At 36.4% G+C, this 122653-nt stretch overlaps 1 protein-coding gene across 2 annotated transcripts; it reads right to left on the bottom strand.

Moving 5' to 3' along the window:
• Nucleotides 1–13614: 13614 nt before the first annotated feature.
• LOC145686484 (pyridoxal kinase-like) lies at nucleotides 13615–116192 on the bottom strand. 2 transcript variants are annotated; one of them, XM_081759837.1, is made up of 7 exons: nucleotides 116045–116192; nucleotides 57672–57771; nucleotides 51687–51830; nucleotides 39755–39875; nucleotides 32928–33076; nucleotides 19931–20125; nucleotides 13615–17525 (listed from the first exon to the last, which is right to left on the bottom strand). In XM_081759837.1, exons 1-7 carry the CDS (start codon nucleotides 116099–116101, stop codon nucleotides 17413–17415), a joined length of 879 nt encoding a protein of 292 aa, XP_081615963.1. In that variant the 5' UTR covers nucleotides 116102–116192; the 3' UTR covers nucleotides 13615–17412. The 2 variants fall into 2 exon arrangements, with proteins under 2 accessions (XP_081615963.1, XP_081615962.1); XM_081759836.1 differs by lacking the exon at nucleotides 116045–116192 and adding an exon at nucleotides 63587–63803.
• Between the last annotated feature and the right edge of the window lie 6461 nt (nucleotides 116193–122653).

Genomic DNA, 122653 nt, shown 5'->3' with positions numbered 1-122653 from the left:
TGAAAAAAGAAATATCCCCTTATGTTGTATTATAGAGAATTATACAGAAAATATTCAAAAACAACTTTTTATATTAACAATTTCCTGTGAGAAAACTCCCGAACCCTTCACTCGATTCAGTATCACGCCAAACCCCTGGAAGATCCGTCTTCACAGCAGACAAATTCGTCCATGCTCAAAACACAACGTTTATATGCATTACAAGAAGGTACACATACATAAGAAAGAAACAATTCAATATGGCACATCAAAATATAAACTAGATTAACTTCTTTGAAGGCACTTCATTTTAGGAGCAAAAAGTAGGAAAAAGATAACAAAAAAATGTCGGTTTTGTCAACTTAGGAATCATTTCTACATAAGAAATAAAATCTTTTTACGTCCAAATCTATTCGTCAATTACTGTATATATATATATATATATATATATATATATATATATATATATATATATATATATATATATATATATATATATATATATATATATATATAACATTTATTAAAGGTATTTAGTATTTACTCTCCAGTGACGGTATGTCTTGATAACAGAAAAACTAGAGGCGGTATGGCAATATTACCGCATACCATCTCACTTCGACCATTGCTAATTCCTATCCCGAGGTTCCAATGTATACAGTGTGGTACCAAAGTATGCAATCAGAATTCTGGAAGTGGTTTTCGCATAAGTCAAATTTGATTGTTAACATACTATTGGATGCATATTAAATATTCAGATGTTTGAGGTACATACTTACAGCCACCAAATTTATAGGTACACGGATATATCTTCACCAGATCTAATCTCCTAGGAAGCCCTTCTCTCGAATTTCGGCGCGGGAGGTGGGTCAAAATGTATGCGGGACATTTCATGTCAAATCAAGAAGTCATCAGACTTGACCATCTCAGATTAAAAAAAAGGTGCGCAGCTTTATTACAGTGGGAGATAAAAAAAATCCCAAATATTACCTCTCTCCTCCTGAAAGTGTCCGCATACAGGGTGTTCAAAAATGTCAAAAAACAGCATTTTTTCAGTTACAGTGATTATTAAAAATTGTCATAAAATGGGTATTATGTGCACTAGAGACGTGGAACAAACACCATTGGACAGCTTAAACATTGCTCTACAAGTTGTACTATATTGAAAAAACCTGTAAAATAAAAAATAACACTCCAAAAATTCAAATTCAAATTTGAATTTCGCATAGAAATGTTCCTGTGAATTTGTTCAATATTGTCCAGATTGTGGTCTCATATGTGTACCTATTTACCTGCAGCATCAAAGGAATTTATATTCAACTTCATTTGTTTCTTGATGTATTCATTTGAATTTACACAATTATCTACCTTTCGAGTTATTAAGAGAGCGCAATCTATAAGCTTTCCAATGGTTTGTTTCATGTCTCTAGTAAACATATTAACCATTTCATGATAATTTTTAATAATCATTGTAACTGAAAAATGCCGTTTTTTGACATATTTGAACACCCTCTATGGGAACACTTTCAGGAGGAGAGAGGAAATATTAGGGATATTTTCATCTCCCACTGTAATAAAGCTGTGCACCAATTTTTACAAAAATCTAAGATCGTCAGGTCAGATTTTGTCATTTCATTGGTTGATTTCACATGGAATGTCCCATGCGTAAAGGGAGATAATGATGATAAATACACGGGATACCGGACATTAAATAGTTTCGCAGTGATGAGTCGTAACACTTCTGACGCCGTTGTAATCCAACTGTAAACCCCATTGTCATGGAAGTTGAAGGTGGGGCGTGAAAAATAACATTCAAAATTATCAACCTCGTATTACTTTCGAATCCATAGTTTTCGGGATCGCTAAGTTGATTGGTGACAGTTCCTATGATATTTGAGCCCAAATTTAGGTGAGAAAGGACATGGCTCGTTTGGGGACTGACAGGGGCTTGGTATACATATATATTTCATATTGAGAGGGAAAACGCCGAAGGCGTTACTATTTGTTAATTATTTGTCTCTCACAGTTTTGGAGTGACTTCATGACTGGAATATATTACTCGTTATATACTAAAGACTAGTTTTTTAATTGGTGCATTAGCTACATGCTCAGAAAATGTTAGCATGTATCTAACAGGTCGTCATGAAGATTTTGTTTGCGCGAAAGACATTGACAGATGTCAGAAACGTTGAGGAGGCAGTGTCCCTCCTACAGTCTCATAGAAACCTAGATTAGTTTCAAGATTATACATTCGTTCAGGATGAGTCCCGCAGTAGTCGTTCTCGAATCTGAACCAATTAGGGAATATGTAATGCTGTTCATGAACTGATCCTTAAGGACAGGCGAATATCAGCAAAAACATGTAGCTCAGATACTGAATATCTCATGGGAGAAGTTGGCTTCAGTATCAGCAGTAAACTTGATATTCGCAAGCTTTGCTGATACCTAAAATGTCTGAACGAATCGAAACATATGGCAGCTTGGGCCGGTTTTGAGGTTAATGCTCCGATTTTATTTTGGCCCGATTAGTGACTGAAGATGAAACATGGATCAGTATTTATGATCATGAGGCCAAGGGGCAGTCAATGGAGTTGCACCACTCCAGCTCTTCGCAGTCAAAGACGTTCTACACTCAAAAAATCACTAAACAAGCCTATGGCTGCAATATTCTGATATAAAGACAGTATTCTGTTGGTGGACTATCTACCTCGGGACTAGAGCCGGCTCTAAGCTATTTTCCTCCCCCTTTCTCCAGAAAGAACAAATCCAAAAGTCACGATTTTAAGTATGCTACCCGATCATGAACAACGAAGGGGAGGGAAAGTGTACTCGCACTCAGAGAGGACTAAACATTCCAAATACAATCTCGTTGTGTCTTTTTTCTTTCTTTAAACAATAATCTATTATATTAATCACAGATAAAGCAAACATATCTGCAGAAGAAAGATAGTATCCTTTTTTATAGAATTCAATATCGAGCTTCAATCTCAATATATTAGTTAGCAATTCCAGTGCAACTAGTTCTTTTATCTTTATCTCTTGGTTTTCCTTATACACCCGTTAAAAATTAAAGAAAAAAATGCTTCCACCTTCAATTATAAGGAACTTGTTAGTGGCAAACACAAGAATAGGTTTCATATAAAAACTGTGATAACTGACTAAATAGAAATAGTGTTCACTACTGTTCGAGAATTGAGTTCTTGTATGTGACAACAATCAAGCAATTCATGCTGGAATTAGACCATTTGCTTTAACACTGTACATGTGACCTTAAACTAATGCGACCTAAACATGATTTATGAATATAGTATTCAAATAGAAGTAAGCTTAGCAAATTTAACTACCATCATCCTGAAGTCTGTTTCCAACAATATTTATTTTAACTAACATACTTATGCCAAATTTTGCCACCCCGTGCAAATGCACGTGGTAGAGCCTGTCCTGTTCGGAACTCTAGTACCACGCTAATCTATTGAAGCACCTGCACGAGGCAATTAAGAAGAAATGCTGCGGAAAGTTGTCCACAGGGATTCTCATTTTGCACGACAATTGCCCAGCTATGTCCTATTGCACGTCCTATGTTGTGGCTGCCAAATTAAACACGTTGGAATTCCAATTGATCTTGACCTGATTTTAGGCCCAATCAAAGAAATTTTATTTGCAAGGGTTAGAAAAGCTGCAACATCACTGTACCAAGTGCGCCAGTCTCAGGAAGGAATATGATGACTAACTGTAATTTCATCTCTTTAGCTCTACTCTTTCAGGGCAAAGCCAGGAAATTTTCAGCATCATCTCGTATACTGAACACTCACGAGTTCTTGTTATTTTTTCCGCCAAACGAATATAGATGATTTTGGGGAGGATACCACTGGAGATACACAATAATTTGGTGAAACTAATTTTAATTATTAGTAGATGGTGCAACTAACACATTCTCTGGAATAAACAAGGAAATAAATTCCATAGACTGACTAAACGAAACACAAAGATATTACAAGAAATGAACATAAACCAGAAGAATTTAAAAATAGATTAATTAAATATTTACTGAAAATGTCAGCGACAAAGCTGTTTGTTCCAGATACTAAATCTGGTAATAGAGAAAAGAGCGTCCGTGGAGTTCTGAGTGCATGAAAAGTTTCGAGAGATTACGTGACTATTTGTTCATTGGATACATCATCATCAGGTAGTATTATATATACCGCGAATAGACCGCTCAGTAACCTTGTTCTCTCTCTCTCTCTCTCTTTATTATTATTATTAATTATTGTCAGCGAGCGCCGTGAAATGTAGGTTGCACACTTTATGATTATACCAATTCTGACGGGACACTTTAATAAGTGAACTCCGGGTAAAGTATAGTAGCCTTCTGTCTGGTTCAATCTTTGGTCATTGTGAGCTTGTATAGGATAGCGTCATGTCCATGGATTTTCAGTTTTTGATCTTGATATTATTTTAACAGTGCCTTCATAATCCCCTTGTATTTATTATTTTCCTCTTTAGCGTATAGTGGGACATGAGATCAAGATTTTATTTAATCTCTGTGATCTCCGAACTTCGAGGCTAATGCCCTTTTATAACTGCATGGTACTAATTCATATTCAGACAAAAACTGAATTTGACTCTAAGACGATGAGCTGTAATTTCTTGAGTCTTCCATTGTTTGCTTAATGCAAACGGGTCCACTAATATTTAGTATCAAGGTAAGCAGCGTAAGAATCCCATCGGTAGACACACATGGCACTTTTTATGATGGTAAATATATGTATATATATCGGTAATAAACAGGATTCTCGTGGTTCCGTTTGCGTAGCTCTGCTAATGGCACAATACGATTCTCGCTGACATTGAGCATATGTTGACCAATGCAAGCTGACTAGATCAATCATTTCCGATTGGCCGGGGTGTAACGTACCAGCGATAAACAAGTAAAACTGATGACAGAAGGGAGCAAGCGATGATGGATGCATCAGTGGTATATCGATGTACTTGTTTGATAAACACAACGCCAGATTTCTAGTCAGCCCCATTTGCCTGTTCGTCTAGTTTACTAAGAATGGAAAAAGTAAACTACAACATTACGAAATTGAATTGGAAATGACTAGTAGAGGACAACTTGTCAAAATCTTTCCTACAGTCCCATTGTAGAGCTTCTAATTTGGTTATAGTTATTCTAAACTTCTCCTTCAAGAAATTATAAGCAAGCATACCATATCTTATGCTGCATATAGCATTAGTATGACAGACTACCACATGTTCACAGCAGGGTTAGTAATAATGCTGTGGTTAATTGTTTACTACAAAATGTCCCATAGGAAAACTACTCAGTTTTCAGACAAGTGTTCATATTTACATAACACTTTTTTCTACTGAAGGGAGCCACTCCATTCCAGTGACACGACAAAGAACATCTGGAATGATAAGAGCACGACATGACACAACATCTTTTCTAAGGTGAGCCACGCTGTGGATTTTCTCGCAGTAGGCCTATATCGTGATTTTCCAGTGGCCTTTTAGTTAAAAATTAAGTATGTTAAGTCTTGATTCCTGGGAGCTACATAATATGTTCTATAAGTCCAGCTATGTACGTCTATCTTCACTATAATATGGCATTGTATAGCCCCTGTTGACCCAGACTGGAAAATTCTCTCCCGACTTCAATAAATGCAAATCATCTTCCTGAAGTATTGTCAAGTATGTCCGTTCAATCATATCCTGCTCGAAGGGACAGATAATTAAACTATTCCATTCATATTTGATTTAACGAGTTTACACGAAAAAGTGTTTTATAATCAAGTGCTGTAAAAATGCTAGGTGCAGTGAACAACAATAATTGTTTACATATAAGATAGCTTAAATGGTATTGTAGATTGTTTCCAGTGTCTTAATATACACAATAATCGTATATTCTCAACTCAGCCTCTTTTTTTTTATGAATTTTATAGCAACAGAAAATCTAGGGATCTGCAATGTAAAAAGCCAAGTAGTATGATGTAATTAAATAAAAGAACTAATTTCGCCTCAGGATAGGATACGAATCTATCTCGAAATCTTACAGCCAGAAGAAAAGAGAGCTTTTGGAAATTTAGAAACAAAGGTTAGTTTCAAATTATATACTAAAATTTCATTTGCGTTAATGCCAAACCCAACGGATATTTCCACTGATTTACAATTCTCCTAACTCTTGATGATAGCATTCTCACAAACATACAGAAAGCTATTATATTCAAAATTAACTTATAGGAGTATGATGGTGCTAATAACATTTCACAATAATTGATCCAGCAGGGACCGGGTATGTTAAAACTGAAACCATACACATACATTACTATATCCTTACGTTTCTGAGACAAATGGGTTGTATTGGAAACCGCGAACAAAAGATAGAGATTAGTATTAACACAAAGTACCAAATATAGAACGTTCGTCACAGTCTTAAGATGTAAATATCTCAAGCTCTTATTAGGATAAATATTTATATGTGAAACATTTAATTAATCGGTAAGAAAACCACGGTAATATAATTCAAAATCAGAAACAAATTAATTAAGTAGACAACGGAAGCTACTATCTGACAAAGACGATGACACTCGCTAATGTGGCGGTTATCTGTCAGAGGGCCTTATTCCGTACCAGCTTTCGTAAAAATTGCTGAACGTAACGCAAAGCAAACCCTGCAAAAATCAATTATAACTGCTATATCGCGAACTAAAACTTTGATTTCGTGTTGCGTTTCTACTTTCTTTCATTCTAGCTACATGACCTGCCCACCTACACCTCCTAGACTTGATGACCCTAACAATGTTGGGTAAACCGTATAAATTATGTAGTTCGTCGTTATGAAGTTACCGCCATTCCCCATTCCCGTTCCTCTTGGGTCCGAATATTCGTCTCAGGATCTTATTCTCAAATGCTTTCAGTCTATGTTTTTCGCAACTATACAGAACAGGCATGATTATCGTTTTATATATTTTAAGCTTCAAATTCCTTGACAGAATTCACGACGACAAGAGATTTTGAACCGAACAGTAGCACGAATTTTCTGCTTTTAGTCGACATTTAATTTCTTCGTAAATATGATTTTCGTCTGTTAATATTGATTCTAGATATTTGAAAGTATCCCCTTTATCAAAAGTATTATTTAATATTTTAACGCATCCATAATTTGCCGTATTACGGTCCCGACTTACTTCCATGCATTTAGTTTTCGCTGCATTTACCTCTAAACCCATGTCCCTGCAAACGTTTAATAAGATCTCTGCATTTCTTTGTATTGTTCTCCTATCATCCCCTATTAAATTTACATCATCAGCATATGCCATAACCTGGTGAATACCGTTCAACTCTAGGCCCTGGTTGCTACCTTTGATTTTCCTTATAGCGTATTCCAGGACAAAGTTGAATAATAATGGCGACAACGCATCTCCTTGTTTCAGGCCATTTTCGACATGAAAGCTCGTGGACAAAAATTTTCCTACGTGGACTTTACTTTGGGATTCACTTAAACATATCTTAATCTAATTAGCTTTCTCGGTATTCCAAGTTCTGTAAGAACGTTGTATAATGTTTCTCTTCTAACCGAGTCGTAGGCCTTTCTAAAATCAAATAGTTGATGTACCGGGGTATTGTATTCCCACTTCTTTTCGAGTATTTGTCGAATGGTAATTATTTGGTCGATAGTTGATCGATTTCGACTAAATCCGCACTGATAATCTCCAATAATTTCATCTGCGTATGGGGTCAATCTTGCTAATAGAATATTTGAAAGAATTTTATAGGATGTTGGCAGAAGAGAAATGCCTCGATAATTATTACAGTCAGTTTTGTCGCCTTTCTTGTGAATTGGAACAATGACTGATTCTTGCCACTCTTGTGGCAATTCTTCCTTGTTCCAGATAAGGAGAATGAGTTTGTGTATCTTGTTCCACAATTTTTCGCCTCCAGCTAAAACTAACTCAGCCGGAATTTCATCTACACCCGGAGATTTGAGTTTCTTTAATTTCTTTATAGCGGTTTCTACTTCTATTCGGTTGGGTTCTGGAATATGCGGTTCTGCGCTGTGTATCTCCTTTTCTCCACGCACATTAGTTTTTGGCTGCGTGTTCAACAAATCGTCAAAGAAATCTTTCCATCTATTTAAGATGCTATCCGTATCAGTGAGGACCGTCCCTTCAGCTTTCTTTAATATATAAGCACGAGGTTGATAGCCTTTCTTAAATTCGTTGATCCTCGTATACATGTCCCGAATGTTTTTATTTTTACTATTATATTAAATGGTATTCTTACATTATTTTAAAATCAAGAATAAATAGTAGAAATACCCCGTATAAAAAGAATGTTTCTAATTAAATCAAAATCATATAAATAATAGAAAAGCTATATTTTATTTCTACTATAGTATGAATCCACTCAAGGATGTAGCTGGAGGAGGAGGAAAAAATAGATATTATTATTAGTTCTTTTTATGGAAATAATATTAAAGAGATGACATATTTAGTATAATTTGAATATTAAAAGCAATAAATTAAAAAGCAGTTAAATGTGTTTATGTAAAAGATGTTAGGCGAATTTGAATATCCACTGTAACAGATGCAGCCTACTGTTCTGTGGGGAATACCGCAAGCTTACATTCACTTTCTCCTATATTATTTCTGTCACATGCAGAAATTTATTGCTTACAGATAAGCCTTTCGATATCGAATATTTATTTGGTCTAGGAATTAATTCGTGCGGGTGGACAAGAGATGGCGCAACGAACGGAGCGTCCCACAGTTCCGTGTATCCACACATGTGTTGCAAACCCCTGTCATCGCGTATCGTTCGTAGTATAGGGCAGTGGATTAAAGCGTCAACAACACCAGTTTGTAGTTAAGTGAACATGGCGCAATTTGTGCCTGATAAAGTGTTTTTGCGGGGTGTCCTGCTGCATTACTTTAACATGCAGAAAAGTGCGACTGAAAGTCATCGTATTTTGGTGGAAGTGTATGGTGACCATGCTCTAGCTGAGCGAACGTGTCAGAAGTGGTTTGCACGGTTTAGAAGTGGTGATTTCGGCTTGGCAGACCAAGAGCGAGCTGGACAGCCAAAAAAAATTCAAGACGAAGAATTGACAGCATTGCTCGAGCAGGATTCGTGTCAAACGCAGGAACAACTTGCAGCAGCATTAGGCGTTGATCAAACAACAGTCTCCAAACGCTTGAAAGCCATGGGAATGATTCAAAAGATGTCACATTGGGTTCCACATGAATTGAAAGACAGAGACGTTGAAAGACGAAAAACCATTTGCGAATTGCTGCTTCAACGACAGAGCAGAAAGGGGTTTCTGCATCGAATTATTACGGGTGATGAGAAGTGGATCCATTACGAGAACCCTAAACGAAAAAAGGCCTGGGTGAAACCAGGTGAACCAGGTCCATCACAACCAAAACGAGATATTCACTGTGCAAAGGTTATGCTGTGCATATGGTGGGATATGAAAGGTGTGGTGTACTATGAGCTGCTGCAACCGGGTGAAACTATGAATGGAGAACGTTATCGACGACAATTAATGCGTTTGAAGCAAGCTCTGGCCAGAACACGACCAGAATGGGAGAACAGACATGATAAACTTATTGTTCAACATGATAACGCTCGCCCACATGTCGCAAAACCGGTCAAAACCTATTTAGAAAATGTCGGATGGGAAGTTTTACCCCACCCGCCGTATTCACCAGACGTTGCTCCTTCGGACTACTACTTGTTCGATTGCATGAACAATGATTTGATTGGACAGCGGTTTACTTCTTCAGAAGATATCGAAACATGGGTCTCTGACTGGATCGCTTCCAAGGATGAGGACTTCTTTCGCCACGGAATCCGTACATTGCCTGACAGATGGGCGAAAGTGGTGGCTAGCGATGGACAATATTTTTCTTAAGGTATTTATGTATTTTGTGTTTGTACTACAGCTTCAATGTGTGCGTACCAACCGCACGAATTAATTCCTAGACCAAATAATATTCTCAATTCTGCTGTTCTTAACCTACTTAATCATTTAAATGAAAATAATTCACAAGCTTAATTCCTGAGTTTAGGTGCCTATTATTCTGTTAAGTGGATTTTTTGTTAATGCGTCATCGCCATATTTCTTCGTATGTTTTGGTATCTTTCCGTATTTCCACATTATATTCTCGGGTAATGAGAACCGCTATTTTCGCTACACTTTCACTCTAACACAGGCGTGATAGCGTAACTGCAGCATTAAACTAATTCCATTAGTTATCTACAAATAACATTTTCTGAGCATCAATAAAAAGTGTAGCTAATGCATCAATAAAAAAAACTAGTCTTTAGTATATAACGAGTAATGTAGTATGACGTGCGTAGGAGTGATTTTCAAACTGCACTCATGTGCATTATACGTTAAGAGACAAAGTATCTCCCTGAGTATCTCCATAAGAAACTAAGATACGAATGAAAATGGGGGACGGATGTCGATCTTTGGAATCGGGTGTGTGGGAGATACTCAGGGACCACACTCAAGGTCAAATAACATAAACACAGCAAGTGGCGACTGTAAGGTAGGTACTTCTTGTGGGTTCACCCTGTCAATTCTTAATTGCACATTCAACAATTAATGTCCCGTTTGACATCATCAGAAACATTTAGTGTAGGGTGTGATAAATCCGAACAGGTATACAGGTTACACAGCGTGTTTCCATACTGTGTGTGAGGCCATCTAGCATTTCGTGTAGTAAAAGCTCGAGGTGGTGGATTTCGGATTGCAGTCTGACATACAAGAGCGTTCCAGACATATTCAATCGAAATAAGATCCGGCGATCGTGGTGACCACTCCACACATATGATATCATCGTGTTTCAATTCCTCAATCCCTGCATCTTGTGTGAACAGACAGTATAAAGAGTTCCTTCGTGACTATGTGGACAGCGTAGGCACCTTTGACGCGGGAGACCTAGCTTCGATTTCCGGCGGTGTTCGGATTCCATGTTAAGCTGTATGTCCACGTCTCACATAGCCTCGCCGCTGAAAGAGATGATAAATCAATTTAAAACGAAACCTAGCGAATTACGCACCACGGAAAAGTCGCACCCGTCACAATACAATGCGAGAACACGAAATTCCGTGCCATTAACATTAAGCCACTCACCCACGCTGCCATTACGATCTCGTTCTACAAAATTGGCATGGTCATAGCATGTTCATAGTCCTCACCAGAGGTACAGACGTCGAGAATAACTCTCCATAATGAATCGGGATTCATCAGTGAAGAGTACTTGACTCTATTCTTCTTGAGCTCACATACGGTGTACTAGGCACTACGTTATGTGGTACTGATGGTGTTAGTGGAACGGCTCTAGCTTGTTGTCTTGCATAGTGACATCTCACATATATTTTATGAGAGGTCTCGACACAGTTTGTCGGGAGACATCGTTCCCAGAGGCTGCTACAAAAGTCTTGACCTAATGTAGATACAGGTACAATGAACGTCTTCGGGCATTTAATGCTAGATAGCGATATTCGCACTGGGTTGTGATACACGTTGGCGACCTGCTCACATTGTCTTCGATTGCTGTCGTCCTTCTGGAGTCTTGTCCAGTCGCGAAATTACGTTACAAGCCACATCAACTCCACGTTGTACGTAAAACTTCACTACCAATTTGTCTTGTATATACCACCCACCTATGACCATGCGAATAAAGCGCATCTGTGTCGCTACCGTGGTTACAATTTATATCATTAGTGTGAGATACGACATGGTATTTCGTGGCATCCATAATCACATTTTGTGCTATAGTGTCTCGGAATTTCGAAAACAAAAAACAAATGAATTCCTGAACTTTTGGGCATGAGTATATGTAGAACTAATATGAAATGGTTTAAAACTTCTGGATGGGCAATTTGCTTGCCGAAGATAAATTGCCGCTGTTTTGGTTGTAGCTTTTACTGTGCCTCTTCATTTTTTCCATATTCTTTCTCTAGAAACGAAACTGATTTTCTCTGTGGCCTATCATGTCCTTGCTCATGCACTGTCTATTAATGAAATATCCAGATGTAGAGAGATGTTTCAACTACTTTCTACTAGCGCAAAATATGTATGAATGAAGATAGTAACATATGAAAGTAAATCTCTCAATTCTGAAATATGTAAACACCTCTTGAAATTGTCGTGAATTGGTATTGAAGAACTGATAAACGTAAATCCTTGAGCAAGCAGCATACAAGAAGAAACATTGTTTTTCATGAATATACCTGAAACATTTGAATAATGCTGAGTGTTAATACCACAGTTATTACAACAATTCATAAATGTAAACTTCTGAAGTATCCAGCAGGACAAAATATTTGCGACTGGCAACTCATCCATTACTCGTCCGACATACTTCCGTTTAGGTACAGGGTGACAATGAACTATATGAGATAAAACGCAAATTAGTGACAAACTACGTAATACACAAACTGCATTGCAAATGTAAACGGCACTACAGACATTCGAATTTAGGTTATGACATGTTCGATACGTCTGCCATCTATGGCGATCATGTGGCGCAGACGAACAGCAAAATTCTGCATGACCCGCTGAAGTGTCGAAACATCGATGCTGTCGATGACCTCCTGAATGGCAGTTTGCGGCTCGGCAATGGTTTTGGGGTTATTGTAGCACACCTTGTCCTTAACATAGCCCCACAAAGGAGTCACATGAGTTCAGATCCGGGGAATATGGCGGCCAAGCGAGTCCCCTTCCAGTGACTTCTGGGTATCCCAGAGCCAGAATGCGGTCCCCAAAATACTCCTCCAGGACGTCAAACACTTTCACGATCCGATGGGGTCGAGCTCCGTCTTGCATGAACCACATGTTGTCGAAATCAGGGTCATTTTGGATAATGGGTATGAAATAATTTTCCAAAACCGTCACGTATCGTGCAGTAGTTACCGTGTCGTCAAGGAATATCGCACCGATTTTCCATGGCTGGACATTGCACACCACACCATCACTCGTTCAGGGGAGAAAGACTTCTCCATTGCAAAATGCGGATTCTCAGTCCCCCAAATGCGTAAACTTCGCTTACTAACGAACCCATCCAAAAGTGGGCTTCGTTGCTAAACCAAACAATATTCACATCAAATTCCCGGTCGTCAATTCTCTGGACAATAGTGTTGGCGAAAAATAACCGCTGTTCCATGGCCATGGGGCTTAATGGCTGATGGGTTTGAATTTTGTATGGTAAGAGATGCAGGTCTTCAACAACAATTTGTCGCAGGGTCTCGCGATTGATTCCTACCTGTTGTGCAGCTCGTCTGATCGATGTCCGTGGGCTGGTTTGAAACACCGTGTGTCTTCACGATGTTTTCAGGCGTTTTCACACTTGTTTTCACAAGTGCCATACGCTCCTGCACGCTGTACCGTGACATTTTCACTTGCAAATGGCCGACATCAACACGCTGCGTGCGCATGACATACAAATTCCCATCATGCCCTGTGGTCAGCCACGCAGTTTGGGCATCATCACGCGAACCGTTCAGAAATAATGACGGTTTTATTTCATATAACTCATTGTCACCCTGTATCAACCCAAATAGAATTTTTGTATACATTAAAGAATATTGTGCATATAATCTACAGAAATTAAACAGAACTCTTGTAAAATTTAAATTTTATTTTCGGTAAATGTTATATACTATTGACTTGAAGGCAATAACAAATTAAAACAGTTTCTAATCAACAAAAACAAATCACACTTCGAACAGTAGTGATAATCAAGCTATAGCAAAATGAATAACCTTTTATAAAATATACATCTATATAAAATATTTACGAAAATAACATTTTTTTTTTTTTTTTACTATTTGCTTTATACCCTTTGGTATATAATCTACCATGATATATCGCAACTACGAACGCTACATATTTTTCACTTTACTTTTTAAATGGAAGACATCATTAATCACACATTAAACCCTGATGCACGCACATACGCAGGGTTTTATTGCGGGAGGGGTTCAAATTCAATGAGAATAAATCATATTAAAATTTGTAAAATCACCCCTAACATTAGACTAAATTTACAGAGAAGCTGGGATTTCAGGAAAGCCCGGAACTTCAGGCCCCTCCCCCTGCGTACGTCCCTGCCTGATGTATCAAGATACGAGTATACTATACCAAGTTCATGCGCAACACATGTACTGTACATTACATTTAAATACAACACTGAAGAAAATTTATAACAAACTCCAAATACATAGAACAGTGTACACTACTGACGACAGAACCTTGTTTAATGCAATTTTTGCGACTTCCTAGTTTCAATACATTCAGCATTGCAATCTATACTTTATATATCTTATTATTTTTAATGATAATAATTGTTAAAACCGTGATTGAGTTTAAAATGTACTGTATTCGAAAGTCGCTAATATCCTACTAGTAAAACTAAACCAAGATTACTGGGTTGGCAAACAAGAACTTTTTGAGAATATACTTCGTTTTATCGAATGATTACAATACGCGCATTCAGCGAACTTGTACCTGAGTTCTATGATGTGCTGTTGCAAAGCTGCTTCAATTAATCAACGGCAAGTGAATTCAATGTGAGACTATTTATCACTTAATTGGAAGGTCTTAATTTTCTAAGACTTATAGCTTAAGGTTTAGTTTGATATTTTTTTTTGACCAGAATTCATATTATTACTACAATTTTACTTTGATCTTTATAAAAAATTAAAACAAAAATTAACAGTAAGACCTGGTATTTTTCTATCATTACTACGCATAAAATCACAAGAAAAATCACACTTAAACATATATATATTACGTTAATGTAAAACTAAATAATTATATATAAAAAAAACAACCTCTTGAAAAAGAAGACTAGAAGTGACAAATTGTTGCACAAGGAATGTTTTTAAAAAGGAGAAATTTTACAAGAAATTATCTACAAGGTTTGAATAAATTAATCAAGAATAATACGCGCACAGCAACCGGAAGTTATTCTCCCCTTGTTTCAAGTTATTGTTTTGTCTTAAATTCTTATATTAAAATTCCCATTATTTGTGACAGCTTTATCCGTTTTGCTGCTTTGTTCGACTTTAGTGGAATAACTGTTTGTTCTCCTTACTTGATAAATTAGCAGCAGAAGGGTCAGGAAAAGTATTATATTGCATAAAATTCTTGCCTCAGCATATTCAAGTCACTTTATCACATGAACTCTTCATTTGTAAAGTCAGTTGGTGGCACATTACGAAACAGAAGTTGATTATGGTCGTTTCGTGATCAATAGGATACATTTAGGTGTACTTATATGGTCCAGATTTTCTTAAGAAAATACATTTTTCAAGACTAGAGGACTAAATAGTACATAAAGAGAGATATTTTGAAGCTAAGTCCCTATAAAATAAAGTATACATGCTTCATAATTTCATCACCATTCATGATTTCTTTTTTTTATTATTTACTATAATATACATTGCGTCTATAATTGGATTTATTTCGACGTTCCCAGCACGTCAGATAGTGTAACAATTTTCTTTGGTCTCAATCTAGCAAATGTTAAAACAAACGTTTTCAATACGTAAGGATCTCCATTAATATTCTGCAGAAGTCTCATCTCTTGAACGAACTTCACGTAATTCTTTCTTAAGAGTGCATCAATATTATTTTCGGTAATATACAGTTTTTACAATTAATCGGATACCTTTTTCCAGCTCAACTAACATTTGAATCAAAAATATTCCTTCGTGTAAATTGAATTTAATTCCTCAATTTCTTTATTGGTTTTGTTTAAATTAAGTGCACCGTAAATCCACGTTTAAACTCGAAACTTAATTTACAAACAGGAGAGCTCATCTCATATAACATATTTTTTAATCCAGTATTCTGGATCAGAACCCTTTTCACATATATAGCATTAATTAAATTTTAAGGGAAAACTTAACAAAAATAAAACTAACAACATATAAGAGCAAATTAATTTCATTTTAACATTTCCAAGCAATCTATTCGTGCTATAAGAAAATAATCTATTAACTACAATGTAATATTATTAAAAAAAAAAGCTCTTTCTTTAGCAGCACGAGTAATCAATTTGTATAACATTGCTAACAACTGTTTAACGCTATATTTACACGAAAGTTCTATCTGTACACCACTCACTAGTTTTAACACATAAGTGACTGCATTCTTTTTCCTATGTGCCATTTAACAATTAGGATTCCATCAACCCTATTAATGCATTACTTAATCATCTCATGTGCTCTATTGATATTACTAAATCTGTACATTTTTAAGTAACAGAAGTTATTTCTAAAAACAAGAACGTTACGATGTAAATAGACGTGTAATTCTTCGTTATAGAATACATCATACTGTTTTAAAAGAACAGAACATTAATGAGTTTTATAACTGGTTATCCATAATAAACCAAATACCATCAGAAATGTAAAACAGAGGGGAAAAAGGGTAGACGTGAAAAATCGTGTCTTCAGAAGCTAAGAATTAATGAGTTTATGCGAAAAAACAACTATGAAGAAAGAAAGACACAAAAATATAGACTGTAATTAAAATCCTGACACAGAGCTATAGCCGCATGAGCATGTACTCCCACCAAGAATCACAAGAAAATCCGGTCGGGGAAAGTAGGCACACACACACGAAGTTTGCATGCTTCATCAACGGTTGATACAAAACTGTGTGTAACTTACTTTAATTACATAATCAGACATTACAATTAAATTTCGGTAATCATTCGTTCTGTACCAATCGGAATTTTCGAACCCGATATCAATTACTTGAATACTCATTTCCCCACTCCTGCTCTCTGAAATTTACCATTCTCTCTATTCTCATCCGATGGGGGCTAACTTCAGACTAAAAAAGAAAAAGAAAATCACTTTTCGCTCTAGTTATTGATAAAAGGAATTCTACAGAGTGCAGACAGAATAGCGGAGGTAGAGATGCACACTCCATAGAAAAGTTCTCATTTTGGAATCGTTTTGCAGTGTGTTAAAAACGCGGAATGTATTGGGAGAGGGGGAGGGGGAGTGAAAGAATGAAGACAAGAAGTTGGATAGTGTTGAAGTCACTCTTGCGTGAATGAAAATAAGGAGCTAGTGGAGCACCTAGACTATGAGGAAAACTACCTCTGTCTGCATTTAATGACTCCCGTTTGATTGCACTACTTTACTACTTCATTAATATTGTACGTGGTAAGAAAACAGACTCACTCTATTTTCATCATAATGATCTTTCCTGTTTAATATGGGATAACTACAAAAATATAGAAATGCAGTTTTGTTTCGTGACTTTAAAAGATATGTGTACATGTAAGACTATAATAGACACTAAAACACCCTTTACTACATAACAATCAAGCACTGGTTCTTCACTACTTATACACCCAATTTCGAAAGTGATTTATTACACTTTAAATGTAAGCAACATCATAAACTCTCCGCTACCACCAATGTTTGTGGATTTTCGATGTCAGCTTTACTTTGAATCAACTTCAGTTCCATACTTGCAATTGCTGAAGTTTGTTTGGCGTCAGATTTTGCTGTGGAAAAAAAACATCTGCAATTTATCGACAAATTTCACTGTATATATATTTTGCTTCTGACCTATGAAATTGTATTTGCAATTTCTTATTTGTCAAAAATCAGTATAAAAGAGAGATCACCATTTCTGTATTCTGCTTTGTATTCTGGACCCACTTAAACTTCTAACCTCAATCCAGCAATTGAGTAATTAGAAGTATTACCTAAAAGTTACTGTAATTTTAAAATAAAGCGATGCACACTATGTATCAGACGTAACAAAGAGTGCTAGATTTAAGATGAATCTTTTGCTTTACCAGTGTTGTCGCAACGCAGTGCGTTGTGAAAAGGAACATCCCAGCATTTATGATGATTGTCCAATAGTTATTTCAGATTTATTAATAGTATTAGTCTTTCAAATGAAACCACTTTCAGCAGAACCATATATCAGGGTTCTTCACAACTAAAGGAAACACGTCTGCAGTATCATCCGCTACAAACACTAATAAGAGTTAAAAACATTAACACTTTTCTAACGCATCATTAAGTTCGTATACGAATACTTAATATTATACTTTAGCGTATCCTCAGTTAACTATCTTACGCTGCGAGACACCAGATGTAGATATATATAAATATAATTCTTCGCCCCGCACAGAACAAGAACACAAAAACACCACAGTGGGCTTTGTGGTAAACAAATACTATGATCACCTATCAATTACAGAAGGCTGAGTCGCGTACACCTATACAAATATTAAGCCCCACCCAAGCGCACAGTATCGATTGGATCGGGTCTGTTCGAAGATGAACACATAACTACGAGCTTGCAGTATTGTTTCGCTATCATAAGTGTATGGTGTGTGCATCATGGCTCCCAAGGTAAACAGGTTTTCGGAAGGATATATGGTGGCACTATGCCACACTCAATTTTCTGTATCTAAAATTCAAAAACAGTCCACAGAAAATGGATGCATCCCTAGGTCGACTACTATCAAGAACATAATCAAATGATATAAAAGAGTATCCAACTATTAGTTCACCTACCAAAGGGTGTCGAATGCCATCGTGCAATGTACTAACTCCACAGAAACCCCCATACACATGTGAAGCCTATACGTATAGTGCCCAAGAGAACTGTGAACCACATCCTGCGAAACATTCGATATCCGGAAGTTAAATGCCGGGAACATTACCTAAATGAGGCTGATCATTGGGAAAGACCACCTGCAGACGTCTCTATAAGCGCCATCTATCGGTGACTAGCAGACGTCTGTCGTTACACTGGACGAAACCTAGAATCATCTATCTGACTGTGGTAAAATACGCGCACAACTTACATTTCGGCCGACGAAAAATTCCGTTCAAAATTCATCTATCGTTACATGGTTGGCGCGGGATACTGGTATTATGGAAATTTCAGTACCCGTCATGTGCTTAACAAATGTAGAAATAAATTTTTCATACCATCAGCAATTTATACGGAAGATCTATTTCGCTTGAATCAAGACAAGCTTAATCACATGTATATCTCATTCTACGCACAGATTTTTGCAATGAATGGAGACAACCATCGACATCAAGGCTACTCCATTTGAGGACATACCGGTGAAGTCACCAGATGGATTTTTGCGGGTTTGATCTCGTGCCGTGACACTGTTGTCCCGGGACCTGTGGAAAGTCTATAAGGAGAAATAGTAGATTCCTCTTCCTGTTCTTTGTACAAGCATTCTATAATGAAAGCTGCGTTGTAGGGCTTTATTAAGACACACGAGAGTCACATTGATACCAGCAGATGGATTGCTCTGTGACTTCTGCTAAGAATTTCGAGTTTAAATTTGGGTACATATATGCAACTCAACCCTCTATATTTAATCTCCTCACTTCCATTTATCACAGTGTCATTTAACTCAGCTAGTTATTTCGTACGAAGTTGAACTTACGATTTCATTTATTTTATCTTTTGGATGCTAATAGTATGATTTACCTTTATTTTATGTAATTAAGCTTCAAACCCCGATGTTCCCTGTCAGTAATTTTACTTTATTTTCTCACCATATTAAAATCGAATAGCGAGCTCCTACGTGGTTCGGACTACATGTTAAGTCATAAATTCACGTCTCATATCGTCTAAATTATGGAAGAGACGTTAAACTTCAATTAATTAATAATGAAACATATGATTGATTCCCATATTTTGTCTCATAATGTATCGAAGTCAAACAATGAAAAAGCAAATGGATCAACTTGCCAAATATGTCAGCTTATTTAAGATCTCGATTTACTTTTTTCCACTCTTATGTTTACTACCAGATGCATAACTCTTTTATCGACTAGACCTTTCGTAATGACTCCAAAATACCAAACCTATTTTTATAAATAAACTGTATATACAGAGAAAAAAAAATTAAAAAATAAAATTTACCAATACTTTCCGCGTATTTCAGAGTCTTCTTCAGAACAGACTGAAGTGTACCTATTGTTTTTTCCATAGCAAGTTTAAGGTTATTGTTTGTACTATGCATCCAGGCAAGAAATACAGCAGCAAAAAGGTCTCCAGTTCCTGTGAAATTTGCTTGAAAGCGAGGGATTTTTATTCTTACAGCACTTTTTACCCCACCTGTAAATGAAAACGTAACAATTCAACAACGTCAGTTACGAACATACCAAGTTTCATCTCCCACACTAGTTAGCACAGTGCATATCTTTTAACATTCTTTCATTCAGTATACAAAGGTTACTTTCTATAGCCATACTTAGAAAAAGAAATTTCTGAAGTATGGAAATCATACCATAACCGTACCTAAAGTCTTTTTCTTAACACTGACAATCTGATGTAGACATGGAATGAAATCATACACAGTTTCAAACCAAATTTCCTGTAAATACACAACGAAAATAATAAAAATAGTAAATTAACTTAAAGAAAAAAAAAACTTTATATGTGCCCTAATCGGGCTCACTCCCATAAGTTCAACCAGGGATCGGACAGGATAGTAGGTTAGAATGGGGTTGATTTGATAATTTCAATTGAGAGAACTAGTTATGAACTTTCAAACGAACCCAAAATAAAAATTTCAATCGACCGGGAACAAACAGTTTAATGCTGATAAAGTTTAAACATTTTTTTTTCCCGCTCAAAACTCAATGACAGTTCAATTTTCGGATAGACTCAACATTGAAAACTATCCAACATATTGAATGCGCTACACTTGCATACAAAATCATGTATTTGTTCCCAGCGGTTCCAGAAAGAAACTGAGTCAAATTTTGTCACCGGCTTATTATTTATCGAGAGTCCACCGGGATATTTGGGCCTGCTGTTTGGTAAAACATGTTGAAAACACCGAATATAATTTCTGATGCCTCAAAATCGGGTAAGATGAACAAACAAGTCTAGTCAATTTTATTCAAGATACTTCTGCTGAAGTAGCGGACCGAAGAATGAAAATCTCCTGCTACTTGATCAGGAAGTCCGTTCACAAATAAAACTGGTATAAACGAGGCGCTTTGAGCTGATGAAACACTCATTGTTGATAAACCAAACTAGTGTAACCATGCGATGTTTTTGGACTTGAACTATGGAAGAATGGCTTTTCAGCACCATTTGCAACTGACAATGAGAGATTTCCGCTTATTCCAAAGATACAACGAAATTCGGCTTCAGTCAATCACACACAACCAATTTAAGTCTTCCCGATACATTGGCTTGTTTTAGCACTCTTACTGCAAAGTTGGATATCAAACACGTGACCCATGTATCCCGTTACAAAAATATGAAGTCTGGTTTCCAAAATAGTGTCAAGAATTGTGTTTCATGTGTGTTGCTTGCTCGTATACGTTGTTCCTGATTCAGAAATGCCTACCTGTATTATTTGAAGCACTTCGTCGAAAATGATTTACTAACTCTGGTATGCATCTTTGCACTAATTTTGTTAATTAATAGTTTCGTGACATCAGTTCAATAAATTATAGTTTATCATCATTCAACTGTAAAACCGCAATTTTCTTTAATTGTTTGCCGAAACTGAAGTATCTGATCCAACGTTCCAGCTTTTTCGCTTTATATTACGTGTAGATAAATCTCTCTTTAGAGCTACATATATAGAGCTGTTGTATGCTTTCTGAATGTGTTATTTCTACGTTCTTCGTAAAATTTTTGGTAAACTTTGTCAGTTTGAAACGAGCTGTGCCCGGTCGATTGGATTTTTTATATTGGATGTATTCGAAAGCTCATGATCAGTTCTTTCGAATGCAATTATCAAATCAACACCATTCTGACATTTACTCTGTCCAATTCCGAGTAAGTCTAACTCATGGTTGAGTTCCTTTCTAGTATTTCAAAGTATTTCAAAATTTCAAAGTCAGACGCACTTGCCAATCCAAAATGATGGTCGCCCTTATCTCTTACGTACAAATTATGAGAGCCCCCCCCTACGGCCTTTGGTTTGACAAATAAAAAGATTACATGAGGGCATAACATTTCAAACCACATAATTAGATTTAGAATAATTAATTTTGAATTGGACAATTTATATACATGTTAAAAATATCTTACGTTAAGACTTCACGTTTGTATAACACTCGCTCTCTACACTGAAGTACCAGTTGTCGATTGCAGTTTTAGGATGGAAGTTGTCAGCAAATCATCCAGTGTGTCACTCTTTAGTAAATTCCTAGGCATGGGCTGATCCCTCAGCTATTCTAGCTTCAAACAGCGGGAGAAACCATCTCTCACGTTGACGCCCCAGGAGGCAAATAATTTCGATTGAAGATGGGAAAGGAGGGGCGAATAACAACGTTGTGAAGACTTCACATTCGATGTTTTCTTTCCCTCAGTGACAATTATTTTCGTGCGAAACAGAAACTGCGCAGCTCTGTGAGTTTAGGCAGAAACCATTCCTACTGAACATTGGTCGCCAGCTTTAAATTTAGTCGCTACTGGCGACCGGAATTCTGCGCCCTGATCTAGGAATTATACTTGAATTAGGTGAAGATAATGCATATTACAGGAAAATTCGGGATAAATTACAAGAAAGAGCTTTCGACTTAAATTATGACCAATAGCATTTTCACAAATCTCAAGAATAAGTAGATTTCCTTTCTATAGTGGCCTAAACTGTCAAGCCTGAACAAAATTGAAAAAAGAAAAAAATATTTGCGTTTTACATTAGCTACAGATCACTCATAAATACAGAGAAGTATTTTTCGCATTATAAAAACATGGTATTTTGTGAAAAACACGGTACATTCTGGAGTCTATCATGCTATTTGTCAATGCGATATTTCTTGCATTGAAGTGACTAAGAGGAATATAGGAACAAGAAAGAAAGAATATATACGAGAAGCAAAACATTAAGTTTACAATTTGTGGCTTATCAAAATACAATTAAAAGAAGTCAAAATTATTAAGAAAACGTCATCACTAGTAGACAGAAATATGTTCGAGTTATATCACATAAGGATAGAACACCAAACGTTAAATTTGGATGGACGCAATCTTGACAAGAATTGAGATTTGTTTAACAACTTTATTAAAAAATGCAAATTTCATGATTTTAAAATGTATACATACCGCAATTTCTAAGATTTTGTAAATATATTACAAGGTCAAGCAATCTGTGTATCACAGTAGCAACAAAACTTAGTGGAAAGAATTTCCTGACTTTTTCCAGTTTTCCAGAACCTTTTTCGAAATTTTCACTGATAAGTAATTACCCACGTCTACTTTCACCATGTTCATGGAAAAACAAGACCAAAACACATGATTATGATTATACATAAGTAAGATACTTTTTCTTAATCAACTAAAAACTTAAGAATAAAATACAAATACAACGTCTTTTATTATGAAAGTACAAAACTAATAAAAATTTCTGCGCATAGCAAGAAATTAAACATCTTCCCTGACTTTAATCTGCAACTTTAGTCACATGATCAAAGTTTTGCCTCATATGAAAGGAAAAATGGTACAGTGAAACACTTACCGAAAAGGGATAGTTGTGTGACACAATATTGGCTATGGTATTGTAAGTGGGTGTGTGACAGGTTTATTGGCAACTATATAGATAATGATTTTCGCCCTAATTGTACTCAAACAGGTTTATTGACAAATCTCTCTGATAATTTGCTCATTTTTACTTATTACCTTAAATGATATATCAATCTTTATTTTACCCAACTATCTTGTATGATACATTGATAAGCTTGTATGCATCATTTCATAAAGAAATTGCACCACCTGCAATTACTTTAGAGCACTACTATATTATACATACATACATACATACATACATAGAGGTGTTGGACAAAAAAATCTAGAACGTTTGCAAAAGTGTGAAAATCACACCTAGTATTGTGTGGAGCATCCTTTTGCGTCCAAAACAGCTTGGATCCTACGTGGAATGGACGTATACAGCTCCTGGATCGTAATGTGTGGAATTTTGTACCCTTGTTCCTCCAAAACATGCTCCAGTTCCTTAAGGGATGCTGGTGGAGGGCAATGAGACCAAACACGCCTTTCTAACTCAGACCTCAATGGCTCAATTATGTTCAGATCTGGTGATTGTGGGACCCAGGGGAGGTGTGATAGCTCCTGGTCATACTCCTCAAACCATGATTTCACCGTTTTTGCAGCGTGACAGGGTGCCAAATCATCTTGGTAGATGCCATCACAATCAAGGAACAATATTTGGGCCATGGGTAGAACCTGGTTCCCCCAAATGGCCTCATACGCCTTAGCATTCATCATTCCATGCAGGGCTATGATGGGACCTGCAGAAAACCACGATATCACTGCCCATACTGTAACAGAACCACCCCCATGCTTTACAGTTGGGAGCAGACAGTCTGTATCATAGGCCTGCGACGGTGTTCTCCATACGTAAACATGACCGGTTGTTGGAAACAAGGTGAAGGTCGATTCATCGGATCGCATTACGTGTTTCCACTGCTCATGAGTCCACGCCTTCTGGTCCTTGCACCACTGGATACGCCTTTTCGCATTTACTGCTGTGACCAGGGGTTTGGCGATAGCGACCCTGCCATGAATTTTCATTTTATGAAGTTCCCGTAGCACTGTTTTCGATTAAACCGGGTTCTGTAGGCCGGAATTGAGTTCAGACGTAATTTTCATTGCAGTGGTCTTCTTTTTAGCTGCTACAATCCGTTTTAATGTCCTCCGGTCCCTATCTGACAGGATTGTCTTTCGACCACTGTTGTGCTTTGCAGACGTCATTTGCCCATAAATTGTGTATGCCCTCGTGACATTGGACACAGTGCTTTTCGATACCCCCACAATGTTCGCCACTGTTGCCACTGAAGCTCCAACTAGACGGGCACCTACGATCATGCCTCTTTGGAAGTTTGTCAGGTCGCCCATTTTACCGCACCAATTTCACACCACGACACTCACAGGTCACCTGGTTACTGCTGACGGAAGAGGAAGGTCCACATGACACATTAAAAACAAAATAAGATCGGCAACCGCAACACGTGTACAGTGGAGGGTAAAACTTACGTGTCCTGTATGAAGTGTTTTTAGATTTTTTGTCTACCCCTATATATATATATATATATATATACAGGGTGGGCCATTTTAATTAATCCACGGAAATATCTGAAAGATGATAAAACATAGAAGAAATTTTTGAAGTACACGTTATATATTGCTAAGGGGGAAAACCAATTCCGCCAAAAGTACCCCTCCCCGCCCCCCGTAAATGGGGGTAACGGGGGGTAACTTTGAAATGTCAAATGGGAACATGGGTCGAGTGATACCTCGTTCGAAAGGTCTTGGAAAACTAAGTAACGCTGTACCAAAAGATGTTTCATATTGTGCACCAGTTTCAAAATGGCCGCCATGATATCTTTCGGAAACGCCAGTACCCGTAGTATGAAAACCATGGAAGGTAAATGAGTGGAACAAAATTGAAATACGTAAATATCATAGGGCATATCGAATGGTGTGATCCCTGTGATCCCAGTGGCCTCCCTAAAGGGGTCTTGAGGGCTAACTTCAAAATTTCAAATAGTAACATGAGTCGAGTGGTACCTCGTTCGATAAATCTTGCAAAATCTAACATATTGCAGGAGAAAACGATTGATGTCAAATGGCAGTGTTCTCAAAAGGCCGCCGAAACATAGTATCCGTGTCAGAGAAAAGGTTTAGTACCCGTAGTATGAAAGCGATTGGATAAATCAACAGAAGAAAAACTGGAGTAGCTAACTGACGTAAGGCACATCGAGAGGTGTTGTCGGGGTGACTCCAAGGGCCAACTGAAAGGTATCCGGGGCCAGCTTGAAAATTTCAAATAGCAGCTTGAAGCGAGTAACATCACGTTACATAGACAAATTAATATCAAACAGCTTCTGTAAGAAAATTTTCGACATGAGACACCGTTTTCAAAATGATCGCAAAGACATGGTGACTGTCTCAGAAAACGTCTAGTGCCCATAGTATGAATACGGTTAGATATAAATGAAAATAACGAAAATTAAATAGGAAAACTACGGAGGCGTTCCAAGGCTCGAGAATAATACAACAGAGATAAAAAATATTAGAGTAAAATTGCCATAATGTATAGAGAGAAATCCAAGTCCTGCAAAATAATCTCTCCCTGCGCTCTGTATGTGAGTGGGGTGGAAAGTAACTATGAAAGTTCTAATGAGAACTCTACTTTAATTCGTAAATTAAGGCTAACCTTACAAATAGGTATGGTGTAGTTGAAACATTTGTTTGTAAGGATGACGCTGTAGTGACTAAAAAACAGAAACTTTTATGCAATGCGTGCTGGCTATTCAGAAAGCATTTCGAGGATATACGTACACACCGTTTCGTCCCTCAAGCTCACAATGACATGAATGCTAATAGTTAATGAAAATGTAACTGTGGCCATCCGCGTTAACTTAGTGCACCAATTCTCTATGCATGAAATCTGCCTTCCAAACAGCATTGGGTAGGTCAAGCGTACGCCCGAACCGTTGTCCGGTCGGACATTGAAATTTTGAAGTTAGCCCACAAAACCCCTTCAGGGAGGCCACTGGGATCACAGGGATTACATCATTCGATATGCCCTATGATATTTACGTATTTCAATTTTGTTCCATTCATTTACCTTCCATGGTTTTCATACTACGGGTACTGGCGTTTCCGAACCATATCATGGCGGCCATTTTGAAACTGGTGCACAATATGAAACATCTTTTGGTACAGCGTTACTTAGTTTTCCAAGACCTTTCGAACGAGGTATCACTCGACCCATGTTCCCATTTGACATTTCAAAGTTACCCCCCGTTACCCCCATTTACGGGGGGCGGGGAGGGGTACTTTTGGCGGAATTGGTTTTCCCCCTTAGCAATATATAACGTGTACTTCAAAAATTTCTTCTATGTTTTATCATCTTTCAGATATTTCCGTGGATTAATTAAAATGGCCCACCCTGTATATATATATATATATATATATATATTATTGCAATTATTGCGGCATGAAAATTTTCATTCAAACAATAGAACAGTAAATTTCCATTAAATTTACCGTCTTCGGTCCCATATATAATATATATTACACAAAAAAACCGAACATCGAAAAACATAACACAGATAACTTAAGTTCGGTTCTGTCCCAATAATTAAAACACTTTCCATTCACTTGAAATTAGCATGCTTTGTTTTTATATTAACAGCTAAAGTAACAACGTATCTTCAGAAAAAAATCAATAGTATTATGTAATTCATTTCTTTTCTCTAAACGCTTTATTTCCTCATCAATATTGTGCATATCTTCCGTTATTTTAATCGTCTTAGCTTCAAGCTTGTTTATTTTCCTGTCTTTAGCAGGTTTTTGTTTCTTTTCCTGTTCCTCTTGTCACTGGTTTGTTGTTTCTGCAAAAACGAAGAAAAGCATTTCGTGCATAATGAATCCTGAATTTCCTTATGGATAGTTTTTCAAAGCAACCCGAATAAGCTAATGAATCATACAAATTTCTGTAGACACATTCTGCAATATCGGCGAAAATCCAATATGTCCAAATCAGTTGTTGGTTGTCATGTAAGGACATTATGTGTAGCAAAACCAATGTCAAACTTCTTCACAGGAAGGCCACATCAATTCGTATACATAAACTCGAAGCATTAAAAACTAGGTTTTACAATTCATTTTGCATAGGTCCGACAAAGTGTTGTACATCAGAAAATTGACTGAGAGGAGAGTCAATCTGAAACTCTGTAATGAAAGGTTCTGCTTCTGAAGCAAAAAGTTTTAGAAATATAACTCTAAGAATAAGAATTTTTTCTTCTTCCGCTATACCTCACACGATCTGATAGCTCGGAAAACTCGCAACTTTCTTATCCTTCCTGACACGTTGAATATACAACAGAATATAGGTATGTTAATGGCTTACTGGGAAACGCTAATTTGAAGCCAACACAGAACATAATTTCACTAGAAATTTTTCTGAGCTTCTAGTGAATTTACAAGCAAATACCCGTTCTTCGCACGGGGAGAATGTTTCAATTTGGACATAAAGGAGTGAATTTGGATTTAAACTGCATCGAAAGTGTCACTGTTCGTCTCAGCGACCCCGAAAAGTATGGATTCAACATTAATCTCGGTCATTTTCGATCATTTGTATGTATCTCACCCTCCCCCAAGATGCAGAGCTAAATTTGGATTTAACCGTTATTGGAGGTGTCACTGTTCATCTCAGCGACCCAGAAAACTGGATTCGAAACTAATATCGGTAAATTTTGATCATTTTTAAATATCTCCCCTTCCCCTAAGTTGCACTGTCAAAGTGAAATGATAAAAACCATCCTAGGCCGGAATCTTATCTATGTTGAAAATTTAATAGAGATCGATCGAGTAGTTCAAGAGTTATGAAGTCAAAAACTTAGCCACTTTAATTTTTAGTTTTATATATATCCTCCCCCTTCCTTAAGTTGCACATCAAAGTGAAATGATAAAAACCATCGCAGGCCCGAACTTTATATAACTTATGCAGAGCTCTTACAAAATTCAACAATTCTCCAGTTTGCGACTTCAATTGTAGCCTTAAATGCTCCACGCACAGTAAATAATCTACAGCTTCCTATCAAGTATTACATTATCATTTGACGACGTCTTGATATTTGAGTTGAAGATTTGAAGAAGTTTAAAGCTTATATTAGGGCCATCCACTGAAAACTGAATCATCTTTTTTAAATTCAAGGGGCTCTCTCTGAAAGAGATTAAAAGGTCAGGAGCAGAAGATTAAAAGGTCAAAGTCAAATAACGCATGCACATTTGCCTTTTTGCGGTTTTCCGGAATCGCACATCTATGTCTCCTTCAACAACCGAATTAGTTCACTTCTAAAGTACGGTGATAACCCATAAACTAAAGTAAGCTATTTTCTTACACTGAAGCTACATTTTTCCGCTTATTTTACTGTCTGTAAATAATATCTACTTTCAAATCTTTAACAGCATGCGCATTGATGCATGTCATTACACTTTGAATACACTGTTAACAGTTTTGCTTTCATAATGCTATCTTTTCCTATGAATCCCTGTAAATTACTTTGTTTCGTCCCTGAACCTGTACCCTCTTGCATCGAAGAATCCACACCAGAGCATGCAACATCACCAGAATCCTTTAAGTTCTATACAGATGACGTATTAATAGGATGACACTCCACGAAGATACTGACTTATTTTCTTGATTCACAAAGGCATATTGATTCTAATATTAAAATGAACGTGGCTACCTGTATATGCTTTTCACCTTTCTTGTGACTTGCTACCGCTTCCAGTTAGATATTACTCAGCGAAAAGACACTCCGGTAAATGCTGTAGCGAGCAAAAGATTTATCACTTGGTACTTCCCCGAATCCACGATAAAGAATTATTTAACAACCACGAAGGATTGAACGTAGTTTTGGAAAACTTGGAAACTAACTTAAACAACCACACTAAATCACCAGAAACCTATTACTTTGCACACCCACCCTCCACTTCTCGACCGCCTTTCTATACAATATGCTGTCGTAAATAAAAACTTGTTTTTTATGATTGCATTAAATATTTTTCTTGAGCCACGTACTCCGTCTATATCTATTGCATAAATTAACTTTCATTTGGTACTTCCGTTCCTTTTCGGGACATCCAGTTTTTGTTTGGTTTAGACGTTTAAGCATTATCAAGTTTCTAAGAAATGAATATGTTAAACTAAACCACGAATACAAGAAACACTATCGCACGCTTAATACATGATAAGAAAGAGTATACACTCATTCTCAGGTTGCTATTTATTCATTTGGAATTTCTTGTAATAATGTTTTTATTACTTAGTATTAACCTGCCGAATCCATAATAAAGAATTATCTAAGAACCAGAAAGGATTGAATGAGGTCTTGGAATACTTGAAAACTATGTTGAACAACAAAATATTTGGATATTTACAAAATTCTACTTTTCAGCAACGAATACTATCGCTCAAGTAAACTAAATTCCCATGCCAGAAAGCAAGTAATATAAGCTTATTCCTGAGAAAAATAAAAAAAAGTGTCCTGGAACATTATTTAAAAAAGCGAAAGAAGTCAATGATTGCAGAACTGCAATGATTTCCAAAGACGGCTAATGGTTATTGACAGGCAAAACCTCATTGCTTAACATTTATACTTCACATTAAAGTATTAGTTTAATGTCCCTCCAACGAGATAGTAATTACTGAGTTGATGTTGTAAGAATGAAAGGAATGTGAACATGAGGAGAAACGGAAGAACCCAAAAATACCTTCCCACTCGATGGCCCCAGAAGAGAACGATCTACCGACTACGCCACCGAATTTTGTGTTTAAGTTAACATGCGAAAATATTTCAAACTTGCATAACATCTGAAACATGATAGATATCTTGGATTAGTTTCCTTCATTCAATATAACACATGATAATAACACGTCAGCAAGAAAGAACCTATTTGCTTCCCTAATTACAAGACCTAGTTACAAGGATTTTGGCGAAAAGTAAGATATAGAGCAGCAACATATGAATATAATGGAGATCCCATTTAAGATTTCTTTTCCCCACAGTAAAGATATGAACATGTCAACATTAAAACAGAAACTGCACAACCTAAAATTTCGTTACTTCCACAGTATACTGGAAGTATCGCAAATTCTGACCGTCTCTTCTTCTTGTTTTTCATTTCACTGCGAATCGTTAAATAAAGAAATCCAGTCTTTGTCACTCTTTGCAGGGGGTGCTAGCAGGAGCGTGACCCCGTACTCGTCTGACCCGCAGAACAGTTTATGTGTTCCCCCTCTCAAAAGCTGCACATCTTGTCTAAAAAGATCTTGTTTTATAAAACTCTGAACATTTCGTATTGGCATTGGAAAAGGATGCAAAAATTTTGTACAAAGAATTACTAGATGGGGGGGAGGGAGAGAAAGAGAAAGAGAGAGAGGGGGGAGACGTTATTTGAACTTACATACCATAAATATTGCTCGTATCATTTTTAATGTCAGAATAATTTTAAAATAAGAATAAGCAATATTTTTAAAGAAAAACTTATGGTACGAATAATCATAATTAAATCACTACAACCGTATAATTATTTATGAAAAATGATTGAGTACGTACCTATTAATGCATAATAATATATATATTACATCATAAGCACAAAGCAGCAAGTATACTTTGGTGTCCGCAGACATATTCTATATTTAAAGATACAGAGTTCGATTAAATTAGTCTGACTACCTACTGATTATCGACTCAATGCATACGCTGATATGTAACTTTATCAGCAATATAAGCACTTCCGAAATAAAACCTCTTTGCGAATTAAAATAGATTACAATGAAAATACAGAAGCTCAAATACAACCAAGAATTCGAAAATTCTTTCATTTGTGTGATAAGGTACCCGCACTTAATGTAGAACACGAAACCCGATAAAATCGAAACTAATGGAAACGAAAAACGGTTGGAATTGTGCAGCGTCGAAAATGAATTTCCCATAGGATCATTGATCCAACTGCATTTCGTGAATGATTCACCAATATAATATTCCGCTGCACACGCGAAAGCAAAAGATAATGCGTACAACTACAGAACATAAGTTTGTTACTCATCGTTAGTCAAAGTTTCTAAGTTTGAACCAACTACATCTGAAATCATCTTAAAATTTTCATTTCAAATGTTTTTAAAATCTCACTCTTCACAAACCGAAATTTCCTAACTTTGATCTAACTATTCCTGGCCTTCTCTTCTTTGAGAAAGGACTAAGTTAAATAACATGTAACAATCTTTATGACGTGGAAGCTCTTCATTTAGCGTCCGGCAGTCAAATCATCACAGTATGGTTGCCGAAATCATACATGAAATTAATCACCTGATTAGGATTTTTAGGACAGATATAAACGTTAGTGGTTGTTATTCACAACTTAAAAAAAAAATCTTTATTAGCAAAATCAGATATTTCTTACATTTACACTATTTTATCTCTCTCTCTCTCTCTTTATATATATATATATATATATATATATATATATAGTCAGTCTTGCAATATTATATTCAAATCATAAATCAGTTGAAAATATATGCACAATGGGAAAATTTAAATGTTTTATTTCAATTTTGGGTTGAGTTTATAGTTGTACAGTAAGTTAACAATCCAGAAATTTTCTAACATCTCTATAATTTGAACTATACTAAATTCATAGTATCTTGTTTGTTATAGCTTCGGAATTATTTCACAGTATTAAAAAAAATAAAACTGACCAAAGCGCCAAATATATATTAATAATACTTGTGTAACAGTTTCGGCAGATGGTACATTGCAAAAACTGTTACATAAGTATTATTAATATACATTTGATGTTTTGATCAATTTTGCACTATTAATACTAAATTCCTAGTATGCAGCTCGTTAAAAGCAATAGCTAATTTGTGGAAATTTTACTGAAAAATCAAACCACGAGGATACTTGAAAAGCTAAATAGAGTTTATTGAAATGAACTCCTTTTCGCACTCTAATACTATATATACCTTCTTGTGATAAGTTTCTTTAGGTCTTGTACTTCCGTACAGCATTGCTTTTTTCATCATGATTGCTAACAAAACTAAACATATTACATTACATCACACCAAAATGAATTTAGCGACTTGCATTGGATTTCATGCATATGAATATTCCTGTAGCTTAATAGTTACTCTATCTTACAATGGGTAACGACAAAATTTTCTGATTTGAAGTTTAATTCTAGTACGCTATGTTTATTAACCACATGACCGAATATAACAATTAGAAGAGGAAGACCGTTAAAAATAAACCATACCAAGAAAACAAATTGTTTTTCGGCAAATATAAATTGTATGCCGTAAGTTAAAAACCAGTATATTATTTGTTACCTATAGATGCTAACGTTTAATAATTAAACTCACCTATAACGCTGCTAGCTAATCCAAGTAGGTATTCATTGGAACCAAGATCTGTGGAAGACAAAACAACAGTTCGTACTCCTTTCTCATGTAGCATACCCATCACTTTCCATGCATCATCTTCAGTTTGGATTTTTATTCCGGTAAGCAGCCTTAATAGAACAAGAGCGTTTATTACAAATAACATACAAAATATCAAAGTTGATTACTAAACTTGGTAAAACTAACAATTACGACAAACAAACAAACAGAAAAATAGCAAAAAGTATCTTATCTTGCATAATCGATAACAAGAACTCACGAAGGCAATGTTTTTTAAAAATATTATCACTACTTCTGGGTAACCCCGATGGCAGAACTTTCTTTGTCTTTCTGCGATGAGCTTTTGTAAGTCAAAAGTTTTCTGCGAGAATTCTTCAAAAATTTTCTGCAGAAGAAACACTTGTGATTCTTAAAAATACGCTTTACGCGACGTAAAAAACAGTTCAAACTATATTTATGCGAGTAGTCCGTCCATTTAAGACATCTACCCATAGCCGGCACGTTTTTATACTTTTCTGTTTATTTTATTTTATTTTATTTATTTATTTTTTTTCTCTCTCTCTGGCAATTTTTCTGCACAGGCGCGGCAAATCTTCTGAGATCACATCGCAGATCGCAGCATGTTCTGCTATGGGGTGGGTGACACACTACCATGGTACGCCAAAACGTTTTATGTAATTCTCCTAAGTGTATTTTAAATAAATAAATAAGCACTGACCTTGTGTCTCGAAAAAATATTTCTTCTTTTATGTCGTTTCGTTTCTCTCTGTGGTCTTCCTAAGTAACTCTTCTTTATTGCTATTCCCTTTCTAAAGTCTCCACTCACGACGAGGACATACTTTAAACTCCAAAATTAAGGATCTAACGAAACGCTAGTCATTTCTTTGTGCAGTTTGTAGAATGTTATACATCTTTACTTTTGGGCTTCTATTATTGGAAAAATGAACTGTAATCATCTAAATATTTTAAATAATTATTTACAAAAGTGTACCACTAATAACGGTACGGAACGGTGTAAAAAAAAGTCATCGACAACACACATGTTCTTCCAACGCTACTGCGCGAATTCAGTCCTGTTTATGTAACAAATCTTATCTGCTTATTGAAATAACTAAAGAGAATTTCTCTTCTATGGAAATTCTTGTTACTATCTTTTGCATATTTTTAGAGATTAAAAACTTTAACAGTCTTGTAGTATTACTTAATGCCAATCGTTCTGCTTTTTTTCAGTGGTCTGTGCTCCAGGGAGAAAACTGTTTGTGGTCAAGAAAAATGTTTTGAGCAGATTCAAATTTAATTTATGCACATTGGTAAACTATTTGAATTGTCACTTTCAATGTCGTGTGTTACAGAATTCGCATCTATAGAGGATTTGGTGTGTTAAATAAATAAAGAAAAAAGTTGTTTCCTCCTTTCAAACCTAAACCCTAAACCTTATGTTCTGTTTCCCTTAAGTGGCTGGATAAGCCTGAAGTGGAAAGCTTCTCACTTCTCGAATCCTTCACGTGCTTTTTTTCATTCTAGTTGAAATATTCCTTTTCGTCTACCCATTAGGAGGCAACAAAAGAGTTCTTCAAGTTGTTATCTCTCCATATAGTAACCTTTGAATTTGGACAATATGTTTTCTAAACTGATCCCAGATTTCATGGAAAAACTGATGTCGAAATATCACAGAAAATACCAGGGGATAGATAAGTCCATTTTTTGTGTTGTCAAAGTGTTATTTTTTATGGCATGTGAAATTCCCATATAGTCTTCTTCCAGTCTTCTTGTGGAAACATCAAATCCACTTTTGTTTTCTAAATTAAACAATAACTGTAAATGCTAACCAAATTCAGATTCTTCGGAGATGATGTGGACAGTTCTTTGGGAAAAGTTTTTTTCATACATTTGCTTTTATCAGATTTGAATGTGCTGAATCTTTGTGGAAAAAAATAATCACACATTTTTCCTTCCTATATATTGGGGTAAAGGCTTTGTTGTGCCGGTAAATTTTTAGGTCCAGAAAACTTAGGAGTTTTGTTCCTCTAAGCTTAGACCTTTTCCAACGTAAATTCTATATTTTTATCCTTATAAATAATTAAGCAATCGTCGACAAATCTAAAATAGTTTTAAACTTGTGTTTACTCAACATTTTGGTTTCGAAATAGTTTCTTGGAATGTTGGCCAATAACGGATACAGAAGTCTATCGATAGCGAGACCATTTTTCTGATGATAAATTTTCTCTTCGAAGGTAAAATAGCTGTTATATATAATTTCAATTTATGAATATGTATCCCATACCATCCATTAGTAAAAAGTACTTTCTACTTGAATGAGAAAAAGCGGAAAGGCTATTACTCACCGCAAAAAAATATGTAGCAGAATTTTCTTCTACATGAATTTTCTCCAATAAATATTATTTGGAGTAATCTTTTCACTACATACTTTCATCATTTGGAAAGCAAAAACAGAAAACAGTGAACAGCAGTGTACAATGTCAGTGAGTTACCATTCCCGTGAGTTTTAATGTTTGACAGATTTGTTTTTTACATATCCTAACCTTTTAACCACCCTTCATGTTTTTTAGCCTTTTTGAAGTCTACCACAGGCTGATGAAGGAAGTAGCATCTTCCAAAAGCGCTACCTGTAGCATGTAGAAGAAAATTCTGCTACATATTTTTTGCGGTGAGTAATAGCCTTTCCGCTTTTTCTCATTGAATATAATCACCGCACGCAATAGTGTGATACTTTCTACTTGTTTCACAAACACGGATAGAATCGTGTTTGAGTACTTTTTCATCTGGACAAAAAATCCGCTACTCTATCGTGATAAACGAAATTGGGACTATAAATGGGATGACATATGTAAATGCGGTATATTAATCAAAAGTCTAAAATATTAATATTTTTTATTTTTTATTCATAACAACTCAAAACAATTCAAAATGTTTTCCAAAGCACATAAATTAAAATATGTTATGGTTTATCTTTCTGCTCAAAACAAAGTTTCTATTGGAGCACAAACCTAGAGACGAGGCACAGACTACTGAAAAAGAACGATTGGCACTAAGTGATACAACAAAGCATTAATTTCCAAAAATTTACAAAAAAAAATACTGTAAAAAAATGTTCTCTTTAGTTATTTCAATAAGATGATGTGGATAAGTGCATTTTTCTTATTTATATAAATAGAACTCAATTTGCACAAAAACTTTGGAAGAATATATATGCTCGCATCTTTGCACATAGTTCCTTACCATTATTAGCGTACACTTTGTATCTAATTATTTATAATATTCAGATTACTAAAATTCACTTAAAAAAAAAAAAAAAAAAAAAATTGAAGCCAAAAAGTTAAGTGTGTCTGATTTTTCAAACTGCACAAAGTGATTAGTGTTTTGTCAGATTCTTAATTTTGGAGTTTCCAGTATGTCCTCGTCGTGAATGAAGATTCAAGAGAAGAAATGCCAGCAAAAGAAGAGTTACTTAGAAAGATTCTAGAGGAAGTCGCAATGATATAAAAGAAGAAATAATCTTTCTGGAATATACATACAAATATTAATATGTATCCTATACCATCCATTAGCAAAGAAAAAAAATGCGGATACGTCATTTATTGTCATCAATTCTGTTACAAATTTGAATCGTTTCGCCATAAATATAATATTATATATATAAGAAATGTTATCATTTATCAGTCAGTCATATTTTCTCAGTGATAAAGCTTCTTTTTTTTAAAAAAAATAAATACTCGTTTTCCTATTAAAATACAATGCGTATCGTAATTTCCTCCAGGGTTTCAGTACTTAAAAAAAGTCTTATTAAGTGGAAAAACTAATCAAGCTTTTGTAGAACATCACATATTTCAATATGTCCTTCTTTAAGACGCAGTGTAAACTAATTCTATAATTTAGTCCGAAACATCTGTTACGCCAACGGCTGTCACTACGATCCTTGGTAGAACCTTTAGAATATTCTGTAGCATAGAATTTCGATGTAATTCCTAAGGGAAAATTTACATATTAGGTCAGGTGATATCAGTTGCTAGGATATGTAAGAAGTACCATTTTTATACGATAATTCAATCAAATCACCTGAAAAATGTTACATGAACTTGAACAACACTACATATGGACATCAATGTATATATATATATTTAAAAAAAAAAGAAAAGAAAAAAAAAAGAGATAGGACCTTGCCGACCTGTTCATCAACACAAATGCAACCAATCCTCTGCACCACTAACTAACTGTCTTTTTTTATAGGTGCTTCCTTGTAGAACTCAGCATAAAAAATTCATTGCGAGAACCTCTACACCAGTAACTAACTGTCTTTTTTTGTAGGTAGTTCCTTGTAGAACTCAGCATAAAAAAATCATTGTACCATCATTATAGACTTGCTTTTGGAATCCAAATAAGCAAATGATTTTTTTCAGTTTTACGTCCCACTATTATGACGGGTAGACTAAAGGAGACGGTGATAATGAGAACGAATGAAAAGGTGGCATTAAGGAAGAGAGAAATCCGGAGAATCCCAAGAAAACCCCCACATGCGGTGTTTGTCCACTACAAAGCCCACTTGGTGCGAACTGGGATCGAACTAAGAATTCTAAGCACCAAAAATGAACACTCAACCACTAAGGCACTGCAACCTTCAAATTCAAACACGGAGTACGCTTTCTGTTCACTTGTACACTTGTAACTCCGAAACTACTACTCCTAGCGGAAAAAGATACAACTACATCACGATTCCATGCGCACATTTGTTATACAAAATCCTAATGTTTTCCGCATCCAATAAACTTCTTTCCGCTGTGCCTAAATTTTCTTTTAAGACCGGAAACCCGGAGAGAATTGTGATACACACTGTTGTATTATCTTGAATAAGAAATTATCATAAATATTATGGAATATATGGAATAAATATTATCATAAAATTCAAAATAGAAAAAAGAAAAAAAGGAAAGAGAGCATAATATTTTAAACTTTCTTTCCGCGAGAAGTGAAAAATTCTACTTACAAGTTTGACTTCAGCCAGAAACCTGCAAATAATTCAATTTCATATGTTTCTGTGGTTTATATAAAAAAAAGATACAAAAGGTATACAACGATTTAGAAAAATTTTATTCTGGAATAGCATTCTATATATACTGGTGTACAAAACCTAAGGATTACTCACATGATTTTGATTTTGATTTCTAACCTTTGAACGGGTGGTTTTGATGTATGAAAAACATATTAAACGAATCTCGTACTGGTCGTATACGTTCAACACTACTAGATTAAATCAGTGGTTCTCAACCTTTTTGGATTGACAACACACTTGACTGAACGTTCACGACATCGCAACATACTTGCTTATTTTTTTTTATTAATAATATGATAACAGTAAGACTAGGTATAAGTTTCTATAAAGTAGTGGCTCTATGTTTTACTATTCATTGTTATTACCGCTTGAAGCGTTGACTGGTACAGTCTGTCTCAAAGTTTATTTTAACTAATTATTAAATGCTTCGTATTTTTTTTTTTTTTTCTAAAATCTTCTGACATACATTATGGGATTATGCGACACCTGGTTGAGAATCACTGAGTTAAATCAATAGCAAATTTACTGCCATATTCATTAAACGAAATCGAATTGTTTATTTGAATACTATTGTCAATATTAGATAGAGACTAATTTGGAATCCACAGTATAGTAGATCCTGACCTCTAACTTTGGTGTTGCATAAGTCACAAAAACTGAAACTCCTGGAACAATAACCGCTGATTACTTTCATATCTAATATTCTACTGTACTACGATTCTATCAACGTTTCCAATTTTTAACACAGGTTACTCCATCATAAAGTTGTTTTGTATTCTTATATTAATTTATTTTAACATTAATTCGTACTGTTGACTTCCAATCACGATTTAAATATGGAAATAAGCAAAAACTTTATGAAAAGAACAAATCGAAATCACGAGTTCATGAAATAGTGCAATTTCGGCATTTTTTTAAAAAAAAAAAAAAAATCTTTAATTTAAGGTTTTACAATTATGCTTTTGGTGTGAATGGTAAACACAAACGAATGATAATATTCCGTGGACCTCAGATTTTAGTACGAAATTTATAGACACGATGTTCGTCACTACAAAATTCCACGGCATGGATCAAACTACAGACCATTCGCAACAGGAGATGAGCGTTTTATCACTCAACAACTGAGTTTCGAATGAACAAACTGCTTGAGAAAGGTTCATCAATTCAAAAAGAGATATGGCTGAGTATGTAGGTGAGTTTAGTATTTACTTCGTTTAGTATAAATCTAATCGAATATCGTGTAAACGACTGATTGGAGCACATGCTGTTCTCACAGTATACTACACCCAAACGACTGAACAACGGCGGTAAGTAGACTTTAATACAGAACTGATACATTTCAGCTGATTATTTATGTAATATGTACGCCAATTCTTACATTACAATTACACGAAAACTATTGTCGTTGCTTGAAGAGAAAGATTTAGAAATGAAAATGAGAATGAAATGAAATCTGTCAGTTTTACGTCCCAGAAGTATGTTCTGTAGGTTAAAGGAAAAGGATAATTAATGTGAGTGAATGAATGTGAAAGCATCAGTGCAAGGAGAATATGGGAGGAACGTCAGAATTCAGAAAAAAACTCAGACATGATGTCACCCACAAAGCCACAAGGCCTCGAATCGAACCAGGACCCACTCCAGCACAGAAAAGCGTTCTACCACTGAGCCACCATGTCCCCCTAGAAATTTTTTTTAAAAAAAGTGATAAAAGTAAACTTACTCGGCTTCATATTGGTTCGGAGTAACAATATCAGCCAGTGGAACTATTACATCACGATATATTGGTAGAAGCTCCTTTGGTACATACATCTGGCCATTATCACCCATTACAGGATCACAAACTGAAAACAAATAAATAAACCACGTTACACGAATTAAATTATTCAGAACAATCATACAAGACTACATAAATACATATCTTTTCAAATGACAAGCTATTTGTCATTGCGCGCTCTTTCTATTTGATCCAAACGCATTCGCGCGGTATTGTCAACCTGAGACAGGCGATAGTAGGGTTATGGCAGTATATATCGAATACTTAAGAACATTCCTATGAATATTTAATCATTATTTTCTATCAGTGAGGAACAGGGTACTGTTTTAGCGATAAAACTGTAAAGGTGTTATTTATTGGTTGAAACCAACCCTTTATGACAATTATAATTAACAATTTTGAAATTTGAAGAACATTTAAATAGCAAAATTGTATTATTTCATGTATCGAACGGGTTGTGTTATATATCGATCAATGAGGTTTTAATTATCGAACAGGCTGTTTTATATATTGGAGAGCGGGGTTTAAATATAGAAGCAGAATATTTTATTTTTAAACAAGTTCACTTTAAGGATAATATGGATGTAGTTTCATTGTAAACACATTGCAATAATTCTAAAATATAAACTAAGATAGCAAACGTTAAGAGGCATACATATTAAAGTGTTCTAAGCTACAAAATGTTTGTTTCATATCGTCACTATTCAGCACAGAGAGGAGCATCTTACGTTAATCTTTTTGGTTACCTTTCTTCTTATTCGGTTCTTTCCGGCATTCCTCGGAAGATATTGCATACACTTTCTTAAGCCTAAATTGTTGGAGTTTCTCCGTGGCTTCAGTAAGTTTGAGAAACTCTTTAAAAAATCGTCACTATTACTTGAGGGAAGGCGAGCATAATAATTTCGAAGCAATCTCATCTTGATGCAATATTTTGACTTGTGAATTTTACTCCAGTTTTCGAAATGATGACACCTACAAGATCCTTCTTGGGTGAAAGTGCGTACACATTTAAGCGTTCATTATGCCATGTGAATTCACGATTAACACTTTCTTACTCTCGTTTTCTTCTTCTGAGCTTCAATCATTTGTTGTTTAGTTTTTATCAGCCAATTTAGTTTCATGTGTCACACTGTACCGGATTTTAACACTTTTTCAATAAGCATTCAAATCTGAATCATCATCATTCTGTTCCTCTTCGTCACGTCTTAGTTTGTCACGGAACATATTAAGAACACGAGGAGGCATGAATTCTTCCAGATCATCAAGCACGAACTTCAGTTTTTGATGAGGAGTAGGGAACTTTTGTTGAGAAGATTAATGCTGTGGTTTTCCCACTGGGATATTCCGAATATCGTCAACATACTTGGTATAGTCCACAGCAGCAGGACTCAATGGATAAAGACCACACTTACGAAATGCGCTTTTCACACTTTCTGGTTTGACGGCATCATTACAAACTTTCTTCTATTGGGGTGCAAAATTTACCTTCGTTATCGAGAGTTTTGATTTTCTAGTCCTAAAGAGCATTCTTCAATGCTCGTTTCAAGGGTGAAAATACGCCTATATCTAATGTTTACAGAAGATGAGTGACATTGGGGAAAAGACAATACACCAGTATTCGATGATCGTAACAATATCCACTGACTTGAAGTGATAGACGATTCCTGTGCCCATCAAGAAAGAGAATAACAGGAAGTGTGATTTTCTCAGTGTCTAGCTACAGACTAAACCGTTGGAGGTAAGTCAAAAATGTTGTAGTCTTCATTCAGCCACTTTGTTTTCTCATAGATCCATAGCTCAGGTACATTCTTCTTCAAAATTTGCTTAAGTCGTATGTTGCTGTAGATAATCATGGTTTGGATGCAACACCCGTCAGCACAGAAATTGCCAAGTACTGTTATGCCCTCTTTTTCTTTAGATGTTGCTGTAATTTGACGCCGTACTTCTCTTACACCAAGGGACTTTCCTAAAACCATGTGGAACAGAAAGTTTGTTTTGTCAGCGTTAAGGTTCCTTCTTGGGTCTTCCATTATTGCACTTAATCCCTCAGATTCAAGATAGCTCGAAAGCGCAGCAAACCAGCCGCGCATTCTCTCTTCCAAAACCACAGCCCTGCCCTTGCTAGTAGTTTCAACCTTCTTCTGAGACAGACAAGGATGTCTTCCCATAAAACACCTGAACCAAATTTCCCCTGGTCTTCCATGCTTGAACGATGTGCTTCTTCCTAACGACTGTACAATTTCCTGAACAGTGCCCAGTAAATTAATTTTCTTAAACGGAAATCCTTTCTTTGCCATGTTCATTACCCATTCAGAAATTCCCTCTTTTTCTTGTGGGCTTAGGAACGGCTTCCGGCCAAGAGCAATCTGTCTTCTGACGCCCAGATAATTTATTGTTTAAAGTTGTGATAGGAACCTGGAAGGTTCTCGATACCTGCCTTTGGGACATCATACCGGACCTCACCTGCTGAACAGCTTGTCAAGGCAGACAACGAATAATGGAATGGTTTCATTTTCTGACAGATTTGATTCTGATTTTGGAGACACCTTCCTTGTTGGGTTTCTTAGTTTTGCCCGTTGTCAAATTCTGAGCAGTAGTTAAGGATACTCAACAAAAATGTAACAATTATTTATGATTAACTTCAACTGGGATACTAGTCTATACATTGAGGAGAAAAGCCCGGGTCAGAAGTGTGAAATAATGCGATCAGCACGACGTAAGACCTCGATTAGATAGTCTCTCTTTGACGAAACATTACAAAAATGGTAAATCTAAATATTTTTATAACGGTTTGAACCCATTAACTATCAGATACAAGGTAGATGGCTTACAATTCAGTGTAAAACTCGGTATTCAGTGCAAGAGAAATCAACAACTTTAATTAAATTAATATTTAAATCAGCAATAGCTCTTCGAATTACAATAATGTTCGATACAAAAGAACACTTTTCCTTAAAGGAACCTCTTTTATCGAACGGCATTTCGATATTACGAAATGGATCTCGAATATCGAATATTATTTTCTTTTCCCTTCAAATAAGATGATAGCTGAAAAGTAACGTTATAACAAATAAATACGCATATATTGATATTAACATATACAGGGTGTCCACTCTCAAAGCGTTTTGAAATTCCCGGTTTTCCCGGCTCTACTAGATAAATTCCCGGTTATAACGGGCACTAAAAGACGAATATTTTGCGAAAGAGGTGGAAGGATTATTATTTAGTTCCCACTCAAACAACATAAAATTATACTATCGAAAGAAATTATATTTTCTTACCTGTTTTCATTACTTCCCGATAAGTGCATTGATTTTTTCTTCCAGAAGAGCAGCTTCATTTTTTTGCCTCAGCAATTACCTTTGCCTTTTTAGCTTCCAATTCCAGTCTTTCTCGCGTCACACGTTTTCTCTCTTTTTCCACCTTTTACTTTTCACTCAAATCCTTCGCCTTTTTCTTCAAATGTTCAGTATACCGAGCATGTGCATTTCTGGCCGCATGTATCATATCTTTGTTGATTTTAATTGACTCCAATCCACCTAATGCACTCACACCATCATACACTTGTCTCATGGCAATCAGGCTCTCCTGTTTGATTCTCAAAAATGCATTCAGAATTTACAGAAAATCTTATCTCTACTGATGCATTTCCGTGTGACAGTATCAAAATACATTGTATAAAATCATTGAGTTCTTGTACACTGTCCTCACTGAATACGCTAAGAAGTTCAACATAAAATGGATCCAGACGCTTCTCCTTTCTTTTAAACGTTTTGCACTGATGAATAGATTCAGGTGACGAAAATACCTTCCAATATTGTCCCATAATTTTATCTGCTTTGCTCCCGTAAACCATTGTTTAGCTACCATCTCCAAAGATAATGTCAAACGCTTCTCCGCTAGTGTCAGGTTGTGACCAATAAGCACAGGGTCGAGACACGAAATAGCTCGAGTAAGTTTGTATTTCAATGGTGACCTATCCTTTATTTTACTAATCATCGCTGCGATAGCTTCTCTGCACGTTCGTTGCAGTGTTAGCTTGTCTAGATCCGTTATTTCCTTGATTCCACGCATGGCATCCCTAGTTGCAAAGCCTATGTCCACATCTTTAGCAGGAAGAAGATTGTTTGGATCTGATATATCTATTTTTTTGAACAGGTGCACCTGCTTTATTAAGAACATCACCCTTCACTATTTTTTCCATTAATCTTTGTACGAAAGAAGTGTGCTCTTCATGCAAAAAGGGTCCCATGGGTTGGTCTGTTTGAAATTCGGTCAAAAATGGTTCCACCATTGAAGCAATAGTTGAGAAAAATGCTAATTTTGGTGCTAGCATTTTGTCGTGCAAATTTCTTCTCTACAAATGAGAACGTTGTCGAGTTAGGTGTTTTCTTGTCCTTCTTGACACACGCAAAATATTATATATATATATATTTAAATGAGCCAACATTAATAAGACTCGAGATGTAACGTCACTGTTTTCAACCCATCTAACAGCACAAAACTTCTTTGGGAAAATATCAGATTCAGTGTAATAAGTGTAGTCCGACCTTCGTGCTGGCGAATCTTTGAATAAATAAGACAAAGCACGTAAAAAACCCCCACTAAGTCCCAATCTGTCTTCTGCATGTCGGTTTTGAAGGCCCCATTAACTACATGAAGACCGCAACTACCAATGCTTAACAACACTGGACTTTCTGGCATATGTTGCTGTTCAAGTTGCAAATCTGACAATAGTTTAAAATTGACACTTGGCCCATCCTGAATGAGGTTCTTTAAAACGTCCGAAGATACCTTTTAACACATCTGACGCTGTTGAGTATCCGAGAAAAACAGATGTAAACATCTTGTTGTAACAAGAGATTTATTTGAATCCCAAAATCGTACATGTAAATCCATTTGTTGCCTCTGAGAAACTTTATTCAATGATTCGTCAAAGCAGATCACAACGTAGGTGCAGTCTTTTAATAACCTCTGAAGCTCTCGCTCGAAATAGGGTGCTAATCCAAACACTACTGTGCACCCCACTTTAGTGTGATGCTATTGCATTTTTTCTGCAATATCACTGTCAGAAAACATCAATTTAAATGTTGATGCACAACGCTCAGCTTTTCGGAGAGACATATGGTTCATCACAATTTGTAAACACCAAAGCACCTCAGCTTTAGTAACTGAATCTGCTAATAGATAACGTTTAATACTAGGTTAAGAAGTAGAATGAATACTGACTGACTGACAAGAAAAAAGATGTGTCATTTTCAGTCGGAGATGCAGAAGTTGACGCATGACAATGATCGGTGCATGAACTTTGCTTACTATTAGTGTCGGACGAGTTTTTATGACAATGATAGGTGGATGTACTTTGATGACTATTAATTTTGGACGACTTCTTAAACACAACATGAGTTAATCCATTCACAACGCAAATGAAACTCCTCCAGCTGATTTTTCCACTGTATTAGGCAATAAAAAATAATAAGAAAGCATAATAATATCTCGGCATATGTCGGCCTGATAGGGGCCAGAATTTCTTACCCAAAAAAGTTGCTTTTTTAAAAAAAAAATGCCTAATTTTGGTTAGATAAGGTCAGTTTTGGTTAGGTTGGGTTAGGTCAGGCCTGGTTAGGTTAGATTTGTTTCGTTATTTATGTTTGTACTTACTATCACAGTTTGTATAGATTGGCCCGCAAGAATTTGCGCAAGAAACTTCAATATTTCGCTTACATTAAAGTGGATTATTGCCGGGACCGGAGTGACGATTGCTCATCAGACGCAATCCCACACTCGCTGTTTCATACATGTTCATGAACAATTTATTTATTTTCTGTGGTGTGGAATCACTGTAACAAAAGCCTTTCTACTGTTATTCCATAATGTTGAGAATAATGACGATCAAGACGTAATATGCTCCTTTGTACTTATTGTGCTGATGTTACCACACGTAAAGGACTAATGACTTTCTTACTGACTATTTTGTCTTTTTTAGTCACTTCGTGATGCAGAAGTAACTCTTGCCTAATCCAGAAAATTAATGCCCTCCTTTATTTTGGCATTCCGCGCCTGAAAACTGCTTTCGTTTTACATATTTGCTCACATCCGTACATTTGAAGTATTTTTAAAACCAGCTTTAAAGATACTCAATAAACTTGTACGCCATCAATAAATGTTTTATGAGGACCAGTCCTACAACCTCCTGATGCCGCTTAAATGTCAGATAACAACGGGATGATAAGTGATCACAATATTAATATATTATGTAAAATGAGAACTACTGCCGCAACATCTTGATGAAAGTTTTAAATTACTCAATAAAGTTGTATACCAATAAATATTCCCTTAGGGCAAGCTCTACAATTTCCTGAAGTCTCTTAATCGTCAGATAAGATAATGGAATGATACCACTTACCACAATACTAATGTGTTATTTTACGTAAAATAATAACTACTGCAGTAACATCTTGGTAACTTATCTGGTGGTTAAAGATATCAGGAGATTGTAGAACCAAACCTATTACTAAACAAGCAATCATAACTGCCAACTAGACAATCTTATTCCCGCCATTTACTATTCGCATTCATCTTTACATTGTTATTCATTTTAAACAAAAATAATAATAAAGAATATATCAAAGAAACAATTCGTACTACTTAAAGTTGAATTATAGTTAAATAATTATTCATATTTTTTTTCTTAAAAGACCAAGGCCAAAACAAAAGACCGCACACATGATTGCTGACTACAACACAACGCTCTTTCAGGTTTCAAACAACCCCCTATACAAAACATGTTCGATAAGCGAACCACAACGTAGGATTCAAGCGAGCGCCTGTTTCACCGTTGCTACGTTCACTTGCGATTCACCAAGGATGCTGAATTCGGACAACCCAAACGGTGCATACCGACAGGATGACGCTGGAACCGACCCAACGAATCATGAATTCAGAAGCGCCCAGTGACTTATCGATAGAAAACAATTGAGCTACGCCTTGCGTTTTTAACTTTCGGCCTTCTTCGGCTATTATCGTCGTGTTTCCCGGTTCTTTGGAGAAATTCACGGCTTATTCCCGGTTTTTTCCCGGTTCATGAAATTCCCGGCTATTTCCCGGTGGGTGGACACCCTGCATATAGTATTATTAAAACGATACCTTATAATGACACCATCACACATAGGAAAAAGGATTATTACTGCGGTGTTGCACCTTACAAAAAATATAGCGATTTCTCCAATCTCCCACCAAAACCACAGACTAGGAAACTTTCCCGCGTTCGCTAATATCGAAACGTATCGACCTATTGATTTTTATAAGGCCAGGTTTGGAAGGATGTGTTCACAAATTTCAGATAGTACGCAACGTTTTTGGTTTTCTTATTTCTTAACGAAATGACCAAGGTGTTCGATATTTACTGCCATTACCTTATATATTGCTTTTTAGACTGTTGTGAATGTTGTAAATACCAGACGCTCTCCCTAGAAATATTGTATCAGCTAATTAACTGGTTACTTTATCAAGTAGAAAAAAGAAGTATGACACATAATTTAAATAGCATATATCGTTAGTTGTCACAATACAAATTTTTAAATATTTCCATACAAAACAATAATGAAAAACTTTAGAATACCTTGGTTATCTTATATAACTGAGATATTTTGATTCAAGCTTTTGTTTAATATTTATCTGTTATAGAAAATCGAGTCCATACCTATTACAGGATAAACAAAATAACTTACTGACTGACTGTAGTTATTCTATTTTTTCAGCTAAATACATATTTAACTGCATGTCTTACAAACAGTTTAATATATGTAATACAAATAGTTTAAGAAGAGAAACAAATAAAGTACAGTTTCGTAAAATATTTTTAGAACAAACGCTTCTTTATCCAGATAGGCAATGCGATTTTTTTAAAAAAATATTTTTTGTATTACCTTTCATGTTTGGTGGGAACATACTCTTAGCTTTAGCACTAAGCGACTGAGTTTTTAGCTTTCTTTCTTAGTAAATGCAGCTCACTGTGTATTTTCGTGAGCTACAGAAAATGTCCTACATTTTTTTCTTTAGTCTTTATCTTAAAAAAAAAAGGAAGAAAGAAACCAGATCAGAATAACATGGGCAAAAACTTGTTTCCGGAAATGTCAAACCAAAGACTTTGGAATTCAATTCATTGGTGTCGTGTATGTGTGTTGAAGTAAGAAAGTCCCGCTCCGGAGGAAGATTCCATGAAATACTGAGTAGCAAAATTTGGAATTTACGATTCGGCCTTAACTACATAATACAAACTGTCATACACGATGCTGACAGCATGATGAAAGAAACGACCGGCCTTTAGCAGTTATAGTAGAAAAAATTCAAAGGTACTTAATTTGATTGATATTTATATTTCTAGCATTCATAGTGAAAATTCTAAATTTTAGTGGAATAACATTTTTGACAACATAGATGATGTTCTCAATTCACTTATTATAATGCCTGATGGAGAAACAGTACGAAAGGACAGAAGAGTCTGTAATCCAGCAACATTGCAATAGACGGAGAGTACCACTGGCTATCTCGTATAGTTTCTCGCTTGAAAAGAACTGTAAAAGTTGTAATTTAATTTCTATCTTTAAATCTGAAGAATTCGTGTAGTCTAATGTACATTTCATTCTGCAGACTCCTACAGAACTAAATGTCAAAATAACTTCAGTTGAAAATATTACCTTAGTATCTGCTTAATGATACTAATGAACTCAGCTACGATGACAGTTTTGAGCTGGTCTCTGAATTCAATCAGATGGAGAGTAATAAAGAATTAGAAATTTTATAAATAATCCTAATATAATATAACATAAGGTATTACGTTAATGAAAATTAGGAAGTCCTCTTTCAATACTTGTAAGTTATATTTCACATGCCATACAGTTTGGAACTGAGACTTAAGTAGTAATTTTCTGTTATCATAAATACAGGAACGATCACATCATACATGTATAGAAGTAATATTTCGAATGCTGACAAGGGAGGGTCACGAAGTGGCTCCGCTGAGATCCGAACGAGACAATTGTGTTTGCATTTGATATATTATAACTAGACGAATCCCAAAGTTATATATGCCACCGGGCGGAATATCGTGAGTTACAACATATTTCGTAATGTAAAAGCTATAAAGCTGGCAGAATAGTTTGAACCGGGTCATTTGTTGGGTAAATGGAAAGCTCGGCGAACACGTATCCCATCATTTTCAAGGACACACTTTTTGGGATAAAAAAAAGTTTGCCCCACGGTCCCCCGGAGGGTATCAGACGGCGTCCAACTCAAAATTTTCAAATGGCAAGGGGGTTAAGTAGCATATCGTTTGAAAACTGTTGTAAAATGAAAGAAAATGGAGCAAGTCTCGATTCTCTACAACTCTGTGCAAAATGGCGCCGGGTCAAAATGGAAACAAAAACTTAATTGGAAAGTCCATGGTCAACCACTATAATTCGGAAACGGCGAGAAAAATGTGAAAATAGGAAAGAAAGTGTGGCATTATTTTCAAAGTACAACGATTTAAGTTGAAACATCTTGTCCCAGGACCCCCACAGAGCCAGGTGGAGTCCAACTAAAAAGTTTCAAATAGCATGAGGGATTAAGTAGCACATCGTTTGAAAGCTGTTGTTAAATGAAAGAAGATGAAGCAAGTGGCGAATTTCTACGACAACCCTGTGCAAAATGGCGGCGGATCAAAATGTAAACAAAAGCTTAATTGAAATTCTATGGCCACCTTGAATCCAAGATGGCCGCTTAAAACCTATGTCATTCATACCAGTACAAATCTAAATCTCTATTTTTCTTTATTATGTATTTAGAAACAATAGGAAGACTAAAGAACAACTGAATTTCGATTCACTTCAACTATTATTTTATTCCGTAACAACACATATATATGTTTTGTTCCTAATGCACGTTCGTCACGGTTCTCTCTTCATTTACGTGAATATAACGAATATGCGATGAACACACAACTCTGACTTCCTATTCATACTGCTAAACGAAAGTTGAATACCTTCGGGTATTATTCTAATTTTATCATACGTAGTTCATACATAAAGGACTTGCTCCACCAGTCAGGTTGGGAGCTCTATTGTAATGTATTCGTGATGGTTACATTTGTATGAAATTCGTTGGTTTGATTGCAATATTTTAAGCAATACCAAATACACAAAAACATTCATTCACAAGATTAGCGAGCAGTACCAAACTATGTGTAAATGATTTCAGTGCATCAAGCTGCACAAACTTTGTTGGTTTGCCATAATATTCTAAGAAACAGCATATTTATATACCAACTCATTTTTCACGCTGGCAGCCATATTGAATTACAGATCCTCTTGGATATTTTGTGGATATCTGAAATTAACAATAAACGTAAATACCACATTTCGCTTCTGCAACATCAGTGGTTTGAGCTGGACATGCGTTCGATACACAGTGCAGCATTTTGAACTAAAGATGTCGCGTTTTTTTTTTTGAATATTTCGCATCTTTTCGTTACCTAATGATCAACATTCATGCCAAATTTGGTTTTACTAGCTTCAGCAGTTTAGTATGCATATCCTTTCGATATAGGTTTTAAGCGTCCATCTTCGGTTCAAGGTGGCCATAGATTTTCAATTAAGCTTTTGTTTACATTTTGACCCGCCGCCATTTTGCACAGGGTTGTCGTAGAAAGTCGAGACTTGCTCCATCTTTTTTCATTTAACAACAGCTCTCAAATAATGTGCTACTTAACTCCTCTTGCCATTTGAAACTTTTTAGTTGGACCCCACCTGGGACCCTGTTGGGGGCCTAGGAAAGACGTTTTAACTTAAATCGTTGTACGTTAGAAACAATGCCACACTTCCTTCCCTGTTTTCACATTTGTCTCACCGTTTCCGAATTATAGGGGTGACCATGGACTTTCCAATTAAGTTTTTGTTTACATTTTGATCCGCCCCCATTTTGCATAGGGTTGTCGTCGAGAGTGGAGACTTGCTCCATTTTCTTTCATTTTACAACAGTTTTCAAACGATGTGCTACTTAACCCTCCGTGCCATTTGAAAATTTTGAGTTTCACCCATTCTGGGTCCCTGTGGGGGACCTGGGGCAAAGTTTTTGATCTCGAAAAGTGTGTCCTTGAAAATTATGGGATACGTGTTCGTCGACTTTTCCATTTACCCAACCGTTTCCGAACAGACGACTCGATTCAAACGATTCTGCCAGGTAATTTTTGTAGCTTTTACATTACAAAATATGTTGCAACTCACAATATCCCGCCCGGTGGCACATAACTTTGAGATTCGTCTAGTTATAACATATCAAATGCAAACACAATTGTCTCGTTCGGATCTCAGCGGAGCAACTTCGTGACCCTCCCTTGTGAGTAATTTGAGTATGACGGCAGAAACTCTGCACATCTTTTACATTACCTGTTAAATTTCACTCCTGAAATCTCTATACACAAAAGAAATACTGACTGATTAACGGCCAGGTCAAACCGCTTAAGCTAGAAACTTGAAATTTTGATAGCGCATAGGATTTGTTACGTAAGGTACCACTAAGGAAGGATTTTTAGAAATTCGACGAGGAAGGGAGGGAATAGGTCTCTGTAGGGTTAAACTCTGTAGGCTCATGTCTCACATTGTCTCGGTGTTGGTAGAGGCGCTTAACTCCAATCAACCTGGCTATACTAGTACGTGACCCTAAGAGCCATCATAATATATATGTATGTATATACCGGTATATTCACCAAAAAATATAAGAACTGACTTGTTCTTTTATACCTTCTTAGAATCTCTGTGTTTCTCTTTTATATAATTTTCTTGAATATGAAATGACCAACAACAGACAAAGAAGACAAACACAGAAATTGGTTACTCACCATATACTAAATTAGGGTTTACATTCCGCAATTGCTTAACAACTTCTGCTATTTTGGAGAGAAACGATGGAGAACCTACATAACCTGTCAATAGATGAGAATAGAAATCCAACTGATTCCGATGAAGACCTTCTGCTAAGTCACCTGTTAAGAAATAATACGGAACTTTAGTCTGCATATGAAATTTTGGTAGTACGGGGCACGATCAATAATGAACAAAAACAACAGAAAATACATTTTAAGCATGGTGCTCCCATGCGTTGTTCTCACTTCTTAGCTCTCGATAACTAACTATCTAATTGCACTTTATGAACATCTATCATTTGCTAAAGAACGAAAAAGAGCATTGCTTGTTTTACAGGTGAAATTAAACAACAATAATGACTTCATTTCATGGGAATTACTGGTATCTTCAGCCGGTATTCTTTTTGTCATACTGATATATGTGATTTGGCATTGGCAACTAACTTCATAAATTCCTGACTGAACTGCGTCCATGTAGTAATTTTTATATTCAGGTAAGTGCTTTTCTAAAATGATAGGCGACTTTAAAGCTACTCTCTAACTGTACTTTCCTTGCTAGCTTCTGTAGTCAGTACAATAATTTAGATCTCAACGGTATAGATATTCTCAACTGCTGTGTGTTTTATTGTCTTTACTTATCAAACTATTCTTCCGATCTTTCTTCTGGGTCCCAGTATTATGGACTATCACACGGCATTGCAGTTTCCATTGCAGCAAGCTCCGGCACAGGACAAGCATGAGAATTCTATCCCACTCCTCCCTGCCAGCTTTCTGTAAATCATCCAGGGTTGCGGTCGGCGATGTTGAAGTCGTCCTTTCAATAATCCAAATGCGCAAAAATCTATTGGTCTGACATCTGGGCTTTTCACAGGAATGTCTTCAAATGGAATGACACAAATTCGTAATTCCTCTGCATTTCCTGATAAGAACGTAGTCAGAATGGATTCTTGGAAGTATCTTGCATTCACCATCACGTTTTTGTCCACCTTGCGTATCGTCAACTTACCCTCATATCCGAATCCCGTAACAACCATAAAGCCACGAGGGAAACTTTTCCTGCACTGACGAATAAAGGTGCTGAGCCGTCAACATCACGGTATGTGATCACTAGAATGATTCATTCATTATGACAACTTTCTTCCATTTGGAACCCACCAGGTACTTTTCATACAGTTTCCTGCAGTTCGTCTCACGTTCAGCAATGTGACGTGGTAGCAGACTATGTACACGGGGGACCCGGCAGAAATCCTAAAAGCCAGAAGTCCTAAAAATCATTTCGCGGCACAAGTCCTAAACTGCAGAAGTCCTAAAAATCATTTCGCGGCACAAGTCCTAAACGGCAGAACTCCTAAAAATCTCTTGTGGCGCTACCATCGCGTCCGTAAGAAGAATACTGTCAATCTGTTAGTCAAAGTTTTAGATATACTGTTTCAAATTACAGAACCTTAGTTCTTACAAGTTATTTGTATAAATACATATTCTATCGTTCTGAAATAATAAATAAATAAATAAATAAATGAAGCCTATTGTCCTTTCTTGCTCTTTCCATGATATATTTCTATGTTGACAAAATTTTAACTTCCTACCAAATGTAATTCCCAGATCTTTCATAATGTCTGTTTTTCTCTATTTCCACACCATTGACCTCATATTAGTAACATAATATTGTGTTTTAGTTATGTACGTCATAAAATTTGCTTTCCTTGTGTTGTTTGAAGTAAATTATTTCTACAAATATATTTCTTGTACAGAAGTCTTTCTGTAGCAAATAATTGTCATGCTCGTAATTAACTACTTACTCGTTATCATTATTAATAATAATTTTAGTGTTACTAACATAGTTGTTACCGTTGGAATTAAATACGTTCATATTGGTATTATGGCAACTACTTACTACTGAAATGTCTAGTGAGCTTTTGTTCTAATTAAGTAAATTTTGGTGGATTTTTGTTCTACTCTTAATAAAATACGCTCCGCATAGTATATATTGCAATTCTGAATGTTTGTTTGGTTTCGGAAGTCTGGTAAAATATGCTTTTTAAACATTTTTTTATTTTTTATTTATTTATTTATTTATGTTTTAGGAATTTGTCTTGGGATTCTCGTATCTCCATTCGAAAGAAACTAATTTCTTAACTAATTATGTAATTAATTCTTAGAATGAAATAGGTTGTATTATGTAACTCGTGTATAAGTGCAGAACAGATAGTGATAATAATAATCTTAGTAGTACAAATATAGCTGTTACTGTTGGAATTAGCTACGTTCGTAACATTATTGCCAACTAGTTGCTGCATCGTCCCAATTTCGTGTGGTGGTGGCGAATTTCAGAACTAAAGCAAGTGAATGAAAAAGGCAGAAGTCCTAAAAATCATATCGCGACACAAGTCCTAAATGGCAGAAGTCTTAAAATTTAGGTCTAGTGCCTATATTTTTAGGACTTCTGCCATTTAGGACTTCCGCCGTTTAGGACTTCTGGATGTCACCCTGTACACGTGCCTTCCATACACACTTCAACTTGAGGCTTGCGAATTGTTTTGTTCACAGTTGACGGTGTGAGGTGGATTTCGTGGTACGCCAATTGACGGATCCCCCATAGCAGTGTCACTTTGCATGCAGCTTTTCTCCTGGTGGTTTTCGTGGGTGACTGTTTCGCAAGGAGAACCTGTTGTGTGTAACGAGTCACAATAGCTTTCGAAGTAGTCACCCCGAGTGTTAACCCATTTTCCCGACATTGTTTCACGATGCGTACGTACGAAAACTTCACATGCAAAAGGCCATTGCGTAATCCTCCCAATACAGGTCAATTTCCGGCGCCATTTAATAACACTCACGCACCTACAAAGTCAGACCCAACACTGCTTCCGCCAGCAAACCCATGGTTCCAGCATGATACGCCAGGCGGCAATACCGAATCGAAAATGGTCGGATTTCCAGCGAACAACTTTCTGTATTAATCCTATTCCTGAATTGGAAACAAAATACGCTCCACAAAACCAAACAAGATGTTAAGGAGCAAACAGTGAAACCTGACAAGATCTAGTTGTTACTAAAAATTTCAATAAATCAAAAAGAGATTTGGTAACAAAACATGATTATTCTCAATTTACCATACAGCAACTGCATTTTCTTGCTAGTTCTAAATATATATCTGTCCTCAGAAGTGTGTTTTACTGTAGTGTTAGCAGTAGCAAGAAAAAGATATTCAAAAGAAGATTTTTTTTTTCGAGAACGAGGGACTTACATTAGCAAGGTCTTATCTTCATCATTTTTCAACTGGGCACGAAATAAAACTGGATGATGACATTCTCAAAAGTGCCAAGAGTTTCATGTGTCACTCAGAGCTACCAAGGAAGGTGACAATAACTCCTCTTGAAACAGTTTAGTACATTTACAAAAAGTAAAAATTAGTTAATTAATTAAAACATATATAGGATGCAACGGGGTAATTACGAGACAAAAAATTAAATTTTGATGTATTTCAGAAACTATTGGACGGAATCTCACGAAACTTGGACAGCTTCATTCTCCCAGTAATTAATGAAGATACTTATACTGAATTTTATGTATATCATAAGTTTCTAGAGAAAATTAGAAAAATCAATGCCTCAAAAAATCCCCGGTTCGGAGTAATTTTGAGACACCCCGGGGTAGTTATGAGTAACACGATTTTCTCAGTTTGTAAAGCACTTATGAGAATGAAACAAGGTGTAATTATGAGACAAGGGTTTCTACTTTCTGCTACATATGGTGGACTATTAAGACACTTCATACAAAGTCTGTGAATATTATTTTATTACAAGAATTTTTATTAGCAGTTGTTTTTACGGAGAATAGGGTGAACATAAAATAGGATAAACATTTTTATTGACTGTTTACTATGAACGAAGAAATTGTAGTAAATATTAAACATCAGTACTTAGATTTGCATTTTCTGATAAGGCTCGGAGAAGGACTAGTTAGATAACATTAGTTTTACCGCAAAAGAAGTGAAATAAAACAAATTTTACTTTGTTTCCTATGTTATAGGCTGCATATTACAACCATTTACATGACTAATCTTATAGATAAAAAAAAAGAAAAAAAAGAAAAGAAAAGAAAAAAGAAAAAAAAATAACTTTAAAGAGTGAACACAAATATTCATGGACAAGGTCCACATAACCCAAGTTCACCATAAAAAATGAAATTGTAGCCATAGCTACATTTTGGCTACAATAACAAAATCACTTTAAAAGCGTGAAAATGAATATTCCTAAACAAATGCTATGCCCAGCGTTTCCCAACCGGTGTGCCGTGAATAGGTCGCTGGTGTGCCGCGAGGAATCGAAACAATATTATTAATTTTATATCAATGAAATTGCAAAACGTAGGAAAATGTATATTTGTATTTCACATTACTATGAATCTACAATTATAGCGGGTTAGTGTTCCATACCGGATTAGTGTTCTGTACATTTCTAATGTTGAAAAAAGTATTTGTTACCATTGCTATGACAATTATTGCTTCTTTATTGTTGCAGACTATTTAGTAGCTTGAAAATTTAAAATATCGTTCAATCCTTTCGACAAATTAGCTACATTTGTGTTTTAAAAGTAAAAGAGATTTGTTTCTTCGTTCGTTATTTAGTGATCTTCCTTCTTAGTAAAAGGTTGGATACAGTTTTTAAAAAGAAAGCGTATTTTTAAAAATCTGAGTCCAATATTTCATAGCAATTGTTTTCTATTTTTAAATTAGAATGAAAAATAATCGGGGAAAACCAGCGATCAAGCTTTCTTCTCTGTGAGAAGATCAATAATCACTGCAAAAAAATCACTGTGTTTTATATTAGAAATAATAATATCTATGTGTGCCGCGAGAATCCAAGTAACACCCGTAGTGTGCCGCAAGTTGAAAAAGGTTGGGAAACGCTGGCTATGCCTATATCCCAAGAATACACTTTTTTTTTGTTAACATTTCTTATACAGCGACAAAACTGACAATATAGAACACCAGAAACATTAACATTGCAAGTAAACACGTGAAAAAAAAAAAAAAAAAAAAAAACACACAAAAAGTATAGTAAATTTACATACTTTGTTTTAGGCTGCAACTATTGTAACTCTCCTCCTCTGATGAATTCTCCCCGAAGTAGTCCCCCACCCGGAGATCCGAACAGGGGACTATTTTACCTCCGGAATGTTTTACCACAGGAAGAACCATTATATCTATTTATTCTCCTTCTTCGTCCCTTCTGTGAAAAAGATAACGTGGTAGTATTCCCATTTCCTTTCCACATCTCCATGCCGTTGATCACCTAGTGGTTCATCCGCCTTTTAGGACAGTCTCCCCTCCTAAGAACAAGAAGGTGCCCTGACCTCCACCCGCTAATGTGCCCTTCGAGAAGGCCGTTGGCACTTGGTAGAAGCTGACTCCTTATCCCGCCTATGTTAGCCGCCTAAAACGTTGCCCGCTTTCTTCTGCGAGGAGGTGTAGGTTTGGATTTTCCCTTCGTTTAGGATGAGAGCAGAAGGCTTTTTTCAAACCGCCCCAAGCACTAGGCTACAATATTGGTAAGAAACGCAAAGTACGACCAAACTTTTGTAAGAAATTGTAATCTAAATAGCCTACTGCTAACATAAGAAACCAACTAATATGGTTGTCTGTTCAAAATTTGAAAAACTGAAGATATTTGTCTCATAACTACCCTGGAAATTCAAAAATCCACCTCAAATTTCTGAGGTCGCTGACACATTTTGTATTGGCAAAAAATAAAAATAAATAAATAAAATAAGATAAATAAAAAATTACCGTATAACTTAATACCTGTTGTTTCTTAATATCTCTAATTTGCCAATATTCCCATTCTTCAAAGAAGGGTTGTTCTCAATAGCTACAGCCAAAAATACCACTTCTGGTGAAAATTGGCCAAACTGGGAAGATGTCTCAGAATTACCCCGAGGCACCCTACATAAATTAGTTACCTAATTCATCGTCATTGAGTACTTGTCCTTTCCAGTAACCATATCCAGTGTGATTGGAAAATTGTACGGAATTAATGGCATCTACTTCAAAACCCAATACCTGAAACAAAATATTCATTCTTTTTTAGTTTCTAATGTTTACAAATAAGTTATTTTCAAATCATAACGTTTTCGTCCCGCAATATATGCAGCAGCTCAACTCTTATAAATAAAATCGAATTAAGGGATACATTCTGTTCTGGTATTAGAAGAAAACAAAATTATAAGATGGTTCTGATTGTTTCCACGAATTGGGGGTTATTCTGTTTTTAAAATACAAAAATGTAAATAGGAAATGAAAAGGAAGAAATTACTAACAAGAACCAGATCGTTTTACATAGCCAATAATCTTAAGATCTCGTTACTATGGATTCGGCACTAATATTGGTCGCTTTTTATTATTATTATGTATGCCCCTCTACTTGCCTTTGGAGGGCTAAAGAGATCTTGCCACCACTGGGAGCTGAGCTCGGACTTAAACGGCATTCGAACTGGCACTAATTAACTTAATCAGGCTGAAAACCAATGATTCGACACTAACATCGGTCGATTTAGATAGTTTTTTGTGTCACCATTTCACCTCCCAGATGCAAATGGGGCCTTAAGTTTGACTTAAGCGTCATCGAGAGTGTCACTATTTGTCTAAGCGACCCTGAAATATGTGGATTCGATACTAATATCGATCGCTTTTGATCATTTTGATGTCTTCCCTTCCCTCCCCTAGGAATACTAGGATGGTTCTTACTCTAACTGGGAGCAAACTTTGGACTTGAGGGCACAAAAAATGTCACCAATCAACTTACGAACGCCGAAAACTATGGATTCGACACTAATATCAGGCAGATCGATTATTTTTATATATCATTCTACTCCTGCTAGGTGTGCTAGGGGTCTTATCCTCGCTGGAAGCTGAACTGGGGCTTGAAGTGCATGGGAACTGTCACTGATCATTTGTAGTATTTAATGACAAATCAATTTAATGAAATCTTATTAATTAGATGTTCAAAGTTTTGAGCAAATGAGGCTAACGCATATAACAATTCACTATTTTACTTGAGAATCGTACATGTATTTAATTTAATCTTTATAGCAAGAGTTGATTCTCTAGACAGGAAAATAGGTGAATGAATATAATACTACACCGAGAGAAACTCAACATCCCTGAACATTTTCCACGTACGATAAAACTAACCAAACAATAATAAAAAAAAAATCACTGGATATCTCAATATTTGTTTCATCGGCGATGTTAAAAATTTTCTCCAAGTAATCTTTATAATTCTCTCGTCTTCCGACATATTTAAGAACATACATCGCCTAAAAGTGAGGAATAAGGTTTTATTCTTGTATCGGGAGAATTTACTGGAGGGACTGGACTGCAATTCAGAGTGATACTTTCTTCAAATACTTATGATGTATGACGCCAAACGGTTTTACCACATCATTATCGTCACACAATACATATTACTCCAAATACATTAACAACACAAAGGAAAATTAAGTTCAATTTCAAACATTCAGTGGCACTTCACTTACAGTTGTTCTGAATTGACTTAAGTATCGAACTAATAAAATTTGTTTAGAAGAAAGGCGTTTATATGATACTTAGACACTATACTGCCTATCACCGGCCTTCTGGATACCAATGCCTATTACTATAGCAGGGCCAACAAAAGATGGTCTCTGACGTTTCTTACGACATGCGGAGGGATAATGCAGTTTGTTACTACTGTTACTAACTATGGTCACTCTCTCTTATACCATTAATTAAATTGCCATTATCGTTGCACCGAAAAATGCCTTGACATGTGAGTAGCGGCAAAGCCACTGCAAGCTGTCAGAGACCTTCTCTTGCTGGATTCCCTATAATAATATTACCTAGATACATGTGAAGTTGAGGTGAAACTACAGCTTCTCTCTCCGAAGAGTATCAGCTCCTTCTGTGTACTGACAAACAGCTCCAAGTTTCCACACAGAGACAGTCTACGGTTTCGTTTGTCAGCTATACCTCACCGAAAATGACATCGGTGAGCTTTACGTGCAAGGTGAATGAATATTTTCTTAACGGTATTCACTTAAATTTTGTTAAGGCTCCCTCATTATTTCCCATCATCTAGGTTACTCCAAATTTTACTCTTTTCCTAGGTTATATCCCAAAGGTATGTAATTTAAGCGAAAATTTTTAAAATTTCCAGAGGCCTTAGATCATTCGCCAGATCTGCGCATTATTATCCTTTGCTACAGCAAAGGGTAAATTTTATTGCGATGAATGGGAAATATATAAGAATTATCAATTTTAATTATCATATAGTAATTAGACTCGTCTTGTATTTCTTTTTCTTTCCGGATTAGTTGCGCCTGGCAACACTTCCGCGATGCATGACTTTAATGATAAAAGAGGAACGGAGAACGTCAAATGTATTCCCGCAACATAAGAAACAATTAAGAATGAAAATTTTAATTCTTACGAATTAATACTTTCTATCATTCTGCTATTAAGGATCTACAAGTCTCCAGTTATATGCAGACCTTCAATACACAGTTTTATCGTAAAGTATTGCAGACGACAATATTTACAAACTATCTTTGTTGCATTAAGACAAAGTGTACTTCTAGACTTTATTTTTTAAAAGAAAAGTTTTAAAATTTAAATGGGATTTTTTACAGAGTGGATTATATAAATACAACATAAAATGAAGCCTATAAGCCCGCACACGTTAGGTACAGGGATGCTCCCTATATAGCGGTAGATAAATTATTTTCCCAATGGAAGAATTATTGAAAAATATAAATGTAAACTGTAAATATACGAACATACAAATGAGTTATTGCGCAAACCCAAATAACCGCATTATTATGCAGATTAACAACAAGGAAGCTTAACCCTTCATAAATATATTGCATTACATTACCAGGGCAATGTACCATATATAGCAACAATGTAAACAATGTTGCGTAATCGAAGAAAACGGTCCGTAACATTTTCCCCGGCGGCCTGGAAAAATATTTTAGTTTTGAAGATGAAAAAAGGTTTTTATTTGAAAATTTCTAGCAAATTTTCTCACTTGTCGGTCAAACAATAAAAAAAAGTTTTATATTAAACAGATTTTGACTAGTCATCTCCCCCCCTTGAGATCCTTCAAGAAAAATTAATTCCTATGTATTCCAGCTACTATATACGGACCCGTGTTAACAGATATATACTTACGAGAAATTTTCATATAAGCATCCGACAGAAAATGTTTCCGCACCATTACTAGATCGTTCTCTTGAATTAATCGATTTAGCCTGTAGCTTTTGCTTTCGTTTGGATACGATGTGAGGCTCCATTTGAATACGGCGATTTGAAGACTTCATGTCCTGCAATTTCGACGGCCAAGGAAAATGTTCCCTGAATCTATCGCCACTGAGTAAGATATGAATAACTCACCAGGAGAACAACTTGAAGGGATTTTCTTATTATCGTCTTTAATTATATTCCTATAAATGATTAGTTGTTATTAATATTGAATTAACATGTTAATTATCGTACTCTCTGGTGATGCGTTTCTCCATTTGCTGATAAGAACCACCTTCGGAGGCGAAGTCAGTTAAAAAAAAAAGGCAATGTTTAGCTGAAGGTTTTTTTTTTTTTTTTTTTTTTTTTTTTTTTTTGTGGAAAAACTGTTACAATTTCGCTAACTTCTGTAAATATTAGGTTAGAGCTAACTACCTGCATCATTGTATTCATATTCCCTTATGTGCACTTCCGGTGAGTACGTACAGGATTTCACATTTCTCATTTCTACAAAATATACTCCTATTCCATTCTTAAATGACACAAATTAATTACACTCCCTTTACTTTAACTCATTTCTCCTGTAAATCCTTTACTTTTTACCTACTTTTAGCCCCCTTCATCTAAACATAGATTAAAAAACTTGACTTTCTTTACTTTTGCGCTGGTGACCGGTCATTTTTTCATCTATTCTGCTCAGTGCAGTTTATTGTCCTGGGTAGATATCGCGTAATTATTTCTAAACAACCTTCGACGTGGTGATCATCGCACTACACGATTTCTGATTTACGTTTCGTGGGATCCACAGTGTGCCCGGAAACGGGAGACAGGTTATTGCTTCTAGCAGATACTAATTTTAATTTTTTCAGGAACATCTTACATTACGTTATCACCTTTCTCTTTGTAGGGCCAAAATCTGATAGAGCTGCTTTAATTTTTAATTCTCAATGTATATCTGGTACGATAGAACCCTGGTTCGATTCGAGGCCATGCCACATTGCGCTTAAGGGATTTCTCAGGGTTCTCCCATTTCATTCCACATTCTCATTCCAACAAGTCTTTCATGACATTAACTGTGATTAATCATCCCTCCTTCAGCTCGAAAGTCGCAACTATAGGATTTCCATTTCCACCTTGTTTCCAGAAATTTGATTCTTTACCTTATCAGTGTGAGATAGAAGTTTGCATTAATGGTGCAGATTAACTTTATTAGGTCTAAGTATCACGAACCAATTTATGCTAGGTGACCATTTTAAAAAGCACAAATGATATCTAAGCGAGTCAGGGTAGAAATGCACAAGAGGGTGGTCTGGGCAGTAGAGCGTCAACAATGTTGGGTATATGCATCACCGAGGATAGTGGAAAAACATTTCATATGACGTAAAAACACATGCCTTGCGTGTGGCACGTCTATTATCTCTTTGTAGACTGTTTCCACGTAACATTTAATCATTTCGTCCTTATGAAGTAGTACATAGTAAGGAGCATACTTTGCATTTCGTATTTCTAACTTATTATACATACTATATATATATAAGAGATAAGATCCCGAAACATATTGATTACTTATCCAATTGTGAAATCAATTAACATACCCGTATTTCTTCCATAAACTTTACAAATGTATGCCCCCTAAAGTAGGATAGCACCGAGCCCTAAAGGGGCAATAGGTTGTGAGATACACTAGTGTGTTACTAGAATCAATCATACCTTCATCTCCCCTATTGCATTATACACTTTCTAGGTTAGTTACTAAGTCAGTGAGTTTGAACACTGATACGTTATGCTCTATTGTTAGTTTACATGATACGTCCACACTACGGGGATTCATAGTCCAAGTTTAGACTTCATTTTTCTCCGTAATTAATCACTATACAGTGATGAACTTCATTACTTTTTTCATTTGTCTGATGATTAAATTTTGTATTATTCTCTCAATTTCCCCGTAAATCTTGTAAATTTGGAGAATCACCGGCAGAACTTAACCCCTAAACAGATTTGCAGTAAGAAAATACCGGTACTCTGATATCCATATATGGCTGATATTTAGTATCTCCCCCCAATCTTGCACATGTAAGATTTACAGTGTGTTACTTACTTTACAAAATATAGCTGAGCTAGGGACAGCTAGCGAAGGGAGTAACAAGCCCCCAGGGTCCTTGTACTTCTACCTTTATCACAATTTAGACAAAAACAAGGTAATCGTTTCTGGAACCATGAAACGAGTTGGGGAAGATACTAAATGCCATCCGAATATATTAACAGTACCTGAAGAGGAAATGTAACACTTTTACATCCAACGTAACCCGACACAACGTGACTTTCTATACACAGAATCCTTTTCATTTTCTTTTTTTAATATTACGTGAGTTATTCTTAGAAATTTTCACCACAAACCAACGTATTACGTATAAAATTTCACCGGAAGAAATTACGGAACTCTTTAACAGTTATGGAAACGGTAAGTAATGCCAATGTAGGGTCACGTTAAACAATGGTTGGTACAACTACAGCAATAAAGCATTATTTGCTTAATTTAATTTTTATCATAGATTACCATACAAGATCCACACGTTATCTTTAACCGATAAGAACATACCTGTAGAGGAAATGTAGCACTTTTATTTCCCACATAACCAGAAACAACATGACTTTGTATAGACAAAACTCGAAGATTATTTCCTTCCATTGCCGTTGCTCTTACTTTCTCACCTATCTGATAAAATACATGATAAGACACGAAGTCCTTGTACAAAGATATAAATAATCTTGCACTAGAAGATTCGTAGCTAAATTCGCGTTTAGTAATGATTTTGTTTTAACAATAGATCATCAAATAATCCAATAGTACCAAGTTCAGAATAAACTTAATTCAACATATAATATTGACACCACTGATTCTAGGATTAATACTGGGCCTCATTTGGTATCGATTTGTGTCAACGCAACGCAAAATTAACATTTTATTTTATAATGTTCCCTCCAATTCATCAATTTAATGCTCCAGACAAGAAACACCGTTGGGTAGTTATAAAGTGTATACAGCGTATAATAAATTAATAAAAGCGAATTACATAGTAAAGTCATAGCGAATAGAATTTCTTCTATTCGCTATGGTAAAGTATTAAAAGTATGAAGTGGAAAGAAAAGGTTGAAATGCCGTGACATGAATGTTTATGATGTTAGAGATGCAGATTTAACCGTTTGGAATCTAACGGTGGCTCTTGCGTGAAGTGAGTGAGTGAGGTCAAGTAATCATCTGCCTCTGTTACTGCTCATCAGCAAAAGTTCTTGTAGCATATTTTGCGTTGCGGTCCGATTGTACGGTTCATTTAATCATAATTATAGTTTATTACCTCCGTTAGTCATCATCATACGAAATTAGACATATCAGTTGATATATACTAGGTATAGAGATAGATATAGATATATTGTTACGAGCTACGGGGGGGTTACAGGGTGGCGCGGCCCACCGGTTGTAAGCCGGCAGCCGATCATTAAGACAGCCGGCGGCACTTTGGGGGCTCCACCGTAACTAAGACGTGTGATAGAAACCACACAGTGTGTGTTCGTGCACAGCGTGAGCACACACTATTTTGCTTAAAACAATTTTCATCAAGAACCTTGCCTTGTACGGAGTTAGGAATTGTTTCCCTCTCTCTCTCTCTCTCTCTTCTCCAGCCAGACGGGGCTGCGATTAGTTAACATCCCGTATTTAATCTAAGATATTCCTATTCTTATAGATTCTCTGGTATGAAGTAAAGCTGAAAGAGAAAACGTATTGAAATCGTAGCTAAGATATTTATTGTTTATACCTGAATTTACCCAGTATTCGTTCTATGTAGGAGAAGTTCAATGAAGAGAGAAAATTCAGAATAGTAGAGTTTATTAAAAAAACAGAATAGTTATACAGAACGAGTACAAGAGAGGAAACATAATAGGATAAACACTAGATTCTTACAAGTGTCGTGATTACTTAGTCTAACAACGTTAAAGTATATTATTTACTCTTTGACTATTCCAAACGACTAAGTTGGAATACGTTCACGCTTCAATTGTTTCTGTAACTCGTTGTTCAAAATCGCGAAAAAGAGTGAAAATCATAAAAGAGAGAAGAAAAAGAAAACAAGTAAACAGAGGCGATTCAAACTAGACCAAAGAGACATAGTAGTTTGTCTGACCCAGGCTATGTGAAGGGCGAGGTCACCTGCCGATTCTAAATCCGATTTACATGTTACAGAAAAAAACTCAGCGCAGCGGCTAAGTTTAATCATACCTGACTAGTGTCGGAGACTACTTCGAGCACGTCTATTCGTCTTGAAAATCGATGAAAAAGTGATGACCGAAACTAATTAAGGCCGTTTTCGACTCCTTATATAGTACCTTTTTCAAGGTCGTCCTTGTATACACGACTCCAAAAGTGCATTACCACCTGCAATTCTCCCTTTCCTGCAATAGCAGGCAACCCAAAAAGCTCAGCGCTTGGGTTGGTTGCACATTCGAAAGGCGTTGGACCAAACCTCAATTTTGTTACAAATATATCAGTGTTGCAAACTGCAAATAAGAGAATAAAATAAATTGTTAAGACTTACCATTTTATTATCGTGATGGCAATGGATGACATAAAAGTTACAAAATCATCTTACCTAAGCAGTTCAAACAAGGTGAATGGTAAGAAACACACATAAGAGGAAAGCACTTTCTTTCCTTTTCCAAAAGAAAATCTCGTAAAAAAAGAAAAAGATTATATAATGTAAAGGTTTAGTATAAAAGCCTAACACCCCAAAACAAACATCCACACGACACAGAAAGAGAGAGAAACACAATAAGGAACACCAATGGCTTAGCTGACTAGCGGGCCTCTCATACAAGATAAAGAGATGGAACCCTAGTTGTAAACCTAATTGTTATAATAATAATAATAATAATAATAATAATAATAATAATAATAATAATAATAATAATAATAATAATAATTATTATTATTATTATTATTATTATTATTATTATTATTATTATTATTATTATTAAAAATCGTCTACTTTCCCAATCTCTGACCTACCTAAGAGCATGTCTGTATATAGCGGTCATGTGAGTACCTTTTGTCAATGAGTGGCCCTAAAGGTAAAAGGGATGCAAATCTCTGAGAGAGAGGAACAAAAAACTTTCTTATGATAAATTCTAGGGGAAAGTTCGAGGAATTGCTTTTGACGGGTGCTTTCTTGTTTTTCGGGGACAGAAAATTGTATCGGCTAAGAAATTACAGTATATAATATTGCAAATTTGCAAGTGCATTTATTTACAATGCAATTTGAGGTAATAAAGAAATTGAGGACTTCGGGACAAACGACTTGTCAAGTCCAAAAAGTGAAACTATAAAGGAGATAGCTTCACAAGGATTTCTATTCATCTGATTTTCTTCAAACTTGGCACATATATACTAGACCGAAAATAAATGCAAACATGTTTTTTTTTTTGTTTCTTTCGGAGAACAGGTTAAAGGAGGCAAAGGGTCCCTTTTAAAAAAAAGGGTACCTTTGATTTAAAAGGACCAAATTAAAGGAACGATACTCTGCCGATGCAAAGATGACTTCAAAGTACAAAATACGGGTTTTGAAGTTTTTCACAGAGAAGTTTTGCAGAGGCAATGCTCCTTCGAAATGAGAAAGGACTCCGAACAATCTTTATGGAAATTGGATTTCGGTGGAATTGCTTGGAACCGTGTTATGTTGTAGATATTATGTTCCTGAGAAAAAGTCTCAATGGACACAACCAAAAATCGTTGGCCGTTTGGCCACCATGAGGCCACTTTCTTAAAAAAAGCCGAAGAAAACGACATTCGAGATTTTGGACAAAAATACTAAAACCGTGATGTTGTAGATATTGTGATTCGGAAAAGGTCCTAATGGCCATAACCACCAAACACTGATATTTGGCCACTACAGGGCTACTTTTTTGAAAACAGCCAAACATAGTGATATTCTGGATTTCAATGAAAATCAGTAAAACTGTGATGGGTTGTAGATGTTGTGATCCTGAGAAAAAGTCTCAATAAGCACAACCACCAATCACTGACCGTTTGGTAACTACAGAGCCACATTTTTGCCAACAGCAGAACTTAACGTTATTTTGGATTTCATAGCAAGTGCTTGAAATTGTGATATTTTGTAGATATTGTGATTCTGAGAAAAGGTCTTAATGAGCACAACCACTAATCACTGATCGTTTGGCCACCACGAGGCCACTATTTTGAAAGTAACCGAAGATGGCGATGTTCTTGATTTCGGTAAAAATGACTAAAACTGTGATATGTTGTAGATATTGTGATTCTGAGAAAATGTCCTAATGGGCACAACCAATAATTACTGACCGTTAGGCCACTTTTTGAAAGTAACGGAACATGGTGATGTTCTGGATTTCGGTAAAAATGACTGAAACTGTGATATGTTGTAGATGTGGTGATTCTAAGAAAAAGTCTTAATAGGCACAACCATTAATCATTGACCTTTGGCCCCTACAGGGCGACTTATTTGAATGTAACGGAACATGGTGATGTTCTGAATATCGGTAAAAATGACTGAAACTGTGAAATGTTGTAGATGTGGTGATTCTAAGAAAAGGTCTTAATAGGCACAACCATTAGTCACTGACCTTTGGCCACAACCAGGCCCCTTTCTTGAAAGTAACCGAAAATATTGATGGCCTGTATTTCGGTAAAATTGACTGAAATTGTGACATGTTGTAACCATTCTGATTGTGAGAAAAAGTCTTAATGGGCACAGCCAATAATCACTGGCCGTTTGGACACTACGAGGGCACTTTTTTGAAAGTAACGGAACATGGTGATGTTCTGGATTTCGGTAAAAATGACTGAAACTGTGATATGTTGTAGATGTGGTGATTCTGAGAAAATGTCCTAATGGGCACAACCAATAATTACCGACCGTTTGGCCACTACAGGGCCACGGTGATGTTCTGGATTTCGGTAAAAATGACTGAAACTGTGATATGTTGTAGATCTTCTGATTCCGAGAAAAGGTCTCAATGGGCACACCCACTAATCACTGACCGTTTGGCAACAACCAGGCCACTTTCTTGAAAGTAACCGAAGATGGTGATGTTCTGGATTTCGGTAAAAATTACTGAAACTGTAATATGTTGTAGATCTTGTGATTCTGAGAAAATGTCCTAATGAGCACAACCAATAAATACTGAGCGTTTGGCCATTACCGGGCCACTTTCTTGAAAGTAACGGAACATGGTGTTGTTCTAGATTTCGATAGAAATGACTGAAACTGTGATATATTGTAGATATTGTGATTCTGAGAAAATGTCCTAATAGGCACAACCAATAAATACTGAGCGTTTGGCCATTACAGGGCCACTTTTTTTAAAGTAACGGAACATGGTGATGTTCTGGATTTAGGTAAAAATGACTGAAACTTTAAAATGTTATAGATCTTGTGATTCCACGAAAAGGTCTCCATGGGCACACAAACTAATCACTGACCTTTGGCCACAACCAGGCCACTTTCTTGAAAGTAACCGAAGATGGTGATGTTCTGGATTTCGGTAAAAATGACTGAAACTGTGATATGTTGTCGATCTTGTGATTCTGAGAAAAGGACACAACCACTAATCACTGACCGTTTGGCCGCTACAGGGCCACTTTTTGGAAAGTAATCCAAAATATTGATTTTCTGGATTTCATTAAAAATGACTGAAACTGTGATGTGTTGTAGATATTGTGATTCTGAGAAAATGTCCTAATGGGCACAACCAATAATTACTGACCATTTGGCCACTACCGGGCCACTTTCTTGAAATAACGGAACATAGTGATGTTCTGGATTTCGATAGAAATGACTGAAACTGTGATATGTTGTAGTGATGTTCTGGATTTCGATAGAAATGACTGAAACTGTGATATGTTGTAGATCTTTTGATTCCGAGAAAAGGTCTCAATAGTCACACATACTACTCAGTTTCCGTTTGGCCATTACAGGCCACTATCTTGAAAGTAACCGAAAATGTTGATGTCCTGGATTTCGGTAAAAATGACTGAAACTGTGATATGTTGTAGATTGCTGATTCTGAGGGAAGGTCCTAATAGGCACAACCACTAATCGCTGGCCGTTTGGACACTACGAGACCACATTTTTGAAAGTAATCTAAAATGGTGATGTTCTGGAATTAGGTAAAATGACTAAAACTGTGAGATGTTGTAGATATTGTGATTATGAGAAAATGTCCTAATGGGAACAACCAAAAAATTACTGACCGTTTAGCCACAACCAGGCCAATTGAAAGTAACCAAAGATGGTGACATTCTAGATTTCGGTAAAAATGACTGAAACTGTGATATGTTGTAGATATTGTGATTCTGAGAAAAGGATATAATAGGCACAACCACTACTCACTGACCGTTTCGCCACTACAGGGCCAATTTTGGAAAGTAATCGAAAATGTTGATTTTCTGGATTTCGGTAAAAATGACTGAAACTGTGATATGTTGTAGATATTGTGATCCTGAGAAAAGGATTTAATAGGCACAACCACTAATCACTGATCGTTTCCATACTACAGGGCTACTTTTTTGAAAGTAACGGAACATGGTGATGTTCTGGATTTCTTAAAAAAATAACTGAAACTGTGATATGTTGTAGATCTTGAGATTCCGAGAAAAGGACTCAATGGGCACACCCACTAATCACTGACCGTTTGGCCACAACCAGGCCACTTTCTTGAAAGTAAGCGAGGATGGTGATGTTCTGGATTTCGGTAAAAATGACTGAAACTGTGATATGTTGTAGATATTGTAATTCTGAGAAAATGGTACAACACCTAATCAGTAACCGTTTGGCCACTACAGGGCCACTTTTTGGATAGTAATCGAAAATGTTGATGTTCTAGATTTCTGTAAAAATGTCTGGAACTGTGATATATTGTAGATCTTGTGATTCCGAGAAAAGGTCTGAATGGGCATACCCACTAATCACTGACAGTTTGGCCATTACAGGGCCACTTTTTTAAAGTAACGGAACATGGTGATGTTCTGGATTTAGGTACAAATGACTGAAAAGTGATATGTTTTAGATCTTGTAAGGTCTCCATGGGCACACAAACTCATCACTGACCTTTGGCCACAACCAGGCCACTTTCTTGAAAGTAATCGAAGATGATGTTCTGGATTTCGAAAAAATAAAACTCTGATATGTTGTAGATCTTGTGATTCTGAGAAAAGGGCACAACCACTAATCACTCAACGTTTGGCCACTACAGGGCCACTTTTTGGAAAGTAATCGAATATGTTGATTTTCTGGATTTCGCTAAAAATGACTGAAACTGTGATATGTTGTAGATATTGTGATTCTGAGAAAATGTCCTAATGGGCACAACTAATAATTACTGACCGTTTGGCCACTACCGGGCCACTTTCTTGAAAGTAACGGAACATGGTGTTGTCCTGGATTTCGACAGAAGTGACTGAAACTGTGATATGTTGTAAATCTTGTGATTCTGAGAAAAGGTCTTAATGGGCACACACACTAATCAATTTCCGTTTGGCCATTACAGGCCACTTTCTTGAAAGTAACTGAAAATGTTGATGTCCTGGATTTCAGTAAAAATGACTGAAACTGTGATATGTTGTAGATAATGTGATTCTGAGAGAAAGTCTTAATGGGCACAGCCAATAATCACTGGCCGTTTGGACACTACGAGATGACTTTTTGGATAGTAATCGAAAATGTTGATGTTCTGGATTTCGGTAAAAATGACTGAAACTGTGCTATGTTGTAGATATTGTGATTCTGAGAAAATGTCCTAATGGGCACAACTAATAATTACTGACCGTTTGGCCACTACCGGGCCACTTTCTTGAAAGTAACGGAACATGGTGATGTTCTGGATTTCGACAGAAGTGACTGTAACTGTGATATGTTGTAAATCTTGTGATTCTGAGAAAAGATCTTAATGGGCACACACTAATCAATTTCCGTTTGGCCATTACAGGCCACTTTCTTGAAAGTAACTGAAAATGTTGATGTCCTGGATTTCAGTAAAAATGACTGAAACTGTGATATGTTGTAGATAATGTGATTCTGAGAGAAAGTCTTAATGGGCACAGCCAATAATCACTGGCCGTTTGGACACTACGAGATGACTATTTTGAAAGTAAGCTAAAATGGTGATGTTCTGCATTTAGGTAAAAATGACTGAAACTGTGATATGTTGTAGATATTGTGATTCTGAGAAAATGTTCTAATGGGTACAACCAATAATTACTGACCGTTTGGCCACAACCAGGCCACTTGAAAGTAACCAAAGATGGTGATATTCTGGATTTCGGTAAAAATGACTGAAACTGTGATATGTTGTAGATATTGTGATTCTGAGAAAAGGATTTAATAGGCACAACCAATACTCACTGACCGTTTCGCCACTAAAGGGCCAATTTTGGAAAGTAATCGAAAATGTTGATGTTCTGGATTTCGGTAAAAATGACTGAAATAATGGAGTGTCAGTGGGTCAATTGGATTAAGATTTTTAAGTGGGTTGTGGGTCAACAGGATATGACTCACTGCGACACACAACCCACCGTGACCCACTTTGACCAAACAATCCGTTCTGACCCACGCTGACCCACCGAACTACTGTGACTCACCAACCCATTCTGCTCAGTGCATTGTAGACAGCTTCTTCTGAGCACTGGTGAATTTGTCTACGTTTACTTTCAAGGCCTTCTTTTTTCTTCTTTTTCACTTGTTTCTATTGAAGAAAGAACTTCAGGCACTCTTGCAGAACTTTAGGAAATTGATCATATTTGCAATTGTAATAATAGCAATAGGACTTACTTCTTGACTTTTCAGACACAGCCTAATAGTTTTTAGAGGAGCTAACTACTTGTTTTATTTTGAATCATCTATAATGTATGAATTATTATATAAAAATTTAATATAACTATGTATGTGTGATCATCAACATCATTGTCAACTGAAATTACATTTGACATATACATAGTTAAGCCCTAATCTCAATATCATTTTTTAAAACTCCCTTTTGTTGGGGGGGGGGGCATTTTCTATATATAGGATTGATTTCTAAAAATAATCGAAAACGATCGATATTAGTTGACTGCCTAATATTGATATTATACAGTCCTTGATATGAACCACCGTGACTGCCATGATATAAATTTAACTTCAACTGCTTCTTCAATGTTCTTCTTCTTTTTAGTTTTTACTTTCTATGGCTAGAGTCGAGGGTGAAAAAAGATATGCTATTCAGAAAATGCTGTTTACAATGCAGTGAGCAGAGTGGGTCATAGTGGGTGATGGGTCGCAGTGGGTCACGGTGGGTGGTGGGTCACATGCTGTTGACCCACGTCCCACTCAGAAAACTCGACCCACTGACCCACTAACCCACTCACCCACTTCAACTCTGGTTAACGTTTCGGCGTCTGAAGTAAACAAGTTCTGCCAGGGGAACTTTCTTCTTTCAAAATGTATTTTTATATGTTCATATTTATTATTATTATTAATTATTTTCTTGTATTTTTTCCTACATTATCTTAGATTAGTGACCGCGGTTTAGGATAGATTATGTAAAGTCAAATACGGTTATGTATGTTTACATTTTCGTCTTTCTTTCAAAATGCACTCCTATCTGTTCACGTAGTCCAAACGTAGGCATACACCTCTGTATTGATCAACTATAACATTCTAGTGCATGAGTTGATTTGCTTCGGCTCTTCTGAGCTTAAGATGTAAGTAAAAACATATTAAGAACAAATAATAAAGAAACTAAGTCTACCTGATGGATAAAAATAAGAAATTATATAAAATGCAATGAGCTGATCAGTACGGTACTGTATACGTACTTTTGGGCCACCTTGTATATTATTAATAATTTATTTCTTGCATTTAATAATAACTAGCTGAAAATAACCACTTTCTGCGTGGGTCAGATAAAATATCTATGTAAACAAACTGAACAACGAAACGAAAATATATCGGTAATTTTCTACTACTTTTACATATCGCGGGAAACGCCCCTTGAGACCCCCTGGTTCAAAATTTAAAAAGAACGCCTCTGGCTCCCAAGCGATGGGAGCTGTATTTAGAATTCAACGCCTCTGGAAGAATCACCATTCATCTCAGCGACCGTGAAAACAGGATTTGATACTAATATAGGTCATTTTGAGTATTTTTACGTGTTTCTGTACATCTCCCCCTCCCGGTGACCCCGGCCCGCACGCAATGGTAGCTGATTTTGAAAGTCATCGCTAATTGAAGTGTCACCATTGATCTCAGTGACCGTGAAAACTATGAATTCGACACAAATATCGGCAATTTTCTAATATTATTACATGTCTTGGTAAACGTCCCCCTCCCCTGAGACCCCTGGTTCGATTTTTTTTTTTAAATAAAAACCACTTGGTCCTGGTCTGGGGCCTGGACAAAAGTATCCGTTATTAAAATTTAGTAACTTTTTGTCAACTCGTCTGATCCCCAGGCCGCACACAGACAGACACACAAGCAAACTCGAACAAATAGAACAAACAGCGTTCTTTCGCATATAATGTTGTTGCTTCCACCCAGCCTAAGTGCCGGAGGGCTTCTTTTATAAGTAAACACGTCTATTGAATCTGCCTCTTCTATCGAAGTAATGGGTCGCGTGTAGTGCTAGTATTAGCTACTTTGTTGTTATTGACCTTGAAGAACTAACAAATGGTTTCACATCAAGTCACAAGTCGTTTTGGTCCGTGAAGTTGATATACAGTAGAAATGACCTATGCATTACTCACCCGGTGTGAAATAGAAATATTATGTTGGTTTTATCTGAACACCCACAAATCTGTTATAGCAAGAGGTCTTTCCACAACTACTTCCAATCTAGATTAAATTTCACGGCTAACTTTTTGAATCATACACAAGAGTATCATTGATATGTTAGTGTTAATAATATTTATTTATACTACCAAACTGTGCTGTGCATAAAGTCGGAAATCTTATAGAGTGGTTTCATCCGTGTCTCTGTTGACAGATACCAAAGCAAAGACAGAAAGTGATATAGAGACAGGGGCGGATCCTAGGGAGGGGGGCGATCGGGGCAATCGCCCCCCCCCCCCAGAAGAGGAAACTTTCTTATTTTTTATATATAAATAAAATTCATCCCAGAGTTTGAAACCCTTAAAAGTAGCATTATGACAACCCACCGCCCCCCCCAGAAGTCGGTCCTGGATCCGCCCCTGTATAGAGAAATGGTTTTCTGCTATTGATTCTTCATCCAATGAATAGAATAGGTTCCATCTCATCCGTTAACTTTATATTGAACCCAGAAGTGGTTCAAATTAGCAATTTCCGGTTCTAACATTTAACCCATAGATGAAAACGGTAACATACATGAAAACTTTTTTTTTTTTTTTTTTTTGTAAACGATTGCGCGTGTATAGGCAACATATCATGGTCATTTACAATCTCTACTAAAATTGAAAATGGTTTAAATTTATTATTACTTCCGGTTTCAAAAACAGTTTCAACTTTCATCGTCATAGCATAAAACGGTAACATAGCGAGAACTGATTTTTGAAAACGAGTTATCATCTAGAGTCAACATCATGGGTACACAAAATATTCTACCGAAATTATAAATGGTTGAAATTTACTATTACTTCCGGTTTCAATTTCCAATTTCCGCCTAATAGAAATAGTAAATGCTTCAAGATGTGGTCTTTTGCAATTAATTCAGTATCCAAAGAATACATTTTATTTCCTCCGTTAACCTTCTACTCAAACCGGAATTGCTTCAAATTAGCCATTTGCAATTTCAACGTTTCTCGATATATAAAGAAAATGATAACGGATAGTGAGAAGTGGTTTCTGCAAACGATGTGGAGTCTAAAGACAAATATCTACAATACTAAATTCGGCTGTAGTTAGAATTTATTATAACTTCTGGTTTCAATAACGGTTTCAACGTTTATCGCTATAGAATGAAAACGGCAGCAGATAGCTAGAAACAGTTTAAAGCAAACGATTCAGCCTCTCAACAAACATATCGTTACTATCCATATAACTCTACTAAAACTGGAGATTATTCAAATTTACTAGTACTTCCTGTTCCAATACTGATTTCCGTAGAGCAAAAATGGTAAAAGATATTAAAAAATGGCTTTTTGCAATCGATTCATCGTCTCAAGAATAGCCTCCTCCATCTCCGTGGCAGCTTTGATCAAAGCAGAATTTGTTAAAATTAGCCATATTATGTTTGAACGTTCCTCGCCATAGAGCAAAAACAGTAACAGATAGAACATTTTTGTCCAAACGATTTACCGTCTCTAGGCAACATACCATAATTATTGTCAACACCCTACCGGAACAGGAAGTGGTTCAAATTAACTATTACTTCCTATCTCAATTCTTTTTTCCATAGATCAAAACAATAGGAGATATCAGGATACGTCTTTTTTTTTTTTTTTTACGATCAACAGGAAGTGGTTCCAATTAACTATCATTTCCTATTTCAATTCTTGTTTGCAGGAATCAAAACAATAGGAGATATCAAGATACGGCTTTTTTAAATATATCAGAGTCGTAAGGAAATGTTCCTCCAAGAATTCAGCATCCCAAGAATACTTTCCACCGATTCCTATTCAAAAAAGAAGTAGCTGAAGTTAGCCAAGCTCGGTTTCAACGTGTATTGCTACATTTTTAATCTATGACTAAGAGTTTCAACTTGTTGCATATATTAGAGGAGTTACCAGTACCAATACCAAACTAAAAGAAGTGAGTATCGTTTCACAGTATGAAACGAAGATTTCCAAACAATATGAATTCAATAGTGAAACTTGAAGTAGTGTTATCATGTCACAAAGGAAAATTTACGTTTTTCGCGGGATAGTGTGTTTCTATCACCTCTCGATTTAATTAAATGTTTTAAAGAACCAATCCCTAACCATAAATCGATAAACGTATTACCTCTCGTTTTGCAGCTCAGACAAGATACGATAGAAATATCGTAAACCTTAATAGAAAGACAAAACAGCTACGTTCTTTTACAAGCTTGAAACTTACGAATATTAGCAGTATATATTTACAGAATAGGGAGTTTCTGCTACGTTATTCCGTAGTTCATTGGATCCGTACAGAACTACCACTCAGATGCTATGTGAGCTTTGTGGTGGATAAATACCGTGTGCGTGGGAGTTTCCGGGGTGGTCCCGCTTCCTCCCACTGTTTTCGTTCCACCAATTCATCCCATCATCATCCATACAGCCTGAGCCGTAGTTACCTAAAGAACGTATGACAAAGTGAAGTACTTGACCTACTAAGTAGAATTTGGTACGCTACCTTTAGACCACGGAGGCCAAAACCGTGAACTGGCGTGCTCATAAGATCAGTGCAATTTGTAGTTATGTTCAATTAGCAAGCCAAATACCAAATGATGTTACATGTTCCTGTATTCTTTATATCATAGTATGATACTACAAATATAACAAAATATTATGATAAAATAAATCACCAAGACGCCAGGGCGGATTAGGTGTTCCTGGAACGATGGCTCAGTGATTGAGCGTTCACCACTGGTGGATGGGGTCCCTGGTTTGATTCCAGGTCTCGCCAAATGAAATTTGTGGTGGACAAACACCGTGTGGGGGGGTGCTCGACGTTCTCCCGTTTCCTCCCACTTTATCAATTCCACCATTTCATTTCATTTATTCCACCATCATCACCGTCTCCTTTAGCCTAGCCGGCATAACTGTGGGACGTAAAACTCAAAGATTTCATTTGCATTGTTTTGTTTTCGTATTACTAGTAATAGCAGTAGTGGTATTCGCTGTCGTATTAGTATAGTAATAAGTAGTAGCAGTAGTTGTAATAGTAACAGTAGTAGCAGTGGCGGCAATAGTGGAATTAGCACTAGCATTCGTAATCGCAATAGTAATAATAGTATTAGCAGTAGTAGTTGTAGTATTAGTATCACATACGGTGTAGAAGTTTTACATATCTTCTCTGTTACTTGTAATGCATTAATGAGTGTAGTATAAGACTTTTACGTCCATGAGCTGTATTATTGTATAATAAACATGGCTGGACAGAGCAAGCACAAATAACAAATAGACAGACAGTATAGGGATATAGAAAACAAACCTTGGGTAACTTTTCACACGATTTTCCTATTTGAGAAGGACAAATAGACAGTGCAATATTATGACGACATATTTCTCATTTTCCATTACATATTGAAGGATTGACTTGATTTATCAACTTGGTTGTTCTCAGGCCGGTTACGCCCGGCCCGTTTAGAGCCCGGCTCCTTTGTGCCCGGCCAGTTTAGAGTCCGGCCCATTCTCTGCCCGGCTCGAGTTCGGGCCGGATCGGGTCGAGACGGACACAGAATACAGATCCATCCGGGCCGTCTTCGGACCTGGCTTTGCAGGGCTCTGGTCTACAGACACACGGATAAAACCGTTTTATAAGACTTCCAGCATTTATGCACAGCATAGGTTTGAAGGTCATTTCTATATTAACTTCATGAATTAAAGGGAACTTGTATTCCTCGAAAGGCATTTGTTGGTCCTTCAAGGTCAATCGAACAATGAAAAAACTGATACTAGAAGTATTTTAACACGCCACTCACTACAACGATATAACAGAATGCTGCCTCCGGCTGTTAATAAAAGGCTTAACTAGCTGGAACTCGCTAGTACAGGAGCAACGTTATATGCCAAACAACGTTGTACTGTGTAAGAAATGCTAGGGGTTGTTCTGTCTATGTGCGCCGCCTCCTCGGTGTTCCCTGGTTAAAGCACTCACACAAATAATCTTGTCAGGGCGCTGCAGGCAAGATTTTTAGTTTCGAAACATAATAAACATAATAAAATAATTATTTCTCGCTTGACACTATTAAAAAATAAACAATTAAAACATAGAGATGGGAGTTAAAATTTCTAACCTCTAAAACATAATTGATTGTTTCAAGTGTGTTTTTGCAAAAGCAACCAAGGAACACACTAAGTTAGTCACTTTATTATTTATGTCCACAACAAAATCCTTGCAGGGGGCGCGGTGGCTCAGTGGTAGAATATTCAACTCTGGTGCTTGGGGTCCCGGGTTCGATCACAGTCCCCGCCAAGTGAACCTTGTGGTGGGCAAACACCGTGCTCGTGGGTTTTCTCGGGGTACTACCGTTTCCTACCACTTTCTTCATTCCACCATTTCATTCATCTCTCATCATCACCGTCTCCTTTAGCCTAACCGGCATAACCGTGGGACGCAAGACTCAAAGATTTCATTTTCAAAATCCTTGCAAGTTCTTTTTGCAATACCATTAAAATTATTTTTTTTATGATGATATTTTCATTTTAATTTGTATGAATGTAGTATTTTCTTTTAGTAACGTTTGATAATATCACCTCTTGTACTCATTGTGCATCATGTAAGTTGTTGAAAATATACACTAAATACCACGATTATATATGTTGGGAATATGCATTACAGGAATTAAACTTGAACCCGGGTTTCAACCTGTTTCTTTACGTTTAAGTCAGCCGTGTTACCGACTGAGCTAGGACAGTCCCAACTTATCCTTATATTACCGGTATATTTTACTTTATCACAGCACAGCCCTTTATGACAGTATTCATAAAAGATTTTAACTAAAAAGAAATCAATGAAAAAAAATCGAGACTCCCCTGAAAACATATAACTCGTCCCGCCATTTATATGCACCCACATACATTTTGGAAAGTCGGCGCCGTTGGTTCTATCTGTTGTGTTTGAAATCAGTGTTTCTTTCAGAAACTATGTTCCGGGGGCGGGGCACACTTCGTATTCCGGGGGCACTATCGATAACTTTCTAGTTTTTATTATATTATAGATGTATTATTTTGGTCTCTTCCGGGGGGCACTCTCAGAGCTCCTGGCGGGCAGTACCCCTAAAAACACTTCTGGAAGAAGCACTGTTTGAAATACACCTAATCTAATATAAATAAAATAAAAAGTTTGTTTGTGTGTCTGTCTGTCTGTATGTATGTATCTGTGTGCTGCCTGGAGACCAGACAAGAGGACCGAGAGTTACCAAATTTTGATCTTTTGTACCTTGGCCCAGGTTCCGGATCAAGACGAAGCGTTTTTTTTAAATCGAACCAGGAAGTCTCAGGAGACGTTTACAGGGACATGTAAAAGTAGTAGAAGATAACCGATATTAGTGTCGAATTCAAAGTTTTGGCGGTCGCCGAGATCAATGGTGAAACTCCGATTGCATTAACTTCCAAATTAACCCCACTTAGTTGAGGGTCGGGGTACCGGAGATGATAACTGACATGTAAAAATAATCCAAAATGACCGATATTAATGTCAAATCCAAAGTTTTCGCACTCGCTGAAATCAACGGTGATACTATAGAGGCGTTGACTTCCAAATACTGCCACCATGCGAATAATGGGTTTTTCTGATAGTTATTAATAAATGCAAGAAATAAATTATTAATAATAAATGGGAACAGATAGGAATGCATTTTGAAAGAAAGAAACGAAATTGTAAACATACATAACCATGTCTGACTTTACATAATCTATCCTAAACCACGATCACTAATCTAACAAGAAGAAAGTAGACTTTGGTAAATTAACTTCGGGGTCATTTTTCGCGAGGTAGTATTGCACATTTAAAATATGAATATTTAGGGATGCGCACGAGTCGAGACATGTTTCGAATCTGGACTGAAATTCGAGTTGACACACTTTGTAAAATTCGAGACGAGTCAAGACAAATTTATTTCTCGACTCTAATTTTCGAGCCGAGACACGAGTCGAGTCGAGACTTTTCGTAAAAATCTCGACTCGACTCGAATGTGTCGAAAATCTTTCTATAATTTTAAATATTATTTTGAAGAAAGTATTCAGTCAGAAACAGCCTTGAAACCAATTCCAGTATTTATTACTTTAGAAAGGTACCGAACGCATAAACTTAATGGTTAATCTTTCGAAATCAAGATTTAATTTTCAGCTCAATTCCGTTAATTAAAACTAATAATTAATGTCGTGATATTTGATTGTACTTCAAATATAATAATAATAATAATAATAATAATAATAATAATAATAATAATAATAATAATAATAATAATAATAATAATAATAATAATAATAATAATAATGCTCTGGGGGACATACACGTGAGCATGTATCTAGTATAGCTCGAGCAAGGCACAATGACGGCCGACGCGTATCGCACACTGCTTGCAGACTACGTACACCCCTTGATGACGACCATGTTTCCCAACGGTAGTGGCATTTTTCGACAAAATAATGCACCATGTCACAAGGCTAGGAGTGTGATGAAGTGGTTCAAGAAATGTTCAACAATGTTCTATATCTGTTGACGATGTGCGAATTACAAGGGGGATGAGGGAAATCCCCATTGGTAATACTATATGCTCCTATAGCCAAAGGAGATTTCCCTCCATGTCAAAGAACTATGTGCTGTGTAATTAAAATGTATGAGTTGTTTTATCTGTTGTGTGTATGAAATAAATTATTAAAAAATGCAACAAATAAATTATTAACAATACATGTGATCTGTATTTTGAAAAAAAGAAAAGAAACGGTAAACATACGTAACCGTATTTAACTATACATAATGTGACTAAACTAACCGATGGTAACTAATCTAGAATAATGTAGGAAAGATGCAAGAAAGCAATCCGTCACGTTCGAGGGATGACATCTCTAGGCGAACACACTTTCCGGGGAAAGGGAAGGAAGAAAGGATTGGGGAAGAAAGGAAGTGATCTGAAACCTAAGGTATCACCCTGGCATCTTCCTGGTGTGAATGTGGAAAACCAAGGAAAATCTCATTCAAGGTGACTGGCCTGAAAAACTTTTAAATTTTTCGACCGAGTGCCCCCACCAGGAATCGAACACGGGACCGCCTTCATGTAACCATATAAACGTATGTTTGTCTATTCCATTACATTGCGAATAGGCGAAATTGGAACAATGTTGCATCGGAGTCAGTCAATTAGTTCGAATAAAATCTGTTATTCATAGCACAATCCCTTCGAGGACATTTCCAAGATCGAGGCAGTAACCCACATGGTCCACGAGATGAGACGAGAGAAAACTTCAAGCTGTCTAGTCTCGTGAGACGAGACACGAGAAATGTGTCGTCTCGTGGCAACACTAGAGCGGATGAGGCCCACAAAAAGGAGCTGTTATACAAAGTGGTTAAAATTACAGCTTTTAACCACTTTTGTTTGGTTATCAGCACAACACACAACACGACTACAATCTTCCAATCAGTGTTTCTTTCAGAAAAAATGTTCCTGGGACGGTATATTTAGGATTCCGGGGGTATTGCTGGTATTAATTATTCTATTATAGATGTATTATTTTGGTCTCCCCGTGGGGGGTACTCTTAGAGTTCCAGGGGGCAGCACCCCAAAAACATGTCTGGAAGAAACACTGCTTAAAACAACGACTACCTAGTTTCGACTACGGGCGCCCGAAGGGAGGGGGAAGGGGCCCGGCCGTCCTTGCTCACGAAAATATATGTGTAATATAGCAAACTACGTATATTAAATATCAGGCGTAATATAGCAATCAAGGAGATGACCCCCTTAAACATTCTTCGGGCGCCAATGGTTTCCAGTAATGAATTATTACGATAGGAATATTTGTCAATATCGTCGGTGTCAATATCGTCAAGCCTTCCCCACTTATTCTGAAATCCTTTTTTCAAAACCTCTGGCGCCACTTCAAAATATAAGAAGGCCCATGTGACTTTCTGATTTCAAAAATGACTTTGGTTCGAATAACATCATAAAACAATAAAACGAAACTAAATTTTATTGTCAAACCAGCATCCTTTCAAACTCAGTACAGGAAAAGGCCTACACGTTTCTGTCATTGTTCGGAACGAGAAAACTCATGAACAATGGTTAGTTGCTGATGAAACTGGCATTAAGAGAACTTGTATTTCTATAAAGGATTTTTATACATAGATATATCCACCAGCCCTCGGAATGAAATATTCTGAAACACTGATCTCAAAGAATGGTTTAACATTTTACTTGAATCTGGAACAGTATCACTAAATATTTAAACTTGAATCGGTTGGAAAATAGAAATGAAAGCTGTTTGTAAGAATCATTTAAAAAATAACTTTAGGTCTTCCTTGTTCTTTTAGGATAGTCCTCATTTGAAATAATAAACGCCGGTATACTTTCGAAGGCAATAATTTATTCCGAGTTAATAAATTTTTAAACAATTTCAAAAACTGTCTTTTCATTTTTGAGATATGAGACGATACGAGGCATTTCAAGAGACGTCTCGTCTCGTCTCGGAAACGAGACAGGACAAGTAGTCTGCCTCGTCTCGTGTCTCGTATCAAAGGTTTCTGTCTGGTCTCGTGGCAACACTAGTTGAAAGAAAGAAACTAATGAAATCTTTGGGTTTTACGTCCCACGATTATGCCGGTTAGGCTAAAGGAGACGGTGATGATGAGTAATGAATGAAATGGTGGAATGAACAAAGCGGGAGAACTCCGAGAAAACCCACGCACACGGTGTTTGTCCACCACAAAGTTCACTTGTCGGGGACTGGGATCGAACCCGGACCCCAAGCACCAAAGTTGAACGCTCTACCACTGAGCCGCCGCGGCCCCAAGAAAGAAACAAATATGTAAAGATACATATATGAGTACACACACACGGATAAAGTAGTCATACATGTATTTTAATCTTCTGACTACTTAACCCTGACTAATTTAAGATTGCAAGAAAGTAATTATTAAGAAGAAATATAAACATATAGAAACGTATTTTGAAAGGGAAAAAAAGCAAACCGTACCAGCCATCATATGAATCTGGGTTGCCCACTCAACAAGCAGACACCTTACCGAATTATCTGCGGCAGAACTTGCAATTTGTGGTTTTGAAGCTTTATTTATACTGTGTGTGTTACGTAACGACGCTACGGGATGTCATTACTAGTGCGACCACCTCATTCAAGACCCTTTTTGTAAATTGTTTGAGGAAAAAAGAGTGATTTCGTAAATCAACAAAACGGATCTTGTATATAGAGGGTGTAACTAAAAGGTACGACAAAACTTCATGGGTGGATTCCTTATTGGTAGACAAGCAAAAACGTTCCGATGACTATATGTCGGGAAATGCATCGTTCCAGAATTACGGCCTTTGAGCCGACTACTGGTGTGAAATAGTCACATTCTGGTCGCTGCTTAATGTGTCTTAATTTAAACCTCAATATATCAAACTCTGATTAAGATAGGAAGGTAATTTTAGTAGCAACGTGTTCTGCAAAAATTAAGCTTTCCGCTGATATGCATTTTATGAGTGTATCCCCAAGGAATGCCATCTCCAAAATGCTGATGCAAAAATCAAACAAAAAACAAGTAATTACCCTCCCATGTCCACCTGGTACTCCCACACATACATAAAATATACAGGGTGAGTCAAAAGTCCTTGGACACCTGCATAAGTGAAAATCGACGGGAAAAGTAAAAAGTAATGATGGGAACAGAGGTTTGATGAGGGGCTGCAACTTTTGAAGTGTATGTCATCTTGAAATCCGCCATTTTGGATTCACGTCATTTTTTTAAATGGGAAGGGGGTGTATGACCCATCAAATAACACTAGCTTGAGCTCAGGAATTTAGTGGTGTAATTTGTTTTTCTTATCTAGTACAGTTTAGAAGTTATTAATGTTCAAAGGTGCGAAATTACCTTGATACTGAATGCTACAACACATGTTCTACGTGTTGTCCATTTCGTGCAATGCACAACTGTAGTCCCTGCAACCACTCTGACTGGAGTCTCACACGGAGGAGATGTCTCCTGAAGTTTGGTCACAGGCATGTTGGATGCGTTCCTCCAGGTGTCTCAAATCACGGATTGTCTCAGCATACACTATCTGCTTAAGATGTCCCCATAGATAAAAATCAAGGGGCGTTAAGTCAGGGGATCTGGGCAGCCACTCCACGGGACCACGGCGACCAATTCACTTCTGTGGCAGTTGTTCATCCAACCATTGACGGACACCAAGTCTATAGTGTGGAGGGGTCCATCGTGCTGAAAATAAGATGGGAAAATGCCGTCAGCATTCAGTGTGGTAGGAAACACAAAGTCCTGCAACAGCATTAGATACTGTGGTGCAGTTAGGGTGTTGTAACTGAAAAATGGCCCAATGATGCGGGTGTCCCATATGCCACACCAAACCATCACCTTCGCTGGACTAAGTTCTCGACTCGGGTCAACCCAGATCGGATTTGCGTCACACCAGTGTCGACAATTATGTCGATTAACCTCCCCGTTCAAAGTGACATACGCCTCGTCACTGAACAGTATGCCCTTGACAAACGCAGGATCCAGTTCGTGTTGTTCAGTAGCCCACATGCAGAACTCCAACCGGCGATCAGGGTCATCCTCGTTCAGTTTATGTTGCATGTGCAGCTTGTAAGGATGCCACTGATTGGTGTGCAATATCCGGATAACGGAGGATTGGCTTATTGGACATGCTAGGGACACACGACGGGTACTTCGTGTAGGACTTTTCACAAACGACGCAACAACCGCCGTTGCAGTTTCGTCATTGGTGGCAGTCTTTGGTCGCCCACTACGTGCCCTATCTTGAACAGAGCTCGTCTCTCGGAATTTGGAGATCACGTGAGCCACCGTGCTGTGCGATACCGGTTCTCTGTCTGAGTGCCGTCGGTTGTAGTCAGCTGCTATTGTTCGGTAGCTGCGTTCCACTGATATAAGGATGATTTCGATCTTCTGTTCACGTGTCAGACCTATTTTAGATAACCTGGAACAGAGAGAACTGGGTCAGTATCAAGGTAATTTCCCACTTTTGAACATTAATAACTTCTAAACTGTACAAGATAGAAAACAAATTACACCACTAAATTTCTGAGCTCAAGCTAGTGTTATTTGATGTGACATACACTTTCCCATTTAAAAAAAGACTTGAATCCAAAATGGCGGATTTCGAGATGGCGGCTATGAATGACATACACTCCAAAAGTTGCAGCCCCTCATCAAACCTCTTTTCCCATCATCATTTTTTACTTTTCCCGTCGATTTTAAAACTTATGCAGGTGTCCAAGACTTTTGACTCACCCTATATATATAGGCGGAAAGCATCGTCCTTTAGAAATACATAGATATCAAAAATATCTTCCTAGGTTAATTAGGGTCTGAGTTATTGAGGTTTAAATTGAGTCACATTAACGAGCGACCAGAATATGACTATTTCCACCATTAGGCGGCTCAATGACCGTAACTCTGTAATGATACATTTCCCGACATATGGTCATATGAACGATTTTGCTTGTCTACCCATAAGGAATCCACCTCTGAAATTTTGCCGTACCTTTTTGTTACACCCTGTATATATGTGTGTTGGTGCAACAATAAGTTCCCAAGAATATAGATTAATTCATTTTTGATTTTAATCTACACAACAAATGCTTTTTATGAAAGCAAGGAGCCTGCGAGTTAAAGATGGTTAAAGACCGCAAATAAAATTGAAGATCTGAATTGCAGAACATCCGAAGTCCACCGTAGTACTTTTTTGTTTTTAGAAGAAAGACAAGAAGATTATACTTGGAATGCTATTCTGTTTAGCTGAAATTATTTTGATTTTTTTTTAAAAAAAGTTTTGACTTGGACTTACGTATTATGCAAGTGAATAGCCCTGAAACATAGATGCTAACATAAAAAACAGAAAACGAAAAATACGAAGAAAAAGAGTGGACTTGGGATGTTTTGTAATTCAGGTTTTCAATTCAAACTTCAAATGGAACTGGGGTAACTCGCAGACAATGGCTGACTTAACACTTTGATAATAGCTGGTGTAATGGCTGGTTTGAGAACACAATTGATATGGCCTCTGTAGCTAAGTAGACTCCCACCCTTCCCCCTCAACATTGGATACGGAAATGAAAACTTATTTAGAATTTGATTGTTGATTCCAGTATATTTCAAGCATCACTTCTCGGAATCTGGGCCTGTGATATGTCGATATATCGCTATCATCGATATCTATATTATCATATATCAACATTAGATATCGCAAATATATGGACATGAATATAATCATTCTAAATTTTCGATATCGATATTCGGGGAGTGGGGATGCGAGGTATAAAGGTCCCCTAAGACTTGCGATGGATGAAGAAATTAAACTTACTTTTGCAAGATTGTTTTCTGATCATAATATCTTTATTACCAAACATTGCAATGTAAATACATCCACTTGCAAATTTGCAATATTATATGATGTAATTTCTTAGGCGCTAGAACTTTTTTGTTCCCTGAAGAAAGAAACAAAAAATCACGTGGAAAAGCAAGTACTTCGAACTTTGAACTAGAATTTACCGTAAGAAAGTTTTTTGTTTCTCTTCCTTGGAGATTTCCATCCCTTTTGGCCTTTGGGACCGCTAATTGACAAAAGGTGCACACATGATCGCTATATGCATTTATGGTCTGAGGCAGAGTCAGAGACTTAGAAAAGGAAACGACTTTTTAATAATAATAATAATAATAATAATAATAATTATTATTATTATTATTATTATTATTATTATTATTATCATTATTATTATTATTATTATAACAATGGGGTTTACAACTAGGGTCTTGTCTCTTTATCTTGCATGGGAAGGCCGCAAGTCTGCTATGCCATTGGTGTCCCCTATTCTGTGTTTGTCTCTTTTTCGTTTCGTGTAGATATTTGTTTTTGTGCTGTTAGGCTTTTATATGAAACTTTTATATTATGTAACTTTTTCTTTTTATGAGTTTCTTTTTTTGGGTGGGGCGGGGGGAAAGAGAGAAATGCTTTCTTCTGATATCTGTTACTTATCATTCATCTTGTTTGAACTGCTTAAGTAAGTCATTTTGTAACTTTTGATGTCATCCAACTCCATCACAATAATAAAATTGTCATTCTTAACAATTTGTTTTATTCCCTTATTTGCAGTTTGCCACACTGATATATTTGTGACAAAATTGAGGTTTTGTCCAACGCCTTTCGAATTCACAACCAACCCAACCGCCGAGCTTTTTGGGTTGCCTGCTATTGCAGGAAAAGGAGAATTGCAGGTGGTAATGCACTTTTGGAGTCGTGTATACCAGAATAGAACAGAGGAGTCGGATTTGGAGTGGGGGGAAACAGCAAAGAATGGTGGTGGGAGGTGGAATGGGAAGAGCTTCTAAGCAAGCTACATTAGCGCCGCGTTTCCACCTGGTGGGTAGATGGTTAATTCAGCCGGCTTTATTTACTATAGAAATGCTTCGACAAGGATATTTTTGATATTACAGAATGTATATATTTCTTTCTTTTTTCTTTTATTTTTACTTCCTTGTTTGTAACCATTTTGTTACACAAAGCACGGTTTATTTTAATTATTTATGCATAATTTCCTCAACCCTGAAGCTTTCTCTGTGCTTCGGCCGGCTGAAGGTCTATTTTAATCAGGTTAACATGAGTAAATAATTCGTTTCCCAACCTCCTCCGTTCCATTAATGCCTCCACGTTCCCCACAAGGAAAGCTGAGTTAACAATTCAGGAATCGAAAGCCGACCATTAGGTTTACGCGCTTTATGTGACAAATGTTCCTCGACTCATTTGAAAAAAAAGAAAATAAAAAGTCAAAAGGTATTTCCTTTTAGAAAAGAGGTGTAATACTTATGTATAACCCTTGCACATAAACATGCACGGCCAAGCAGACTGTTAAAAGAAATACTGGATAAAGCAAGAGAAAACACTAAAGAGCGGAGCGGTCGCTACATTGCATTTTGAAACGGTCTTTCCTGCAAGGTTAAGTTTACTTTTGGCTTTCCATAGGTACTCGGAAAGAAAAAGTAAATGGGAATAAAAGGAACGGCAATGAATTGCTGGCTGTTTTGGATGTTAATATTGATACGCATTATTAACAGTTTAAGACAGAAGATCGGTTTAAAGTGTCGACGGAGTTAAAAGAAAATAGAGATCAATCCTGAGAGGATTGACATGATTGTTTGGAATAGCCTTTTAGATGAAAGGTTTTACAAACACTTTGTCTTTATACTTGAGTTTATGCATTTACAGTAGCTATAAGATAAACCCAATATTAAGGCAGCAAAAATATACATGGTTTATAAGCCAATACCTTTTTGGAGCACAGGGCTATAGTGTGCAATAACTGATCATTAAGAAATTTACTGTGTAGTAGGCTTACGTTGCCCTTGTTAATACATACTATATAGACCATTACAGCAAGAACAAAAAGGATTGCATTACAAATGTTTTACTTACAAACGGTAACGGATTACCATAAATTGATATAAAATGTACTTATTTTACCAGAATTGAAAGAAATGTCTGTGGAGAAGTACAACATGTGATAGTTAAAATTATTATTGTAAGGTGACCTTTCATCATAATACCTTCTTGGCATACCAGTTAGGGACAAGATTATATAATATTAACAGACCAAATTACATAACAGTAAGTTATTAGAATTTAGTACAGGCTGTTTCTGTGTCTTATAGCCGATTTAATAGTGACGGGAATGCTCCCGTTTACAATTTTATTTTACACCAATTATTTTGTAACAAAGACGTTATTACCCGTTATGGATATTATTATTAGTGCATTAACAACATCATTACCAAGATTGTTACATCAGCGAAAGAAAACAACAAATGTGTTTACCTAACTTTAGACAAGCATTGCTAGTGCAACGCTTAAATAATAACAATGGGTTACCTATTTACGGCAAAAGTACATAATTTGGTTATATATTATTGTGCTGCCAAAATGTCTTGAGCCGTGGCAAAAATGCGAACTAAAGCTCACACTCTCAGACACCCTCGCGTTGAGCCAATAAGGGCTCAGCTGTTGCTAAGCGAGAGAAAGTGAGTGGAATTCCTTTAGACGATAGCAGCACTTGCAACGAAAGACTAGGGATCAAGTCAATGTGGTATAATAATAGTAGCTATTACTAAACTGTTAACTGGTTACAAACACCAAGCAAATGTTTATACAAATTAAGGTTTGGTATGTAACCAGTTTTACAATAGTTATGAAGCAACCTAGAGAATCCTTACACGAGGATTTAACAATTAAGGGAAGATTTTTTTTATTTTTTACAACAGTACAACACTAGCACTATTTTACTGAGCTTACATTAGTTTTATAGTTAATATATTCTTAATGTTTAATCCTTTTGGAAAGGGATTAATAGTTATTGAGGTTATACAGAGAAAACAAGTAAGAACACTGAAAATAATTTAAACAATACTTGCACACTAGTAATTGGACAATATTTAAGGAGTACAATTACTTAGGCCCTAGGATTTGAGCTCCCTACAATACTTAAGGAGGGAACGCTGGGACATGAAAAACATTATGTGAGTGGTTCGCAACTTTAACTTCACATGCGAGAAGTATAATCAAGTCGCGGTTTTTCTGTGGTTCGGGTTTGAACCTTTTAATGTCCAATTGTTTATTGGGTATTTTAGCGAGTTGAATTTTAAATACTGTTGAGATGTTAGTGAAATTATAATATGAACTGATATATTTACTTCTTTTACCGCTATACTGAGATCAGGCACGTAGCCAGGATTTCGTGAAGGGGTGGAAGTCCGTGACATGAAATACTGTGATCATCACACCAGGGGCTCGATCATTCTAAACTATTTTACTGGAACATATATTGGTTCGTTTAGCCAGGATTTCGTAACGGGGCGTGATATGAAATTTTGAAGGCTCAGGAGCTTGATCAACTTTACTATCAACATATATTGCTTTGTTAGGACAATAAAATGAGGATATGTTGGTAAAGTAGTAGAAAATGGATCGATCTGGCTCAGACCTGGGCCATAATAGAACAACTCACAAGCCCCTGGGAAATTGACCACCGTGCACCGTGAGCCCACGGTCTTTTACGACCTCCATTTTAGGGGTGAATTCGTTCCCTTTTATGACCACTTTTAAGGGGGTGTATTCGTTCTCTTTTACGACCTCCATTTTAAGGGGTGAACTCATTCCCTTTTATGAACATATTTTCCACCTCCTACGAACACATAGAAGAAGAGAGAACACATAAGACTACGTAACACACAGCAGAGCAGATAACACATAAGAGTACGTAACATAACAAGGGTGTATTCATTCTCTTTTATGAGCATATTTTTCAACCCCTATTTTAACATAGGAGATAACACATAAGATTACGAACACATAGAAGAACAGATAACACATAACACTACGTAACACACAGCAGAGCAGATAACACATAAGACTCGTTCCCTTTTACGACCTCCATTTTAAGGGGTGTACTCGTTCCCTTTTATGAGCACTTTTTCAACCCTTATTTTAACATAGGAGATAACACATAAGATTACGAACACATAGAAGAGAAGATAACACATAACACTACGTAACACACAGCAGAACAGATAACAGATAAGAATATGAAACATAGAAGGGGTGTATTCGTTCTCTTTTATGAGCATATTTTCCAACCCCTATTTTAAGATAACAGAAATTACATACGATTACGAACACATAGAAGAGCAAATAACACATAAGAGTACGTAACATAACAAGGGTGTATTCATTCCCTTTTATGAGCATATTTTCCAACCCTTATTTTAACATAGCAGAAATTACACTGAGACTATGAACACACAGCACAACAGATAATACATAGCACAGCTAATAAAAGAGCATGGCGTATTTTCCAACCCCTATTTTAACATAGCAGAAATTACGAACACATAGAAGAGCAGATAACACATAACATAGCAAGGGTGTATTCGTTCTCTTTTATGAGCATATTTTTCAACCCCTATTTTAACATATCAGATATCACATAAGATTACGAACACATAACATAGCAAGGGTGAACTCGTTCCCTTTTCCAACCCCTATTTTAACATAGCAGAAATGACATAAGAATACATAACTCATTCCAACCCTTATTTTAACATAACGAGCAAAGATTACAATTGAACACCCACGGTCTACAGATAATCATTTTAGAGGGTGTATTCATTCATTCTCTTTGATGACCATTTTTTTCCATCCCTAATGAAATTACATAGGAGAGCAGATAATACATAAGATTCGTTCCCTTTTATGAACACTTTTAGAGGGGTTAACTCGTTTTTCAACCCCTATTTGAACATTTTAACATAGCAGAAATGACATAAGCATGTCCTCAAACTACTGACCATCGTGAACAAAGGTCAAACTAAGAAACGAAACAACATATCGAGGTGCTGTTTCCACATTTAGCAATTGGTCATCAAAAAAGTACTGACCATCAAGGTCAAAAATTAAAACTCGAAAACAGAGCCACATTTAGCAATAGGTCATCAGGTACTACATGTCCCAAAATTACTGGTCATCGAGGTCAAAGGCCAAAATACTTAAAACCTAATAACTCTTAAATGGATCCACATATTGAGATGCTGTTTCCAAATCTAGTAACTGGTCATCAACTACTACAAGTTCCAAAATAGTGGCCATCGAGGTCAAAGGTCACAGTACTTAAAACCTAATTACTCGAAAATGGATCCACGTATCGAGGTGCTGTTTCCACATTTAGCAATTGGTCATCAGGTACTACAAGTTCCAAAATAATAACCATCAAGGTCAAAGGTCAAAATACTTAAAACCTAATATCTCGAAAACGAAGCAACATATTGAGGTGCTGTTTCCAAATCTAGTAATAGGTCATCAACTAGTACATGTTAAAAAGTACTGATCATCGAGGTCAAAGGTCAACATACTTAAAACCTAATAACACGAAAACAGCCACATATTGAGGTGCTGTTTCCACATTTAGTAATCGGCCACCAACTACTACTAGTTCCAAAATAATGATCATCGAGGTCAAAGGTCAACATACTTAAAACCCAATCACTCGTAAACGAAGCAACATATTGAGATGGTGTTTCCACATCTAGTAACTGGTCATCAACTACTACAAGTTCCAAAATAATGATCGTCGAGGTCAAAGGTCAACATACTTAAAACCTAATAACTCGAAAATGGATCCACATATTGAGGTGCTGTTTCCACATTTAGTAATTGTTCATCAACCACTGCAAGTTTCAAAAATAATGACCATCGAGGTCAAAGGTCAACATACTTAAAACCTAATAACTCGAAAACGGATCCACATATTGAGATGGTGTTTCCAAATCTAGTAATTGGTCATCAGGTACTACATGTTCCAGAATAATGACCATCGAGGTCAAAGGTCAGCATACTTAAAGCCTAATAGCTCGAAAACGAAGCAACATATTGAGGTGGTGTTTCCACATTTAGTAATAGTTCATCAATCACTGCAAGTTCCAAAATAATGATCATCGAGAGCTTGTAAACGGAGCAACGGATAAATTTTGTACAAAGCAGAAAAAGTAAAGGAGGAATAAATTTGAGTGGCCTATTGAATTTTGGACCAACGAGAAATGTCATTTTAACTAGCTGAGAATTATATGTCTTCTTGTACTAATTAAATAAACGAAGGAATATTGGACCAATGAGAAATGTCATTTTTCTAGACCATGTTCTAATATTTAAACAAACGAAGGGGTGAATTTGAGTGACCTATTCAATTTTGCACCAACGAGAAATAATTGCGTATTTTAAACAAACAATCGGATAAATTTAACCGGCTCAGAAGTTCAATACTATTTTGTACTCTTAAGTGAGCTTTCCAATTTTGTAGCAAGAAGGACAATTTTTTTTAAAACTAACTCAGAATTTCATTTCATTTTTGTAATACTTAAATTTGGATGAAGTGTTTAGTTTTGTACGAACCAGAAAAATTTGATTGGATTATTTCCTTAGGTACCAACTGGAAAAAGTGAAGGGCCATTATTCAAATAAACGAAGGAATAGAGTATTTAGTTTTTGTACCAACTAGAAAAAAAGAAGTGAAGTATGAATAAAATTTAGGTGGACTATTTTCTTTTGTACCAACTGTAAAAGAGAAGAAGAGCCATTTTAACAAGTTCATAATTTCGATGTTCTACTTTTTATACCAACGAGAAAAAAAATGAACTAGCTGAATATTTAAATATACGAAAGAACAAATTTAAGTGACCTATTCAATTTTGTACCAATGAGAAATGGCTCAGCAAAAGGCGAAGAAGGACTATTTTATATAATTTTACTACTCAAATAAACAATGGAGTATTTAGTTTTGTACCATTTTGGAGTATTCAAATAAACAAAGGACTTATAATTTGTGTCAACTCTAAAATCAATTAAACGAAGTAATGCATTTGAAAAACCGAAGTTGAGTATTTTATACCATTTTGTATTATTTCAACAAACAAAGGAATAAGCAAAAAAGGATCATTTTATATCATTTTAAACTAGTCTAATAAACGAAGGCATAAATATGAGTGAGCTATTTAATTTTGTAGCAACCAAAGGATTTTCACGAAAGAACAAAATTGTACTAATCAGAAAAAGCGAAGAAGACCCATTTTAACTAACTGAGAATTTCTGTACCTTTTTGTACTATTGAAACAAACGATGGAATAAATTTGAGTGACCTGTTTTTTGTACTAACCAGAAAAATCGAAGAAGGTCCAATTTTGCTAACTCAGAATTTATATACCTTTATACTAGCTCAATGAACGAAAGAACAAATTTGGGTGTTCTACTTTTTTATACCAAACAAGGAAGAACCATTTTGTACTACTCAAATAAATGAAAGAAAAAGCGAAAAAAGACCTTTTTAACTAGCGCAGAATTTCTGTAACAAGAAAGAAAGCAAAGATATGCCATATTAACTATTTAAATAAACGAAGGGATAAATTTAAGTGATCTATTCCATTTTGTACCAAGGAGAAATGCCATTTTTATCTAACTTAGAATTTCTAGTGCATGTTGTATTATTTAAACAAAACGAAGGGCTAAATTTGAGAAGCGAACATGAACCATTTTACTCAAATTCGGATGGAGTATTTAGCTTTGTATGAACCAGAAAAACAAAGTGAAGAAGAACCATTTTAACTAACTCAGATCTTTATACCATTTTGTACTATTTTTTGTGCCAATCAGAAGAAAATCAAAGAAGGGTCATTTTAACTAGCCAAGCAGAAAAAAGGAAAGAATTAACACTTTGTACTAACCAGAAAAGGAGAAGAAGGATCAGCATTCTATACTTTTTGTGCAATTTATTGGGGTGTCCTATTTCTTTTTTACCAACGAGAACCATTTTTAACTGACTTAGAATTTTATACCTTTTTGAAAAATTTTTATCAAATCGAAAAAAGCAAGGAAATACCATTTTAAATAGCTCAGCATGTTATAGCTTTTTGTGTTTTTGGTCTACCCAATTTCTTGACCATGTTGTACTATTTAAACAAACAAAGGAATAAATTTGTGTGACTTATTCACTTTTGTAACAATCAGAAAAAGGAAAGAATAAATTTGAGTGGCTTAAGCAAAGAAGGTCAATGGTAACTACCCTATTGAAGAATGAATAAATTTTGTTTGCAATTAAAAAAGCGGAGAAGGTCTACTTTCTGTACAAACCAGAGAAAAAACAAATTTGTGTGACCTATTCACTTTTATAGCAAGCAGAAAAAGCACGGAAAAAAGGGAAGAAGGTTCATTATAACAAGCAATCTATTAAATTCTTAATATTACAATACTACAAATTGATCCATTTATCAGTTCAAGTTCTTCTATTCATTCACAATCAAATGCATATGCTACAGTGGGCTGTGTTCATTTACAGAATTAAATAATTGTTTATCTTTCTCTAAAAACATTTCTACTATTTTGTTGATATAATAATCACACTCTGTAATGTATTCATATACCAGATTAAATTTTTTCTCCAAAGTATAAGTGTTCTTAATATTACAACTTTTAAAATGCTTCTTTATATAAAGTTTATAGATTTTTTCTCTCATTTCACGTTTAATTTAGATCGTCCACACCTTTTGCAATAATTCGTAATCATGCTGCAGCAAACAGTTGTGATCTTTTTTATTCTCATTATGTTTAGAACATGCTTCACATAATAATACTGAATTTGGTGTATACTCATTAAATAATTGTATAACACATGTATGACTAATAGTTTCACTAGTACACTCGCACACATTAGCTTCCAGTTCAAAACAGGTAATATTTGAAACACTGTCATCATCACTTTCCGGGAGTATGTCATCATTATATCTATTATAGCGTCTAAAATAATACACTTCTTCTATTTCTTGTGTTGGATATATGATTCTCACTTTATCACGTAATTCATCTGGCAAATCGGGGTCAGACGGCTGGATTAACAGTATAGGTTTCTCGTTTTCACGCTGAATTTCTTTTTCTCTAGGTGAAACATAAACAATCTCCATGCTCTTCATCAAAAACAAATCTTATAAATAATTTTATATATCTACAATACAAGCATTCTATGCATTCTCCGTCTTAAATAATATGTTTCAAGCAATACAAAACATCATGATGTATGTTCTATTATTTCCAAATATACTCCATAAACTTATATTCCATTATAATAAAATACATAAATGCAAAAATATATATTTGTCTTTTTGGACTTAGACGAGGAAAGAAAATTGAATCTTTGAGCAATAGGCAATACCCCTGTTAGGTAACGCATTCATAACGTTGTTTAAATATCTGCAGCAACATGGAACTTTGAAAACTTTTCTTACTTTGATATGATCTCTTCTTCTGCTGTGATCAAAATGACCATGCATGATGTTACGCAAATTACTATGGAGTCTGTTCTACACAATTATGACGCAATTCAGGTTTGTTAAATCTTAAGTTGAAATATTTTATAAGCCTTACTTAGTGACGGGAGAGGCAATTTAAATTGTTCTCTGGATGACAAAAAAAATACAAAATGTAGCATCACAAAGGTATAACATTCTGAGCTTTTCTTCTGATTGTTACAAAAATGAAATAGACCACCCGTAATACAAAATGGTATAAAAATACCTAGCTTGTTATAATGAACCTTCTTCCCTTTTTTCGTGCTTTTTCTGCTTGCTATAAAAGTGAATAGGTCACACAAATTTGTTTTTTCTCTGGTTTGTACAGAAAGTAGACCTTCTCCGCTTTTTTAATTGCAAACAAAATTTATTCATTCTTCAATAGGGTAGTTACCATTGACCTTCTTTGCTTAAGCCACTCAAATTTATTCTTTCCTTTTTCTGATTGTTACAAAAGTGAATAAGTCACACAAATTTATTCCTTTGTTTGTTTAAATAGTACAACATGGTCGAGAAATTGGGTAGACCAAAAACACAAAAAGCTATAACATGCTGAGCTATTTAAAATGGTATTTCCTTGCTTTTTTCGATTTGATAAAAATTTTTCAAAAAGGTATAAAATTCTAAGTCAGTTAAAAATGGTTCTCGTTGGTAAAAAAAGAAATAGGACACCCCAATAAATTGCACAAAAAGTATAGAATGCTGATCCTTCTTCTCCTTTTCTGGTTAGTACAAAGTGTTAATTCTTTCCTTTTTTCTGCTTGGCTAGTTAAAATGACCCTTCTTTGATTTTCTTCTGATTGGTACAAAAAGTAGTACAAAATGGTATAAAGATCTGAGTTAGTTAAAATGGTTCTTCTTCACTTTGTTTTTCTGGTTCATACAAAGCTAAATACTCCATCCGAATTTGAGTAAAATGGTTCATGTTCGCTTCTCAAATTTAGCCCTTCGTTTTGTTTAAATAATACAACATGCACTAGAAATTCTAAGTTAGATAAAAATGGCATTTCTCCTTGGTACAAAATGGAATAGATCACTTAAATTTATCCCTTCGTTTATTTAAATAGTTAATATGGCATATCTTTGCTTTCTTTCTTGTTACAGAAATTCTGCGCTAGTTAAAAAGGTCTTTTTTCGCTTTTTCTTTCATTTATTTGAGTAGTACAAAATGGTTCTTCCTTGTTTGGTATAAAAAAGTAGAACACCCAAATTTGTTCTTTCGTTCATTGAGCTAGTATAAAGGTATATAAATTCTGAGTTAGCAAAATTGGACCTTCTTCGATTTTTCTGGTTAGTACAAAAAACAGGTCACTCAAATTTATTCCATCGTTTGTTTCAATAGTACAAAAAGGTACAGAAATTCTCAGTTAGTTAAAATGGGTCTTCTTCGCTTTTTCTGATTAGTACAATTTTGTTCTTTCGTGAAAATCCTTTGGTTGCTACAAAATTAAATAGCTCACTCATATTTATGCCTTCATTTATTAGACTAGTTTAAAATGATATAAAATGATCCTTTTTTTGCTTATTCCTTTGTTTGTTGAAATAATACAAAATGGTATAAAATACTCAACTTCGGTTTTTCAAATGCATTACTTCGTTTAATTGATTTTAGAGTTGACACAAATTATAAGTCCTTTGTTTATTTGAATACTCCAAAATGGTACAAAACTAAATACTCCATTGTTTATTTGAGTAGTAAAATTATATAAAATAGTCCTTCTTCGCCTTTTGCTGAGCCATTTCTCATTGGTACAAAATTGAATAGGTCACTTAAATTTGTTCTTTCGTATATTTAAATATTCAGCTAGTTCATTTTTTTCTCGTTGGTATAAAAAGTAGAACATCGAAATTATGAACTTGTTAAAATGGCTCTTCTTCTCTTTTCCAGTTGGTACAAAAGAAAATAGTCCACCTAAATTTTATTCATACTTCACTTCTTTTTTTCTAGTTGGTACAAAAACTAAATACTCTATTCCTTCGTTTATTTGAATAATGGCCCTTCACTTTTTCCAGTTGGTACCTAAGGAAATAATCCAATCAAATTTTTCTGGTTCGTACAAAACTAAACACTTCATCCAAATTTAAGTATTACAAAAATGAAATGAAATTCTGAGTTAGTTTTAAAAAAAATTGTCCTTCTTGCTACAAAATTGGAAAGCTCACTTAAGAGTACAAAATAGTATTGAACTTCTGAGCCGGTTAAATTTATCCGATTGTTTGTTTAAAATACGCAATTATTTCTCGTTGGTGCAAAATTGAATAGGTCACTCAAATTCACCCCTTCGTTTGTTTAAATATTAGAACATGGTCTAGAAAAATGACATTTCTCATTGGTCCAATATTCCTTCGTTTATTTAATTAGTACAAGAAGACATATAATTCTCAGCTAGTTAAAATGACATTTCTCGTTGGTCCAAAATTCAATAGGCCACTCAAATTTATTCCTCCTTTACTTTTTCTGCTTTGTACAAAATTTATCCGTTGCTCCGTTTACAAGCTCTCGATGATCATTATTTTGGAACTTGCAGTGATTGATGAACTATTACTAAATGTGGAAACACCACCTCAATATGTTGCTTCGTTTTCGAGCTATTAGGCTTTAAGTATGCTGACCTTTGACCTCGATGGTCATTATTCTGAAACATGTAGTACCTGATGACCAATTACTAGATTTGGAAACACCATCTCAATATGTGGATCCGTTTTCGAGTTATTAGGTTTTAAGTATGTTGACCTTTGACCTCGATGGTCATTATTTTTGAAACTTGCAGTGGTTGATGAACAATTACTAAATGTGGAAACAGCACCTCAATATGTGGATCCATTTTCGAGTTATTAGGTTTTAAGTATGTTGACCTTTGACCTCGACGATCATTATTTTGGAACTTGTAGTAGTTGATGACCAGTAACTAGATGTGGAAACACCATCTCAATATGTTGCTTCGTTTACGAGTGATTGGGTTTTAAGTATGTTGACCTTTGACCTCGATGATCATTATTTTGGAACTAGTAGTAGTTGGTGGCCGATTACTAAATGTGGAAACAGCACCTCAATATGTGGCTGTTTTCGTGTTATTAGGTTTTAAGTATGTTGACCTTTGACCTCGATGATCAGTACTTTTTAACATGTACTAGTTGATGACCTATTACTAGATTTGGAAACAGCACCTCAATATGTTGCTTCGTTTTCGAGATATTAGGTTTTAAGTATTTTGACCTTTGACCTTGATGGTTATTATTTTGGAACTTGTAGTACCTGATGACCAATTGCTAAATGTGGAAACAGCACCTCGATACGTGGATCCATTTTCGAGTAATTAGGTTTTAAGTACTGTGACCTTTGACCTCGATGGCCACTATTTTGGAACTTGTAGTAGTTGATGACCAGTTACTAGATTTGGAAACAGCATCTCAATATGTGGATCCATTTAAGAGTTATTAGGTTTTAAGTATTTTGGCCTTTGACCTCGATGACCACTAATTTTGGGACATGTAGTACCTGATGACCTATTGCTAAATGTGGCTCTGTTTTCGAGTTTTAATTTTTGACCTTGATGGTCAGTACTTTTTTGATGACCAATTGCTAAATGTGGAAACAGCACCTCGATATGTTGTTTCGTTTCTTAGTTTGACCTTTGTTCACGATGGTCAGTAGTTTGAGGACATGCTTATGTCATTTCTGCTATGTTAAAATGTTCAAATAGGGGTTGAAAAACGAGTTAACCCCTCTAAAAGTGTTCATAAAAGGGAACGAATCTTATGTATTATCTGCTCTCCTATGTAATTTCATTAGGGATGGAAAAAAATGGTCATCAAAGAGAATGAATGAATACACCCTCTAAAATGATTATCTGTAGACCGTGGGTGTTCAATTGTAATCTTTGCTCGTTATGTTAAAATAAGGGTTGGAATGAGTTATGTATTCTTATGTCATTTCTGCTATGTTAAAATAGGGGTTGGAAAAGGGAACGAGTTCACCCTTGCTATGTTATGTGTTCGTAATCTTATGTGTTATCTGATATGTTAAAATAGGGGTTGAAAAATATGCTCATAAAAGAGAACGAATACACCCTTGCTATGTTATGTGTTATCTGCTCTTCTATGTGTTCGTAATTTCTGCTATGTTAAAATAGGGGTTGGAAAATACGCCATGCTCTTTTATTAGCTGTGCTATGTATTATCTGTTGTGCTGTGTGTTCATAGTCTCAGTGTAATTTCTGCTATGTTAAAATAAGGGTTGGAAAATATGCTCATAAAAGGGAATGAATACACCCTTGTTATGTTACGTACTCTTATGTGTTATTTGCTCTTCTATGTGTTCGTAATCGTATGTAATTTCTGTTATCTTAAAATAGGGGTTGGAAAATATGCTCATAAAAGAGAACGAATACACCCCTTCTATGTTTCATATTCTTATCTGTTATCTGTTCTGCTGTGTGTTACGTAGTGTTATGTGTTATCTTCTCTTCTATGTGTTCGTAATCTTATGTGTTATCTCCTATGTTAAAATAAGGGTTGAAAAAGTGCTCATAAAAGGGAACGAGCACACCCCTTAAAATGGAGGTCGTAAAAGGGAACGAGTCTTATGTGTTATCTGCTCTGCTGTGTGTTACGTAGTGTTATGTGTTATCTGTTCTTCTATGTGTTCGTAATCTTATGTGTTATCTCCTATGTTAAAATAGGGGTTGAAAAATATGCTCATAAAAGAGAATGAATACACCCTTGTTATGTTACGTACTCTTATGTGTTATCTGCTCTGCTGTGTGTTACGTAGTCTTATGTGTTCTCTCTTCTTCTATGTGTTCGTAGGAGGTGGAAAATATGTTCATAAAAGGGAATGAGTTCACCCCTTAAAATGGAGGTCGTAAAAGAGAACGAATACACCCCCTTAAAAGTGGTCATAAAAGGGAACGAATTCACCCCTAAAATGGAGGTCGTAAAAGACCGTGGGCTCACGGTGCACGGTGGTCAATTTCCCAGGGGCTTGTGAGTTGTTCTATTATGGCCCAGGTCTGAGCCAGATCGATCCATTTTCTACTACTTGGTAAGTTTTTTAATAACAAGCTATGAAGAAATCTCGAGTAATAAAAGAATAAAAAAGTTTTGAAAAAGATTTTACAATATTTGCGTTCCTTTCTTTGTTCATTCAAATATAACAATTTTCCTTTCATTATGGTCTCATCTATTATGAAAAGTACATATTCACTATTATGAAAAGTACATATTCAATATTGTCTTGTAAAATATTTTACAATATCTGCGTTCCTTTTTCTGTTGAATCAAATGCTGATAGAACTCCTTTTCCACATAAATTTTAGTTTTCATTATTCCGTCAACTACTGTCGGTTCCAAATGACAGGATAAAGGAGCAGTAGAAAATTGTTTTTGAAATAACATGTTTGATTCTGCAAAGATGCGATGATAAAAAATTATGATAAAAAATGTATACGTTGTTACTCATTGGTACTGTGTTTTCGGAAGCTTGAAATCTCCCTGACTAGTGGCAGAAATTCTGAGAATTCTGTAGTGTTTCAGAGACAGAGGTGACACCACAAAAGTGATATGTAGACTAACCGAGACTTAAATGTTTTTTTGTTTCTTATTTTTGTTCTTACACTTAATTTTTTATATATTAAGTTTAACGAAAATGGTTATACGAGGGCCATCCGGAAAGTTGTACCCGTTTGTGTAATAAAGACACAGTAGTATATATTAACAAATATACACATTTTTATTGAAAAGAGTATACTTTACACTACTTCTCCACATAATCACCAAGCAAATTGAGGCATTTGTCATACCGTGTGACGAGTTTTTATATTCCAGCGTCATAGTTCTCCGGCGCCAGCGTATTAAGATACGTAGTCACGCCTCGTTTAAGTTCTTCATCGCTGTCAAATCTTTTTCCCGGCAGAAAGTCTTTAAACTTCGTAAAGAGATGAAAATGTTCACAGAGTTCATCAATTGTGACGCGCCGTTCGTTCCTCACGCATTCGTCTACTGACCTCAGCAGTTCGTCTGTAATGACAGATTATCTCCCTGAACGCTCCTCGTCGTGTGTACTCCCTCTCCCCAGGTTGAAGTTGCGACACCAGCGCCGAACAGACGACTCGACCATCACATTGTCTCCATACACCTCCTTTAATTGGCGATGAATTTCACAAGGTCGAACGTTTCGTGCATTAAGAAATTTAATGACGGCCCTCACTTCACAACTGGCGGGGTTCTTAATTCGTTTAATCATTATAAACGAGCATAGACACAAGCCCTGCTAGCGCACGCATAGACACTTTAGACACAGGCACTGCTAGCGTCACGCAACCTCGCACAGAGCAGGCAGACAAGCCACTGACGCGGTCTGATCTTGACCAGCGGCTCCTCGAGTCGTCAGCGCTTTATGTGGCGCAAACGGGTACCACTTTCCGGATGGCCCTCGTATAAATTTTTGTTCGGCAACTACGAGCAGAACTTTGATGCAGCGAGTATTAGCTGAGAGGTTTTTTTCTTTTTAAACCTCTTTTATCGTGTTATGAATTCACTAAGAAGATAACTGAAAGAATGGTATGAATTTACCATGGATGATTAATCAAGGTTAATAGACTACACAGATTAATTCTTTTAGTTATATTGAACCAAAACATCTCAAATTATACACGCAGTTTGAATCCGTTAAAAGGTATTTATAACAATTATCAGATGACACAAAACAACAACTAACTTTACTGTTTAACGTTTGTTCAGCATCAAGGCTAAGCGCAACAAAACCTTATAGTATGATATGACGTTTAATGTCTTCTAGTGTACCATTACTTTTACTTTAAACATAGTAGTTAATTGAGATTATTACAAGGAGTTACAATTTCGTTGCTAGTAAATATTTTACAATCTAATATTTTGCTTAGCGCCGTGGTTAAATTAGGCACAAAACTACAAAGTAATTTATCGGTTTATTTACTCGAGTACGCTACCACTGGTTGTAAGGTTTTTTCCTAGTATGTTGTGGTTTGGAACATGTAGGAAATATGATTTTCCAACGATGACGGGTTCACACTGTCCTTTGAAGAAGATCCCTGGGTTTGAAGACCACAATGAGACAGTTCCTTTAATGAACTGGAATGCCATTTAACAGGAAATGTTCGCCGAATCACACTTTAGAATTGTTTGGGTCACATTGGGTTTGGATTACACTAGGGTTTGGGTACAAAACCTCGCGGCCAGAACCTCGCGGCGACAACCTCGCGGACCAAAACCTCGCCTGGCCAAAACCTCGCCTCCCAAAACGTCGCGGCCCAAAATCTCGCCAGGCCGAAACCTCGCCTGGCCAAAACCTCGCCTCCCAAAACCTCGCGGCCCAAAATCTCGCCAGGCCGAAACCTCGCCTGGCCAAAACCTCGCCGCCCAAAACCTCGCGGGACAAAATCTCGCCAGGCCAAAACCCCGCCTGGCCAAAACCTCGCCGCCCAAAACCTCGCGGGCCAAAATCTCGCCGGGCCAAAACCTCGCACCCCAAAATATCGCCATACCCAAAATCTCGCCTGAACAAAATGTAAATGTTCCAACAGATGATAAGGATGGCGGTATAAAAGACGCTGTTTCAGAAGAAGTATCACGGGTATTTGACCAAGTCCCGCGATACCATATGAAAATTCTATTTCTGTATTAGAGGATTTCAATGTGAAGGTAGGGCGACTGGATGTTTTTAAACTGGTTATAGGGAAAGAAAGTCTGGATAAGGAAAGTAATGACAACTAACGAGGTTAGTTTCGTGAAATTTGGAACATCCAAAAACTTAAAATTTTAACAAAAATCTAATAATATTTATGAAAGTATGAAATAATATATGTTTTTACGATATCCCTTGATTATGTCCTATAGGTTAAAGGAGACGTAGATGACCAGGATGAAGGAAATGATCGAATAAAGAAAGTGGGAGGAAACGGGAATAACCTGAGAAAGCCCACGCACACGATGTTTTGTATATTATTATTATTATTATTATTATTATTATTATTATTATTATTATTATTATTATTATTATTATTATTTGTAATGTGGAATTGCATATTAGGAAACACATTGGGTAAATTTTAAAGAAAAGTTTCATTCGCGGCGAGGTTTTGTCCCGGCGAGATTTTGGGCGGCGAGGTTTTGGCCCGGCGAGATTTTGTCCCGCGAGGTTTTGGGCGGCGAGGTTTTGGCCACGCGAGGTTTTGGGCGGCGTGGTTTTGGCCACGCGAGGTTTTGGCCCGGCGAGATTTTGTCCCGCGAGGTTTTGGGCGGCGAGGTTTTGGCCACGCGAGGTTTTGGCCCGGCGAGATTTTGTCCCGCGAGGTTTTGGCCGGCGAGATTTTGGGCGGCGATGTTTCGGCCGCGAGATTTTGTCCGTATACCTTACACTAGTTCACTTGCGGGGCTATATGCACTGCGGGATAGCACATACTCTGCAGGTGTGTACTACGACAGGGTTCACGGCAGAGAGTTTCGACTGGGAGAAGGTATGCAGTCCATGAGGATAGATAATATGCCAGTCTGGTTGAGATATGACACTGCTATTTAGTTTTTAGTTTTCTTAAGATGGGCTTAGGTTTTATAGGGTCTAAGTCTCTTTTTAACGGTGGTAATATGATTTTCTTTATTAGGGTTAAGGCTTTAACTCTTCCGTAGATGGACGGGGGCTATGTCCACTGGGCGTGAAGTTTTTAGAAGTGGGGTTAAAATGGTTAGGGTTACTGCGACGTGGTTGAGAAATGGTGATATGCTTTTTTTAAAGGTACTTGATTATAGAGGAAGGTGATTATATAGCTATAGTGTTCATATTCATGCTTATCGCCACAGATACATGTTGTGGTTTTGGTTTGAAGGAGTCCTTTGATTGGGGGTATAAAATTCTTCTTTTTGACTGGATGCTTGGTACTGTGGTGGCACTTTTTTCGTCACTGTCAGTGTAATTGGTATTTTCCTTCATTTAAGCAGGCTGACCTGTCATTGATCGCTTGATTGTAATTGCAGTTAAGACTGGTTTAAGGCTGGTGTAAGTGGGCCACAGAAATTCTTGATGTACAAAGTCCGCGAGATAGGCAACCCAACTAACGCCTGCTTCAAGATTAATTACGACTGGTAGAGTAGCTAGAACAGCAGCATGAAGTTGCCCCCAACTGTTAAAAGAACAAATCGTAAAGTGTGTTTTTGTGCAGGAGTGAGAAGAAACGCTGGCTGACGAAACAACAAAAGGGAGTCTTTGGATACTTATACTCACAGTAAACAGCACAATACCAGATTAAAAAAAAAAAAAAAAAACGGACACCAGAGGCGCCGATGAGTAGATAACAGTCAGGGAATTTAAATAATCTTATTGTAGAGATATTGGATTTCCCTAATATTTTTAATATTCAGTATATAAACAAATCAAGATTTAAAAACGATATTATTTTTTATTTTTTTTTCTTTCTTTATTTTCTGTGGATGATGAGAGACAGACACAACTTGGAATAATAAGACAGTCAGCAAACATTTCAAAATTCTCTTTAGTAGACGATTCCTCATTCTTCATTCTTGGTAAATTTATGTAACTTATGTAATCTGATGTAACCAAAGCGTTCTGTAACTGTTGACAAATTATTAAATAAGTCGAGAATTCCATTTACCTTGCACTTTCCTGAATCCTACACGTGCGTACTTTGGATGTTTTTCCGTAATTTCGTCGGCCATCTTCCTACTTTGTTTCATATAAAAACGTCCCAGGACCCGGAAGAGGGGAGTAGCACTCGAGAAGCGGTGAAGTACACGAGGAGCGGTAAAGTTCACGAGGAGCGAGTGTGAGCAACGACAGGAGAGACCTATACCAAGTTCCTCGCCAATTCGACACAGAAGCCGAGACATGGAGACCACCAGTCGACGACCAGGAACGGAGGTACGGAATACACATCCAAGGTCCTAAACGCCCAAACAACCTTCCTTTTCTTTCTTCCTAAACAAACTCTCGACTCTCTTTTTTTTTTAAATATTTGTTTTTATTTATTTCTACCCACATGCCCTATAAACTAAAACGCTCGTCGTCTTCTCAGTTACCTCTCAATTCTACCAGTGAGCTATATTTCCCAAGTTAACGATAATAGTTTCCTTTCTTTCTTCAAAACGACGACGAAAGCATTCCTACCGAATGCACAAGCGTAAGATGATGGAGATGCTGATCTTTTTTCTCGCATCAGCGTAAGAAGGTGATCAATGCTAGTTGTCTTTCAAACTTCTAAACTGTTTTCTCTTCATTTTTTAGGCTTTTTAGAATCACCTCCAACTTCCCCGCCACCAACCCTCTATGAAACTAGTTTTGTTCTCTTTTGTTTTTTATTTTTTGAGCAATCTTTCTTATGCTATTCTATAATTACCTTTCTTTTTCTCTCCTTTTCGGAGAGTGGTGGAGCCCCAATACCTCTTGTGTATGTTTTATGTGTTGTATTTAGTTTTTAGTGTAGGTATAGCATATTTAAGGTCTTGACTTGTGCCCAATAGTTTTATTACTTGTGTTATATGTTGCGAAGACTAGCGGACGAATTTTTGATACCTTTAGAGGATATTTTTAACTTAAGTGATACTGTCTATTTCGATCCCGCGGCCTGTTCGTCTCCTAAATCGACTAAATTTACACGTAATTATTTAGAGCAACTTAAAAAGAAGCTAGAATTTTCGGAATCATTTTCGGATATTTCTCCTGATTCTTTAGACGTAACTGTTCGTGGTTCTAGTTCTAGCAGTATGGCAACAGGAGGAAACGATCCACCTCCGTCCATGCACGGCACGATTGTGAAACCAGAGCCTTTTTATGCCCGGTTGGGTGACGATGTAAACACGTACATCAGACGCTATGAGACCATCGCTAGCATTAATTCATGGGATGGTATGAGACGAAAATTGGTGCTGGGGAGCCTACTCCGTGGCCCCGCTGAAAACTGGTTTGCTGGCATAGAAAGAAAGCCAGAATTTGCCCAAATGACTTACGACCAGTTCAAGCAAGCTTTTATAAACGCTTTTAAGGACAATTTGGTGCCACAATTATCTGAAGCTCAGATGCGAGCCCGTGATCAGAATGAATCAGAATCCGTTCTAGAGTACGTTTATGCGAAGCAGGATTTGATTTTACGCGCAGACCCGACTGCCAATGAAAAGAAACAATTACAATTTATTGTGGAAGGACTTTTACCCGATTACTTTAAAGTTGTAGTACGAAAGGAGTACAACACGGTCAGTGACCTTCTGAACGACCTAATTATCGAGGAAAGGACTAAATTGTTATTGAAGCGTAAGGAATTAGAGAAATTCTTGAAAAAGAATTCTGCTGTTTTGCAGTCGTCTTTATTTTCTCCGACTAGCATAGATGCTAATACTCAGAATAATGCTGAAGTAAGGGTTCAAAGTTCGATTACTGCTCAACCGTATAATACACAGTCAGCATACTTGCAAAACCAGCAGACTCAACAGAACCAACCGGTAATCGACCCGTTGACTGACATACAGCAACAACTCTCAAAGTTGACGCTGCAGATTTCAGCCTTAGCTCCTTCAACAAATTGTGAAAGAAGCGATGATTTTCAATATAGGAAAAAGCAGTTTAATCAGCCGAAAAATGTAGGTCAGGATTACCAAGGAAAACGGAACGGTAATCAAAACAACAGAAGTCAGAATAATAATGCTGATACTAATAAAAAGTCCAGCAGTGATTTTGCGTCCTCAAGTAATAGTAATTCTTCGCCAGGTCAGGGTTCGACTCCGGATAGAGGCCAAATTATTTGTTACAAATGCAAATTACCGAATCATATTGCGAGATATTGTCGTATGCCTTCTTTAAACACGCAGACAGAGTAGATGGTCGGGACGAATCTACTCAAGGTTCCGTTATAGTCCCTATAGTGTCCTTTAACGAATTGCCTCATGTGTCAGCTTTAATGAACGGGAAAGTCGTAGAACTGATGATTGACAGCGGCAGCCAGATCAGTTGTCTGGGGGAAAATTTGGTCCCGGAAAATGCTAAACGTTTCCGTATTAATACTAGACTTCGGGGAGTAACAGGGAAGTTTATACAAGTTTCTGAGATAGCTTTATTAAAATTTAGGATTGGTAAAAACTGGTTTACTCATGTATTCAGAGTTATTCCAAATTTTGATTATGGGCCTTTGATTGGCGCCGATTTTTTGGAAAAGCACAGGGCTGTTTTAGATTACAATAAGCAAAATTTAACTCTTTTTCGATTCGGACGCCCTCCTTCAAAAACGTTACCTCCGAGGAATTTAGAAGTCAATTTGTCAAAAGTCTTAACATCCAGGCTTGCGCAGGGATCTCGGGCTATTTTTAGAGTATTGGAAAACACGATTTTACCACCTCGCTCGCATACTCTGGTGAAGCTACGCAGTTGTTGGGATATTTTGGGGAAGAAGTTATTATTGTCGCCCTCTCGCCGGATAGAAGAAATACTGGACATTTTTATTCCATGTGCGATAGTGAATGGAGGATGCCCCGTGGTGTATGTTACGAATCCCACCATTAAGGAGATCAAACTGCGACAAGGTACACATATTGGGGATGCTGAAGATTTTGAGGAGGTCCCAGAGGAGCCTGAGGAGAGGAGTTTTTCGTCGGTAGAAGAGGACCTACCGTCCCCGGAGAAGATGGAGCTGTCCAGGCGACTTTGTGACCCTAGTCGTGTCGACGTCAACCCCGAGCTACCTCCAGAAGACAAAGAAAGATTCTACAGTCTCATACGAGAATTTCCTGATGTTTGGAGTTGGTCTGAGGAGGACATAGGACTCGCACGAGGTTACCGTCATGAAATTCGTCTATCCGATCCCACACCCGTGAATAAGACGCCCTACTCAGTGCCCTATCATCTCCGTGGAATACTCAAGCAGCAGTTAGACACGATGCTTCGTCAAGGGATTCTGAGGGAAAAAATCTCGCCCTGGAACCACCCCATCTTGCTGATTAGGAAGCGTAATAATCAGTTCCGATTCGTAAGTGATCTGAGGGGTCTAAATCAGCAGTCCCATCCTTCGAACTTTGCGACACCGTCGGTGGATGACATAATCAATCGTATGGCAGGACATCTCCTTTATACTTCGAGTGATTTGACCAAAGGATTCTTCCAAATTCCGATTACAGAGGAGTCGAAAGAGTGTACAGGCTTCTCGATACCAGGCATGTCAAGTTATCAATATTGTGTCCTACCTATGGGACACATTTCTTCCGCAGCAGCGCTTAATAGACTGGTCAAATTGACGTTAGCAGGCGTTCCAAGTACAAATATTATGCATTATGTGGACGACTTCTACATTATCGCGTCATCTGTAGACGAGATGGTGCATTGGTGCAAGGTCCTTTTTGAAAAACTTAGAGAACGGGGACTAAAATTGTCTCCCGAGAAGACAAAGATCGCACATTATTCTTTGATAGTGTTGGGACATCGTTTATCAAAATTTGGAGTACAAGTGTCAGATCGAATGTTAGCCACGATTCAGAATTTCCAACGTCCACGCACGAAGAAGAATTTAAAAAGTTTTTTAGGGGTGTGCTCCTTTTTGCGAAGGTATGTTAAGGATTTCTCGGAAATCGCTTATCCTCTTCAAACTCTGCTTCGAAAAGACCAAGATTTTAAGTGGGGAACCCAGCAACAAGAATCTTTTGAAGCTCTGAAAAAAGCAATTTTGGAAGCCCCAACATTGATGGCATACAAACCAGAGAGGGATCTACATATCTACACCGATGCGTGTAAGAAGGGCCTCGCAGCTGTAGCAAAACAACCTATTTCAGACGATCCTGAAGCTGAACTAGTACCGATCGCATATGCCAGTCGAGCAGTTGGACCTTCAGAAAAAAATTTGTCAGTGTACCATTTGGAACTCTTGGCTCTGCTGTATGCACTGCGATCTTTCAGATATTTCGTGGTGGGTCGACATTTCTATCTTCATACGGACTCCAAAGCTATTACGTTTCTTCGCCACAGTAAGAACCTGACAGGTAAATTAGCACGCTGGATGTCTGAGATTGATTGTTACGATTTTACGATCGCCCACGTGAAAGGTACCGACAACATAGAAGCCGACAGTTTGAGTCGCTTTGTTAAGCATAGTCGCGACAAGGAAGATGAAGAAGAGAGTGCCTCTGACCCGAGAATTTTCCTAATCGAAGACATGGACCTCATTGATATCGCAAAAGAACAGCGAGAAGATGCAGTACTGAAGAAAATTATTGATCACTTGGAGGATCAAGCAGAAAAGGATCCAGCCTATGAAAGGCAGGCATCGTATTTTGTTTTGAAGAATAATGTAGCATACAAAGTGAATAAGACACCATTCGGTAAAGTCTATTTGTTAGCAGTACCATCGAAATTGCGAGACATTGTATTTGAGAAACTGCATTGTGGGAAACTGGGTGCGTGCCATGGTGGATTTTCGAAAACATACAACCTTTTATTAAAGTCTGTCTATTTCCCCAATATGAAAAAATTTGTGTATGATAAGTGCCAATCTTGTGTAACTTGTCAATTGCTAAAAAAGAGGAGTGGAAAACAGTTCGGTAGTCTTCAGACACATCCTAGCGTTCATCCTTTCTTTAGAATCTATGTGGATCTTGGTGGGACCTACCCTAGTATTAATATCTTACGCCACAAATTTCTAATTATAGTCATAGATGAAGGAACTCGTTTTTGTATTACTGGTTCTCTACCAGATGCTTCTGCAGCTTCTGTTAGTGCTTTCATATATGACAACGTCATATTGAAGTATGGGATACCAACTCAAATCTGTTGTGATAGAGGTGTTGCATTTACCAGTCAATTATTTAAGGAGTTATGTAAAATACTGGGGACTCAAATACATTTCGCTGACGTTCAAGGGCATTTTTCTATTGGGAGTGTAGAAATCGCAGTAAGAAATATAGAACAGCAATTGAAGATCGCCTTAGACAAAACTGACCAATCACGTTGGATTGAACTTCTACCAGAAGTAACCTTTGCCTATAACGTCACGTGCAATTTGAGCATGAAGTATTCTCCTTTCGAACTCCTCCACGGCTTTTCTCCTCGGTTGTTGCATTCCGCCATGTTGGGTACGGAATGTCAATTTTCAGAAAACGAAGACAGATTGGAACGAATGAAGTATATACGCGAAAAAGCCCAAGAAAATTTGTACAACCGACATCTGACGTCCAAGAAGTCTTACGACAAGAAGCGAATACAACAAGAATTCAAGCAGGGTGAAGCGGTTTGGATTTTTGATCTGTCTAGAAAACGAGGACAATGTGCTGCTTTCTCGGGAAAGTATTTTGGACCTGGTCAAATTGTGTCCAAAAAACATGACAACAGCTATTATATTAAGTTTCGAACACCTAGAGGACAGATTAAGATAGACTCATTTTCTATAGACCGGCTTAAGAAGTATTATCCACCTGAGAAGGGAATATCTAAGGACTTGCAAAAGTTAGAGAATCAGGACGCACAAATATTGGGTGAAGGAGTCCAGGAAAAGGATTTTCAGCAGCAGGAGGAGTCCACTTCTTTTTTGATGGAGTATCAGGAAGAGGAAAGCACGGGGGAAGCGGATTCATTGTTCATTCGAGATGTGAAATTGATGACCGAAATTCCGTCGTGGGACGAGACCGGACCCGACACCAAATCGATGGCTGATGTTGAAAAACCGAAGTTTGCCGTCAACGAGGAAATTAACCGGAAAGTGGCTTTGTATTATGGGTCTATTACGTCACTGGCAGGACAAGCGATCGTAAATTCATCCAACACCCAGTTGCAACCAAGAGGAGGTGTAGACTTGATGGTACAGTCTTTGGCGGGAAGTGAAATGAGGCAGGAGTGCAAGAAAATTGGTCACTTGAACCCAGGTAATGCCGTATTAACCTCAGGATATAATCTACCTGTAGATTATGTTATACATGTATCTGCACCCGATGATAAAAATGCTAAGCGCCTAAAGATGTGTTATGAGAAATCCCTACAGTTGGCTATGGACAATGACATAACGACCATTGCCTTTCCAAATATAGCTACAGGAGTATTTAACTACCCGAAATTGGAGGCTGCAAGAATTGCTTTGAACGTAGTAAGGGAATATCTCGAGGAGTACCTCGATTATTTTGAAAAAATAATTTTTGTTCAATTCGATAAACAAAATCAAATTATTTACGAAAAAGTGATGCACGAATATTTCCCGAAATGAGTTTTTTTGTCCTTTACAAGAGCATAAAATTTATATAATGTACTTAACCTAGAGATTAGTTTATTACTGGCCTAACAGGGAGTTATTTCTATGTTAATTTGCAGTATGTTAGTACAACCTTTTACCACCAAAAAAAAAATCCTGTGTCCATTATTCTGTTAAAGTGCAGGTCCAGAGGAAGTATTAAACCATCTCTCAAAAACAGTTTTTGCTATGACTTGTCTACCTCCATTGTTGAAAATAAAATTAGGTGAAGTACTGAGATGAACTAGTAGGCATTCCACTTACCTAGAAAAGAAGGAAACATTGAAATTAGTAACGCAATTTAACAGGAACATATATACTTAGGCTAACAGAGATAATAATCAATAGAACATGTGAAAATTCTAAATTTCTCATTATATTTAATTTGTGTTTCAGATAACCTATTTTGTTTTAAGCTGCATTATCCTATCTTTCTCTTTCCCATATGTGACGTCTAATAACACCGAATTCCAAATAACATCTGGTTTATTTTTCCGTAAACTCCCAAATGTTATTTTGTACCAACACTCATTACCGATATCTTTTAATTTGACATTTTCCTTTCCGCATGATGTTAAGGTTTCTTCTCTTTTTGAAGCTCTGCTTTGCAACGAAAATGACACTCTAGCTCCAGATGTCTGCGAAGCTGCAAAAGACTTACATGATCTGAAAGTCCACATTAACGATTATTTTTTAAAGCCTCCAAATCCACGATTTCATCGATTATCAACCAGATCTCCACGTGCACTGTTAGGGTTCATTGGGAAAGCATTGAATTGGTGTTGTGACGTAGCTGACAGTTCTTCTATTGATTCGATAAATAAGAAGGAATTTCATTTGGAACAAACTGTACTGGGTTTACAAAAACAATTGTTAAAAAACAATTTATATATTCAAAACACAACTTCAGAATTTTTAAGTTTTCAAGATCAGATACAGGATAATTTTCATAAAATTAGAAATTTTTCGGCAAAAATATTGGATCAAGAACATGATCTGGGAGATCATCTTAATAAGCTTGCAAATCGAGTACATAAAGAGGTCATTTCGTTCATTCAAGAATTTTATTCGATTTCAACGCAGTTTGTACAGTTTCTTCAAATTTTTAAATATGATCTGACAATCCAGATGTGTACAGATGCTAGGCTGAACCCTAATATAATCCCTTATAAAGTGTTGCACGCACATTTATCTGAATTTGAGAATATCATTTTGAAAAATGGATATAAGTTAGCCATAGATAAGTCGTTATTGGAGATGTATTATTCTATTAATGTTTTGACTTGTTCAATCACCGACACGTACATTTATCTACAGATGAAAATTCCGATCGTTGAAATACAGCCTTCATTTGAGTTATATGATGTGCAGCCACTTCCGTTTGCTGTATACAACCAAACTTGTACCGTTGATATCCAGCCTTTAGTTATGGTAGTTCAAGATAAAAAAGATCTTATACCAATAACAGGAACAAGCCTACTTGCTTGTCATTATAGCCAATCAAAGTTATGTAAGATACCTACACACACTGTGACACGTTCTCGTTTAATAAATTGTGCTCACGCAGCTTTCGTTGCCAGTACAGTCAGGGAAATATTACACAACTGTGACCATACGTGCTATGATTCGAAAGAGGCACAGATTATAGACATTGGATCGCATGAGTTTGTTTTAATACACCCACCAGAATTTCTAACTTTGAAGACTAGAGAAAATGTGTCTACCATTCGAGTTCCAGAAGAAGCCAGATTATACGGAGCCCTTAAAATTCGAATACCATGCAATACTAAATTAATTGTGGAGAGAAATCTTTTCGTCAGATCGGATTTTCCGTGTCTCGACAATGATCTTACAGAACCTGTATTTTTACATCTTTTTCCGAGCCAGCTAGTCTCTAATGATCTGATGCTATTACGATCTACGTATAAAGGGAATGAATTTTTTAATGTTTCATCTTTACTTAACGATGTTTGGAGTTCTTCAATCCGACATATGAATATATCAGCATTTACGATAATTGACCAGACGCCCATTAAGATGCCTATCTATAAGCATGAATATTTTATACCAGGAATTATTATTATTTGGAATATCATCATAACTCTTCTACTAATTTATTTGCTAAGAGAACATGGGATTTTCAATTTTATATGGTTTTGTAGAAAATGTAATGCGTCTATGGAATTTTCTTTGCAAGAATTGAGCTACTTTTTAGACATTGTGCAAACCGTTATTGCAATTGTAAGTCTAATTTTGCTCTATAGAGTAATGAAAAGTTTAATGAAAAAAATTGGTGATGATACGCCACTGCAGATGAAGAGTTTTGAGAATAAATGTAACGAGAGGATTGAAGAAAGAGATCAAGAACCTGAAGTGACCCCAGAAAAGTTCACCACTTCGAACAGAAATGAGGATGCACATTCAGTGTCAGAATTGAGTTTACCTCCTCCTCCGGAAGAATTGATAGTTAATGACGGAAGTTTTGGTACAGAGATTATAGTACCACCTTCTACCGTCTTGGAATTAAGGAATTCTAACGTAAAATCTTCGTACATTTCCAACTATATAGTGTATTCTTAAAAGCGGATACGGAAACTGAGACGTCGAGTAATTCACGCATTTTGTGAAACAGCATCTAGAAGAAGATATTAGAACGTATATACGCACGACCATATAAAATTGAGAATCATTACCGGACATACCTATTTTTATGAATTTAGAGACCTTCTTTCCCCCCCCCCACAATTTTTATTTCCAACATAATTTTACTAACACAATCGAGTATTGGGCGATAAAACCCAATCCAACCTCTAGTTACCTTAAATTCCCAACCTAATCAGGAAATGGGTTAGGTTTATGTTGGAAATAATGAGCCCCCCGGCCCCCTTTAGAATATGATATTAAGGAAATTGTATTTAAGATTTTAATAGGAAATTGTTTAGATATTTTGGGCATTTGGTCAGATCATGAATATGAAGTACTTATACTAATACTAATTCTTTCTTTTTCTTCTTTTTTTATGTTTCTCTATTGTCCTAATTTTTCTGATGCCTCCTACCCACCTCTACTGAAATACTACGATCACTCTCAGACTTTCATAAAAATCACCCTCACAGTCCTCAAATAACGACACTTCCTTTATTTATCTTCCCTGATTTTTTTTTTTTTTTACGATACCTTGATATTCTTACCTGAGTTGCCAACCCTGTTTCTCACCGGAAGTAAGTCTTCGGACAATAACCTTACCGCATTTCACTCTAATTTTCCTTACTTTCAAATCTTCTCCACAATTCCACTATTTTGTAAAACCAACCCCCCCGAGACGCCACTGGATTCACGTTTAGGTACCTTGACTTTGAAATCGCCTTTCAAAAGCCTAATAATAGTTATCTTAATCAAATCTTACTTTCCCAATATCATTATCCTTGTTTTTGAACTCTTGTGCCCCCCCCCCCAAATTAAAAACAGCCATTATAACTTGTCATTCGTTTTGCTTTTATCCTTCTGTTTGTAAACAAACATCGGCCATTACTATACCGAGAGCCTTTGCGAAAACTCCCATCCCTCCGTCATAGCGTCATGGCAGCCATCTTGAAAATTTTCATGTTTACATTTTCCCACGGCTTAGAGACTGTGTTCCTTTGCCATATTTTCGCTACAATTCCTATTTCTTTATATTATAACATCTATAATTTCACTTTTTGCCCCTTCTGATACACACCCTTTCTTAATCTTCATCCTAGATACACATATACAGAGTCACATGTTTCTGATAACTTCAATCACTATTCCTTTTTTCCTTTAATATTTTTTTTTTATATAAAAAAAATTTATCTCCCCACAACCCCTTTCCGTACCTCAATGCAGCATTACACCACTAAGAAGAGGATTTATGGACATCAAGAGATATCGACGCTCAGATTTGAACCTCACGATTTGCCCACCAACCGACGCAAGGAATGATATGTTGCTGAACGTTTTTTTCTCTCACTTTTTGTTCACACTAATTTTTTTGATGCACGTAAAACTCACCTTATCACACGTCACGGACATAAATACTGCAAATATAAATATATTATAATTATACATCTTCAAGAAGCTCACAGCCACACCCCATCACGCCCAGCGTCATCTATCCAGCCAAGCCGATAACATCTGCCATCTGGTGACAGCTACTTCAACTTCACTACGTCCTTTGCATATGGTCAACGACCAAGCTGGAGTAGATTATCTTGCAGCTGAGACTCTGCCGATTCAGCATTCTACAGTTTCAAGTTCAATGTTATAAACAAGACCATGTGCTTCAGTATCTTAACGATTACGTCAACTATTTAAATGGGAGAAAAGACAGGAACTATCCAAGACATTGAAAGATGATGCTTTCAAATTGACAAATTAACTTTCTTGTGTGTTTATTCTTCAAATATTGATTGATTGATTGGTTTAGTGCTACATTTTATTATCTGTTAACGCTAGTGATTTAAGTGTTTTTTTTTAGTGATGTGTGATTAATTATTTTTTTATATGTATTTAACATACATAAAGATATACAGTGCGTTCAATAAGTAATTGGACCTGAAACGACAGCGTTCCTCTTTTCGTCGTTCAGTAAGATTTAGTGGCGGGAATGTAGAGATATTGGATTTCCCTAATATTTTTAATATTCAGTATATAAACAAATCAAGATTTAAAAACGATATTATTTTTTATTTTTTTTCTTTCTTTATTTTCTGTGGATGATGAGAGACAGACACAACTTGGAATAATAAGACAGTCAGCAAACATTTCAAAATTCTCTTTAGTAGACGATTCCTCATTCTTCATTCTTGGTAAATTTATGTAACTTATGTAATCTGATGTAACCAAAGCGTTCTGTAACTGTTGACAAATTATTAAATAAGTCGAGAATTCCATTTACCTTGCACTTTCCTGAATCCTACACGTGCGTACTTTGGATGTTTTTCCGTAATTTCGTCGGCCATCTTCCTACTTTGTTTCATATAAAAACGTCCCAGGACCCGGAAGAGGGGAGTAGCACTCGAGAAGCGGTGAAGTACACGAGGAGCGGTAAAGTTCACGAGGAGCGAGTGTGAGCAACGACAGGAGAGACCTATACCAAGTTCCTCGCCAATTCGACACAGAAGCCGAGACATGGAGACCACCAGTCGACGACCAGGAACGGAGGTACGGAATACACATCCAAGGTCCTAAACGCCCAAACAACCTTCCTTTTCTTTCTTCCTAAACAAACTCTCGACTCTCTTTTTTTTTTAAATATTTGTTTTTATTTATTTCTACCCACATGCCCTATAAACTAAAACGCTCGTCGTCTTCTCAGTTACCTCTCAATTCTACCAGTGAGCTATATTTCCCAAGTTAACGATAATAGTTTCCTTTCTTTCTTCAAAACGACGACGAAAGCATTCCTACCGAATGCACAAGCGTAAGATTATAATTAACTCAAATGAGGGATTATGAACAAGTTAATTTACTTCTAATGACTATACATATATGTGTATCAAATAATATACGGATAGATTATGCGATATATGTAGTACGATTTTTTTTTTTTTTTTAAGTAAACACAAAGCCTTGCGCTGAGTTTTGAAACTATTAACTGCAAATCAATTAAAATATGGATCGATCATTCGGGGAAGAGCCTCCAATGAAAATTTTGGGGGTCTAACAAGGCCTTAGCTCCTTGGTTCGGGCTCCACTGATTGATACGTAATACTACTTCGAAAGAAGAACTTGTCCGATTTCATTATTCGTTAAATGACTTTTGAAAATGCTAAATATTGGTACGCAGTAATTTATTAAATATTGGTACGCAGTATTTGTAAATATTAAAAAAGCAAAATTCGATAACACTCAAACGAGTTGGAGAACTTATTCCTTATTAGCGTATTTCCGTTAGGTTACAAATATAACTGAGGGTTCATGATTTGTATAATATTTGTGAAAATTTACACATTGAGACACGAGGAGAAAAGGGGAGAATATAGTGTCAATTAACAACAATTTAAAAATGCATGAAATTAAGGAATAATATCAAATACAGAACCATTAACAGAATTAACTTTGTAATTCGTTTTCTTCATTCATTTTTCTTCCTTTATTTTCAGGGTTACATCATCACTGAATTTATCCACTGGAGATTATCTTCGTTTAGCACCATACAACTCAGCCTTGTAAATGAAACATTTTGAAAAGACTAAAGGGAGCGGACGGGAAACGAACCCGGGCCAGGAAATTGGCAAATCACAACGCTAACCATTCACCTAAAGTGTTACTTACTCTGGGTTGCCTAAATAAAGAGTATTTTCTGTTCGTTCAAAACAGCAGCTTGTTTATAGTCAAATTGATTGCCAAAACACAGGAATATGGAATATTTCGAGTCCCTACATTGGCTCACTATGGGAAAGTAAATGGAAATGTTCAATATTACGGGAATAATACAATTAAGTGGAATTCTGTGGTGCATGTAAGAACCTGATATGTTACAATTAAAGCATTTTGAAATAAAGAGCTGCAAAGTTTTCGGGCTATAATGCCTACATTAACTGCTTTGATCATTACATTTTTGGTTTCAGTATTTAGTAAATGAACATGACATAATATCCAGAAATCGCTGTCTAGTTCTATGCGAAAATATTACGTACACAATTGTTGGAAAGAAAAATGGCACTTTCGACAGACAGTTCTTAGCATGCATGAACATGATATGTTACATGATGGTGACACTAGTCTCGATTTTCACCAGTTTCTTCCTCTGCTAGCATTTCTATTTCGCTCTCTACGTCTAGATCTCTTTAGGTATGTTGACCTGCAGAAAGCTGTATTTTTTTTTTTTTTTTTTTTGGCGGTGGAGTAACACTCTGAATATAAGTGACACTCAAATCTTTCTCAATTGGCTTCGTTTGCAATCAAGTAGAACATGCATCCTAACCGCTCATAAATAACACTCCAAACAAATCATAAACGGCACGAGTGTAATGTCTATAGGACGGGCTGCTGTAATCATTAATTTATACAAAAAATGTATATTTTGCTAATGTATCAATAACAATGGTAGCGTCCATAATATAGAAAATGTTAAAAAGTCATTTTAAACTAAATCCAACATATTAAATATGGAGCTATAGAGATTATAAAACGTGTTCACTAAGTTTGTACATGGCTTTCTGTACAAGAAGATAAAAAATGCAACATCGTTTTTTTTCACCACCTCAATCGAAAGACCACCCTCAACTAGAAGTAGTTGTTGATTTATCTCTCTTATGTAATCAGGAAACATGTGACTTACTTTAATGGTGTTCAGCTTCCTATAAGCCGTGTGAAGATTTGGTTGCACTGACTTTACTTCCGTAGTAGTCTCGCAGTTCTTGTGGAATATAAGTAAGAAGATTTCGCAAATCCTTTACTTTCGCTGCAGACAAGTTTCTTCATCCGAAGTACAGAGCAAGCAATTCCTAGAGATGTGGGTGCTGGCCACGCACGGCGATGATGATTGTTTGCCATTATGGGAGAACAAGCGATATGGACAATACCAGATTCCACCTTCGTAATTCTAATTTTGCAAGCTTTCTGTAGGTAAACCGGTTCACCCTGAACACATTTTTTGCGGAAGACTAAGGATGAAATAACAGGAGCAAGGGAAAAGAACATATTTCTCGTCATTTCTGTTACTTGGAAAGATCTGGCTCTTTTTATGTTCTAATGAAGTGGGCCTACATGTGGAATGTATACTGCTGTTGTATACCTTCTTTTCAAAATCCCTGTCACAATATTGTAAAGTACGACCAGGTAACAGAAAATTGTGTTGTGCATCATTAAAAGTCCACTACAATGTCGTTTGCATGAAGAGTGGGAACAGTAGAATGAAAAAATGAAATGAAATATTTAAGTTTAACGTCCCACGAATATGCTGGTTAGGCTAAAGGAGACAGAGATAATGAGAAATGAGTGAAATGGTGGAATGAAGCAAGTGAGAGGAAACGGGAGAACCCCGAGAAAACCCACGAGCACGGTGTTTGTCCACACAAAGTCCACACAGTAGAATACAACTAGAACATATCAGGTTCTTGCACGCTAGAAGTGTTAATTCCAATTCCTGATACGATGTGCGCCCCAGCTTTTGGTGGACTTGTAAACTTTCCACAACTCTGAATTTTTTACAGGAAGTCGAATGACCTCTAGAGCCTGCATGAATGGCGATAACTCACTTTTCACAAAAATGTCACATATCAGGTTCTTGCATGCACCCACAGAATTATGCCTGTGCAAATACCTTTATACTAACATAGAGAACGAAACAAATCAATATTTGAGCTTATTGGGTTGACAATTTTGTCAACCTGGTACAAAGTGTTATGTTTTCAAATAGCAGTAGACGTCCACACCTTTAGCCTATGATTGCTGACATCAAAACATTCCTAAATATGGGGCACTGTCTCCGAAGTTTATGTGTGGAATAAATGAAAGCTGCGTCAAAATTATCATCAGCACCACCCGGCGGGAGTTCACGTGGTTCGGTTTTTACGTTAATCAATACGTCCACATCTCATATAGTCTTGCTGTTGAAAGGAACGTTAAACTCCAAATCAACTCAACTCATTAAGAACATAGTTCTGAGAATATATCAGTAGCGGCTCGTAGTCTGTACAAGCACCGGTTGCAATGTTGCAATATCAAAGGTATGTAGGTACGCGCAAGTGTTCCCCTCCCCCAGCATTCTTGAGTCCTATCCAAAAAATATTCAGGAAATATGAAGAGGAAAGTCTTTTAAGCTCTAATTGTATATTATTGATTAAATTATTTCTCGAATATTAATTTAATATATAAGCTATTTCCTTTTTTTCAAACAACCACTATCAATGTACGTTTATACACTATTTATATACAAAACCTCTACACTCATGTTATTGGACACGAGATAAATCGAATATATAGTATGTGCTGTAAGCCATGAATGATGGCGTTAATCCGAAAAGAAGAAAAAAAGCAAGAAAATTGCATGCACGCAGTTAAACAAAATTATTTAATTATATAAACTATGCATTATTTTAGAATGGAAGGTCTTTCTTCGATCTTTCGGGCTTCAAATTTTTCTATGACTTTATTGAAATCTGAAATGCTGCTCGCCAAGTTTCTCTGAATAGAAAGCATCGCTACCGCAAATATTTTCCGCTTTATTTTCTTTGGGGTCCAGAAACACCTCTCTCCTCCGACAATACGCATTTTGTTAGCATTTCTTTGTATAAATATACGGAACAAAAAGTCCATTTTCAGGAACCACGTATTTTTTTTTTGTCTGTAAAGAAGCATGAAATCTAAGATGTTTTCCTTTGAAAATTAAAAAAAAAATAGTTTAACATTCCAGCAAATTAGGCTAAAGAAGACAGATGAGTATTGGAAGTGAATGATTTTATATTAATTTATGCTCTCCGCCGGAAATCGAACACGGAATCATGTGCACGAAGGACACAGAGCTAGGAATTAGACCCGTAGTAAGACTTTTTCTTCTTGGAGACTCAATTGACCCCCCTTCCCCCCAGAATAGGATTTTTTTAAAAAATAAATCTTATCCCAAGAATTTTCACCTTTGTATTATAAATGTTAAATAAAATCTATTGACTTCGAACGACCGCCCCCCAAACTTTCAGCCTGGATCCGTCCCTGCTACCACCAGACTTATATTTGTTCTTTGCGAGTTTATGTTTTGTGAATAACTTCTTTCTTCCACGCGTCTGTATCTTCCTCACCCTATCAACTGAGTCAAGCGCTGCTAAGCGGAGGAATTCGTAACTATTACAGAAGCTGACCAGTTGCGGAAAAAATGCAACCGTAAGGGACCAATACGGGAAGATAGGAGCGTTGCAAGAATAAATCCACTTCCCCATGTTAAGAGATAGGAGCTCGCTGCCATATGCTCAATGTTACTGCTTCCAGTGGCAACGTTCGCTGCCACTGGAAAGGTAAATCTCTCTCTTTCTTTTCGTTTTTTAATTGACTTTTTTCAGAAATGCATCAATACTGTTTTGCGCTCAAGAGCAAAGGTTTATTTTTTACTGATACACTACTTTAACACTTAAAAATATTTTTAGTATTTAAAAAAATATCCGGTTGCACAACCATGCAACATATAGTACCAGCCGCCACTGGAATATATATATATATATATATATATATATATATATATATATAGAGAGAGAGAGAGAGAGAGAGAGAGAGAGAGGGAGCAGAATAAATATGGTTGTATTTTTCATAGGGCCGCGGTGGTTTAGTGGTAGAGAGCTCACCTCTGGTGCATAGGGTCCTTGGTTCGATCCCAGATTGCACAAAGTGAGATTTGTGGTGGAGAAACACCATGTGTGCGTGGGTTTTATCAGGGTTCCCTGTTTCCTCCCACTTTCTCCGTTCCACAATTTTCATTCATTCCTCATCATCACCGTCTCCTTTACCTAGCTGATATATGTATGGGACGTCTAACTTAAAGATTTAATTTAATTTCATTGAAAAAAAATCGTATCATTCATAATCTGCATCTTTATAAAGCAACTTGAACAATCATATAGATGTATAATGCTTAAAATTGAATTAATTCTCAATTTTAGTAATCTGCAATATCTTAGGTTTCTC

This window comes from Thermobia domestica, chromosome 5, assembly GCF_964235325.1.
Source record: "Thermobia domestica chromosome 5, izTheDome1.hap1.1, whole genome shotgun sequence".
In the NCBI taxonomy this organism is placed as follows: Eukaryota; Metazoa; Arthropoda; class Insecta; order Zygentoma; family Lepismatidae; genus Thermobia; species Thermobia domestica.
The sequence above is the reverse complement of the archived record's forward strand: the minus strand, read 5'-3'. Positions and strand labels throughout refer to the sequence as shown.

Coding starts and splice junctions, on each gene's coding strand:
- LOC145686484 (XM_081759836.1), bottom strand. CDS start 63,676: ATGGAAGGAAATAATCTTCGAGTTTTGTCTATACAAAGTCATGTTGTT. Junction 57,772..63,586: donor GTGCTACATTTCCTCTACAG/GTATGTTCTTAT, acceptor ATTTTGTTTCAG/GTATTGGGTTTTGAAGTAGA. Junction 20,126..32,927: donor ATTAGCTAGCAGCGTTATAG/GTGAGTTTAATT, acceptor TTTCATTTACAG/GTGGGGTAAAAAGTGCTGTA.